This window comes from Tasmannia lanceolata, unplaced genomic scaffold, assembly GCF_043159265.1.
Source record: "Tasmannia lanceolata isolate RefF3 unplaced genomic scaffold, GAP_Taslan_0.1 ptg000015l, whole genome shotgun sequence".
Lineage (NCBI taxonomy): Eukaryota > Viridiplantae > Streptophyta > Magnoliopsida > Canellales > Winteraceae > Tasmannia > Tasmannia lanceolata.
The window spans coordinates 42,773,834-42,888,146 of NW_027518692.1; the positions used below are offsets into that span (position 1 = coordinate 42,773,834).

Here is a 114,313-nt window from a genome sequence, read left to right on the forward strand (position 1 = left end):
ATCTGAAATGAAGATTTCCAAAAATCATTTGTGGAATCTTCTACAGATGGGAGGGCTAGGATCATCCTATGCAAATGTTTTTTTGGGCACAACCTATTTAAGTTGTGCCCAAACAGATGAACGGTTTGGATCATCAAAAAAAGTGGGTCGTACCTACTTTTTTAGACTTCACGTGTTTTCACGGCCACCCATCATATAAATTCTCCCTTATTAATAATCTCTTCTTCTTTTGGAATAAAAACTCTAGAATCTCCTAACCGCTCAAAACTCCCCTCAAACCTCTGCATTATTTCCCTCTATAGATTGATCCTAACCCTCCGAGCTATCTCTATTTACAATCAACCCTCTAATATTCAGTCCCTCTATAGATCGGAGGGTTAGGATCAACCGATGGAAAAGATTTTTGGGGCACATGCCTATCTAATGGACGGTTTGGATCATCCTAAGGTGTGGGCCATACCGTACTTTTTAATAGAGTGAGGAGTGCGGTAATCAAAATAGGGTAGTGGTGATATCATTTCCCAAAAGATAATGGATATGCGAGAGAAGGGTTGAGAGTACGGGTGAAGAGAGCATGTGATGTAATGTGGTTGGTAAACAAAGAAAAAATATTTCTCTAGTTAAAATACGATTTTTTATTTCCATATTTTCCTACGATTTTATCATCTCCTAACTCACCATCCCCTCAAATCTCTCTTCAGCCTATGCCCTCACTCACACTAGCTAAACAAATATTCCATAAAACCTTCTTTCTTTTTTTTCATGGCAGCCAAACCAGTTCTTTTTACATTTTTCAGTGGTATTATCAATGCACTTTGGTGACATGGATCCAACATGGGTGGGGGTGTCCTTGTGTCTGTTTAATCAATGGCGCCCTTAAGTTTAGCATTCCTCTAATTCCATGGCCTATTTAATTGGAGGTAAATGTAATACAACTGCCGTTGGGCTTTAGTGTTGCTCTAATTTTGGATTTTAACAGGAGAAATTATATGGTGCCTCTAAGGTCCCAAAAGCAGGAGATTTTTTATGCTGTTTTTTTGGTTGGTTAGTTGGGATCGAACCTGTGACCTCAAGGTGGAGAAACAAAGCATCAGCCATTGAGCTACAGGCCCAACCCCAGATTTTTATTTTTTTTAAAGTTGTGTGCATGTAAAGTTCAGTATTTTTCAAAAAGTCATGTGAGCCCAATTCATAGGATGATCCAAACCCTTCATTTGTTGGGCAATAATGTGAATAGGTTGTACCCGTTGATCATCTCTATAGGATGATCCTAACCCTCCAATCTATAGAGGTTTCGATGATTCACCGGGTACATACCCCATTTATGTTGTGGCCCAACAAATGAACAGTTTGGATCGGGTCGCCCTCTCATGCTATAATTCGCTCATAAAAATACTGAGCAGTCTCATTAAGACCATCCATGGAGTCTCTTTTTCTTCTTTTGTCATTCAACAAATAAACTTGTATGGCCTCTTTTTCCCTTCAAAACCTGTCATCTCAAGTTCTTAATTGGTCTGAACTTTTAAAATTTGCATTATAATTTTTTTAAAATTGCAAAATAAATCAGCTGATAAGTATGCCTGATATTTTAAACAGTAAAATCGAGTGGATTAAAGATCATGAACTTCAAAAGAACTCAAGCCAACTGGGTTCGAATAAGATGACCGGCAGACATTCTATCAGTCTTTTCTATACAGAGTAAGTAAAGATTTGAAACACACAAAGTTCAAACAAATCACTGATTGTATTCATTCACTTAAAAGTTATTTATGGAGAAGTTTAGCAATACCGGACGAATGGCCACTTCCTCCGGCTACAAGCTTATTTCACCCAGAGGCTTGTTGACTCTTAATTACAGGGTTGCGCTCCCATGCTTGTATATTTTTGCATTAACACTTTAATGTCAAGCAGTGAGACGGCCTCTATTACGGGCTTTCACAGAATTCCATCTCCTGATACTCAGCAACGACAAGAGATTAGAGTGAAATAAGTAGAAGAACCTAGGGGAATCTCAATGAGTTAGAGAAGGCAACTTCATTTATCTTTACAAATACTAGTCATTCAGTGACAATCACAGAGATGCAGGTTTACAAAGGAGGTGGTGCTGCAGCAAGTAGCCACAATGTCCAAAAGAAAGCCTCCTTTATATATCACTGTGATAGTTTTAACATTGCTATTTATCTAGATATAATTTTTCTCTATTATTTAACCAGCTGTCAAAAGTTATTACAGTTCCTAAAAAGCTCTCAGAAGGCAATTAAATAAGAAAAGACTGTGAGTTTGTGCAATTATCAAAACATTATAGTGCAAATATCAGTAGCCTACATTTAATATATATAATATACTAATATCATCACATAAATTGCTATGAATAATACAATGTACGCGGTAGGTATGCCCATTTCCTTTGAGGGCAATCGAAGGTTTGAACTTAAAAGTCTCAAATGAAAATAAAATAAAAAATAAATTCCCATGGATAATACCAAGAATATGGTAGGTACCTTGCCACAAAGTGGACAATTTTCACTTCTTTCCATCCATTCATATATACAGCTGAGGTGAAAATGATGAGAGCATCGTGCTATAATTTTTGGGTTCTCAGGAGTATATTCTGTGAAGAAAAAAGAATGACGAAGGATTATTGAAAATAACAAAAAAATCATAATACAAGGATTACCTCCAGATTATAAAATGAAATGACAGATACAACACATGATAGCAATGACGTGCTTCTCTATTTCAGCAATAACAAACATACATCGAAACCAAAAAAAATTGTTATTGAGCATCTAGCAGCAAGATAGAAGGGCAAATGATCACAGCACCATAAATATTTATAATACGCAGGAAGACAAATGAAATTACCATCAAGACATGTAGGGCAGACATCTTCATCTTCAGATGAGGGCATATAAGTCATTCCTTGGGATAATTTTGCATATAGAGCCTTATCTGAAGAATCTGGCCGGCCAGATTTACATCCCTCTTCAGAATCTAAACCAATCCGTTTCTTACCTGCACCCAAATGCTCTCCACCAGAGCTACTACTGCTCCTTCTAAGAGGCTGTGACTCTTCTTGGAAATGGGTCAGAGATTTCTCACGCCTTGACACCAATCCATCACGCTGTAAGCGAGAATACCGAGGATCAGCATCATAAGGCACAGGTCTGGGAACAGGGTGGTAGGTATCAGATAAGGAACTGTCAGGTGCAGTTGTTCCCAGCCCAGTTGACGCCAAAGGAGTATCCCCTTGAATGGGTGATGCAACTGCCAGCCCTTCAAGTCTTTGAAACATTGTAGTGTACTACATAGAAAATACGACATAAGAGAACGTTGAAAGAAAAAGTGGCTGGCAGTCATTCAACTTAACATTTGGTTTACATCCATAGAGACCAAACAATCCATTTCACATATAAATGTTAGTAAATTTATAACTTAAATTTCATATTATGCATGTTGATGGATTAAGTTTATTTATTGTCATAAAATAGTGACCGTTAATCTGGATAAATGAATAATGAATAGTTATAGCGAAGTGCATGACATAAATTTGGTTGGGAGAAATTTCATTTGCACTCCTGACCAGCTATATAAGTTTATGTTACCTTAGTCAAAAGAACTCATAAAAAAGGCTTGAATTTAAATATGTATTCAACATGGTGGCTTGTTGAGCTAAGCAGTTCCTGTGGAAGTTGGAGAGGGATTGGAATAATCATATTAAGATAACACACAACCCATATGCTAAAAAAGCATCGAGTCTTTGCCAATCATTTAAAAAGAATTTCTTTTGCTACCACCATTAACCTCTGTCCTTCCTGTAGGCTTTGATATGTACAGCTGTAACATGCTCTGAACTTTTTCAGGTGATACAGACATGAGTTCATTCAGGGAAAATAGGGAAATGATAAATCTGAGTCTTTATTCACCAGACCCACCCTCTTGTAGTGGTTTTCTAAGGAAAATAGTCATAAAAACATTGATGGAGGTAGCCATGGTTAAAACAAGGGGTGCATTTGTAATCGGCAAAAAAATAGACGTCGAACTGTGGTGCCGTGTGTGTGTGTGGAGGGGGGGGGGGGGCTTTTAATTAGCCAACAAATCAATAGCGTTAGCTTTCCTACAAGGCTGAACATTGGGTTTTGACAGTGAGATAATACAGATGCCATAGATTTCGCCTGCACTTCCAAGTGTAGCCTCCTAAAAATTACAATTGAGAAAACAAGGAAATACAAAACAGATGGAATCAATGCAATGGTTTGGAATTGTGTAATATACCATAAACATTAAGGGGCCGTTTGGATACGCGGATTTTAGAATCCAGGTTTTAGTTTGAAAACAGTGTAAAAGAGGGTCATGCTCAAGCTGCAGGTATGCTGTCCTGGCAGTGTTTCTTGGATTTTAAGTAAGAAAACCAGGTTTTAGAAATCTCTCCCGCATCCTGCGATTTCTAAAACCTGGAAACATGGGACGATCACCAGCTCTCTTGCTGTCAGAAAGAAGGGCTAGAAATCAGAAAACAATGGCTGTTATCTTTCTTCTCTTGTCTCCCAACCACAATTTTGAGGAAATCCAGGATTCTAAAATACGCGTATCCAAACGGCCCCTAAGGATTCGTTTGGATACCTCATATTTTGTATTTGGATTGAATACAAAATAAATAGATCTGCCAGCTCATGTTGAGAGAGAGAGAGAGAGAGAGAGAGAGAGAGTGGGATACTTCCTACAGTAGGGGAGAGGTTGAGGAGCAAAGAGGGTAAGGAACTGCCAGACCTGTGGATTTCCAATTACTTATTTACACAGCATATTTGGAAATCTGATTTTTTTCATTGTCAGTCGCTGATTTGGAAATCCAAGGATTTGAATATTTGATCCAGATCCAAATCACAACACAAAAGGGGTTGCAAATGTGAGAAATCCAAATCAAATCTTCTCGGCATCCAAACGGGCCCTAATTGAATATGATTTGATAAAAACATAAGCATGTGTTTTCTTGAGGATTCTACATGGAATTGTAAATTTAATTTAAGCATGATAGGCCATACCCCACTGAATAGCTGCTGGACGAAGTGTCTTACGCATGCGCAGTTTCGACATACGGAAGTACTTGGATGGGCGTATTCTTCAAACTCTTCACTGCATGGGCAGCAACAAAAAGCACCCATGCTTGTGCTTCACCAAAACAAAGGAGGATGGAGAAATGTCTGAAGAAATCCAACAGATCAAACAAATTTTAATTTCAGTACTGCAGAAATCCGGAATGCTGATAGAGCCTCAACGTGACAGTGCAATTAGGGTGAAATTAGGTCTCTTCCCACTGAAGGCTGAAAATTAGGGTAAACAACTCAATGCATTATGCCACATTCATAAACAGGAAGACCCTCTGAATACCGCCCAACTAAATGATGGATGGACAGATCCTATCGTTCCCACCATCATACAGACAGCAAATTGCAGTCAAATTTCCAAAGAACCCCGAGAATCTGACATTTTCACTGCCAACAAAACAAATAACAGCAGATAAAAAGGAGGGGGGATGTACTCAGGTAATTGAAATAACAGAAGAACCGGTGTACAAGAAAATAACCATAAGAGACATGGCAAAAAAATATCCTTGACTTTTAAAAATGGGAAATGATATTTCATCCCCTTTGCGAAATATCATTTGCTTTTAGAAATAGCCAAAGCATAAATATGTTATGTTTTCTAGATCAGCTTGGACTCAGATGAATACACTTCTATAAGCAAAAACAGCCATATAACTACGATTCTTGCCGTAAGTAACCCAGCATTAAATGTACCTGTGCTTTATTTAAAAGAAAAAAACAAGTGGTTTATTTAAAAACACAATGAATTTAAGGAAAATGAGGCTATAATTTACATTATTATAAATAATGGTTTTTCCCTTCTAGCATAGAGTCAAATAACATAAGCAAACTTGGATCTCTTTCCAGTTTCTACATCGACTAGAGATGTGTGTGTGTGTGTGTGTGTGTGTGTGTGTGTGTGTGTTTGTGTGTGTGTTGGGGGAGGGGGTTTGGATTTGGTAGGGACCAACGCAGAAGGCAGTTCGCGTAACGGCTGTTGCATGAGAGAGCAGCCACATAGGCTCACTTTTCAACAGATTTTGACTATTCCTTTAATTCATCAGAGGTGGCTGCTCTCTCATGCAATATCCATTCCACGAAATGCCTTCAGCGATGGTCCCTAGCGCGTGTGCGCGCGCACACAGAGAGAAAGAGAGTGGATATTTGTTACAACTCACTAGTACACAAGCACACATCTTACATGAGAGAAGTCTTGAACATGTGATAGTAAGGATCTTTTGAGCTTGAAACCTGAAATAGCAGGTCAACCATTTCAGGTTCGACTGACATCATTAAAAATGTGAAATACTACCACCAAAACCATAGGAGAAAACTGGTTAGATTTAAACAACAAAGCAGGCATGGATGCTTGAGCATCAATTAGGGCAGACAAAATTCCTAGAGTAGCATATGTGATCAACCTCCCTGGGGATGGGACCCAATGTGATAACTTGGGCACCTAGGTGTGATGCAGATATTATGATTTATTTCCGCATTATTTAGTTTCTAGTATTTTATTTCCATGTTATTAGTTTCTAGGATTTTATTTTCCATGTTATTTTTAGGAATTCTTATTTTAGTAGGTTTCTATCTTTTAGGTTGTTTATTTGCCTATATATAGGCCTCTTTACAATTTATTTTGTAACTTCGATTGATATTGAATAAAGATTCTTCTCCCTCTAATTCTAGTTTTCTTCTTCTCTCTTCTGATTTCTTCTCTTCTCTCTTCTGATTTCTTCTCTTCTCTCTCTAAATTCGTCTATTCTGCTCTTCTTCTTCTACTTCTCCCTAAATTCATCTCTTCTTCAGGTTATTTTCGTCTCTTCTTCCCCTATTCTTCTAATTCTATCCCCTTTCGTCTATTTCTCTCCACTTTCATCAAATTTCCCTTCACGGTCCAACATCAATTTGGTATCAAAGCGAAAGATCCAAGAATTTCAGCGAAATCAGAGCTAAATATCCAAGCGTTCTTCGCGGTTGAAGACGATTTCAACAATCTCTGGTTTTCAACTCCGAAAGATCAAGCCGCTAATCGTTGGAAATTTCGCGCTAGAAATCAGTGAACCAAACCTGAAAATAAAAAATAAAAAAATTAAATTCCGTGACCCTTCTCTTGTAACCGATCCTATACGTTACAGATCTGGCCAGAAACTTTGAAATTTTCAGCCACCCAAGTACCCATCTTGCTGCCCTTTTAATCAACTGATTATCAACCCAAAACCAGTCCCTGTTTTAAGCCCAAACCCACCATTCACAACCCATCAACACCCCAAAACCCAAATCCAATTTCCAACTTCCCTTTGATTTTACCCCATCAACCGATCCTAATATATCATCAAAACCCCTTGTAAGCAACAACACCCAAAACAGCCTCTATTCCCATATCTCCCTGCACCCAAAACAGTTCCCTTACCAACGATTAACAGCCATCTTTCTCACATACAAGCTTCTGTCCTCTGCCCTAAAATCAGTAACTTGCATCCATCTTTCATCCAAAACCAGCCACCTTGCTTAGTCCACTAACCCGCTTTTATATTCCAACAGCAAAGAGTCCCTTGGCCCTTTATTTCACCTAGTTTCATCCTCTAAACCCCAAGAAAATTCAGCCGAAATCCGTCCTCTCAAATCAGATTTTTCCATTATTCCCGTGTTAACTCGGTTGTTAGAAACCCGGTTGACTCCATCTTCAACCTCAAACCAATTCAATGCATGCATTATCTTCACACGGGAGTTGCAGCCGCTAGAAGTGCCGAGCGTCCTGAAGTAACCGGCCACATATTCTTTTATTCCGGCCAGTGTTCGTGAGGAAGAAGGCAACCTTCAACCTTCCTGGAGTTTTATGCGGTTAGGCAACTGAGAGAGGCAAGTTGGGTTACTTGCACTTCACGTTTACCATAGTTACTAGTGATTTGGTAACTAGGAAAGTTACCTGCTAAGCTGTATGGTAAACCTACAGTTGTAGGTAACAAGAAAAAAAATACAAAAAAAGGCAACTGAGTAGTACGGCTGAGTTATGTCAAGTAAGTCATGTGACCCTCTTTCTTTCTATAAAGTTGTTAACAAAAAAAAAAGAGACAAAAAAAAAAACGACGCAAGTGACAGGTGGCACTCACACTTACTTTTGTTTGACACCTTGTTGCCCACAATGACTTGCCTTATCTGTAGCCCACAATAACTTGTCATATCAAAGTAGGTAACTTGCATAGTACGGTGTCATATCAAAGAGAGGAAGTCAATTCCTTCCTGTGGAAGCTAAGTGCATGTTGCCTATTTTCATGCCACCAAAGTGTTGTTCGTGTCATTGAGTGGAAAAAAAAAAAATACCACAAGTTCACTTACTTTATATCCACCCCTTTATTCCCTTGGACACCCTCCTGCCATTAGGAAAGACTAATTAACCCTAATCTTTACCCCTTAGGCGCCCCTTTTTTTACATTATTTAGGTTTAATTTATCCCCACTCTTTTTACCTTTCGGCACCCACCAAAAAAATAATAATAAGAAAAAAACTCTTTTTCTCTCCCCTCTTCCATACTTTCTCTTTCTACTTTTCTCTCTCTTCATTCGAGCCATTTCCGCTCGAAATTGGCCCTTGACTTCAACACAAAAGTTGTTCGCGACAACTTTTACAGCGTATCTCGCCTATTTTCAGCAGCGGACAGTAGTCTTCAGCATAGTTTCAGGAGCCATCTCAGCCGTTGATCACACCTCTTCTTCCGATCATCAGCTTTCACTCATCCGATTTCAGATCCGCGATAGACGTTGTGTTCCTTTCGACATGACACACAAATCAAACGGTTGATTTCAGTTTTTGACGCTGATCCCTATGGCTCCTCTAGCTGCTCCATATTTTGATAGATATGATCCTCGATATTCTTCTGCACCACAGGTTCCATATTTCTATGGTTATGATGACTGCACCTATCCCTATGGAGATGTTGAGAATGCGTGTCTAGATTGGATCCAGACACTTAATGCATACCATAGGTACTGTGGTTATGATCATCAAATCACAATTCGCAAAGTTACGGATACAGTTTGCCGCGAAGCCAAGTCGAGATGGAATTTCTTCGTTAACGAACGTCGTGAGTTTTGTAAGCCTCCATTTCATCGATGGGAGGATGTTCGTTATGAGTTTATATACCACTATCAAAATCAACAGAGATTGAAACATGAGCGAGCAGCGTATGACCAAAGAATGATGCGTGAAAAAGCCGCTCGACGAGAAGAAGCAGCTCGTTGTGAACGACAAGCCGCAGCATGTCGTGCACGAGACGTTGAAATTGCAGCTGAAAACCGATATTTCGAGCGTCGCATGCGCGAGTCATATTTGCAGAGCCGCTTCACTACTTCATCCATCCCACCTAATGTTGCTGCTATTCTTACGGAGCATGATGCTAATATTGATGAGATCATCGACGTTGAGCCTTTGATTCCATCAGATTCAATTTTAGGCTCTGAGATGGACGATCCAGAGTTAGGGACTCAGTTGATTGCTGATATCGACATCGTTGGACATGATGCTTCTGAGATTTCTGCCGCACCGATTGCCGAGCATCTTGAGAGAGATTTTGCCACTTCTACAGTCGAGACAGATATTTTGGCAGAGCCGGATGAGGTTGATCCATTGACAAAGTCGACCGAGCACCACCATGAGTCAGAGGCGAGTACCTTGCTTGACGAGTCACTACTTGGGACAGATGATCGAGAATATATTACGGAAGATTGCACTATCTTTGAGCCAGTTGAGCAGATTGTCGAGATTTGTGCTGACACAGAGGTACTTGTTATGCAGATTGATCAGGAAGATTGCCCGTCTGATATCACTATATCGGATACGATTCTAGCAAATGATTTTGTTGTTGATTCCATTGCGCCCGATGTGATACCCGTAGATGATGACCTTGTTGAGGCTAGTTATGGATTGGTACTGCCGATCCCACCGATCCAGGAGGAGTACGCTGCGATCTTCCCAGCTAGTTTACTTCTCCAGCGCAGATTCTGTTCGCATTAGTCTACATGGGCCCTTTCTTTCCTCTTCTTCCGCCGACCTTGCAGATGCTTCTCTCGATTGTCTCGAGCGTTAGACATGATGATTGCTTCCATCGGATTACATGTTCTATTACTTCAGCGGATTGTTTACATCTTTGACCCAGGTGGACTAGAACTCGAGGGCGAGTTCTTTTTCAACCGGGGGAGAATGATGCAGATATTATGATTTATTTCCGCATTATTTAGTTTCTAGTATTTTTATTTCCATGTTATTAGTTTCTAGGATTTTATTTGCCATGTTATTTTTAGGAATTCTTATTTCAGTAGGTTTCTATCTTTTAGGTTGTTTATTTGCCGATATATAGGCCTCTTTACAATTTATTTTGTAACTTGGATTGATATTGAATAAAGATTCTTCTCCTTCTAATTCTGATTTTCTTCTTCCCTCTTCTGATTTCTTCTCTTCTCTCTCTAAATTCGTCTATTCTGCTCTTCTTCTTCTACTTCTCCCTAAATTCGTCTCTTCTTCCCCTATTCTTCTAATTCTATCATCTTTCGTCTATTTCTCTCTCCTTTCATCAAATTTCCCTTCACGGTCCTACATCAAGATGGTTGCTCCAATATTAATGTCATACTCTCTCTTTTATAATGGCACTTCTTATTTTATTTAACACTTTACACTTACAGATTGGATGATGATAGCTTGGTCGGAATTATAACAGCCCTTAATAACTCATTGGAAAAGACATAAGGAAAGAGTGTCATTATTGAAAACAGGGAATGAGGATATCAATCCCATTGCAGAAATAATATTTCCACCCCTTTTAAATATAAGGAAATGATTGTCCACCCCCTTTTGCTTGTATTTTCCTAAAAATAACTGCATTTCCATTCATTTCTGTTTGACTTTTCAGGAAAACACAAACAAAACGGGCTGAAAAATCATTCCCCATATACATACATACAAACATATATATATACATATATATATATAAGGGAAAAGGCTTCTGACGATCGCGCAGCCTGCGCAGCCCTCTAAATACACCATCTCCCATAGTTGGTTGACTCATCCAACCCATTCATTTTGTAGGTTATAGGTAGGATTATGGTTAGGGTTAGGGTTAGAGTTATGGGTTGTGGTTGTGGTTATGATTTGTGGAGGTTTTGAAATGGATGGTTAGAAATTAGGCACCTATAGATAGAATGGTTAGGATTATGGTATGGAGATGGATTCTTAGGAACACCCTATCTATGTGAGGTGCTATAGAATGATTGCGTAGGATTAGTCAAACAACATGTAGATGGTGTATTTATAGAGGGCTGCTCAGGCTGCGCAATACCTCAGAAACCTCGCCCCCATATATATATATATATATATATATATATATATATAGTAGAAGAGAAAATAAGAGAATTTTTTGTAGAATTACACATCACTCTTTTTGACTTTTTTTTTAACAAAGGCACCCATTCAACACACATATTTTCAATCCTACCCCCTCCTTTATGCTTTTTAAGAAAGGCACCCATTAAAGCCAAATAATTTCAATCCTACCCCCTTCCTTTATGCTTTTTTAATAAAAAATCTATAGGGTGATCTTAACCATCCGATTTAAGAGGAACAACATATTATGGAAACCTCTAGATTGGAGGGCTAGGATCAGCCTATGGAAATGATTTTTGGGGCACAACCTATTTATGTTGTGTTCCATCACATGGACAGTTTGGATCAACTCGTGATGTGGTCCGTACAGTTCTTTGTCGGCCCGTGCATCGCACGGGGTTTTTTACTAGTATATATATATAAGGAAATGGTTTGTGTGCAGTTGCACAGATAAGCTATATGTTCATGGCTGCAGAAACCATAGTGGGGGCCACATTTTAAGGGGGATCCAAAGCATTCATTTGGAAGGCCCTTCCATGGATAGAGTAAGTACCAAAATTCAATATATATATATATATATATATATATATATATATATATATATATAAGGAAATGGTTTGTGTGCAGTTGCACAGATAAGCTATATGTGCATAGCTGCACAAACCATAGTGGGGGCCACATTTTAAGGGGGATCCAAAGCATTCATTTGGAAGGCCCTTCCATGGATAGGGTGTGTATCAAAAATCAACCCTATAGGATCATCTTAACCAATCAAAGTTGGAGGGGAAAATGGACAAACACTGTTTCTGCCCATTTTTTCCCTCCACAAATGGCAGGGTTAGGATGATCCTAGAGGGCTGATTTTTGGTACAAACCCTATCCATGGAAGGGCCTTCCAAATGAATGCTTTGGATCCCCCAAAAAAATGTGGCCCCCCCATGGTTTGTGCAACCATGCACAAATAGCTTATCTGTGCAGCTGCACACAAACCATCTCCTCTCTCTCTCTCTCTCTCTCTCTCTCTCTCTCTCTCTCTATATATATATATATATATATATATATATATATAGAGAGAGAGAGAGAGAGAGAGGAATGCTAGCATCACGCGGTTCGAGAGCCACTTGAAGGTACTCGGGCACCTATTGGTGATAAAATAGCCATGCTGGCATTCTTTAATTAAGTAAAGACCTTCTCTTTAACTACAGTTAAATAAGAATCCCTAAATATCCGGTTTCCCACTTTAATGAGTTACGTTTAATGTGGGTAACTGAACTTTTTTCGTCTAAAACAATTTATGATACCAAAAACCAAAACTGAAAATAGAGAATCGACGAAGATGATCTCTCTCTCTCTCTCTCTCTCTCTGGCTTAACACTGTTTTCTCACTTTGAAGACCCAAAGGGGGTGGAAATCTGAGGAGAAAATTTTCAAACCGAACAGACATGAAGAAAAAATCCACAAACAAAAAACACAGTCCTTTTAGGACTCGTACTGTGTAGGAGCGAGGCTAAGTTTTAACAGGTTAAATAAACAAAAATTACAGTGTGTTGCACGTGAGGACGAGGAGAGAGAGAGAGAGAGAGAGAGAGAGAGAGAGAGAGAGAGAGAGAGAGTTACTTTTACTAATTGGGAAGTAAAATGGGGTGGATTTATCAATTTCAGGTATGACTTCCATTCCAGCAAGCCAAGAAGTCTTTGGGTTCATAGTGTGGAAACTTAGGAGGGTCGAGCACGTTCTCTTTCTGCATCATGTGACCATACACAAAGATATTAGAAGAGAGAGAGAGAGAGAGAGAGTTACTTTACTGATTGAGAAGTAAAATGGGGGCTCTGTTTGTGCCCTACACACACAAAAGAGCAGAGATTAGAGAGAGAGAGGAGGGGGGTATCAAAGAAAGCTTCTCTTAGGTTGTTGATGATGGACTCGTTAAGCAACTCTAACAATGTGAGAGGGGCTGAGAAGAACGGAGAGTGAGAGAAACCATTTTTTTTTCTTGTTTTCGTTGGAGGGAGATCTGGAAAGAGACATCGGTCTGGTTGCTAAATGGGCGGTGAGAAATCAAAGAAACAACGGTCTGGATTGACTGTAACAAATTCAGTTTATGAGGGTGTTTTTGGTAAATTGAGAGATGCTGATGGGCGTAATATTGACGGCAGTTTATAATGGTGTTTTTGGTAAATTAAGGAAAGAGCCACGAGATGCATTACAACAAAAAAAGTGCAGTTTCCCACGCCAACGGTATTCCATTAAATTGGGAAACCGAATATCAAGGGATTCTTATTTAACTATAGTTAAAGAGAAGGTCTTTACTTAATTAAAGAATGCCAGCATGGCAATTTTATCACCAATAGGTCCCCGAGTACCTTATGTGTGTGTGTGTGTGTGTGTGTGTAAAACTATTTCAAATAGAGGAAGCGTTTATTTGCGTAGAGAGTACATTTAAATATTTAATAGTCTAGTACATATAGACAATTGGGGCTCTAATAATTAAGAGATAGTTTCTTGCAAAAAGTTGTTCAAAGTGCAAACAGATGAACAATAATGTAGTTCAAGTACATAATGTACATAAATACATATTGTTTGTATGTACATAGGAAATGTTCTTCAATCCCTTTAGTGGAATTCATTGTGGCGGTCGCAGGTAGCAACCATGGAATTTGGCATAGCAGTAGCAGTGGCACCAATGACATAGAGGCAAGGCAAGGCAAGGCAACGGCACCAAATTCCCACTTGACAGCGGCAGTAGGAAGTGGTCGGGTTTTTCCCTTGCCGGACAGATAGGTAAAAAACATGGTGCACCAGAAACGTGTGCAAGACAAGGACAAAGAGTTGGACGAATGAAGTGTCACCCAAACAGCTAGGGGTGGGAGGAGGGTTGGACAACACCTATCTGGTAATTAATACTCTCTAATACCTTATACAATATGCAGCAACCAACAATATTAATTATTAGAGCCCCAACTATAAGTCATAATTCTATTGTATCTTAAGCAATTCATGTATAAACTTTTAGCATATCATTTGTGTGTAATGTATAACTTTATAAATATTGATTTATAAAAGAAGGATGTTCAATATGGTTTAGGGAGCGATAAACCCCCGTCTGCAGTCACCTTCCCTTAACTAAGACGAATGTGGCTTGTTATCCTTCTAAGGCACTTATCACCCTTAGTCCCAGACTCCCAGGTGGTCTCCTAGAGTTAACAAACTCTAGGGCACAAAGCAAAGGAAGCACCAAGCTCTCTGCGTGAAGCTATATTTCAAGTTGAACGAGACAAAAGTCATCTCCACTTCCTTCACATGCCCTTTTATATTAAAAAGGTAAAAGAAGCAAGATATCCTCCTCTGCAAAACTTTCAACAAGTAGCCATTTCAACTATCTAATAAAAGCAATATAAAACAATAAATCAATAGACCATTAGACTTCTTTCTAATCAATATCTTTTTAAATAGACGTCTTTCTAATCTAGGCAATGGCTAGGCATCTTGGAATCATGATTTGGAAGTACAAGTGCCTTTTTTGGATTTTATACCACTTTTGTGAATTGTTCCGCCAAGTGTGTGATATCAATATGTCCTCCGTCAGTATCGGCAGGTTGTAAAGACTCACCCTCAAGTTCTCAGAAGTGCCATCATCATGAACTCCATAACACGGTGAAAGGTGTTGCACATTGAAATCATTTGATATCTTGAGATGCTGAGAAAGCTTAACCTGTTATGCATTATTATTGGTTTTTCTCAGGCATTTTGCATGGACCAATCTTCTTAGGCCGGATTTTGCTGCTAGTACCACTTGGCAATGTGTCTTTTGCCACAAAAAAAAACCCACACACAATCTACAACATCAAAATTATGAGGCCTAAGATGAACATCAACTAGAGTTTTATACTTTGTATTCATAGTTTCAATTTTCTTTTGGGCCTGCTCAGAAATGTTTTGAAGTTTGTCAACATATTTGGTCCAATGCCTAACTGTATTTGGATTTGAAATAGAAAACATATTTAGAGAGAGTAGAACAACGACTTGAAAAGGAGAAAACCTGGTGGTCCAATTATGCATTTTGATGAACTCGAATTCAATGACTGATAGATAGAGATCCCAATTTCCTGAAACTTTGACATGAGACTGCAGCATGTTTCCCAAAGTTCTATTGGCAACCTCAGTTTGGCCATCACTTTGTGGATGATAAGGAGTACTAAAATTTAATATGTTTCCCAGCCTTTTCCAAATACGCCTCCAAAAGTGGCTCATGAATTTTATATCTCCGTCAAATGTGATACTTTTTGGCAACACATGATAGAGGGTAGTCATGATAGTGAGTAATCTCTTTGAAAAAAAAGTCGGCAATACGACTAGCACCCATAGTAGACTTACAAGCAACCAAATTAGTCATTTTAGAAAATCTATCGGGGTAAAACAAGTCGGCAATACGACTAGCACCCATAGTAGACTTACAAGCAACCAAATGAGTCATTTTAGAAAATCTATCGACAATTCAAAAAATACCATCCACGCCTCAAAAAGCTCACAACAATCCCAAAATAAAGTCTATGAAAATCTATTCTCATGGATACTCAGATACGGGCAAGGGCATGTGTAAAATGACATTAAATGTCCTTCCCTTTGCAGTCTGAAAAGTATAGCACCTTTAGACAAACTTCTAAACATCTCGGTCAATGTTAAGCCAAAAGAACTTTTTTCGAACAAGATTAATAGTTTTATCCCGTCCAAAATTCCTCGCATCATGAATCTCATGCAAAATTCCAGGAGTAAAGAGCAGTCATATACACATAGTTTACTAATTTAGAAACAAAATCCTCATGCAAAATATAATCAACTCTCTAGCATAATAGCACTCAAGGATGGAACCAACGTGAGGATCATTGGCGAGCATCTCTTTAAAATTTTCAAAGCCAAGAACTTCGATTCACATAGTGGAAAGTAAACTTACTCTTCTACTCAATGCATTGGCAACTTTATTTTGGCTTCCAGCTTCAAGATGAAAGTGAACTCCAGGAGATAAGAATTCCACTTGGAATGCCGAGAATTCAGGCTTTCTTGAGTGTTAAGCATTAAGATATTTTAACATTTCATCGTCCAAGTAAAGTTAAAACTCCCATTATACCAAGTAATGCCTCCAATATTGCAAAATATTCAGCATCATAGGTGGAACAGTAGAGCTTTAAATTTGTCAACTTCTCACTAAGATATGCCATGGGTTTATTAGCTTGACTAAGAACAGCTACCCAATGCCAATCTTCGAAGCATCACAATCCACTTCGAAGAGAATAAAAAACGGGCAATACAAAAAATAGGTAAAGTAGAGAGATAAGCCTTGATTTCTTCAAGGTTTCTTTGAGCTTCGGGGTTCCACTAAAAATATCTTAATTAATGTCGCAGATTGTTTATTTCTTCAAGGCTTCTCTGACACGAGCTGTTTTTCGGTGTTCTACCGCATTCATTACTGGTCGGGCGAGTGTGGTGTGCAATATCAATATGTCCTTCATCAGCATCACACACTGTCCCCACCCACGCTCCAATTAGCATGTCTGGATTGAAGAGTGAGCTAGATGAATGGCATTGACTACAGTGATTCCAAAACACAAAATCCATGGTTTATACATGGTACAAAGCAAAATTCTAAATGAAAACAATAGAAACCAACAATCTGCGACATCATCTGATATTAAACTAAAACACCTATGTTCATACTGCAGTTTCAATCTCATAACAAAACGAACACCAGCTCAAATATCTTAGACAGCATTAAAATCCTCAACCCCCTATAAAAGAGGCAATAAATCCAATAATTGAGATTTGAACTACAAAACCAGCTAGCCCAAATGCAAGTTAAAGTCTCAAAACAAGAAATATAATATTCTATGTGTAATTATCCAAAATAACAACGCGGAAACATCATAAACTAACCATTTCAGAACAACCCACATTCAAACCCAAACTCCAAAACTTATACATATACAACTAAAACCCAATAGAGAAACATGAATTCAGTTCAAGCTCGATCGATGACCAGAAAAAAAATAAAGATAGGGCATGGATTTTATGCTATAATTAGCCAAATAAGACACGGAAAAAATAGGAATTGAAAGCGATTAGAGGATGGGGATCTTATAGTATGCATACCTGCAAATGCAAAATCGTGGAAGGATTGAATGAGAGCGGGATCGTGTGGTTTTTGTGCAATTAGTACAGAGGTGAAGGAGAAATTCTGGACTGCAAAGAAAGAGGGTATATGGATTTGGTGGGGAGTCGCTGTGTCGGCCTTTTGTTTAAGAGTGTGAAATGATAATTTAAAGGGGCCTTGTTTGGTAGTTCTCGGGACCACCAGAAAAGAAGGTAGTCTGCCACAATCTAACACTTGGCAGATTGGGGCAGAATGAAAATTGGGGGTTGCTTTTAGAGGGGTGATCTTAGCCATCTTATAAATGGGATTTGTTTCACTAATTTGAGGCAAGAAAAATACATAAGATGTTGGGTTCTGTCACTGTAAGGAGTCTTGCAAGTGATCTGGTCCGTTGATCTCGTTTATTTTCATTTCCTTCTATCAAATCATGTGATCCGACGGTTTTAGGCCCTTGATCTGAAGAAGTTCTGTTATGTCCGCTAATAGAAATTAATTAATTCAATCATTAGGCTTTACATTTTTTTATTTTTTATTTTGGCTGTTTATTTCACATTGGTGCATATGGATGTAGGCAATAGATAAGTAAAAGGAAAGGAACTTCACTTTCCTTTTCTATTGATTTGGGTGGATTTGAAAATTTTACAACCAACGCAGATTGTCATGTGAGTAGTAAAGGGCAACCAATCAATCGTAGGAAAAATAAAATACATCCTTTTTGTTACAATCCCGAGTGGGAGCTTTGCCTAAGTAAGGATTGTTGACTTTTATGTGAAAAAGTCTTTTTGTAATTCAAACTTACAATGGGTGTTTTTTGTAATTCTACGTTTGGGAGTTGCTTTATGCTTTTAAGCTTCCCTCCAAAAAGGCTAAAGTCATGAAAAACTTTAGTCCTAGATGGGAAGTGTGAGAGTGGTCATATATATACTTTCACTCTCTTAGCCTTGTGAATAAGCAAGAGATCATGGGGATCCTACGCGCACGGATCGCCCACTTGGGTCCAGCGGGCTTTTGGTGTTACCACACATGCGCGCTCGGCCGGCCGCGCGTGGGGACTAGGGCTTTTTCAATTATTTATTTTTCCCTTTTTATTCTTTTAACGGTCAAGAGTTTATTTATTTTGTTTTAACTTTTTTTTACCGTTTGAGATTCCTTAATTGTGATTTAATGACCGTTTGGGAAACGTCTTTCACGCACTAAAAGAGTGCGACATTTCACTCCAACGTGTCGATTACTTTTCTATAAAATCGGTTTTAGATAAAACAAAAATAGATCGTTAACGGATTCTTCTTATGCTCTCTTTCTTTTCTAGTTTTCTCTTAGCCTTTTTCTGCTATTTCTCCTCAACTTTGATGATCAAGGCTTTTGGCAAATATAAGCGAGTTCTTAGGCATCCGGGCTGCGTCAGTGCACACCCCTTGAGCGGAAGTTGTTGTATCCTGGAGGCATACGCCGATACGCCCATCTGCACAGTTGATTCATCATAGTGGGGGAGAGATTTGCCTTAAAGACAGCGAATATTCTTCGTGCCTCAACTCGATAAATGGTCTAACAATTTCTCTTTTTGTTTACAGTTTATTCTTGCTACTACTGTTGATTTCTGATTTAAAGTTGTGAGGTTAATTACTTACAAGGTATTATCGGATCCTAAATTACAGATTTGCACATCATTATTATTTCAAACAAGGACTAGGTAGGACCCAATTTGGTATAAGACATGTTTAAAAGGCCTAGCTTAATGCGTTCTATCAGCTCTGAAGCTTTTGGCGTATTGGTTAGATACCTAATATTTAGTATTAGAGCAGCCATCACCTCCCGTATTCAAGTAATGGAGGGGTGGCTCATGAAAAGGACTATCTGGAAAGGATTACTTGATTAAAAGCCAGAGTGAGGGCGGTGGATGTGGAAGTGTGGTGGAAATGTTATGGTCCTGAGAGTGGGGCTTGCCTAGGTATGGGATTTTGTAGGACCCAACATTGTATGGGGCAGGTTTAAAAGGCCTAGCCTAACGCGTTGCATCAGCTCTGGAGCTTTTGGTATATTGATTAGGCACGTAACACTTTTACTTTGTTTTTCCCAATCTGGGTCAACCAGATGGACCGGAGAGATTATTTCTTCGTTAAAAGTCTAATTGCACTATTTTCCCTTTATTTTCTCCCTTTGACCGTGCAAATGGGTGCTTTTTACCCAGCCCAGTGACTCCACAAATAATTGGAAAAATACATTTGGCTACCCAAAAGAGGCAAACCTCTGCCGTTGGATCAAACCTACCTTAGATTGATTGGTCGGGCATTCCGCGGTTCACGATCATCAAATGGGAATCCTTGTTTTTCGTCATGTTGTTCTGTTTACTTTTCGTTTAAGCATTATTTCTCGAGTACTTCTTTCCACTATGCTTAGTTTTGCTTACTTCCAGATGCATTCATGTTCTTTGATTACTCGGAGAAGTTAGGGTAATTTGGAAAGGAAAATTTGGCAATGGGGACACCAAAATACAAGAATTGTGAGCGGGGGGACATACTTTTGAAAAATTACTAGAGAGGGACGAAATGGGGGTTATCAACTCTCTAAAAGGGGGTTATCAACCCTCTTCAGCAATTTTCCAAAATTATGTCCCCCGTGCACAATTCTTGTATTTTGGTGTCCCCCACTAGCAATTTTTCCATTTGGAAATAATTTTTATAGTATTAATGTGTTGCGAGATGGTCATAGGTACCAGCAGAGACCAATGACAATGCGATGCTTAAGGACCTCAATTTTCTAGAAATTTCATGTCAACCTGCAAATCTGCCCAAAGCATTCAAAATAATAAAATTTCGTAGGGTATCTTCGAATCAATTAATTTCTAATTCCCGCTGAATTGATCAATCGAAAAACTACCAACCGAGGTTGAATGAAAATTGAAGACTAAGAGACCAAATTCTCCTATATCATCAACAAGTTGGGTTGATCTAACGACTTTGATAGTCCCCTCTCCACGCTAACCACGGATTTATTTTTTTGTACATGTTTATCTTCTGAACTTTTCTTTTGTGTTACATGAAACCAAGGACCATGAGAGATTTTAGCTATAGAAATGAGACTGAACACTTAGTTTTATTCACTAACGACATTTGTCTCTTCATTTTACACTTGTTTATAAGTTGGTTGCAAGCATAAAAGAGTGATCAACAACAAATGGCAAAGTGTTTTATAGCACGAGGAATGTCATTATGAGAACAAGAGTGCTGGTATAATTTTCCTCTGAAGTATTGAAACCCATGCCTAAGAGATAGTAATCGAGTGGTAATCGAAATATGATGTTGATTCTGATTCTTGATCTTGGCAATCCAAACACAGCCTAAGAGATAGCCATATTGAAACCCATAATAATGTCATAAGGCACATAGTTTTTGAATGAATCATTTTCCCACACAGCGTATGCTATTTTCATGGTTTGATAGTGGAACTCCTCATTTTATTATACACTTTTTTTTGGAAGGAATGCCCATCGATATGGGCAATTGTAAATTAGTATTAGGGGTAGAAGTGTAAAGATAAAGCGAACAGTGCCATTCTCAGAATGAGGAACTGCGGTTATTATCTATGTATAATCTATCCATATGTCTATCAATCTATCTATCTATCTATCTATATGAGTTTTTATATGGTGCCCGACCATCAGGTCCCATGCGGGCGGTACCACGGTTGATGTTTGATCCCACATCAGATCACTTTTTAAGATGCTACTGTTGGATCAAACATCAAATGTGGTACTTTTATCATACCGGTATTAGGGACTTGAAGGTCGGGCACCATAAAATTTCTCCTATACATCTATAATATATACACAGGATTTGCTAGCATCCATCACAAAAAGGCATTTGGCAGATGGTCTTTCGCATGTCAGGCTAGCCACAGAGGCTCACTTTTCAACAACAGAGGCTTACTTTTCAACAGCTTTGTCATCTTTCAAGAGGTGGTTGGCTTGACATGCGACAAACCATTTGTGAAATGCCTTTTGGCATGGACGTTAGAAAATCCCTATACACATAGTATGTTTTCTTTACAATATGTTCTTGGCAATTTTTTTTTTGAATAAATTTATTTATTGGAAAATCTTTTCTTTATACATCGTATTTTGTTATGACAGGGTGGGGCACAATATTTTATACCCAAACATAGCATGAGTGGCAGCAACCCTCTTCATCTTGATATGGTGGGCTCACAATCTCCGTTTTACTTTACAACTCACGTTATTGATGGCATGGGGCTTACTATTTTACATCTCGACCTTTGATGTGGTGGGGCCCACCATAATCTATAGGTTGGGTGGGGCCTGCCATTTCATTCCATGAGGTGGGGTCCACCGTCTCTACGCCAACCTTATCGAATGTTCCAGCATTTTACACGAGGGTGTGGGACCCACAATTTTACACCCATGCAGCATGGGCCGGGAATGCTAGTAAAAATAAATTTAGTAAGTGGGAACGCAATCTCAGGTGGGGCCCACTAAGGGCGCACCCTAGCGCGGGACGACGAGGATTAGACGCAAAAGGGATTTAACGGTTGAGAGAATCAATGGCGAAGGGGGAGCGGATACCACGAACCCAGCTTTCCTTCTCAAAGTCCGGATTTCTTCCCTCAAAATCCCCTCTCGATCCTCTTTCCTCTTCCCCTCACAACACAAAATAAAATAAAAAAAATCCCCCTTTTTCTCTTCTTCTCACCCGTTCTCCTCTTCGATTCCTCTTCCTTTTCCAACAAGCATGTTGCTTCAGGTATTCGACTTTCTTTTTATTTCTTCCTTTCCTTCTTTCTAGGTTTTTTTTTTATCCTTTTCTCTAGGGCTTTATATTTCTCTAGGGTTTTTTTCTTCTTTCTATTGCCCCGATTCTGCTTAATATTGAGATGTTTTCTGGTGAGTTCTTGTTTTTTTTTTATATTGTTGCATGCTGCTGATTTGATTGTATTAGTCTGTATTGCGTATTAAAAGGCAATTATTATGGAATTTCATATCTGAATCTCTCTCTCTTTAATTGTTTTTTGGTGTGTCTATTATGTTGAATCGATAGGGAGTAGTTTGAGCAGGCTGAGATTGATTAGTATAGTAGTTTGAGTAGGCTAAACTTCAAATAGCATTCATCACTTTTCAATCTATTTTTCTTTTTATTGTTTTGGATTTTGGTGTGTCTATAATGTCGAATCAATAGGAGAGTAGTTTGATTAGGCTGAGATCGATGAATATAATAGTGTGGCGTTTGTAGCCGTGTCATGTTATTTTTTTCCCCTATTTTGTTGATGGAGTCAGTGGTTATCTTATTCTGTTTTGGTTTCGATAGTTATTCTGCTATTGATTTTGGTGTCTTCGATTGGAAGTTAGTCTAGTTGGCTTTATGGCATGAATCTAGCATTTATCAACTTCTAATCTGCTTTGAATTTTGTTTACTCTTTCTTAATTTGTATTATACAGATTTTTTTTTTCATGCTTTTGATTTGAATTAAGGCTCTGTTTGTTTCAGAATATGGCGACCAATTGTCAGCCCTAAACCTATTATTGAACTCAAAATTACATTGGCTGTCATAATCTGAAACGAACAGGGCCTAAATGTTATGGTTAACTTGGTGGCATATGTACTGATGATGCTTGTTTGTGTTGAGAAAACTGATTGAAGCACTGATAGAACGTTGTAATTATAAAAAATAACTTGTATCCACTGATGGAGCACTGGTTGACATTATTGAACAAATTTTTGTTCAGTCAGAGGACAGATCGTTAGAAGGTTTTTTTTTTTTTTTGTTTTCCTTTTTCCTTTTGAGGTGGAGAGAGGGGTGGGGGGTGGGGGAATGGTCAGGTTGTTGGAGGTTGTCTTTCGTCCTCTGTGAGGCTTTGATTTTGTAGAGGAACTGGTCTCCTTTTCCAGTAGTTTGAGACAGGCTAATGCTGTAGTTGACTCTCTTGGGGAGGGAGGTATTTTCTTAGAAGCACGAAGCGGGGGCGTGGGCAGGGAAGCGTGTGCTCTAGAAGAGTAAGTTTGGGAGCGCCATGGGAGCGTGTATGTAATATTTTCTTTATATATCTTTCAAAATTCAAGTACATAAAAAAATAATAGTTTCTAACCATTTTCATATGTATTTTTCAATTTTAAGTACATTTAAAAGCTAATTTCTAACCATCTTCATTTGTGTGCACTCGTTCCTCGTGCCTTCTTAAGATGCACAAGCCTTTGTGCTTGCTCCGTTGAAGTACTTTGAAGAGTTGGAGGAGTTTGATGTAAGGAAGTTGGTGATGGTGAGACTTATTAAGTAATAGAAGCAGGCTGGGGGCGTCATTAGAGCGGTTCCCGTCTCTCTGGGGTCGCACTCCCTGGAAGCTCCTTCCTAAGGAGGAGTCGCACTCCCTGGAAGCTCCTTCCTAAGGAGCGCCGAATCGAGGTTCCGATGTGGGAGCGGCACCACAAGAGAAGGTTCCTGCTTCTAAGGGTATTTTTAGGTAGTTGTTGTATATTGTCCCTCTCAGGGAGTTGTTACCTTAGTCACGAGTTTCTCTCTCTCTTTTGGTAACTTTCAAATTAAAAATTATTATTTAAAAAACAAAAAAAGCAAAAAGAAAAAAAAAACCAAACCATCTAGCTTGGCATGAATTTTAAGACAACGTAGATTTGCTCGATCTAAACACTCCAACACAATTATTTGCTTTGAATTTAATCAGCATTTTCTTACTCTACCAGTCTGTCAATTTTGACTTATTGAACTGAACCTCAGGAAGTGATGCAACACTTCTTTAGTTTCTGCATAGATAAAAGTCCTGAAGTCCAATTCTCAGCATATTTTTGTTTGTTTCCCATGGATTCATTGCTATAATAAATTGATTTTGGGATCTCTATATTTGAAATATGTGGATCTTCTGGTGCAGTTAGATATACTTTTACTTAGAGCTTAAAAGTATTTCACATGAAAATGGGCAACAATTGTCTTTATGCATAATGATTGAAGGGGATAATGTTATGCTTTGCTGATTAAAGGTCTCCTGTGCATTTGTTCCAGAGGACTTGTTTTCTTTCGTTGAGATCAGAAGGAAGCATTTAGAGTGAACTAAATTTCTGGTGGCATACTTCATATATAACCTGCAGAATGGCAGCTGGTCAGCAAAAAAAGCGGTTGATTACTCCCAGTTTTGTAAGTTGCAACTTGCAGGAACAATATAAAGCAAAAAAGAAAAAGAATCTTGAATCGTCTCAAAACGTGTTGAACATGAGATCTCATATTTCTCTGGAGTGGGATGACACTCAAAAGAGAGCTGTGGCCAAAAGGGAGCAGATAGGGATGACGGTGAGAGATATTGTTCCTTTTGTTGACTCTATTCCTTGGCCAAACACAGGGTTAGCAGATGTCATTCCTATTCCTCAAGAAATCTTAGGGTTGGAGAATCTGACTGGGGTGCTCTCATATGAGGTAATTGTAGTTATTAACTACACTTTTCCTTTAAAATCCTCTGTTATATTATGTTGATGTAGATTTCTTTCGAGGTTGAATCATCTAGCCCAATATTTCATGGAGTTTATGCATCTCCTTTTGGAACTTATTTCCAGATTTGGAAGACACATCTATCAGAATCAGAGAGAAAGCTTCTCACTCAATTTCTTCCAAGAGGGGCTGATGTGGACCATGTGGTGCAAGAATTGCTTACAGGGAATAACTTCCACTTTGGAAATCCTTTCCTCAAATGGTAAGTATCGTTACCTTCTTCATTTTGCCATTACTTGTCAAAAATTATGATGGTGCAATTTGCATATTTCGGGTCGTATGTCATAGTACGGCATTCCTGCAATTTTATTGATGACCCAAATCTAGGTTGTACTTTATCAGAACTTCAGAAGTTTTCTCTATTGACAACAGTTCGTCTTTATGTGCATTTGTTCCACATCTTTTCCAGTTTCTGTTTTAACATTACTCTTCGTAATATAAGGCTGCTTATGGCTGTTTGTCGTGCATTCTCTTGGTTGGGAGTGTGGTTTCAAGGTGGCATATGCACACTGGGTTTCTTATGTACTTGTGGACATAAGAAACATATTATTCTTGTAGCTTCTCAAGTCAGCCTATCTTGCTGAAGCATATTATTCTTGTAGCTTACAGTTTCATCATTTATTTGAAATCGAATGAAACATGATTGTGTCTTTTGATCAATTTATTGATATAATCAACATCTGCCTAAGTTATGCAGTCCTTTGTTCCTATTTTTCATTAATTTATTTCCATTTTTTTACCATTTTGTTGACGTCTGTTGATAATTTTTGATAATATCAAGTCAATTTACAAGCAGTTGACCATTTGCTTCTATCTCTTATAGTTATGCTTGACTGCCATCCATCAACGCTTGCTTCATTTATTAATATTCATACCATTTGGAATCCCATTTTCTTGAATGTGGGTTTTTTAGTCATCATTTCTATCTTGTTTTCTGGCCTGTTTTCTTTGACTCATTCATTTTTCTCCTACATCAGTAATATGTTTTTTCTTTTCTTTTTTTGTTTGCTTGATAGATTGGTATGACTTGTAAATGCAAAGAAAAGATTGGTATCACTTATACTCTTGTGGAAGCTTGTATATGTTGATAGCTTGTACCAGAGATGTGGATTTTCCTTGGCACGTGTGTTCCTGTGTCATGTTTTTACCAACTTTTCCTTGTCCAAATCTTCATCTTGCTCCTTCTCTTGGAGAAGTATCTTGTTTTCACCTACCCAAATCTCTTACCATTGATTACTTTGCTTTCTCGTCTTAGATGTAGAGATGCCTTTTATGTCAGCTCACTGAATTCGAAATACTAGTATTTCCATACTGAACCAAAATTCTTTTACCTTATGATATACCTCTACAAATGTTTTACAGTTTTACTTTGGTTGAATTGTATGTCTGTACATGTCGGGTTGATTTACTATCTCATTATATTTACAGGGGTGCTTTACTTTGTTCTGGAGATCTCCATCCCGACGCTGTTCTTCGCAGGGAGAAGAATTTCAAGGCTAATAAGAAAGCGTACTACTCAGAGTTACAGAAGTATCATAATGAGTATGCAGTATTTTATGCAGTTTTATTATTGTCTTTATGCTACTATTATCCTATGCAGTGATTTCTTTGCATTTATTATAGTGGTACATTGTTTGTTTCTTGTCTCAGTGTTGTGGAGAATCTGCAAAATTGGAAGAACATATGGATAAGCTGTAAGGATCCGGAAGAGGATATCATTGAGAAGATGTGGAGGTATTAGTCTTTTCTTTATGGGTTCTCTCTCTCTCTCTCTCTCTATGTATGTATATGTGTGTGTGCGCGCGCGCGCGTGCACACACACAAACGTCTAGACTGTTACTGGGATTGATGATTAGAAAGCTTAAATTTTGTTGAGTTACACTAGAACAGTTTTTATTTTTTTGAATGATACTTTAGAACAGATAATATTCTATGGAAAAATGTGGTTGAACAAATTCTCAAGTGCCCAAAACGATTGGTGGAAACATCCCCTACATCTACGACCATAAAAATGCAAGTAAAAACTATAATACAGTCCTAATAAAATATAAATAGTCCATCAATAAATTACTCCTAAACCTAAGACTAAATCACGTCATCTCCTCTTGTAAATTCTTACTTTCTTTAGCAAGAACTATTTTGTGGTTCGGGGTTTGGCCCCTTGGAAAGGCAAAGGGAGAATATTATGGCAAGTCTCATTCCTGGCTACTATTTGGGTTCTATGGAAAGAAAGAAATGCGAGGATTTTTAAGGGATATGCAAAGGGGGCACAATTTATTTACAATAAAGTTATTGCTTTGACTATATCTTGGGTGAAAACATTATTACGCTTCAGATTTGTTTCTGCTTATGATTTATGGTACGGATGGAGGGTGATTTGTGGGGAAGAGGCTAATGAACCTAAGGTGGTTGAATCTTGGGCACTGCCAGCTCATGGGATTCTTAAGTTGAACTTCGATGTATCAAGTATTGGAAATCCGGGTCCGTCGGGCATTGGAGGTTTATTGGCTTTCTTCCTCCCTAGTGTTTTCCTTTTGTATATTGTCTTCTATGTCTTAATTGCACTTTTGTAGCTCTCTTCCGGGACCTCCCCGGTCTTGGTTTTTATTTAATGAAATCTATCTCGCCATAAAAAAAAAGAACTATATTGTGGATAATATTTTTTCAGGCAGATTGTTTTCTGTAGATGGTTAGTTCTTCGGTTATTTGCAGTCAATATAATTTTAGCTTCCTATTTACATAGTTAACATTGTGTCCCGTCCCATTTCTGCTAGTGCAGGTTGCTTTCCTAGTTTCCTATAGCTAATTTTGTCTGTTTTGAAATTTTCTTTCAACTATGTTTTAGACAAAACGTTAGAGTCCTCATTTTGTAGGTAGTGTCTCAGGCCAAACTTATCTTCGAAACCAAAACCTGCAAGGAATTAGGCATGCTTATAACCCAGAGAAGAATGCAGTCGACCGTACTTCAAACACTGAGGCATAATTTTTCTACTTTTAAGCACTGGAAAGATGTTCCAATTGTGAAAATTTAAACATTCTATGTAATAAGAAGAACTTATTGCATATCCAGTTCTTAGAAATCTATTTTAGATGAATCTTTGTAGACGAATCTTCATGTGGTTTTTTATTTCGGAACACATTTGGATTTTGATTTTTCCCATTGTGATGCTTGTAAGTGTATGAGATATTCACGAGTTCTTTGATGAAAACATACATTTGTGCACAACTTTTTATAATTTTTTTTGAATGGCAGACAATTTTATTGCTAAAAAGACCGAGAAGGTCAGAACAACTTTTTATAATTAATCCAATTGTTAAATGGAGAAGGTAGATATTCTATGTTATTTTGATGGAAGATACCTTTGTTTATTATTTCTTATTGATACTTGCCTATTTCATGGTCCTATATAAGGTGTCCAAGAAAGCATGCACAAAATAGTCCTTTGTCACATGCAAATGACTCCAGACTGTATGATCTGGAAGAGAATCTGGCAGCCACTGCTGACTCCAGCTCTGGGGCTGCTGATGAGAAAGTTTGTTTTGCTAATAAAGAAATTGCTTTGGCCAAGAAGGGTGGAGATCCTCACCAAAGGTATTTGTCTTCTTAGTGGAGTTGGTTTTTATCTCTGATGTAATATATCCAGGTTTTGCTTCTCTGACCATGTGAAATTCTCTTTGACGGGAGATGTCAACTATTCTTTTCCACATCTGGTTGATTTGATCACTTAACATTGTGCTTATTGATAAAGTTTATCCTGTTTTGTAACTTATACTTATCTTCCCATTGAATGGTACCTTGTAGAATCAACTGGAACTGGTGGATTGCAGAGTGTTGTTTTACTTTTTTCTGTAATTATAATTGTTCCACTGCTGTTTTACTGCTCTTTAAGCTATTACAAAGTAAATAAAGATATTTACAACCCTTCGCTTGTATGTAAGATGGTTGCTATCATTCTCGGGGTATCGGGGAAACACTTGGAGATCCTAATGGTGAGGTTATCTTGTCATTCTCGGGGCTTATTGGAGGATTGACTCAAATGAGGCTCTGAGGTTTCTGCTCTTTCTCGCGGGGCTGTGAATATTTCAGGATACTAGCGATATCAAGCTCGAGATTGAAGAGTATTCGAATGTTACTGCATGGGGTAAGAGGGACAGCCAAGGTACTAGCGATATCAAGCTAGAGATTGAAGAGGACTATTTGAATGTTATTGCATGGGGTAAGAGGGACAGCCAAGATCCATGGAGATTGGCTACTTACATCGATGAAAATCTTGATAGATGCAGGGGAAACACCATTACCTTTTGTCACATTCCTGGAAGTGCAAACAACCTTGCAGATAGGCTACCAAAGAGTGTTGTAAATAGATTATAAATCTTTGTTGGGCAACCTCTGCACGATGATGTTCTCCTTCAACCTTTAATAATTTCTGTTACCTTCTTCAAAAAAGGAAAAAAAAATAAAAATATTTGACTGCATTTGTTAGAAGTAAGCACAAATGAATAGGCTTTTTCTAATGCTCAAAACACCGCTCCAGTTGTATGCATTTCGGATGGTCTGCTATATCCCCGAAATAGTGGGCAATGCATTGTTGAACTTAGTCTTTTTTTTTTTGAAATGGACTGTTGAACTTAGTCTAATGACTGGAAAGTCATAGAACAAGTTAACACAATGCCTATTAAGAGGTTCTACATCCTCCTTAGTCTATCTTTTCTGAACTTTATCTTTTTCCTTGATTCTTTCAATCCTTTGAGGTTGGTACCCATTTCAAACCCTAGTTTTCCAAGAATCCACATAAACCCTTCCTAGCACATCTGAAAGAACATGTTTCTAAGAAGAATGATTACCAAGAGAAATCTTGGAGAAGGTTTGTTACATTCCTTTCTCCACTAATGCTTAATGGACTTCTAGTGGCATTCCATTGCACTTTGACTCTCGTAACTGCAAACCGTGAAGGAGGACTAAATTTAAGCATGATTTGTAGCTCTGCAAAATTATATTTCCATTTGTATGGCTTGTAGCTCTGCAAAATTATATTTCCATTTGTCTACTGGTCTCAGCCGTGGGAAATTGGAGAATGGCTTTTGCATCTAACATAGTTGAGGTCTCCAAAACAAGGACAGAAATCCTCTCAGCTTTGGACAAAGTAGAGTGATAGAAAAACATCTAAAGAGAGTTTCCCCATAAAAAGTAACTAAGCATTTATTAACAGATTCTTTCTTAGCAAACTACTTCAGTTACATGGCATCTTACTGCCAAAACTCTTCTTCCTTGTGTGTGCCCTAACCAAATGTAAGACTTTGTAAGGGAACTCATCGTATTTCTTAGCTCACACCCAAATTAACTGTCGACATTCTAAAGTTGTTCACCATGTCCTATTTTAGACTTTCTCAAATTAAAGGACAAACTTCTAATTAAGCTTAGCTTTCTATTTCACCCATTCTCACAACCAAACTGCCTATCTATCTCCACATCCAATAATGTCTGAAATGTCCCGGAAGCATGTCTGCATAACAGTTATATGTGTTCACATATTCACTTGTGTTGGGTATTGACCATCCTTCATGGCTTTGACTTTCATAAATTTGTTTATGGTCCTTCATCACCATCCCGCTGCAAGGCCTGGATGTCATTTTGAACTGCTGTCAGTAAGATTTCAATGAATTTCATATATCAGCCATGATCCTTGTTTACATGTAAAGATTAAAGCCAGACCCAAAAGGAGTTACTTATTTATGTTATATTGTTTATATTTGATGGTCAAAGCAACTAACATAATGGTCTCGCGATGTGTAGGAAGGGACTTGGGAAGCTCAAGAATGGAAGTTTGTTGGTTCCTCCAGCAAGTGCCAAAGTGCTAACCAATTCCAGAAAAGAAGAAATACCATGCAAAATTCTCATCCGCTCTGGTGATGCTGCTAAATATATGTCTTATTTCAAGGTCAGAAATGTGTTTTTTAGTTCATAAATGGTACTGAATTATGATTGGAGCTATTTTTCCCTTAGGTTTGTTCCGTTGAAATGTTCTCTACCTCATCTTATGCTAATATTTTGGTTAATCATTTCAAAACCCTACCATTAAAACAAAATCATTTCAAACCCTATTATTGGTTGTCGAAAGTTGCCGTACAGTATCGGAGATGTTACCATTAAAAAAACAGTATCAGAAATGTTGTATGTGGGTGCACGTGCAGCCTTGCCTATGCAATTCATTTTGTGATAGAATTAATGATTTGTGATGCTTGCTTTAGTATCCCTAGGCAGTGGTCAGGTTTCAGAAACCTATATTCTCTTCTGATGCATCAGAATTTTACATTTCAATTTTTTTTTATCTCCTCAGAAGTTCTTTTCATATGATTGATGCTCGTAACATATGCACCACTGCTCCTTTTGAAACTGACAATGCCTTGAGAGGGAACTGATTTTTACAGATGAGAGGCTGTCTTGTTTTTACTTTATTTTTTTGAAAGTGTGTTTTTAGTGGTTATACTATTTAGATGGTGAACTACGGTTCAGTTATATCTTATATGCAATTATGCTTTAATGATTTTACTCCAGCAATTGGGCTTTATGTTTTCTGTGATACATTAAAAGCAGATTTGACACTATTCCAAATCATGAACTTTGCTCTCTAATTTCATCTATGCTTTATATTTGGATACTTAAATTTGGTTCAGAAAAATCCCATCTATTTGGACTGAGTTTCCTTAATCAATCAAAGTTTGAAAAGAATATAATGCTTCCATCTCTCTCTCTCTCTCTCTATATATATATATATATATATATATATATATATACATACAAACGGGCCCATAGCTTTTACAAACGAGAAATCATATTTTATAACAGACAGTCGAGCCCTCTGCTCCCTTCATATTAATTGAAAAATGACAGTCGAGTCCCACCTCAAAGAACAAAAACGATTCTCTAAAACATAGGGTTTTTTTCTTCTCTTCTCTGGTTCGAGCTCTCTCTCTGGTTCTCCCCCTCACAAAAAAAAATTGAAACCCTTAACAAAAATTCGAAACCCTAAAAGGGCTAGAAATCATCTCTCTGTGTGAGAGTGCATGGTAATATGTAAACAAAACCCTTACTTGAAGGAGAACGAGTGGAGGGAGAGATCGAATCGCGAGGAAGGAGAAGATCTGCAACTTCTAACCCAACTTCTCTTGAGCGAGGGTTACTCTTTTTGAGCGAGGGTTCCTCCTTTGAGCGAAGTTGTAGATCGGCGAGCGGAAGATAGAAACAGAGAAGGAGAACAATCGAAAATCGCGAGGGAGAGAGAGAACCAGAGAGGTAGAACAATTGAACCCTAGCTTTTTTTAACAGTTGTAAAATGGAAGAGATAAAAGGGCTCGTATAACTAGGGACTCGACAATCATTTCCTATTTAATACAAAAGGATCTGAGGGTTCAACTGTCATTTCCAAATTGTGTGTTCTCTTTTGTAATATTGAGGGGACCCACGTTGTGGACGAATGAAATCTGTTTTCTCGCTCGAGCGCAGAAATCCTTCTCTCTCTCTCTCTCTCTATATATATATATATATATGTGTGTGTGTGTGTGGGGGGGGGGGGGGGGGACTGTTCGTGAGCTTGAGCTCTTATATGAGCTAGAGTGCCCAAACACATGGGTCCCACAATTTTTGTGGTGATCTGAACCATTCATTTGCAAGGCCCCATCATAGATAGAGTGTGTACCAAAAATCAGGTCCATTGGATCATCCTAACCCCTCCAAAAGTGGAGGGCAAAAATGGGCAGATTTGTCGACAAACAGTGTCTGTCCATTTTCCCCTCCACTTTTGGATGGGTTAGGATGATCCTTTGGACCTGATTTCTGGTCCACACCCTATCTATGTAAAGGCCTTCCAAATGAATGCTTTGGATCACCCAAAAAAATGTGGGACCCATGTGAGTGTGGCACTCTAGCTCATATGAGCTCAAGCTCACACACACACACACACACACACACACACACACAAGGCATTTCGCGGCTGGTCTGCATATCAGACCAGCCACCTTGTGAGTGGAGACAAAAGCTGTTGTCTTCATTCACGAGGTGGCTGGTTTGACATGCGACAGACCAGCTGCGGAATGCCTTTTGCGATGGACCCTAGCAATATCCCCCCTCCATACATATATATATATATATATATATATATATATATATATATATATATATATATATGGTTTGTGAGCTAGAGCTCAGCCTGTATGAGAAAAGAGTTCCTACTCCCTAGAGTAGATAACTTACCTAGGCTTAAAATACAGTGGGGGCACATTGTTTGGGTGATCCAAAGCATTCATTTGATGGGCCCTCACATAGATAGGGTGTGCCCAAAAATTCAGCTCCATAGGATCATCTTAAACCCTTCGAACTGTGGAGGCAAAAAATGGACAGATTTTTGAAGTTTTATACCTGTCCATTTTTACCTCCACAAATCGAAGGGTTGGGATGATCATATGGAGCTGATTTTTTGGGCACTCGCCCTATCTATGTGAGGGCCCATCAAATGAATGGTTTGCGTCACCCAAACAATGTGGCCCCTACTATATTTACCTAGGGAGTAGAGAAGTTATCTACTCTAGGGAGTAGGAACTCTTCTCTCTCTCTCTCTCTCTCTCTCTCTCCATATATATATATATATATATATATATAATATTATTATACTAAAAGTCTCTTAAATCTGTAAGAGAGCCATACTTTGCATCCTTGTCATATCTAAGAGTTTGACGGGGAATCAAAATGATGCTCTTATTTCATTTCTAAGAGACCATGAATACCTATGATACTTTGTGGGTCATTGTCTGTATATATGACGTCTTCTGCACTTTGGATTTCGTATGGCTTCTGAGGTCCTATAACTGATCTTCCCCTTCTAAACATTTCAGATAAGCAGGAAGCAGCATGAGCTTGTTAAGAGGATAAAGCAATGTAGCGACGGCATTCAGTCCAAATCTCTTAACCGTGTGTTGGGTGATATGAAAAGCTTTCATGTAAGACCATATGAAACTTTCGAGGAGGAAGAAATGAAGAAATTGCATGACCATTGGTTAGTATTCCATGAACGATCAATTAATTTACGACTGTTAACGAGCTTGGATTTCTGAAAGAAAAGTGCTATACTGTGTAACCAGGTTGCAATTGGCTAGCAGAGATCTCCCAGCAGCTTTTGCACATCGCAAGGATATACAGTTGCGGAGACAGCAATGGAGGAAGTCTTTAGATAAAGAAATTGCAGAAACAAAGAAGCCCCTAATGGATGAGGTTTGGTATTTCCCTTTTTAAATGTAAATTTCTTTGCATCAAAGCCAACTCAGCAGAGATATCTAGATCCATGTAGATCACTTTCTATTGCTCAGTATCACCCGTTATTGTTTATATTGCAAGATCATGTGCTGCTATGCTGGAATCTTGGATAGTTGTTTCCTCATGTACTGTGTTGCATGTATTCGGATTCCCGTGTCGAAATCCGACACGGATTCGAGAAGTCAGATTCGGCAAACCCCCAAAAAATAGGATTTGCGGATTCAATAATTTTTTTTTAATATATATATATATATATGTGTGCGTGCGTGTGTGTGTGTGTGGGGGGGGGGATTGGGTTTATGTTCGAGGGTCGAGGGTTGAGCCATTAGGGTTTTTTTATTAAAAAAAGACACGGTATATTTTTATTAAAAAAAAAAAATTTAAGAAGAAAAGACGTTTAAAGGAAAAATATACAGGATTCACATTTTAAAAGAGACAATGATGTGTCAGATTCATCCCAAAAATAGGATTCGTGTGGGATACGATTACGACAAGAATTCGGATGTGTCCCACTAGAATCCGTGTCCGATTCGCATGTCGATACGGCATAGGGGGGCAAAGAATCCATGCAACGTAACTGATGTATGATTTTGCGCTTCTTATTGAAAAAGAAGAGATGATAATCTTATGGCATTGTGGGATTCACATATGAATTTTTGATGTGTCATACAGCGGTGTGAGGTTGTCGTGTGGTGGGTTTGAGAGAGCCCTCAATAGGATTGGATTCTAGCTGCTGTGTACATTTTTTGGGGAGATATTGTCCCCGATGCTCTAGTACAGTTGTTAGCTATTAATAAAATTTGCAATTCTCAAGAAAAAAAAATATTGATCAGTCAGTTCCTATGGCATTACGTGCAACTGTGAGGTTGCCAGTTTCCAAACATTTCTAATCCATATGATTTTGTCGGAAAATAGGGTTTGAAAGCTTGTGCATTATTCCAAAATAATATTGCTTGGTTTGTATTGAACCTAGTTAGCAAAAAAAAAAAACACATTTTATTGGCTTGCTGTTTAAGACTTTTACACTGAAAAAAACTGCGCTTTTTTTAGGAAAACGTTTTAAACACGTTTTTTTTGGCCAACTTTCTAACTTTATCCTCACTATATTTTGTAAATGACAAATTTTTAAATGCGTTTTTTGGTGTTTCCGTTTTTTGACAACGTTTTATTGAACCAATACCGTATTAAACTCGAATTTTTCCCATCCTGTTTTTTTTTTTGGCTTGTCACGTTTTGCAAACTACGGTATTGAAGTCTCACTATAATATCGTATCAATGACATTAGATAGTTACACAATTTCTGTGATATCCTTCTGTGCAAGGTGCTAACATGTAAGTTGATTGCATGGTCAGGATGAGGAAAAGCGGAATCCAGAACCCTCACTTCAAGAACAATTTGATAGTGTTGAAACAGAACATGATGCCACCATTGATGTAAAGAATCAAGATGATGGCGACTCCGCTTCTAATTGTGCCCATATTCAGTCTCTTCAGCGGATTCCTTCACTCAACAGTCATCATGAGGTGGAGCCCATGAGAAATGAGGTGGAGCCCATGATTCTCGATTCGGATGAGGGCAACAAAGAGATGTTAAAGCAAGATGGAATTGCTCCAGTTATTTCCCAATTCTTAGAAAATATGAATCCTACAGATGATGTTGTCGAACGGAAACCTTCCATTGCTTCTGCTAAACATGTCTGGTCATCAGTAGGCATGCCAGATCCTTACTACCACCCAACTTTAGTGAGCCATGGTTACACCTCTGCTGGTGATTTGTCACTCAGGAAACTAAAATCTATGGAAGAAAGGTCTTCTCACTTAATTGACTTGGAAACTGACATATTCAAACAAGAAACAGGAGAATCTTTTTTGCAAGGATCACCCGAAAAGGTTGGGTCTGCTTTGCATATTAACAACGAGGCTTCTTTGTTACGTTATACAAATCAAAACCACAATGAACAACTACTTCCGCCCTTTCTTAAGGGGCAGGGAATGTTGCCATCTTATCCACAAGAACATATGAATGGCCCGAAACAACCGGGATTGCAGCTCCTCAAACCAGCCGATGGCTCACGTGAAAATTGCCACTTTACATGGGAGAAAGAAGTATACATGCCTCAAATTATGCAGCAGAACATGTACTCTAATGGCCGATACCCTATCCAACAACTCATCTCGCCAGTTAACTCGCACGACTGGCCTACTGATTCTCTCCCCCTACCTCCTCCTTTCCAATCTCCCACTAATGGAACATTGTTGGGTCAGAACTGGTTCTGCGGTGAGCCCCGGATTCATAATGGTTGCTCTGGTGTTGAGGTTTCGAGCACTGCAAGTCAGTGTTTGGGAGATGTGAACAATACAGATGAAAGCCTCTTCAGTGTTTTATCTCAATGTAACAAGTTACAGTTCGGCTCACCTTACGGTACCATGAACTCCAATCAGTATGTTCCGGTGAGAACCATTACCGGCGGGAACATTTCTGGCAATGGTGATGCTTTAATGTACTCTCCTCATCAACTAAACTATCTGAATGGGCGTGAAACCGCCTCTGGTGGGCCCACCATGAAAGTGAACAGTACATCGTGGATGAACATCCCGCATCCTAATTCGAATCTACATAATCCAATGGGGAGACCATTTTTGAGGCCTTGGAACCAATAGCTTGATCTCTTCACCCAGGCAAGCGGGTCATTGTTTTCCGTGCTTGATTTGTTGTTCCAGGCTCCTAATTTGCTCCGTAAGTTATCTAATTTGCCATGTTTGAAGGGGGAGCTGCAGGGGAGGGTGATATACAAGCATGAAAGCATTGAGTTTGTACATAGACTTCAAGTATATATGAAGACAAAGAAAGGTTTTGGCATGCATTGGAAGGGAAGTAGGCAACCTTCTTTGCAGGTAAACTAGGTTCATTTTTTAGTCTCTTTTGTTGAGGGGGTCTTTTTCATAAAATTTTGGGGCGCTACACACCAACAGTAGCAGCTGCCTTCAAACAATAAAGCTTACATTCTAAACTTTTAATATAAATTTTGTTCTCTCTTTTCGGCATGTTCCAACCTATCATCGTGTTATTTTGGGAGTTTATTTATTTTATACAGGTTAGGGAGGACAGGTTCAGTGAGGGATATATTGGGCTTCGTTCTTTGTTACTGCTCAATTTCTGTTCTCCAGCGTACAGAACGGAGTCATGTGGAGCGACTCCCTTCATTTCGAAAAAAAAAAGAAAAAAAAAGACTGTTCTTTAGGCAGTCCTTTTTCTTGCTGGGACATTGAAATCTTAGCTGTGAGCTGATATTTTGAAAATTCTTCTTACCTTCACTGTACACCCATTCTCTTCTCTGCTTACTTTTTTGCCCTTCTCCCTCCCATTTGTTTCCTTTTCGACCGAGGTGCCGGAAAACAGGGGGTGTCTACGGGCTGCTAAGTCCCCCAATCCTCCAACTATTGTAGGACCTAGATGATGATTGATTTGTTTTAGGGAAATGTTAGTCTCTGATTCTATGGAAGGAGAGAAATGCGAGGCCTTTTATGTACTGTTTCAAAAGGCCTCCTTTTATTTTCACCAAGATCATCTCAATGGTTACATCTTGGGTGAGGGTTTTTACCTTCGTCAAATTCTACTCTTCTGTTGATCTCTCCTGATGTTTGAAAGAGATCAGCCTTGTTTTTAGAGAGGGGGGAGTTGGTTACTGCTAATTGGGTGCTGGCTGACACTAGATGGCTCAAGCTAAATTTTGATGGGTTAAATATGGGAAACCCTGGTCCGGGTGGGGTCGGAGGTTTGCTTCGTGATGAAGGGATCAGGCCAAATGGGCTTTTTCAGGACCCATTGGGGTTAAGGACTCCAACGAGATTGAGGTTAGAGGGGCGCTTCAAGGCATCAGTATGAAACGACCAGTTACTCCTAAAGCTTAAGCTGATGGAGAAGGCGTTATTTATTATTTTATACTTAACACTCCCCAGACCCTACAATGGCGGGAGCCTTGTGCACCGGGCCGCCACAAACCTCTACAAAGCAGGGGTAAGATTGCGTACATCTAGCCCTCCCCAAACCCTGCAATGGCGGGAGCCTCGTGCATTGGGCCGCCCTTTATATTTAAACACTCCCCCTCATGTGTAGCCCATCTTTCTTTCGGTTGGCCTACATGCGGCACATGTGACCCCACTTTTTTTTGGATTGGCCATTGCATAAGGAGGTTTGAACTCACAACCTTTTGCTCTGCTACTATATGAAACAACCAGTTACTCCAAAAGCTTAAGCTGTTGGAGAAGGTGTTATTTATTATTTTATACTTTCAACCAGTTGCTCTAGCTAAATGACCACTGAAGAGAGTATGTTGGATAGATTAATAGTTGAGGGTGATTCTCTCAATACGATTAGATGGGTAGATGTGAGCAGGTCGTCTTTATGAAGATTCGTGGATTGGGTAGAGGAGATTGGAGATCGTGTGGTAGGTTAATCAGGCGTCGCGTCTCAGGAGATATTTGATTTTATTCCCCCCGTGATATGTTGTTTCTTATCTTTCTTTGACTCTATATCTTATTTGCTTGTTTTTATGTGCCCCCGATCATATTCATGATTTTATGCCCGACCATATTCATGGCCTTTCTATGTTTTTGTCTTCTATGGCATTGATTAGATGAAATTAAAAAATGATTAGTGGATAAGCTCTTTGTTTTGTCACTTACTTTATAAATTTCAGTAATAAAGAAAAACTCTAAAAAAAAGATGTGGTTGTTAGGATCTTTCCTAATGGCCACTTTTTGGGCCCACTTGTTTGCACGTGGGCATGATCAGGTCCGTTGATCCAACTAGTGGTCAGATGTCCAGTCCATTTCTGTTGAGACCACCTTGATTAGATGATCTGCCCATTTCTATTGAGACCACCTTGATTAGAAGACCATAAAAAAAACTCTAACCCAATGATTTTTTTTAGTCTTAAATCATACGGGTGGGACATCCGTTCTGTCTGGAACCAGGACCATGTCGGCCGCCTCATGATGATCTACAAGATCGACGGTCTTGATTACACATGCATGTCTCCATGTGGGACCCAAAAGCCGATGGTTGTTAGGTTTGATTCGGAGTGTGGGTCTAGCCGGACTCCATTAAATTAATGAAATGACATGGTTTTTAGGAAATGTTACAATGGCTTGTGGGAGCCATAAAATGAACCGTGGATTGCTGTCCCCACCACCAATCTCCACCATAGATCTCTTTTGCAAGCTGCTGATCGGGACGCTCCGATTTGATGGGTCATCATATGGTTGTGCCACAACCTGAGAATTGTGACGATCAGATGGCTTTGGATTATTGCTTCATGATTTGTTTTTGATGATACATTTGGAAGTGATTAAGATTTCTTATTGCCATAATTTTACGGCTATGGTTGGTTCATGTGGGGCCCCAGTAGATCAAAAGTTAGTATTAAGCGGAGGACCTTGTGCTAAGTTGATCAAGATTGTTCATCCAATGGGCTCCACCATCGCCTATCATATCACAAAATGACACATGGAACGGACGATCTTAACCATCCAAGGCAAGGGAAGGGCTTCGAGGATATTTAAATATTTTCCCCTCAGATATGAAATTACACTGATTGAACGATCCTTACCGTTGATCAACATCCTGTTTAGAAATAACTTTTATCCACTTTTTAGACATGGGAAGTGATATATTTGCCCCCTTTTCTTCCCGGTGCCACCCCTTTACGTTTATTGTGAATTTATGACTGTTCTTTCTACAATAGAAGGGGGTGGCCCAGGGAAGAAAACAGGATGAATATAACATTTCTTTTGTTTGATGGGGCCCACCTATTTGGATGATCTAAACCATTCATTTCTCTTCAATCATTTTTCAACTTTCTGAACTATCCATTTTACAGTAGATCATAAGATTTTTAGGGCACGACCTATCTAGCCGGAGACCAAAATACACACGGTTTAGATCATCGAAATATGTGGGTCCCCATCTGAAATATGGCCCATTTATGGTTGTGAACGTTGGGGCGAACCAGAATTTGAAAAGTCCCGCGAGCTAAAAAAGGCCACTGTTTTTGTGTGAAAAGTTGTAGAAGGGACTTGGGTTAGATATTAGATATTTACTCTCATTGAATTAATAAAATTAAGAGATAATGATTGTTCTTTTCTGGGTTAGATATTAGATATTTACTCTCATTGAATTAATAAATTTAAGAGATAATAATTGTTCTTTTCTTCTCAAATTTGGCGTTACAAACAGGAAAAGAATAAGGAATTTTGCTCTTATCATGACTTGTTTCCTAAGCATGAAATCAATGCATTCCAAAGAAATACCTTCATTTCATACCTGCAATTTGAACTTTTGAAACCCCTATTTATATCTTACTCTTCTTTCATTTGTATGCTGTGCATCAAAATGGATAATAAGAGGATGAATAAGAAGAGCAAAGAAGTTATTTGCTTAGAGCGGGAGTCTGTGGTTTCTGTTTTGAAACCTAGACTTATCATGCAGCTAACTAATCTCATTGGTATACAGCTTTTATTAGTATTCTTTTTTTTTTTTCCTTTTCTTCTATTTGGGTCGGGTGCTTCTTTTCATGCGGGTGTTCTTGATTTTGTTGAAATGGTAATGGGTCATTTCAGTTTCCCTTTACTGATTCTTTGTTTTCCATCTTATTGATGTTTTGATTCTCTTCTTGAGTTTGAACAGGGTTGTTGCATTTTAAGGCTTTTCAGTTGATTTTTGGTTATGGGTTATGTTTGGTATTATGCCATGTGAGTTTTTGGATCCATTCTCCCTAAATTTCTGTTAATATTCATGATTTTCTTGAATTCGAAATGTTTCTTATCCGGTTGCAATTTTATGGTACATGGGTTTGCTATTCATGATTTTCTTGAATTCGAAATTTCTGAATAGCCTTGTTAGAAGGTGTATTGCATAGCCTATGGGCAGAGTGGTCTTTGTATGTTCTCTTTATATATAAATACTTAAGTAAGGGGGAGAAAACGTGACTTCTTCCTTTTCTCTCTAATCTCTTCTCCTCTCAACATGGTATCAGAGCCCTAAGGGTTTTTGTGCCCTAGGGACCATTGGAGAAGCTCCCCTTCTCCTTCTTCTCTCCTCCCCCCCTCCATCACGCTCCTACCTATCAGCCCAATTTTTTTTTCTTTTTCCGCCTTACTTTCACGCTCCAGGCTTTGAGTTTTTAGTTTTTAGGGTTTTCTTCTCAGCAAACGCTGCAAGTTACTTGCAGACGATTTGATCGACGTCGACTCTTTCTCAGTCTCTCACACAAAGTCTCTTCTTCTTCTCCCTCAGTCTCTCACGCTGCAACTTGCAGACGATTCGATCGATTCTTAAGTTGCTGACGCGACAGCCTCTTCTTCTTCTCTCTCACATACGCAGCCTCTGGCTCCTCCTCCCTCGCTCTCTCTCTCTCTTCCACCCCAATCTCTCTCTCTTTCTTCCCATTTTCACCCTTCCCTTTCTTTCCCTCATTAAAACCTTAATTTTTCCCTACTAATCCCATTTCCTATCCCTCGTGAAACCTTAAATCTCTAACCCTCTTTCTCTCTACGGTCTAAATTTCTTTCGCCCCTCTTTTTCTTCTTCGCTCCGCGACTCCGACCTTTCATCTTCTCCATTTCTGCCTAGATGCCCTATTATGTCTTTTTTTTCTCCTCTCATCCGTCGGAGTCGCGCCACATTCTCTCACCACACATAGTGGTATCTTTATGCCCTAGAGGCCTTCTTATTTCTCTTGTCCCTTACTTTGACGTCGTGTGTTGTCTAGTTCGCCTTCGTTCCTTCTATGGATCCTCCTATTGTAGACAATCCCTCTCTCGGGCAAACATCTTCTTATTCCACCCCTATTTCCACTTCATCGGGTGATGCCTCCTTCCTCCCGATGACCACGGTCAAGCTTGATGGTTCCAATTATATGAATTGGAAAGTGGAGGTGGAAGTTTATCTCAAGGAAGCAGGATTCGTACCCAGAGTTGGGGATTCGCGAATCCCCGAATCGCGAATCCAAATTGTGATTCGATTCGAATCCCCGATTCTTGGGAACCCCGATTCCCACTTTATAGGAACCCCGATTCCCAGGCGATTCCCTGCGAATCCCCAGCGAATCCCAACTCCCCCACGACTCTTAGCGATTCCCCGGCGAATCCCCGACGATTCCCCGGCGAATCCCCGACGATTCCCGGCGAATCCCCGTCGACTCTCTGGCAAACCCACGATTCCAGCTTCCCACCATCCCAGGAGCCTTCGATTCCCGCTTTCGAATCCCGAATCGAATCCCGCTTTCGATTCCCGCCTTGGCAACCTTGGTTTATCTCATTGCCAAAAGGAAGGTCTACACCATACGTTGTGACCCTCCTGCGGTTTTGGATCCCACTTATGAGTAGTGGGAAACGGATGATGCACATATCCGTAGTTTACTCTGGCAGAGTATGATCCCACAGATTTCAGGGACTATGATGCAGCTTCCGACTGCAAAGAGGATTTGGGATCATACTGCGGTTATGTTTTCAGGCGTCGGTAACCTCTCCCGTATTAGTGCCACATATTCTGAGTGGATGCATCTTCAGCGTGGTGACACCCCTCTTTCTACATACTATGGTCAGTTCGTCTCTCACTGTTAGCAGCTCGATATTTTTATACCCTTGACGACAGACTTAGCCGTCGCCACTCGGCAGCGGGATCAGCTTCGAGTTGTTCAGTTTCTCGAGACCTTGGGCCCCGAGTTTATGTTTTTTCGCCAGCAGATTTATGGTTCTGGCACTATGCCTTCCCTCGAGGAGGTCTATCAGCGGGCACAACAGTGTCTAGGTGGAGCCTCTCTTACTCCTGCTGTTTTTGATGGTCATGCTACCACGGCATATGCAGTAGGAGATCGTCCTGCCCGTGGTGGTGGGATGTTTGGCCGAGGCCGTGGCCGTGACTCTAGCCGTGGCGGACGTACCTTGGGTACGGATTTCTCTAGTGGCAGGGGATATGGTGGCCGACATCGTCCATATTGTACACATTGCCGGCGCGAGGGCCACCGTGATGAGACCTGTTATGTGCTACATCCTGAGCGTCGTCCCCCGCCGCCATCTCTATTCGGGCGATCAGCGCACCTTTCTACTCTGGAAGACTCTGATCCTCGAGCATCTTCCTTCGGCTCCAGCCCAGCTGTACCGTCTTTCACTCAGGCCGACTATGATGAGCTCCAGCGCCTACGCTTGGCCGCCCATCCTCCCAGTGCTGGCTTTGCACAGCCAGGTAGCACTCCTGCCTCTCTTCTCAGTAGCTCGAGCTCTTGGATCATTGATTTGGGAGCCTCGAACCATGTGACAGGTACTCTATCATTACTCAGGTCTTTTCACGCTCTTTCCTCTCAGTCTATGACCCTCACTGATGGCCATACTACTCCCATTTCTGGTACAGGGAGTACCTCTCCCTACCCTGGTCTTACCCTCTCCTCTGTGCTTTGTGTTCCCAACTCTCCCTTTAACGTACTTTCAGTCAGTCAGCTCACTAAATATCTTAACTGCTATGTCTCATTTTATCCATCTTATTGCTTATTACAGGATCTTGCGACTGGGAGGACGATTGGTAAAGGACATGAGGTAGATGGGTTGTATCGTCTGGATGGAGGTCCCCCCCGTACCATTTTACACAGTTCTGTCGACGCCTACCAGTGGCACTGCCGCCTTGGTCATCCATGCATTGAGCGCTTACGGCGCACCTCTATAGTTTCTGTTCCTATTCAGTCTTTTCAGTGCGAGGCCTGTGAACTTGGAAAACACCACCATGTGTCTTTTCCCTCTAGGCTTGTTAGTCGGGCATCGCACCCTTTTGCTTTAGTGCACTCTGATGTATGGGGTCCCCTGAGAACTTCTATTTTTAGATATAGATCTTTTGTTGTTTTCATTGATGTCTATTCTCGCATGACTTGGCTGTATTTGCTTCATGATCGTTCTGAGGTTTTCTCTGCTTTTCGTATTTTTCATTATGAGGTTACAAATCAGTTTGATTGTACCCTCAAATGCTTGCGCACAGATAATGCTAGAGAATATTTCTCTACTACCCATGGGTTCCAGGATTTTCTTTCCAGTCGGGGTATTCACCAGTCTTCCTGTGCTCACACCTCTCAGTAGAATGGTGTGGCTGAAAGGAAGATGCGCTCTTTACTTGATGGGGCTCGCTCTCTTCTTATTCAGATGCGAGTTCCCAAGAGCTATTGGGGTGATGCTGTTCTTACTGCATGCCACCTTGCCAACCGGCTTCCATCCTCGGTTCTTGGTGGCTCTTCCCCCTTTGATGTGTTATACCCTGGTCATGACCCCTTTCCTATCACCCCTAGGGTCTTTGGGTGTGTGTGTTTTGTTCACCACCTTGGTCCTGGCTTTGATAAGCTGGACCCTCGGGCTGAACGATGCCTCTTTCTTGGGTACTCCCGTACCCAGAAAGGTTATCACTGTTACAGTCCTCGCCTGTGTCGGTCTTTTGTGTCTGCCGATGTCACATTCTTCGAGTCTGAGTCTTACTTTGTATCTTCTCATGAGACTCCTTCCACAGTTCCTGACTCGGACCTTCCTCTTCCCCTCCCCACCCTTCCGGCTCCTCTCCTATCCCCTCCTGTATTAGTTCATGAGACTATTCCTGTTGGTGATCCCTCCTCTTCACTACAGGCTCCTGAGGCTACTGAGGCTCCTCCTCCCGCTCCTCCGCAGATATATCCTCGTCGGCCGAGATCTACAGCTCATCCTCCTCTGCCTGCGCCATCGTCCTTGCAGCCTGAGATCACACCCCCACTTCTCAGGTACCTCTCTCTCCTACTCTTTCTTCAGATTCTCCCATTGCTTCTCGTACTCGTTCTCACAGTACTGCTCACCCTATTTCCTTTGTTATTTCATATGATTCTCTCACCCCGATGTTTCGGAGTTTTGTTTCCTCTTTGTCCTCTGTTTCTTTGCCACAGTCTTTACCAGCTGCACTTGATCATTCGGGATGACGTGCGGCCATGGATCTTGAGATGGAGGCCCTCCAGGCCAATAAGACATGGGAGTTAGTTCCTCTTCCTCCTGGGGCTCGACCAGTTGGTTGTCGCTGGGTTTATGCCGTCAAACACTTACCTGACGGTACTATTGAGCGCCTTAAGGCGCGGTTGGTGGCAAAAGGCTATACTCAGACCTTTGGTGTTGATTATTTAGAGACTTTTTCGCCGGTCGCTAAGATTCCGTCTGTTCGTGTTCTTCTATCTCTTGCAGTTACACATGACTGGCCTCAGCATCAGTTAAATGTCAAGAATGCCTTTTTACATGGTGAGCTTACTGAGGAGGTGTATATGGAGCAACCTCCTGGGTATGTTGCTCAGGGGGCGATGTCCTCCTCAGTATGTCGGTTGCGGAAGTCTATATACGGTCTCAAGCAGTCTCCTAGAGCCTGGTTTGGACGATTCAGTGATGCTATCATGCACTATGGCATGAAGCAATGTGCAGTTGATCACTCCGTCTTCAGTTCTCATTCCACTACTGGTTGTGTGCTATGATAGTATATGTCGATGACATCATCATTACAGGCAGTGATTCAGAGGGGATACGCAGGTTGAAAACCTTCTTGCAGAACGAGTTTTCAACCAAAGATTTGGGTCGTCTCAGATACTTTCTTGGCATTGAGGTTGCATATTCTACTAGAGGTCTCTCCCTCTCACAGAGGAAATATGTACTAGATCTTCTTGAGGAGACAGGTCACCTTGGAGTGAAACCTGCGTCTGCTCCCATGGACCCAAATGGGAAACTTCTTCCAGAAGAAGGAGATTTATTAGATGACCCTGGCAGATATAGGAGGCTGGTGGGTAAGCTCATATATCTTACAGTCACTCGTCCAGATATATCATTTGCTGTTGGCTCAGTCAGCCAACATATGAGCTCACCCCGTACTTCTCACTGGGCAGCAGTGATTCAGATTCTTCGCTACTTGAAAGAAGCACCAGGGAAAAGACTCGTATTCAAGAAGCATGGTCATACCCGGGTAGAAGGCTTCTGTGATGCAGACTGGGCAGGATCTCCAGCAGATAGGAGATCTACCACTGGATATTGCACCTTTGTTGGTGGCAATCTAGTGTCGTGGAAAAGTAAGAAGCAGGACATAGTCTTCAAGTTGAGTGCCGAATCAGAGTACCGTGCTATGTCTCATACCAGCGGGGAGCTTATTTGGTTACGTTTTCTCCTTTCAGAGATTGGTTTCTCTTCATCTGCTCCAGCTCAGCTGTATTGTGACAATCAAGCTGCAATTCATATAGCTACCAATCCGGTCTTTCATGAGAGAACCAAGCATATAGAGGTTGATTGCCACTTCATTCGCCAAAGGATACAAAGAGGCGAGATTCATGTTTCTTTCACGAGATCTGCTGATCAGTTAGCAGATGTGTTCACAAAGCCCTTAAGCTATACAAAATTGAGTGACATATGTAACAAGCTTGGAATGTACAATATATACATTCCAGCTTGAGGGGGAGTGTTAGAAGGTGTATTGCATAGCCTAAGGGCATAGTGGTCTTTGTATGTTCTCTTTATATATAAATACTAAAGTAAGGGGGAGAAAACGTGACTTCTTCCTTTTCTCTCTAATCTCTTCTCCTCTCAACAAGCCTATTCATGGCTTTCTTGAATTCGAAATGTTTCTTACCAGGTTGCAATTTTGAATTGGTCAATTCTCTAGAATTTGAATTTGATAGTGTAAGGGCATCTTTCACTGTTATATGGATTCTTCCAAATGGGCGAAGAATCCGTGTCGGACACGTCTCGGATTCCAATAGTTCAAGATTCTCTGAGTTATCTGTTGTTTCTGAACACTACTACTACAACTTTACAATTACCATATTTTTTGAGTTTTGCCCATCATAATAATAAGTTTCTTAAATGGAAATAAAATATCATATCTACTTAACCTATTAAAATATTCGATATATTACTTTTTTTTTTTTAACTGTTAAGAATTCATTGAAAGAGAAAGAGCGAGATGGTCAATTACAATGAAAGCAAAGATGAAAAAAAAGAAGGAAAAGTAAAGGATAATAGCATAATCACAAGCAAGGCAAGGACAAATAAAGAGTTCAAGGCGTGAGTAATCCATATAGTACTTGTTATAACCATATTATTATGTAAAAATAAATAAAATTTGAGAATTGATTAAAATATTTTGGCAAATCCATGAATCGTTCCTTTTGAGGTTTGCCGAATCCGACACTCGATACCCGTGTCGGGTTCTGACACTCGTATCCGTTCTAATGCAACATAGGCCTCTTTGGATACCTCAAAAAGTTATTTGCATATAATCTTATATGCAAATGGTTTTGAAGTTAATTATGACTATTTACAAATAAGTGTTAGAATAGTTTTAAAAATGAAATAGTTAATGGCTTCCAAAGAGACCTTAAAGTCCCATTTACAAAAAGTATAAAAATAAAATAATCTTGTTTCCGAATAAGGACGTATTTTAGTGGCGTCCAAATCTTAATTTTATTCTCCATGATCATGTTTGGGTTTACTCACTTCCATGGGGTTATTTGATTTTTGCAGTTTTGCATTTTCCTTTTCAAACACTTTGGTCTTAGAGCGTGACTTTGTCGAAATCAAAATGGTTTCCTACTCTTCTGCATTCTTATATTGATATGGGTTTCGACCACATTTTTTTTTCATTTTTCTTGTTGAATGAGCAAGATTTCTAGCGTTGGAATCTAATGTTTTGAGTTCTTTTTGTTGGAGAAAAAGTAATGGTGGATGTAGTATAGTGAAAAGCATGCAAATGCTTTCCTTAAGACGATATTTGCCCCCACCAGTAGTGTGTGAAGGGAACCTTGAACTCGCCTCCAAGATACAACGAAGCCTGGTTCTCAACCAAGTGCTTGGTGATGTTCTGCACAAAACGGTACCAAACCCGGATCACCTTCGAGTTTGTCTAGTATGTGAGACCCAAGTGTATGTTTTTGCAAAATAACAGTACACTTGACGAAGTTTCAAAAAAGACAGTAGAAAATAATGTTGTAGGGGATTCAAGAGAGTGAGAAATGCTTCTGGAATCTGAAGATTTGGGTTTGACAAAGCAATTTTCGAATTCTGTGTTGAATGGGTGCTTTCTGCTGTTTTTAGTCTCTGGTGTCTATTCTGTTTGTATTATACCTTTACAACATATCTATTCAGAGTGAGTGAGTTTGATTCTGGCCGTTAGAACGCGCCCATCCGCTATTCTACGATCAAGATCGATCCTGGAGTGACTGTTAGCTTGAGTAAAACCTCTCTCCAACCCCGTAACCGCTAGATCAACCATCCACGGTGCGGATTGAACCCTTTGGGCTATTGACTGTTGGGACAGTGGGACACAACCCAACAGTCCTCATCCACTAGCTGTTGGAGAACTAGCTGTTACCCCTGGATCCGACGGTTCGGATCGCACTCGCTCGAGAACTAGTTGTTGGAGCACTCTGGACCGAACCCATGGCCCAACCCGACTGAACCATTCGGTCAGCCAGCCCGACCGACCACCCACGACCAAACCCGATTGAACCATTCGGTCAGTCAGCTCGACCGACCACACCAACTCTGATTGGATGGTCGAGATCGAATCTGAAAAAATTATAGTGCTGCAATTGCTCCTTGCGAAGTGCAAAGCGCACCTAAAAAAGCGCCACTAGCACCCTAACACCCATTGCCTACGCCGCGCGCGTGAGCGGACGGTGCTTTGCACTGTCCCGTGGTTCCACCCTTGGCTAAGACCCAATGTGCAATGAAACAAAGAAGAGATGTGTGTAAGGCTATATAAGCTCATCTCTTTCTTTCTCCACTTCCCATGTGGGACTATTTTTCTCACCACTTCTGTACTCTCGTGTAAAAAAGTAAGTTTTTCCGAAAAGAAGTTTTTCTTTTCAAAAACACGCTTTGAAATTATTTTCCAAATAATATTTTTTTACCAAAAACACAAGATTTTGAAAATCAAAATCTAACACCTGTTCTCCATGAACAGGTTTATATTGGCTTATATTTATTTTCTTTTGCAATTTTGCCGATTCTAATTGATTACAGTGGTCCTCAGCTTGATTTTCTGAAACTGAGATGATTTCTTACATGTTCGTTTTGAATGTAGTATTTTGAATTTCTCTCCTGGTTTGAGCATGACTCTAGCATTTGAATTTGGTATCATGCATTTCTCTTCTCTCTGAAGATGTTATAGACTTTTAGACCGACTTAGGCACAATGTTCTTTTTTTTATTTGATTAGTATTATTATTGTTATTATTTTATTTGCGTATTCTGCATATTTCCTTTCAATCATGTTGGCATTGAGCATGCTTCTCTTGAATTTGAAATGATTTCATAGACGTTCATTCATTTTTTTAATTGACTAGTGTTATAGGCTCTGTTTGGAGATATTGCTTCATATTCTTCATTTTGAATTGACACAGAACTAGAAACATGTCCTTACATTTTTAAGTTGTCATGTAGAACTAGGTTCTGACCGGGCTGAGTTCTTGAAGCTCTGCAAGAGAGTCGAGTATACAATTCGTGCCTGGTATCTTCTGCAGTTCGAGGATCTGATGGTAGGTGATGTCCAAAGTCATCTTTATGGGAAATTTTTATTTTGAGTTCTTACGTGATGATAGTATAAGTTTTTTCTTGCTCAGTGATTAATTTGAATTTGAATATAATCTTGTATTTGTAGCAATTGTACTCTCTCTTCGATCCTGTTCATGGAGGTCAGAAATTGAAGCAGCAAAATATATCTCCAGAAGAGGTTGATGTTCTAGAACAGAATTTCTTGATGTACTTATTTCAGGTCAGTTGGACATTGCATTCTTTTCAACCTCTTTGTAGTAGTATCCGTTGTATTTCTAAGAATTCTTATCCTCGAAGGATGGAACAGATCTGAAGTTGCAATCCATAACTGTATAAATGAACACGAACTTCCAACCAATTGCATTAAAGCACCTGGTTATATTTCCTTTTTCTGTTTCAGAAATAAAACAGTTATAGGTCTCCTGTGTATATTTATCTTGAACCATACTATTTCAAAGCAAATAGGGGTATTGCAAAAGTGAGAAGTTATCCTTGTTAGCGACGCTAGTTGGCTAACTGATCGCATGCTTTCTTTATCTAATTGGAAAATAGGCCAGATATCCTCATAGTTGTGGATTGTATGTAGAAAAAAACTGGAAATGGAAAACCAAGAAAAAGAGCCCTCATCATGCTGTGATCCTGGACTTGACATGCAACGTTTAGATCTTCAATTGATCTTTATTAATCTATCATAGGAAATAACGTCTTTATCTTTTGATCAGCATTCTATTTACTTGGAAAAAATCCATTTTTGATCTTTTATTTTCTTTCTCTTACTCTTTGCAGATGATGGAGAAGAGCAATTTCAAAATAGTGACTGATGATGAAATTGAAGTTGCACGCGCTGGGCAGTATCTCCTAAATCTTCCTATCACAGTAGATGAAAAGAAGGTTTAAATTGGATTTGATACATTTATACGACCTTATGCTTATAATCAGTTTTAGAACTTTTGTGATTAACATTAGTTTTTTTCATGATAATCTTGCATTTACTAAACCTCATCTTTTTTATGGATGGCTGTAGCTTGACAATAAGCTTTTGGCAAGGTATTTTGCAGAGCATCCTCATGAAAACCTCCCAGAATTTTTTGATAAGGTATTGCTTTTCACAATTTTTTTCATGATTATGCAATTGTTTATTTTTTATAGAAAAATTGGATATGATTGATTATCATTTTTATTTTATTTTTTGAAACCTTAGACTAATCTGGGTTCATGGTGTGCATGAGTAGTACATAATTTTTCGTCGGGGCATTGGAATTGATAAAACGGAAGACTACTTTTTCATGGAGAAGTTGGATAGGATCATTGGAAGTATCTGGCAATGGCTCCTCAAAGTCACTAGGTAACATCCTTGGTTGATGGTGTATTGTGAGAGAATTATTAATCCATGTTTTGACAATATGAGACTGTTTCTAAAGTTAAAAGTTAATGGCTTTTGCGGTATGATGCATTCAGACTGCAAAGGATGCTGTCCAAAAAGCCAAGCACACGACATGAAAAAGATCCAAAGAAAACTGATGATATAGTTGTTCAGCCAGAGGAAGAAGACGTATTTGTTGAACGGATTCGACTTGAAAACATGGAATTAAGGTTCTGATTGATGACTGCAATTTGATTATTAATGGCTAATGATATGTTAATATGCATTCAAGATGTCAAATTGGTCATTTTATAATTGGATGCTAGATGACTTGCATATTCTTTGTCCCTGCAGCATGAAAAATCTAATTAACAAGATTAAGATACAAGAGCCAACTTTTAACAGGATGATTGTCGTCTACAGGTACTCTTTTATTTAATTAGTGTTCTTGACAAGCCTGGGGATGCAGAACTAAAATAGGGGCATCCATTGGTATCCGTGTTCAATAATTCAGAGTAAACCAAACTTTTGATTTCCAACTTCAAAGTGAGGTGTTACAAAATAAAATTTGTCTTCTTTTAAAATGGGCTTAGTTGATTTGACTAGAAGTTTGACAGGCATGGGGTTGCAGAATTGAAATAGGGGCATTCATTGCTCAGAAATCAAACTTTTGATTTCCAATTTCAAAGCAACATATTACAAAAGAAAATTTGTCATCTTTAAAAATGGGCCTGGTTTATTCTTGAATCAACATAGTTTTGTTTCGGTACTCCAAGCTTGTCAAAACTGAGTTGATTTGGCCATGTTCCAAGTCAGTCAGTGAGGTTTTGAATATTCCTTGAGGCCATTTTGATATGTCATCTATTATGGAGGATAAAATCATGTGATGTTGATTGGCAAAGAATGGCTTTGGAAGGATGTTCCATTCTTATCCTTGATGGCTGATTACTTTCAGGAAGGCAAGTCCTAGGACCAATACCAATACAGAACGGGGAATTTATGTAAAACATTTCAGAAACATCCCTATGGCTGACATGGAATTAGTTCTGGTGAGTTGTTCAGCAGCACTTTCAGTTGAAGGAATAATTTTCTTTAAGTAGTTTCTATTTTATTTAATAACTGACTTCAGATTGGTTACTTTTATAGCCAGAAAAGAAAAATCCCAGTTTGACACCGATGGACTGGGTTCAATTTCTTGTTTCTGCTGTCGTTGGGCTGGTCAGTCTTTGATATCCTTAAGTTTTATAAATGTGATATTTTTTCTATTTTCATTTAAATTAAGTTTACTCTGTCACTTTCTCTTCAGGCCGCCCTTATTAGTTCGCTTGAAAGGCCTAAAGCTGATTTTTGGGTAGTTATAGCTATCCTTTCTGGATTGGTTGGTTACTGTGCTAAAATCTATTTCACGTAAGTCTTGTTCCGAATGGAACTTTGAATTTGCCTTTAATTTGCTAGTTTTTCTGCATTAGTTTTTGTGCAATAACTTTGTAGCACGCAGACTTCCCTTTTGCAAAATATATCTATAATTTAGAGATTATTTGTCAAGGTGGTGGGATTTCATACCATTCATTTAACCCTACTATGTGCATGGAATCATATTCTGATTGCCAAGTCCTTGTATGCTGATCCAGAAAGCCCAGGGTCCGGGTTATGTCCCCTGTGGTTTTGGAGGTCCATATTGGTTGTATTATTTTGTATCACCATGGTTCTTCTCAAGTTTGGTCCTCTTATTGAAAGTGTGTAGGCTCAATGTAGCTGAGCTGGTAATGGTGCTCTTCCTTTCCCCTGATCTCACACATTTGTTCCTTCACAGCCAAGCGAATTGACTTGTCTGGGCCTTGATATGATTTCTTCTTTTTCGTTTTGGTGACTTCTTTCTCTGTGGAGGATCAAATTTCATTTAACACAAGGATGTGATGGCTTTTTTCCGTCTATTCTATAGTCTTTAATTTTCAACCCTTGTTGCTAACATGTTTAAGTTCTTTTCAATTTCTATGTAGGTTTCAGCAAAACATGACAGGGTACCAGAACCTAATCATGCAGTCAATGTATGACAAACAACTGGATAGTGGGATGGGCACACTTCTTCACCTGTGCAATGATGTGATTCAACAGGAAGTAGGTCCCAAGCTAGGAAGTTTTGTTGCTATATGGTACTGTTTATAGCAGTTACAAGATTTAAACAACTCAAAAAATCGACTGGGATTCAGTGAGAGGTTGAATCGATGTTGACTTCATACGCGGTTGACTACTCAATTAATTTTTTCTGGTTTCAAATCTTATGATATGATTTCTTAGCTTTTGATGCTTGATTGCAATTTTTGGGTGCTTCATCCAATTTTTAGAATTTTGAGAAAGAAGTCAACCATCTTAACTTGATCGCAGTCTTGATCAAGTTGACTCAATTTGATGAGTTTCTTGACTGTTTGCAACTTTTTAAACACTCTTCATGTATGGCAATTGTGCTGATTACTTACGATTCAATTGTGCAGGTCAAGGAGGTGATCATCTCATTCTTTATTTTGATGAAGAAGGGAAAAGCTACTAGACAGGTATGAATTTTAAAGAAATAACATATAATCTTTAATTGTTTCATCATATCCGTTACTGAAGTTGAAATTTGATTTGGATGGAAGTTTGAAGAATGTTAGCTTCTATATTTATAGGATCTTGATCATCGATGTGAAGAACTCATTAAAGAGGAATTTAACGAGACATGCAATTTTGATGTGGATGATGCCGTCCAAAAGTTAGAGAAGCTAGGCATAGTTCAGAGGGTGAGTTTCTACCTTGATATATCTTATTCACTTTGTTCTAGGTATCCTACCAATGTTTGATATCTGCAGGTATCCATTTCTTATATAAATCACATAAAGTAATTTTCATTAATTTGATTCGTGATTTCACAATGTGACGGAAGCATCAAATTATATATATATATATATATATATATATATATATATATACATACATGTATATGAGAAAAGGGTTGCTGCGCTCGAGCACAGAAACAGGGGGGTGGGGCCATTGGGGGGGGTGATTCTAAGCATTCATTTGGAAGGCCCCATCATGGATGGGGGGCCTACCAAAAATCAGCTCCATTGGATCACCAATGGGTGTCCATTGGTGGGGCCAAAAATTGACAGATACTGTTTGTCCACAAATCTGCCCATTTTTGGCCCCACAAATGGACACCCTAAGGTGATCCAATGGAGCTGATTTTTGGTGGACACCCTACCCATGAAAGGGCCCATCAAATGAATGCTTTGGATCCCACCCAAATTGTGGCCCCACCCTGTTTCTGTGCTCGAGCGCAGCAAATGCATGCTCAATATATAACATGCATGCTCAATATATATATATATATATATATATATATATATATATATATATATATATATATATATATATATATATATATATATATATTGAGCATGCATTTCTTGCGTTCGAGCACAGAAATAGGGTGGGGCGACATTTTGGGTGGGATCCAAAGCATTCATTTGATGGGCCCTGTCATGGGCAAAAATCAGCTCCATTGGATCACCTTAGGGTGTCAAAAAATGGACAGATTTGTGGACAAACAGTATCTGTCAAGCTGATTTTTGGTAGGCCCCCCATCCATGATGGGGCCTTCCAAATGAATGCTTAGAATCACCCCCCCAATGGCCCCACCCCCCTGTTTCTGTGCTCGAGCACAGCAACCCTTTTCTCTTATATATTATCCATGTATGTCCTAGAAACTATAAATTGGAGGGATTGACCCTTATGAACTAGATCCTCCTAGTTGCAGGGACTCCCACTTTGAACCATTGATAACTAACCTGTATTCATCTCTGTTTCTGCTCCTACCCTGCTCATGCCTATGCTTTTGGCTTATAAGCATTGCAAATTGTATAATCTTTGGAGGAATAAAATTTATTTGAAAAATAGGATAGTGGGAAAATGAACAACCCAATCAGCCCATTGAAAAGATTTCACTATTTTTTCTTCTTTTCTTTCCCCCATTATTTTTCTTCCTCGAACTACATTTCCTCCCACCTTGTCATATGTGTACATGAATCAGGCTTTTAGTTTCCTGACTTACGCTCCCACTCTAGCTGCATGCCTAGGAACTTTCATGTGTGCCTTACCAAGTGTTTTGGTCTCCACACACACACAACAACTATCGAATGGTTATGGCATAAAAGGGTCTTGCATAAAGCAAAGCCGTCAAGAATTGTGAGTAGAAACTTCTGGGCCTGTCAAAATGGTTTTGAAATCCTGGATGTTTGGAATCTTAGTCTTTCAATAATGTCTCACTTAGGGCCCGTTTGGATACCCCTTGGATTTGGATTTGGAGGTGATTTCCAAAATCCATGGATTTGAAATCAAGAATTTTAAAATTCACAAATTTAAATAATACCATTTGGATGACCACGTATAGATGTGGATTTCAAATCTAAATTATTATTTTTTTGTTTGGATGCTCTTTGGATTTGAATTTGAAATCTAGCAAAACCAAAAAGCCCTAAAATACTTGATATAGGGGCATTTCAGCCATTTTCCATGATCCAGAGGTATTCTAGTCATTTTACCTTATATGAGGGTATTTTGATCATTTTTTGTCATAAGGGTGGTTTAGTCATTTTCCATGACTCAGGGTATTTGGTAATTTTCACCCGGTATAGGTGTATTCCGGTCATTTTGCATGATCCGGGGGTATTCTAGTCATTTTACCTAATATGGCGTATTTTTATCATTTTTAACTCATGAGGGTGTTTTTAGTCATTTTAGTCATTTTTCATGAGCCATAGGTCATTTTTACTTGATATAGGGGTATTTTGATAATTTTCGATAATCTTGTTGTATTTTAGTCATTTTACCCTATATGAGGTCATTTTGATCATTTTTATGTCATAAGGGTATTTTAGTCATTTTGCACGACTCGGGGTTATTTTGTCATTTTTACCAGTATAGGGGTATTTCTAGTCATTTTACCTAATATGGCGTATTTTTATCTCATGATGGTATTTTTAGTCATTTTAGTCATTTTTATGAGCCATGGGTCATTTTTACTTGATCTAGGGGCATTTTAGTAATTTTTCATGATATTGGGGTATTCTAGTCATTTTACCCTGTATGAGGTTATTTTGATCATTTTTATGTCATAAGGGTATTTTAGTCATTTTGCACGACTCGGGGTATTTCGGTCATTTTGCCTGACTCAGGGATTTTCTAGTCATTTTACCTAATACGATGTACTTTGATCAGTTTTTAATGTCATGTGGGTACTTAAGTCATTTAACACTTTTTTGGTCATTTTAGCCCCTTACGGGTTAGATTTAGATTTATAAATAACCTCTGGCAGAAAGGATTTATAAATCCAAAAAATTACACTAACATGAGGAATTTGTAAATCTTGTGGATTTCATTGAAATCCAAATCCAGATGTCATAAAGGCTTGCCAAACGCCGAATTTGGATTTAAAAATCCAAATTCACTTTCAAATCCAAATCCAAGGGGTATCCAAACGGGCCCTTCGGGAAATGAAAAGAATTGTGTGCCGGTGGTAATTCCGTGCTATGTGAATCTTGAATTGCCGTAGTCGATAAACTTGTATCCCTAAATTCATATCCGTTGGAAATATCTTGCAATTTTCAAAAACTTTTCTTTCCAGATCTAGGATTAGCTAGCCTTTGGAATGAGAACTTCTTTGAAGTATTTACCAATTATTTACCATGGGCTTGTGAACTCATGACACTGGATATCGATGAAGTGGTTACCAATTATTTACCACGGGCTTGTGAACTCATGACACTGGATATCGATTCCTTATTATCTTCACTTGCATAAATCTATGGATTCAGGATTCTCTTGGAAGAATTTCTTGTGTGGGGTTGAAGCGTGCCAATGAGATCATAGGTACCACTACAGAAGAACTGGTGTTGATAGCAAAACAAACACCAAAACAAGGTGCTGCTGGTTGATACTAGTTTTCAGAAAAGGGTAAGCTTTTTTGTCTCAGCTATTGTCTAGGTTATTTAAACCTCACATACATTAGAAGATATTCGCTTAGTGATATATAATGCGGGTACTATCATTCACGTCTAATGATGGTTTTCTTTGGACTATTTCTCCATTAGAAGATGATCAGTTAGCGATTTTTTTGCAGGCACTATCTTTCACGAGTAAGCATGGTTTTCTTTGGATTATTTTCTGTTTGCAGCTCATACAATGTAATTCCAGTCATCGACTCCCGTAACATTCTTTTGTTTCTATATTTGTAATTGTGAGATTCTCAGCATGTACATAAGATGTTTTAGTTACTGGATAAATCTGAATAAATGCATGTATTGTTGATATTGACATTTTGCCTCGTACATTTTTTTTCTAATGAGAAAATGTGGTCTACAGGAGTTTTATTAAGGAGTATGCTGATTCCTGCATTTGACCACTTCCTTCTTTTCCGTAGATAAAATTTAGTATGGAATTGTTAGACGAGAGAGACAAACAACATAAGTTTCTATTCATTTTGTTTTGATTATGTAATGAGAATAAACAAAGCAATAACTTGTGATTTAATGGGAACCATCATCCATGAACAATCTTAGTTAAGATGGTGACTCTTAAGCTTTCCCAACCATTCATTTATCTTTCTTCAAAAACAAACTTGACCCATTGTAAATGATATGGTTGTTAATAGCTCCAGAAAAGAAACAGAACCACCTGAAGGATTATACCATAGATTTAGCTTAACAAGAACCAAGTATGTTTGGTAGAGTCACTTGGGAGAAAAGAAACACCGAGGCATACAAAATGGGTAGAATATATCATAACAGCATTACAGTGAAAAACCCATCAACCTTCTCATAGCTCTCTCCAGCACCAAAGTTTCCTGTGTACTTTCAGAAATTACATACTTAGGTTGGGAGAGTTCTTTTCCTCCTCTTCAAAACAGTACTCAGAGGCTTGAAATCAGATATATATCTACACGACTTTGGAGAAAAATGATAGGACATCTAAAATGAATTCATGGTAGAACAAGGAACAGAGAATTAAATTGAAATCTGATGTAATTAGAGAAAAAAAAAATTAAATCAAGAACACAATATAAACCTATACTGTACCCAATATAATTTTACTTAAGAAAGAGAAATTTGAAAAAAAAAAAAAACCCATGATATAACAAAAAGAGGAAAAGAAAGAAGAGGAGAAGTGAGCAAAGAGTTCCGAAAACTTGGGCTCAGGATCCATGTTGCTAGATGCTCAAGCTCAATCTGCCCCAAGATCTGAGTCAACCATCTTCCCTTCTGTTTTAAGTACTGTTCTTTGGCAACAGATGCACCCTGTCAACTCTGGACATGACAGGTGAGTCTCAACTGGACTCACTGGTTACGAAAAACCCAGTTGAATCATCTGAGTAGAAGACCCAATGCACGGGCCTCACGGTCCTCTTGGTGACAACGTACTAATACCATATGAAAGAGACCATCTCCCATGCATTGCAGAGGAACCCATGATCATACTCCTTTGTGGAGTCTAATGTGTATAAGAAAGAAGTGTCACTGTTCCATGCGAGATCGTAGAGCTTCTTTCGGAGCTGGTTTGTACGATGTTGAAGGTCCTGACATTGGGCCAGTTATACAAGAGACACAATTATCTGAATGGGAGAAATTCTATGGTTCCTGCCCGTGAAGGCCCTATTGGCTTCACAAATTCTAGGGAAGCCGAGGCCCGCACACTCTATCGGGGGAGTTGACCATGTTCATGAACCCGATGGAGGGCAGTTTGGAAGTGGAAATCAACTCTTCTAACATTGTGAAGTGGGCTAAAGGAATCAATGATGGTCCATTCAGAAGCACCCAATTTTGGGGATCGGGTGCTTCTCCTGATTCTTTTTTGAGGGGCACTCACTCCTCTCCGAAGTGCACTTGTAATCCACGTTTTCATTAATGAAACTTAATAGTGATACCTATTTCGGAAAAAAAGAATCTCCTTGTTTTAAGCAGATTTGACAAAGTTCTCTAGTGTGCATTTTTTCTGTTCTAGTCTAGTTTTTATATGGTGTATGCCCAAGTGATCAGGTTGCGAACATTAAATTCAAGGAGGTTGTGCACTACTGAAGCATCTTCTTTTGTTTTGACCTATTTGTCCCAATTGATGATAATGGCCTTATTACTTCTCCAAATGTACTGGCCTTCTGCCTTTCGCCTTCCTGCAAACACCACCATCAACATATTGAGCAGCTGCTTCGGAACTTCTTATGGGTTGAGTCTTATCTCCATATGAAGATCCATTCCATCGGTTGGGTTTCTATTTGCAGGCCTAAAGACGGTGGCCTCTCTCAGAGGACAGTTGTAGTTTCTCATTTAAAATAAACTCTGAGGTGGTAGAACATCGAAAGGTCATATAATACATCTTGTGATGCCATTCCAAAAAACAAAAGAAGAAAAAACTTAGGGCAAGAGATGCATCATGAAGGCAAGAAGGCCTGCTCGTACTTGGATTACTTTATCTCTATGAAGAAACTGCTTCCTCGAACAGGTAGATTTTCATCCAATCTTTTTGTTAGATATTATCCAGTGTTGGGACTTCTTCCCCAAAAGAATGGAAAGACATGTGCCTCCACCCGTGTATCAGCTTTCGTTTGGACTGATTTCTCCGAGAGTTAACACTCTTGATGACCTCAAGTAATTCAGGTGAGCTATGTCTAAAAGCAAGAATCATCCAACCATCTATTCATTTATTGCAATATTGCCTAAGCCATATGGACAGCCATTCTCAGGTGCATTGGGGTGGAATGGGTCCTCTGAAAAGGCATGGGTAGCCCGTTTAGTGACTGGAAGAAAAAAAAGGAGGAAAAGAAGCAAGCTCATGTGGATCATTGCCCCCATTCACAATCATTGGGGGAATCTGGAACGAATGCAATGTATTACCATAAGATAAACCATACTCTATCTTGCATTTACTCAATAAAATTTTCTTCAAATATAAATGAAGTTGAACAGTGCACAATTTTCCATGGGATTCAGATTGTAAATTGCAAGATTTTAAGAACACTGTTAAAGTCCAATAAACATGTATTTATTTATAATTTTATATCATAATCTATAATAATTACACACCATTTTGCTGAGGACCAACAAATCCAGAAACACTGTTTTGTTATGAGCCCAAGTTCAAACTGGCCGTCAGATATGACCCTCAGTTGAATCATGCATAGTCGATATTTATGAAGAAGAATATCCTTTTATTCATAACAGATACAGAATAAAACTTCCATTAAACATTATCTTTAGAAGTGCTTCTAAGGCTACTGGTTCCCGAATCGAGGGCCATCCAACCCCCTTCTATCGTCCCATCCTCTTACCCATGGCTGCCCGGGCATAGCTCGTGTCTCTGGGGCAGCATGGCTGTTAAGGTTGTGCATAACCTTGGCTTGGACAGCTGAGAAGACCTACACGAACGAATAGTGTATAACAAACAAAGCCTGAGCAAGAAAAGAGAAGATAAAAATATATGATTAAATTTGATCTTTGAATATTTTTACCGGATTACTGCCAACAGCTTCCGGCGGTTGCTCCTGGCCGGTGAGCCACTTCCACAAGTCAGGGTTTTCCTGCCGCAACAAGGAGAAGCAAATTATGAAGTAAGAACAGAGAAAATGAATTATATAGATAAATCGGCATGGTAACACAAAACAACCACTGGATTTTTATCAGGTTATACAAGTAACACTCCAAATATTCATAACTCTTCTATGCGGCAAACATTAAGAAGAAGAAACCAATATCGAATCTGAACCTACCTAATGGTAACAAACAATGCAAAACCTAATTTTATATTGCAATCTGTAAAGAGAAACCCTGACTCATGAATGGGTGCTTCGTGTTCAGAAAAGAAGGAAATGTCTAAGAAATAAGGCAAGATGCAAACACCCTGTAAATATTCATGTCCATTCATGTTTCTGAGAAATACAACAAAAACTTGAACCCCGCCATAGAAACTCCAGCTAATCTTTAAAAGATGAAGATATATCCAAACTGAGGAGGAGCAACCAGAATATGAAGTCATATGTTCTAGATTCTAAAATGATTTTAAGTTCTTACAAAAGGCATAATTTCAAAACTCCCCTGTGTCATCGTGGACTCCCCCAATCCGACTCCCTTTTGCCTTGGCCGCGTTCTACATTTTGCCTTACAAAGTCAATAAAAAATTAAAAACTCCTTTTGACTCTCTCGAGTCATGACCGCGTCAACCGAGTAGACTACCTTTTGCCTTGGCCACATTCCGCATTTTGCTTACAAAGTCATTAAAAACTTTTTGACTCTCCCCAGTTATGACTGCGTCAATCGAGTACTCAGCCATTTCAATTGAGTACTCGACCGCGTAATTGCTAAGTTGATTAGGATTTTCTTTGGCCGCGTTTGCCCAGCACCTGTGTCTTGAAACACTGGTTTTAAAACTCCCCCGAGTTATCGTGGACCTCCCTCCCCCCTGAGCTGACTCCCTTAACGTTAGCCACATTCCGCATTTTGCTGTCATGACCCATGTCGTGCTGAGTCGACGAGGATTTTCTTCAGCCGCGTTCCACGCCGTATCCGCATTTTGAAACACTAACAAAATGTCCAAACTATTTGTAGTTTGATTGTTCCAAACCACGAGTCCAAACTTCATCCAAAATCCCAAACTGTCTCAACTCAACTAAGCCTTTGTCCCAAAACTAGTTGGGGTCGGCAAAATCCCAGACTGTCTAATTAACTAAAAAGCGTTGAAAACTGAAGCAAGTTTCTTGTGGATGAATTTCGGAAAAAATCTAATAAAGCTACTTAGAACAATAAGTCAAATCTCTTGAAATCCAACACGTGAAGCAAAAAAGTTCAACAAATGAGAGAATTTCTAAGGCCATGCACTGTTTTTTTTTTTTTTTTGAAATGGAGGCCATGAACTGTTATATCCCCATCTTTCCCAGAATTGTCTCCAGTACACATAATTCACGAGTCACAAATCATAACTGATTAAAACCATCAAATCAAACCCATTCTTTTACTGATTAAAAATTTGATGTTCACATACGGTATTACCAGGCAAAATTGGAATACATTGAAACATCGGAAAAGCTTTATCAATCCCAAAGGGACAAATAGTAAGCAAGCCATAATCACACACATGATTATCCTCTAACCATAATCATATAATTATATAAATAAGTATCCACTATCCAGACCAGTGTTTAAAAAGGCGGATGTGGGTCAAAATGCGGCCAAGAAAAATCCTGGTCGACTCAGCGCGGACGTGGCCAAGAACGCAGTTGACGCGGCTGAGTACTCAGTTGACGTAGTCATAACTCGGGAGAGTCAAAGGAGTTTTCATTGACTCAGTAAGGCAAAATGTGGAATGCGGTGGCAAAATGTGGAATGCGACCAAGGGAAAAGGGAGTCGACTCATGGGAGTCCATGATGAAGCAGGGGAGTTTTAAAACTATGATCCAGACATAGCAAGACCGGTCCAACTTTTATACAATATGCTTCCCCATGGATGTGAGAAGCCTACAGAAGGGTCTGGTGTGAGAATAATAAAAAAGCACAATGAGGTTCGATCCCAGCTTACCTAGCAAAAAAATAATTAAAAAACACAATAAACGAGACCATCCTCTAAAGAAGAAAACACTGCACCAAACTCCATGACATATGAAACAAATCATCTCTCAATCACAATGAACCAGAGGGAAGCCAGAGCACCAAAAAAAAAAGCACAATAAAAGAGACCATCCTCTTGAACCCCCCCTTTCTGCTGGCAGAATTGAGCAGCCTCAAATTCCTGGATATTGTCTGATTTTTTTTTAAAAGCTATAGCTACAAAAGTGAATATCCAAAACCAGCGCATAACCACAAAGGTTCTTCTAAAAATCCATCACATATCATATCAAATCAAGCCAATGCTCAAAGAGGAAACATGTAAGAATCACAAACACTTTTGAATAACAATGCTTGACTACAAACAGAATCCTAGACAAAATAGATTACAGAGACTGAGAACATCAAAGACTACTAATTAAAGCCATTATAAGTCTGTTAATCTAAACAATTAAAAATCTAAAGGCTTATCATTTACCAGATCTAAAACATCCACAAGAGCTTTAATTCCCGTCTCGTCCATAGTCCGAATATGCTCCTCCACCCAATTACCCAAAACCAAATCCAATTCTAGAAATCCTCGCTGTTTGCTCCGATACAGCAATCTATAGGAAAGAAATTTAGGGTTTCAATGAAGAAATTCCTCTAAGGCCCTGTTTGGATTCCAGGAATTTTCTGGAAAAAGGTTGAAAAAGAAAAACTTTTTCAAATTTTCATGATTTTCCATTGCTTGATTACATATGCAACAAAAAAGTAACTTTATATACAGGGACCTTTAATTTAGAATGATAACCCTAAAATTTATCATTTGTCTCTAAATTGTGGCAACAAAAAAATTCCTGGGAAAAACTTTTCCTCAGGAAACATTTTTCTTGCAATCCAAACAGAGCCTAAACAAAAAGTCCCAAATCAGAAATCGATTTAAGAGAGAGAGAGAGAGAGAGAGAGAGAGAGAGAGAGAGAGAGAGAGAGAGAGAGAGAGACCTGTTACAAAGACGCCTTTTGCTTTCTTCGTTTGAAAGATCAAAGTTCATCGATCCTCGATCAGAAGAAAAACGAGAAATTGAACCAAGAATCTGTCTGAAAATCAAAGAAATGTTGAAAACAAAAAATAAGAATCAAGGTTTCAAAGAAATCTATCCAAAAATGAAAAAAAAAACAGATTTAAAAAAAATCTTGAAATGCTAAGGAGAAAAGGAGACAAAAACCGGAATTGTGTTTTTGGTAGGTGTTTAGAGACGGTGACGGAGGTCTGATTCGCCATGATCGGAGAAATTAGGGTTAGGGTTTGTTGGAGTCGGAGCAGAGCCCTCCTTAGGTTCGCCATTGGAGCAAAAAACCGAGACAAAATCTGTTTTGTTTCCTACTTTCCTTTTCACCTGTGTATTTATAGATTTGGAAAACACTTTCAAAACGGAATTCCGTCTTCAATATAAAGACAATGGTGGAAATGACCGTGGATTTTGGTCATTTTGACTGTATTTATTATGTCTCATGCGAATTCGAGCTCCTTTCTTATCTTTTGTAAACGTGGCACGAATGATCGATCCCCTTCTTTTTGAACAAAACGGATTCCCGTTTTGCTAGAGGATTTTTTAACAAAACGGATCCCCTTCTTAAAATATTGTTACTGATATTTGCACTACCTTGTTTTGATAATGACACATACTCACTTTGTCTTTTTTTTTTTCCGAGTAAGCTTGCCTGCCACGTAGCCTACACCATTGAGCTACAACCCCTTGCATTTTAGTATTTAACCAGCTATCGAAAGCTATTACAATTCTCAAAAAGCTCTCACCAGCTGATTAGAAAAGGAAAAGACAAGGCAAGTTTGTGCCATTATTAAAACTCGGTAGTGCAGATATCAGTGCCTAAATAAAATAAATATATTTATATAAGCACCAATCATTGTATTCAAGTACAAAACCCACTAGCTCAACAGCTCCTAAAATGATTAAAAAAAATTGGACTTTTAACTTAAATTATGAAAAAGGGTTGTATTGGCTAAATTCTGAGAAAGGGTGAAACGCATCACAAGACATGTTTTAAGACAAGAATGCCCTTTACTTGCTTTTCCCTCCGCCTTTTTGAAAAATGGATCCCAATGGATTTCAAAAACCCTATTCACATTTTTTAGCTTCTTCTTCCTCACGTCAAGTGTTGAAAGTCCATTGCCTTTGGCAAAACTCCATTGTACAGCCCCCTTTTAGGATGAATTCAGCCCATATTTTTCAGATGGACTATACAACCCAACCGTGGGATGATCCAAACCGCCTAATTGATGGGCCACAACGTAAATAGGTTGTGCCCAAAAAATCATTTCCATAGGATGATTCTAACCATCCGATCTAAAGAGGGACTCAGATTATGGAAACTTCTATAGATTGGACGGTTGGGATCATCTATGGAAGTAATTTTTGGGGCACAACCTATTTACGTTGTGGCCCATCAATTGTGCGGTTCGGATCATCCTATGGTGTGGGATGTACATTCCATTTTAAAAAATCCGAGGTGAAATTAGCACTGCCCTTCTAGAAATTGTGTTCAATTACAAAAATATGCTTGGCTTTTGACTTGGTGGTAGGGAAGGCCTATTGTTTCTCCATGAGAAAGAATTTTTATATGGTGTAAACTTGTATACTCCATAATTTTTCAAAAAGTAATGTGCTGGTCACACCATAGGATGATCCAAACCGTCCAATAGATGGGCCATAGTGCAAATAGGTTGTGCCCAAAAAATTCCTTTCCATAGGGTGATCCTAGCCCTCCAATCCATAGAGGAAATTCGGATTATGGAAACCTCTGTAGATTGAAAGGCGAGGATCAGTATATGAAAAATATACTAAAAACTTTAAACAACATTTCATGTTATGTACTTTTGTTTGGATAAAAATTGTCCATCATCTCGAGTTTATTTCCATTTTCTCTTGATCCCTAACATTAAGTGCTAACTATGTACAATATAATTATATAAGTCGGACTTAGGACACTTTGATGGATGGTCCCACTCGATTCAGAATAGATTGTGACCCGGACTCAGAAACTAAGATCTGAAAAGCACTCCAAAAATGATAATGGATCTAATGAAATACTATTAGAATGTATGAACCACTATTTATACCTTAGAACCACTATTTATACCTCAAAATTATTACACAGTGATAAATAGTGGTTCCGAGGTATAAATAGTGGTTCTCGCTGTATAATTAGTGGTTCTGAATGTTTAAACCACTATGTATACACTCATTCTCACTTTTTATAGTGATTTTGACTGTAATTGTGGTTCCTAAGAATCTTGAAACCACAATTAGTGCTTGGAAGGATTTAATTATTGTTCCTTTCATCTAAATGTTGTTCTAAGTGTTTAAACCACTGTTTATAAATTAATGACAACTTTGAGACCCAATGAAATACTATTAGAATGTATGAACCAATATTTATACCTCGGAACCACTACATAGTGGTAAATAGTGGTTCCTAGTTATATTAAATGGTTCTGAGTGTTTAAACTCCTATTTAGATACCCATTCTCACTTTTTATAGTGGTTTTGACTGCATAACTTTTTATTATCACTATTTATACTCTCGGAATCACTATATAGTGGTTCAAAGGTTTACATAGTGGTTAGGACGATATAAATAGATTATATAAGTGTTTAAATAGTGCTTCTGATCTTCTACATAGGGACATCAATGTATTTCCACATTCAGGACCGCTATTCATACCATTGGAACCACTACTTAATGGTTGCGAGGACTAAATACTTATTCCCACATATGAACGGTGGTTCCGAGAACTAAATATTCGTTCTACACATTTAAATAGTGGTTCTGATTGTATATAGACAGGAGTTTCAACCAGGTTTTACTCTAAACAGAAACATAGAGGGCGAGAGAGAGAGAGAGAGAGAGAGAGAGAGAGAGAGAGAGAGAGAGAGATGATGATGATGATGATGATGACGACAATACACCATAGCATTGTAAAGAGAATGATTACAGTAACAAATCCTTAAGAAAACCATAACAAATCCCTAACAAATAAAGATGATGATGACAATGCATCATATCATTGTAAAGAACATGTTAAACCTAAGCAAATGTATGACAATGGACCTACTAGAGAACCTTAGGTTTCATAGCCAAAGAAAATAAAGAGAGCAAATAAAATCTACATGTTCTCAAGGGGAGTTTCACCGATCTTCAATGGAGTTTTACAAAAGGCAATAGAGTTTCAGCACTTGGCATGGGGAAGAAGTAGGTAAAAAAAGGTGAATAGGATTGGTGAAATGTCTTGGGATCCGTTTCTTATCTTGGTGGAGGGAAAAAAGCAAGTAAAGGGCATTCTTGTCTTAAAACATGCCTTGAAATCTGTTTCACCCCTTTCTCATAATTTAGCAACACAACTCTTTTTTCATAATTTCAGTTAAAAGTCCCATTTTTTTTATCATTTTCCCAAAAAAAAAAATGATGAACCAACCCTATTCAATTATTTAGTTGGGGACCTTCAGCCTCTATAGTTTATGATGCTATCCCCCTAATTAGTCAGTCAAATCAATTCCCTCTTAAATCATCGATTGAAATTTTTTTTACAATAAATAATTGAGAAAACGGTTCCTACACATATGCGTAGAGAGTTCTCTACACACTAGCTTAAAATACAGTGTGGGCCGACATTGTTTGGGTGATCCAAGCCATCCATTTTAAAGGCCCTCACATAGATAGGGTGTCTACAAAAAATAAGATCCATAGGATCATCCCAACCCTACGATTTGTGGAGGTAAAATGGATGTCTTTAAACCTTCACAAATTAGTCCATTTTTTGCCTCCACAGTTTGAATGGTTAGGATGATCCTATGGATCTGATTTTTTGTGCACACCCTATCTATGTGAGGGCTTTAAAAATGAATGGTTTGGATCACCCAAATAATGTGGCCCCCACTGTATTTTAAGCTAGTGTGTAGATAACTTATCTACACATATGTGTAGGAACCGTTTTCTCTAAATAATTTTCCATAAGAAATATTTTTGTTGTAATCCGAACAGTCCCTGTGGGAATTTTTTGGAAAAGTTTGCAAACGAAAAATATTGCTAAAATTTCTACTTTACATAGACATGAAGAAAAGATAATTCCAACCGACACTAATCAATTTTTACTGAGAGTGGTTTTCAATTTGTTATGAAATCCATCTAAATTAACTTTATTATCATTTAATTTGCACGAAAATAATGAGAGGATCGTTTGGATAATATGCTATTTTTAGGGACTAATAAGCATCTATTTTGCCAAGTAAGGACTAATCGGCAAAAATCCCAAAAAAAGAAAAGAAAGAAAAGGGATTTGCCATTCAAGTTAAGAATTTTAAGACACAAGGGATTATAGAGAAGACTTCAAACTCTTTTTAATTTTTTCTCTGCATTTTGTACATTGGCTTCATGTTTATTTATGCACAATTGAAGGATTACACAGTACAATAGCTGCTGACAAATCTTTGCACATCTCCAAATATAGCAAGTCAGAAGAGTGGATTTCCTGAAATCTCTGTATAATTTTATGGTAAAATAAGTATGTCTCCAAATGTGGCAAGAGAGGATAGCAACTGTCCTGAAATCTCCACATGATTCTTTGTTGTAATGAGCATGCCTCCAGATAAAAGGCTGGAAAACATTGCAGGATTTTATGATAAGGTGACGCATATCTTTTGGCTTATATGTGAAACGAATGTTGAACTTGGTGCTGCCATGTGGCAAATGGAGGTTCCTCCTTTCTTGTCATGTAGTGGGCCTTCTATAAAAGGTTCTATAAACATTGACATTGTAATCGAATTTAGATGGCAGTTTAAATCAAGAATAAAAATTTTAGGGGTTGCTTGGGGAGTGAATGGCCTTATTATCTTCATCTTTTCTGGAGTTTAGTCTCTAACAATGTTTGCTGGCGAGTAGGGAATGGAGATTGGCTTTTGGTTTAGTCGGATAGATTAATTTTTCCTATACTCTAATCGGTTAGATTAGTTTCCTATTTTGTTTTGGATTTTCTAACGAGAGAATTAAGGATGCAACTCGGGCCTGTTGGGTCGGGTTGAGGCCAACCCTTTCCCAACCCAAGATAGCATTCCCTCAGCCCTAACCTGACATGACCCGACCCGAGCCTTTGGTCAATGATATTCAACCCTAATTCAACCCACCTCTAAATCTCTCAACCCTAACCTGACCTGTCTAAACACCCCCGCCCCCTCCCCGCCTTTTTTTGTTTTCCAAATTGAGTCCGGTTAGCCTAGGGTAATACCAAAAAAACAAACAAACATAACCCTAACAAACATAGCCTTAAAAGATTTTTAAAACCACAGTAAAATTAAAGGACATATTCGGGTTCAAGTAGTGTCGGGATGTCCACAGCCCCAACCGTAACCCAACTTGAAATTAAATCGGGTTGGGAAAAGCCAACCCAATTTAATTAAGTCGGGATGTCCACGGCCCCAACTGTAACCCAACCCGAAATTAAAAGCGGGTTGGGAAAAGCCAACCCCAACACGAGGAAACACCAACCCAAGCCAAGCCAAAATCTAGTTGAACCCGTCTGGTTTGGGTTGAGCCCGATCCAAGTTGCACCCCTAAATGAGAATGACTCAAGTTGGACGTGTAAATTTCCTTCCTAGTTTTTCATTTTGGGCTGCTTATTTTGGTGTAGTTAAATATGAACTTTTGAATATCTTTTACTTTTAGAAGTATGCAGAGGAGGGATTTCCCTAGAATCGGTTTTGTGCACGATGGGCCATGAGCCTAAAATGTAGGAGATTTGTTTCCCTTTTTAAAACGGAATTTCTCTCCTTCCATATCTACTACATGAAAAGAAAGAGATGGGATTTCTAGGAACATAATTAGAAGTAAATTTAGTTATCGGTTTAAATTTTGACTTTTCCGCTTTGTTTAATTGGGAATTCTTGCCGAAATTGGTCTTTGAATTTTGAAATGAAACGGTTCCTCCAAATCCCTACAAATTTGCAAAAACCACAACAAACAAGATATGTTCTCTCCCTTCTAAGAAACCCCTTCTTTATAATAATCCCCCAACTTTTCTTCTCCTTCACATCCTCACATCCCCTTTTATTCTTCTCTCTCTCTCATCTTGCAACCATGGTGTGGTTCTACAAAGTAGCAAAGGCAAGTGAGTACCTAGTGATCACTGGTTACAATATTAAGGAAATAAAGCTAGCCAAGAAAGCATGGATCCTCCCTGGGCAATCCTACACCATCATTGACATCTCCCCCGTAAATTACACATTCGAGGTCCAAGCGATGAGCGCCGAGAAGCTCCCTTTCCTTCTCCCCGCTGTCTTCACCATCGGCCCGCGAGCTGAGGACCCTGAAAGCCTCCTCAAATACGCCAAGCTCATGTCCTCCCATGACAAGCTCTCCAACCACGTAAACGAGCTCGTTCAAGGTGTAATTGAAGGCGAGACCCGTGTCCTCGCTGCATCCATGACCATGGAAGAAAATTTCAAAGGTACGTACTAGGAGATCTCATGTATTCTAACATGCCCCCCTTAAATGTACGTGGATTGGGAAATCGACATACGCTTGATTACAATAAAATTTCCCAAAACAAATTAAATTAAACATTTGATGCACACCGTCGAATCTTCGGATGTAACACGCTGATGAAGATTTCACATATCCTAACAGGTACCAAAGAATTTAAACAAGAAGTTTTTGGGAAAGTTCAGCTCGAATTGAACCAATTCGGCTTGTTGATTTATAACGCAAATGTTAAGCAACTTGTGGACGTTAGAGGCCATGAATACTTTTCGTATTTGGGGCAGAAGACCCAGATGGAGGCTGCGAACCAAGCCAGGGTGGATGTGGCCGAGGCCAAGATGAAAGGGGAGATTGGGTCTAAGCTTAGGGAGGGGCAGACGGCACAGAATGCTTCGAAGATTGATGCGGAGACGAAGATTTTCTCGACAAAAAGGCAAGGGGAGGGGACGAAGGAGGAGATTAAGGTGAAATCTGAAGTGAAGATTTTTGAGAACCAGAGGGAGGCTGATGTGGCAGAGGCAAATGCTGAGTTGGCGACGAAGAAGGCTTCGTGGGCCCAACATGCACAGATGGCGGAGGTTGAGGCGGCAAAGGCGGTGGCGATTAGAGAGGCTGAGTTGCAAAGGGAGGTGGAGAGGAGGAATGCTTTAACTCAAACTGAGAAGCTCAAGGCTGAGTTCCTTAGTAAGGCTAGCGTTGAGTATGAGACCAGGGTATGTATGATTTTGCTATTTTATCATTTGATATTGTTATTTCCACCCCTTTTTGCTTGTTTCTTATTAAAGAAGATAGCATTGCCACCATTTTTGTTTTTCCTACTTCATGCCAAAGGCCCTTAGTTTTAGAACAAAGTGGTCTCTAGACCACATTCAAAACGGAAATTGAAATTTACATTCTTAGAATATAATCTAACATATATAGAAATGGTTTTGAGATTAAATATGATTATTTGTAAATAAGGTACCCTGAGAGAGATGGATCCCGCTGCCAAAAATCACTTTTGTCGGCATTCATCCAAATAATCCCCTAATCTTTGAAATTCTTTTGAAACAAAAAAACAGATGCAAGAGGCAAATTGGGTCTGTCTACCTATAAAACATAAAACTTAGGAATTTTTTTATTTGCTATCTAACAAGCAGGAGAACATTTCTTTATGCATATAGTATAGAAGGATACATAGATGATATGGATAATAGCCTCCAAAGAGGCCTTAATCTTCAATTTGTAAATGTCATTAGCTTAAAATAACTTTATTTGTAAATAAGACCCTTTTTTGTTTGTATCCAAATATTCCCTTAATATTTAAAAATTATTTTAAAAAACAGGTGCAAGAGGCAAATTGGGAGCTCTATAAGAAGCAAAAGGTGGCTGAGGCGGAGCTCTATCAGAAGGAGAAGGAGGCGGAAGCCCGCCCAGTGGCCGCAGAGGCAGCCCTTTTCACTCGTCAACAAGCGGCATTAGGGGAGCTTTACGCGAAGCAAAAGGAGGCGGAGGGACTAGTGGCCCTCGCTCAGGCACAAGGCGTCTATGTTAGCACATTGCTCAAGGCCTTAGATGGAAATTATGCAAACTTGAGGGATTACTTAATGATCAATGGGGGATTGTTTCAAGAGATGGCTAAGATAAATGCTAGGGCCATACAAGGATTACAACCAAAGATTAGTGTTTGGACTAATGGCAATGGCGGCGAGGTTGCGGGTGGTGGTATGAATGAGGTAGCGGGTGTGTATAAGATGTTACCACCATTACTTAAGACCGTGCACGAGCAGACAGGGATGTTGCCTCCGGCGTGGATGGGCAAGCTAGAGGATTCATCAGAAGTTTTATGATTCATCAGCTAATTTTTTTGATTCAGTAGGAGTTAATTAGATGTTTAGTAGGATAGTTACTTTCTTTCTATATTTTAGTTTGTCTCTTGATTTAGAAGACCTAAAGGCTAAAGGGTAGAAATTTTATCTGTATCTTTTCTATATTTGTTGTTGCATAAGAATATTTTCCTTAGTTGCTATTTTAGTTGGTTTTTATTTAGAGTTTCTGTTTTCAGTGGGTTGGACCTATGAGGACACCATTTTTCTAATCTAAAACCATTACTTGAAATTTGTATTGGAAAAGAAATTTTTCTTTCACTAGATCCAAACACACTAAAACACCCAATACCTTGGATCTAGGGAAAAGAAATTTATGTAACATCTCTTGAAAAAATATTCCATGAAAAATAAAACTTCAGGGTCTCGTAGATTTGTAGCCTTCCGCGGAAAGACCAAGAAAAAAAGAATTTTTTGATTTCGGAAAACAATTCAACGGAAAACAATGAAAATTTTATTTTCCTTGGAAAAAATTTTAATTTTTTTTTCCTGTAATCCAAACATCCTAAACTAATAGCACCAAGTGTGACCAATTTGGACCAAAGTACCGAGATAGAGTAGTGGCTGTTTGGGATGGTTTGTATCACGTTTTGATATAGACTATTCATCCGTGAGTCTTAGGTCCTATTTACACAGGTTGAATTTTGGGAAAAAGTTGTCCACTAATAGTGTCTGCCTAGGAAATTTATGGGTCAAATCAGTCACTTGTATATGCCTAATCTAATCACAAATAAATAACTAATGCTTATAAATTAAAAGTTAATCTTGAATGCATACAAGAATCTAGCCTAATTGGTTAGATTAGTGCCTAATTGTTAATGAACTATTCTAAATAAAGAAATTTTTTATTATTTAAAATCCCTAATCAACACCCCTCTCTCTCTCTCTCAAGTTCCTTTCTTCCAGATCAGCTGCCTCTTCTCTATTGCCAATCCAGCAGCATCTAAGGCTTTAGGAATTAGGATATGGATCTAAATCATATCCAACGGATTCAGTATTTGTGCCTAATTACTGTACAATTAAATTCAGACCTTTTAGATCCTGTCATTGATTAGGGATGAGATAGTTCCGCGAAGCTTGTGTTATGTTAATGAAATGACGCACGGATGGCTTTCGTTTCGATCTCACGTCTGCCCTCGATGAAAAAGACCAAAATGCCCTCAATTTGGACTTCCATAATTTTTTGGGAAAATGAGAAAAATAATGGGACTTTCAATTGAAATTATGAAAAAGGGTAGTGTTGGCTAAATTCTGTAAAAGGGGTGAAACGGATCCCAAGACAAGTTTTAAGACAAGAATGCCCTTTACTTGCTTTTCCCTCCACCAAGGTAAGAAACGGATCCCATGACATTTCACAAACCTTATTCACCTTTTTAACCTTCTTCTTTCCCTTGCCAAGTGCTGAAACTCCATTGCCTTTTGTAAAACTCCATTGAAACTCCATTGCCTTTTGTAAAACTCCATTAAAACTCCATTGAAGACCGGTGAAACTCCCCTTGAGAACATGTAGATTTTATTGGGTCTCTTTATTTTCTTTGGCTATGAAACCTAGGGTTCTTTGGTAGATCCATTGTCATACATTTGCTTAGGTTTAACATGTTCTTTACAATGCTATGGTGTATTGTCATCATCTCTCTATCTCTCTCTCGCCCTCTATGTTTCTGTTTAGAGTAAAACCCGGTTGAAACTCATGTCTATATACAATCAGAACCATTATTTAAATTTGTAGAACGAATATTTAGTTCTCGGAACCACTGTTGATATGTGAGAATCAGTATTTAGTCCTCGCAACAACTAAGTAGTGGTTCTGAATGTGGAAATACACTGACGTCCCTATGTAGAAGATCAAAACCACTATTTAAACACTTAGATAATCTATTTATACTGTCCTAACCACTATGTAGACCTCTGAACTGCTATATAGTGGTTCCGAGAGTATAAATAGTGAGAATAAAAAGTTATGCAGTCAAAACCACTATAAAAATTGAGAATGAGTGTATAAATAGGGGTTTAAACACTCAGAACCACTAATTATACCTATGAACCACTATTTACTACTATGTAATAGTTTCGAGGTATTAATAATGGTTCCAAGGTATAAATAGTAGTTCACACATTATAAGAGTATTTCATTGGGTGTCAAAGTTGTCATGAATTTATGAACAATGGTTTAAATAGTTGTCTAAACACTCAGATCTTATGGTGGTTCATAGTTTAGAAGGCCTAATACTTGTTTCGAGAGTATATATTGTGAGAATAAAAAAGTTATACAATCAAAATCACTATAAAAAAGTGATAGGAGTTTAAACACTCAGAACTCCTAATTATACCTAGGAACCACTATTTACCACTATGTAGTGGTTCCGAGGTATAAATATTGGTTCATACGTTCTAACAGTATTTCATTAGGTCTCAAAGTTGTCATGAATTTATAAACAGTGGTTTACACTCAGAACCACATTTAGATGAAATGAACAACAATTAAATCCTTCCAAGCACTAATTGTGATTTCAAGATTCCTGGGAACCACAATTATAATTAAAACCACTATAAAAAGTGAGAATGAGTCTATACATAGTGGTTTAAACACTCAGAACCACTAATTAGACAGTGAGAACAACTATTTATACCTCGAAACCACTATTTAACACTATGTAGTAGTTTCGAGGTATAAATAGTGGTTCCAAGGTATAAATAGTGGTTCATACATTCTAATAGTATTTCATTAGATCCATTATCCTTTTCGGAGTGCCTTTTTGGATCTTAGTTTATGAGTTCGGGTCACAATCTATTTTGAATTGAATGGGACCATCCATCAAAGTGTCCTAAGTCCGACTTATATTGTATATAGTTAGCGCTTAGAATTAGGGATCAAGAGAAAGTCGAAAGAAACTCGAGAGGATGGACAATTTTTATCCAAACAAAAATACAGAACATGAAATGTTGTTTGAAGTTTTGAGTATGTTTTCCATAGGCTGATCCTCGCCCTTCAATCTACAAAGGTTTCCATAATCCGAATTTCATCTATGGATTGGAGGGCTAGGATCACCTTATGGAAATGATTTTTTGGGCACAACCTATTTGCATTGTGGCCCATCTAATGGACGGTTTGGATCATCCTATGGTGTGACCCGTACTGTACTTTTTGAAAAATGCTAGAGTATTTGGGTTTACACCATATAAAAACTCTTTCTCATGAATAAACAAGAGGGCTTCCCTACCACCAAGTCAAAAGCCAAGCATATTTATGTAATTGAACATAATTTCTAGAAGGACACTGATAAATTCACCCTGTATTTTTTAAAATGGAATGTACAACCCATACCATAGGATGATCCAAACCGCCCAATTGATGGGCCACAACATAAATATGTTGAGCCCCAAAAATTATTTCCATAGATGATCCCAACCGTCCGATCTATAGAAGTTTCCATAATCTGAGTCCCTTTTTAGATTGGATGGTTAGAATCATCCTATGGAAATGATTTTTGGGGCACAACCTATGTACATTGTGGCACATCAATTGGGCGGTTTGGATCATCCTATGGTATGGGCTGTATAGTCAATTTTGAAAAATATGGGCTGAATTCATCCTAGAAGGGGGCTGTACAATGGAGTTTTACCAAAGGCAATGAACTTTCAACACTTGGCGTGGGGAAGAAGGTAAAAATGGTGAATAGGGTTTGTGAAATGCATTGGGATCCATTTCTCAAAAAGGTGGAGGGAAAAGCAAGTAAAGGGCATTCTTGTCTTAAAACATGCCTTGGGATGTGTTTCATCCCTTTCTCAGAATCTAGCCAACGCAACCATTTTTTCATAATTTCAGTTAAAAGTCCCATATTTTTAATCATTTTCCCTTAAATTTTTGTGGGCATTATTGCTTTGGAAGAAAACCCAAAAGACAATGCACTTGTGCTGTTAACAGGTAAAAACCTTCAATCTTATTTTAGTTTAATTTTTGAAAAATCTATGAAGATATCTGAGCTGATCTTAGGGTTGATATTAGAAATAAATAAATTTACCAAAAAATTTAAAACTTTCCAAATACTCATCACGAAAGGATTATATTTCAATTTTCATAGTTAGGTATTATTTTCTTTATTTCAAAGTAATCTTCCATGCTTAGAGAAGTATTTATGGCTTGACTAATTATATACGTAGAGATTGATGTCCGTTTGAGTTGGTTTGGTGCCTAACACCTCCAAATCTTGTATGAGCACGAATCATTCTAAGAACATATGCCACACATTCTATAGGGCCAAACATAGGTTTTATTTAGGTCTAAGGACCTTACGTAATTCACATTTTTTCCAGCTGCGATAATTTACAAGTAAAAACTTTAATTAAAAAACCTTGTAAAATTAAGGTTAAGCCTGTTCTTATTTTTCTCTCTCTCTCTCTCTCTCTCTCTCTCTCTCTCTCTCTCTCTCTCTCTCTCTCACACACACACACACACAGGTGAGGGCCTGTTGAGGCTTCCACGCAAAAGCAAAGATCCCACATAGGAAAAGTGGAAGGATGTGGATGTGCTTATAACGGCTTGGGCACCCTCGCCTTAGTGGCTAGCTTTTAAGAGTGAGTTCTACCCGGGTCCCGAAAACAGGGCCCGCCTAGGTATGGGACTGGGTGAGACCCAGCCCGGTATGTGAAAGGTTTAAATGGCGTTGCCTAACGTGTTCTAATCAGCTTTGGGGCTTTTGATGTATTGGTTAAGTACCTAACTCTCTCTCTCTCTCTCTCTCTCTCATCATCTCTCTCTTCCTCTCTCTCCCCCCTCTTTTCTTCACCACTAGCTTTTAAGGGTGAGTTCTACCTGGGTCCCAGCAGCTGCAGCTTTGATTTTGTTCTCTGCAGTCCCAATCCTATCCTGACCATTTTAAAGTGGCTATATCATGTGGTACACGAGTGTCCATGTATTTTACATGAAAGGCTGGAGCTGCACTTTTGATTTTGTTCCCTGCAGTCCCAAGCCTATCCTGACTTTACTGATCATGAATTAAAGGTGGTTTGTTTTCTCATGTTACGAAAAGTGGCTGATCATCCACTCTGTAAGCTGGGGTTGAGGAGATTTCTTGCCTATCTTAAAAACACTCGTACGGGGAAAATTTCAGGATGATGCTCAAAAAACCAGATTACACGCTAGGTTTTTATAACTCAAAAAACTTAATCAAGGGCTTGACTATGTTTAGAACTTTTAATTCTTGGATCTAATGCTTATGGATTGAATGAAATATGCATGTATGTATTTCAAACAAACACCACCACCAATCTTTCAATGATATATGCCCAAAAATAATGCTATACAACATGGTTTTTCAATTTTCATACAGTATGGGAAAAAATGAAAAAATACACCAGCTGATCTTTTATACACTTAAAAAGCAGCTGAATCTCTACTCCACAGTACAAAAAAATTCATGCACAAAGAACATATTCTCACTCATCTTAATGCAGTAAATAGATGGCTTCCAAGAGTCACAATTGGGGTGCCTTCGCCCATGACCGTTGTCAAGCTCATTTCTTTCTCAAGTATCCGGTCAAGCTCTGCGACCACGTAATTCATGAATGGGCGTCTTTCACTAGATGGGTTCACACACCGGACTGCCAGCTGTATGAACTCTTTCATTCCTTCGATTGTGAAACCGGTGCTTAATCTACGATCGATAATCACCGCAATGTCACTTGTGTCCCGATAGTTTTGTACCTTTACAAGAACAGCCAGTAAAAATGGTTTTCATTCAGCTAATAGCACTTCGAGAATCTAAAACTCTTCCACGGTAATTATCTTGAAAAGAAACTAAAGTTCTAAACAGTACTGGTATAAATGAATTCATATAAATGTCTATTATATCATGATACATTGATATATTGCCCATGAGATCCTTCCCAGTCATCCAAACAGCGGTGTCAAGTTAGTAGAATGTCTGAGCCAATATAAATAGTGCTCACTCTCTTTGACACTTGGGTGGTAGAGAGCTCAGTTTCAAAAACTCCGCCGTGTCATCATCAACTTACCCGAATCAACTCCTTTTTACCTTGGCCGCGTTCCTGTTGGAGTCCTCATTTTGTCCTTCAAAGTCGTCAATCAAAACTCCGTTAACTCTCCTTAGTTATGACCGCGCTGACCGAGTACTCGGCCGCATCAACCGAGTACTCGGCCACGTCGGGTTGACTAAGATTTGCTTTGGCCACGTTTTGAAATGCTGGTAGAGAGTGTAATGCATATTTAAACGGATAGTATAATTTCAGTTGGTAACCAAGACCTTACCAAATTCGATCATTGCATGTTAGACTCATCATTTACTTGACCAAATGTATATTATTCAATTGATAACATCTAAGTTATCAATATCACACATCCATCATTTGACTCTCCACCAACTTCCCATACGAAGATGACATTATTTTTATAAGAAATGAGAAATAGCGGTAATAACTCGAGCTCATGAAGCTGATGTTAGCTGATTTTGAAGAAAGAAACAACATGGAAAGTGAGAGTCAGGTCAGGTGATTAATGAGAGAACAAATTTCTGCTTGTTTGTATGAGAATTGCCTTAGATGGTCACTTTCAGATGAATCTGCTCGATAGGCATGTCAGTGCCAGACACAGAAAAAAAATGTAACTTAAACAATGACACATGGTGGTGTGGAAAGTAGAAAGAAATGTCAGATGCAGTAATCCATGGAAAGTCAGCACACAAACGTGTCATTCTCGTTATAAGATAACACATAAACTTATTGTGTAAATAATAGTTCATAGTTTCATAAAATCATAAAAAAGAAGTTATTTCAATTCACAACTATTAAATAGCATAAAAATGTAAGATAAAATGGGGTTTCTTATAATGTGAGTTGATGTGTCTCCAACACACCTGCTGCTCAAGGGTATATGACAAGTAGAATTTTATAAAATGGATACCTTAGTTACAGTTCTGGCTCCTACGAAGTGAACCCTAGAACATATCATATCTGACTAGGTAACCACTTCTATTCAAAACAGCCACAATTAGACAGGACACGATGCCATTGGATAAAAGGGAAAAAATTAATGTTTTGGCTTGTGACTTCAATTGCACAAAGAATATATATATATATATATATATATATATATATATATATATATAGAGAGAGAGAGAGAGAGAGAGAGAGAGAGAGAGAGATAGAGAGAGATAGAGAGAGAGAGAGAGAGAGAGAGAGAGAGAGAGAGAGAGAGAGAGAGAGAGAGAGATTATATGATGGGTGGGCGTGAAAACACGTGAAGTCATTTTTTTTTATGATCCAAACCGTTCATCTATTTGGGCACAACATAAATAGGGTGTGTCCCAAAAATAATTTCCATAGGATGATCCTAACCTTCCGATCTGAACCGATCTGAAAATGGAGATTTCCAAAAATCATTTATGGAATCTTCTACAGATCGGAGGGTTAGGATCATCCAAAGAACGGTTGTGCCCAAACAGATGAACGGTTTGGATCATCGAAAAAAGTGGGCCGTACCTACTTTTTTCAGACTTCACGTGTTTTCACGGCCACCCATCATATAAATTCTCTCTCTCTCTCTCTCTCTCTCTATATATATATATATATATATATATATATATATATTAATTATGCAGAAAACATCCTAATTGCATTTGTCAGCATAGTATAAAAGAATTCAATACCCAGTCGACCACGCGTTGATCAGATTCTGAAAATTGTGATCCTGCAGCTTCTCGTCCACTTACTAGCTCCAAAAGGAACACCCCAAAGCTATATACATCACTCTTCTCTGAGAATCTTCCAAAGCCTCTTACCCTACAGCAGTTAAGATGATATGTAAACAGAACATCAGAAAATTGGAGTGATGGTAAAAGAGTTTGTTGGAAGAGATCCCACTCGAGTAGTACATTATAATGGTAATATAGGTGGTAACAGTCTATTTTCTTCATAAAAGAACTTCGGATTGTTATTCTGAATTTGACTTGTCAAATTGATGAGCTTTTGTTTAGTATTTTGACTATAATGAAATGCTTAAAATATCAAAATTTTAATAAATTTTTTATATAATTTTTGCCAATGAACCTATAAATTTCTAAATTAACATTCCATAACCATGGTTTTAAATTTCGGTTTCTGACTCAGCTGAAACCGGAATTTTGGCCGAAATTTTGTACAAATATTCAAAATTTTAGTATTTTGGGCCACAATTTGGTAAAAAAAAAAAAAAGCATTTTATGGAAATTTCGGCCGAAAATTCTGAAATTGTTAAATTTCGGGAATTTCAATTTCGGTCTTGACCGAAATCCGAAATTTCAGACCGAAATTTCAGACTTTGGTCGAAATTTAAAACCATGTCCATAACTACAAAAAAAATGATTACTAGATGTCTTATATGAGAAATCCTATCATAGCATTATAGTATGCAAGCATAATTACAAAAGATAATTTGATAATATGCTCTATAGCATATAATATCATCTGATACTTAACAAGTTAACAATCTATACTTTGGTAATTTGTATTTTTATAATGCTCTTAGTTAGTCCGAGTTAGCATGTGTGAGACAGGTCGAAGTCATGACCAAGTAACTCACAAGTCAAACTTAACAAGTTCCAAACAAGTCTCTAACCTAGTCATCTAGAGAACTAATGTTGTCATTTCTTGAGAAGGTGAACATTACTCCGTTGTAGAGTGGCAAGGGAGGTGTGGGGTATGCTTCTTAACAAGTTTGGAATCAATTGGGTTTACGCTGAAACAATCATGGAGCACTTGCAGTGTTGGTCACTGGTCTCTTGGAAGAAGAAAGGGAAAATCTTGTGGAATGTCTCCTTATTAGCTACTTTCTGGGTCTTATGGAAGGAGAGAAATGCAAGGATATTTAAGGGTTATGCTAGAGGGGCTAACTTCCTCTTCATCAAGGTGTTAGCTCTGACTATTTCATGGGTGAAATCACTTACAAATTTTGCATTTGTCTCGGTGCATGATTTGTTGGAAGGTAGGCGTGAGATTTGCATGAGCATGGAAAGCAAATCAAAGACGGTACAAAAATAGAAATCCCCGCCTACAGGATTCTTAAAGCTCAACTTTGATGGTTCTAGCTTTGGAAAACCGAGGCAGGCCGGTATAAGAGGGCTACTTAGAAATGATCAAGGAGAGGTTGTTTGGACCTTTTTGGGCCCTATCGGGGTTGCGGATGCCTCGGAAACAGAGGTAAGAGCTGTGCATCAAGGAATTAAATTCTTGGCTTCAAAAGGAATCAATAAAGTCGTGGTTGAGGGTGACGCCTTGAACGTCAATAGATGGTTTAGAGGCCCTCAAAAGAATCCCTGGAGGTTCGATAGATACTTTGATGAAATATTTGACTGTTCCAAAAGATTGACTTTATCTTTTAAGCATATCCGGAGATTGGCCAATGAGGTGGCGAATAACTTGGCAAGGTTGGGGGTATCGAAAGAAGCATTGACCCTCTTTGATTCTCTACCGGCATGAAGTTATCTTCTTGTATAGTACTCTTTGTAATGCTTTTCTTCTCTTTTGTAATCTGACCATCTCGGTCTTTTCAATAAAATTGGCGATCATTCAAAAAACAAAGGTGAACATTACTCCGGGTCAAGGAAGATATCATGAGCCACCATTTGAGAAGAAGGACCTGCAGTATCAATTCTAGAAAGTAAATTTCTGAGTCCTGCATCTGCAACTTTAGCTATGAAGTTTTCATCTACAAGGACATTTTCTGTTGTGAATTCCTTATGTACCAGAGGAGGGTTCAGTACATGAAGGTGAGCCAAACCTGCATAAGAAAAAAGGGAACAAAAAACCTGTGTCAGGAAAGGCAGAGAGCATTGCTTTGAGCCCTTTTACATCCAGGAAGAAGAGACTAGAGAGCTTAAAGTCTTATGAAAATTGAAAGACAGTAGCACCATATATATTTTAACACATTTTGTCTAAGGAAATATCAATACCAGGAAACCACAAATGATGATTTTCCATATGATCACCTTTAGCTGCTCCTAGAGCTATTGAAAGCCTATGCTTGAATTCGAGCTTTTCACCAGAGAGTTGACTTGCACCTAGAAAAGAAAAAACAAAATTCTCGATAACTAATGTGCTCAGAACTTGAGATTCAGAGTGGTAAAATGATTATAAATGGATGTGCAATTACCATATATGTGACTGGAAACACTTCCATTGGGTATATACTCATAAACAAGCATTTGTTGGCCATTTTCTTGGCAGTATCCCAGAAGGCTCACCACATGCCGATGCCGAATAGATGAGAGATAGCATACCTGATGGGAAATATTGACTTATTCAGTGTATACAAAAGATGTAATTAAGAAAAGGAATGCACTAAAATGACTATGTTTACCCCAAAATTTTCAAATAGATTCTTAGCTACAGTTATACTTTCTTTTAGGCTCGGTTTCTTTTGTTTTACACCCAATTTCCACTAAACAAATGGGTGTAAAATTTGTTTTACGTCCAATTTACTTTGAAAGAAACGGAGCTTTAGGAATTACTTGTGCACACGTGTGTGAGCATCATTTATACTGTCTCATTAGGTTTAGCTCTAGAGCCATTTAATCGGCACACTATCCAAGCCGTGTGTATCTAAGAATAAATCCAGAACAATAAAATTCATTAAGCTTCATAGAAAATTGGAAAGATAAGAAAAAACAATTAAGTATCTCAAAAGGAGAACAAAGATTATAGAGAAACATTTTAACAACTTTTTCATAGGATCTGTCACCCACTAGAAGGCCTTACAAAGAAGTCAGGACACCTATTCTTTCAACCATGTTGGGGTCAAAGCTGTAAGCATGCACATGCCCATTGCTTCCATAACCGATTTGTTGAACCCAAAGAAAGTAATTTGACTCATTTTATATGATAATTTGCAGCGTAAAGGCGTCATTACCTCTTTGATAAATTCTTGACTAGGTGCCGCAGGGCGTTTTTTAATAGCCACAATCATTCCATCATGAAGCAGACCCTTGTACACTTCTCCAAATTTTCCTACTCCAATCAGATTAACATCACTGAAATTCTTTGTAGCCACGCTTAGTTCTTCCAGTACAAAATGTCTGGCTTCACGTTGATTGGGTGAAAGAGGGGCACCTCCCCTTCGAGATAATTCAGTGCCAACATTTAGTCCTGCTCCAAATTGTAAGGAAAACCACAACCATTAGTTTCTTTATACACGCAGTCCTTGAATTTCATAAGGGAAAGAATCCCTACCTCGAAGAGATGGATCAGAAGAACTAGTCTCAGAATTTCTTGTAATGCTTCTATTATAAAATAGACAGAACCATACAAATAGAACTATTATGCCCACCAATGTGATAGCTCCCGCAACACCTCCAATTAATGCCGCGAGAGATTTTGACATTTGGTACAAGCTTAACTTCAGTGATGCAGAATGGGAGTCCAAGAGTGCATGTTCCTAAACATTGAACCTGAAGTATAAAAGGACATAATTCAATGTAACCAGAATCACCAACTAAAAACTAGGAAAAGAAGATATATCATATATGTCACATATGTATCACAGGCAAGAACAGGTGAGAAGAAACAACCAGCATCATATTTTAAGATTTTAAGGTCCTGTTCATTTGAGATTATGCCAACCGATTGTCAGTCTAAATTTGAGTCCAATAATTGGTTTAGGACTCGCAATCGGTTGGCATAATCTCAAATGAACAGGACCTAAACTGAGGATGAAATAGTATAACTGGACATAACAATTTGGGGAGGGAGGAATGGGGCTCATAGTTTCTTTGAAGTTAACACTTACTATAACCAGCTTATATTCAAAGGTTTTATAACATAACTGAAAAAAGCACTGTTTGTTGGATGAGATTCAGGCTTGACCCGAACTTTTTGGAAAGAATGGTAAATTTATATCCTGATTTCCAGACCTAATTCCGCCTGCAACTAAAACTAAGCATTCCTTTCCGATTAAACAAATCAATAATGGGTAGAATAGAACTGGTCAGTGGTTCGTGCCTCAGCTGTGCATATGCTAAAATATTGCAACTGTATCCATATCTCTGCAGTCCACAAGGTAGGGGTGCAACTCGGGTTGATTTCCGGGAAAGCGGGCTGAGCTTTTACCATAAAATTGGGTCTGATTTGGACTGACTCCAAATCAATTTTTAGCAAAAGCTTGACCCGTTGCTCCCCTACCGCAAGGTATTACACTTAACTAACAGGCTTCGGAAGCAAAGCAAACATTAGAAGATCAGTGCCAATGCCATCTAGTTCAACATCCATGGAAGTACGTAACAGGACAATGAAAATTGTACAATCATGGGAGCTCAATAAAGCAGAAACGTATTGTACAGTTACGTACGGTGCCAAATGGGAACTCTAAAGTAGATCTTGAAATGAGCAGTAGATGTTCGATGCTGCCAAGTTCATGAATACCTGGTTTTGAGTCTGTAAATGGTTCTTTTAATGAATTCTAATTGCATCCATGTATTGATACTCCAAAAAGGGGATTGATTGATAGTACATTTTTAGTTTATCTGATTGACATTGAGTTCCAAAATAAATATATCTACCAAGAAATTCAGTCTTTGCTTATCTAAATCTGAGATCCTGCTATACACTCACTAACTAACATCTACAAAGAATCGTTCAATTAAACATATTCATGTTTCGTTCTCTGTTGTCATAATATTTTCACGTTAGAGGAGTATAAATTCCATACCTGCAATCTTTTCCGGCATAAAGATTGCAGCACAATCTTAAGAAAGCTTTGCTTCATTCGAAAATCAACAACTGACTTGATCTCGTTTTATTCATGCCCACATCTAAAAATTGTCTTTGGCGGAACCAAAAAGATCTCCACCCAATAAAAAAACAATGAATGCCCATATGAAGACATGAGTTCATGGAACTGATAAGCAAAAAATATTACCAAAAACAAACAATTTCAAATCGCCAGCACAGAACCGATCTTCCTGACTGCTCAAAGGTTGCAGCTTGATCATAAGAAAGCTTAAGTTCATTGGCCGATCAACTGATTGATTCAATCAAAATTTTCCACTGATTTGCATTGCAAAAATCAAAATTCACCCATCTTCTCATTCCACATCCCTCTTGGTGGATCCAAACAAATCTCCCACCAATCAGAAAACTGAAAATTACCCACAATCTAAATCGCTTGGCAAACTTCAAGTTGAAGACAATCCCAATTGGATTAGATCAAACGACCTTCCAACTGCTTCACTGTAATTTCAAATAATCTAATCCAAATCCCTTCTATGTAACATCATCCAAATACTGACAATGCCAACAGATAGCGACCTCATGCCAACACAATCAGGGTACAAACACCAAACCACATATTCAAACCTCCAATAGCAAAACAAAAAAGAAAAAAAGAAAAAAAGAAAAACCCTTTTCTTCTTTTGATGTTTCAAAGAAAACCCATATAATTGAAAATGATGAGGAAGATGGAGAAGGGCAAAAAACACTAGGGTTTTGAAGGGAACAGAGAGAGGAAAATGAATGAAATGGGTTTTTGTTATTTTGTTTTTGTGGGTCTGTAAAGCAGTTTCAAGCGGTTGTCTGATACTGCAACTTGGAGGGTTTTGGGGGGTTTTCCTTCCTCCCTGTCCTGTCTTGGGCATCTTGGACAATAGCAGTAGAAAAATAAAGGGTTATGATAGGATTATCAGAGAACACCCCAAAAATAAAAGGAAAATTAAAAAGTAAAAGGAAAGACTATTTACTATTCAAAGCTGTGGGGTTGTTAATGGTATCATCCAGCTGTATTGACGTTGCTCCAACCGAAAATGAAAATTAAAAAAAAAAAACGGCTATTTTTCTACTCCTCCCAGTTCACTTATATCTGTAGTGGGATTTCTCATTTTTAAATTGAAAGATTCTTTTTTCTTCACTATTAAAAAACAAGAAAAAAAAAGAGTTCCAGAACCAGATGATATATAGACAACTTTCACCCAAAGTTGTGGACATTTATACCTCTTAACTTTTGTGGGAATAATTTGATGTGAAACACCATAGTATAGGGTGATTCTACTTGGCTGTTTGGATATAGGGAATTTTTTATTTATGATAAAAATAATTTTTCTTGTGTTTGGTAAACTGTTTTCTATGGATTTTTTTTCCAATAAGGATTTTTGGGTTATCAAAACTAAGGAAACCTAAGAGAGAACAGAACCCTTAAACGTCTTAGCAAAATTCAAGGCAAAACTTAACAAGCAGCCCTACTTCACCTTATTTTAGGAAACTAGGAATGCCCAAAGCAGTGTTTCAAAATACAAATGCGGGTCAAAATGCAGCCATAGACACACCTAGTCAACTCAGCATGACTCGGTTACATACTCGATTGATGCAGTTGAGTACTCAGCTGACGCGGTCATAACTTGAGAGAGTCAAAGAAGTTTTGATTGACTTTGTAGAGCAAAATAGGGACTCGGACAAGGACGCGACCAAGATAAAAGGAAGTCGACTTGGGGGAGTGCAGGACGACGTGGGAGAGTTTTAAACTATTGTTCATAGAGTCACATCTTAAGTTTCCCAAGCCCTTAATGTTTTAGCTTCAAGCACTTACTACAATTCACTACGATTTCACCTTTTTTGTTTTCAGTAACATATACAGCATTACTGAGAGAGATAAGCACAGTTTTTTTTCCCCTTACGATTTTACAGTCCCTTGAGATTTTACAGCCCTTTTTCTTTGTCCTCCCTTTGCCTGTTCCTTTTTATTCATTGTTGTCAGAGTTAGACTGTATGGCCCCAACTTGTTCACGAAAATCTCATACATTTAAAACAAAAGGGAAAGCAATTAGGTGCTTTTGATAGCTACGTCTGATTTCTCTTTCAGTCAATGTTCAGTTGGTTGTTTGGAGATCTTGAGTGTTACTGGAATGCTCTTTAGCATCTCCATATGATGTAAATGCGTTTTCTCTTTCTTGTCTATAAGTGAATCACAAAATGGGCTAGTTTTCCATGGCTGCATGAGTTAATTTGCCTAATCTTCTGCCTAATCTTCCTATTTATTAAAAAAAAATTGGAAATTCATTACTCCCTAACACCCTCCTATATTGTGTATGGTTCCCATCACCCTTCACAATGGAGATGGACAGAGAAATCCAATGGCTGTGGGTAATTAAGCTTTGGCTAAGTGCAATTAAACCCATATTTCATCTTGAAACATTCCCTTCTCTGCAACACAATTTTAAAAACTGCCCCCTATGCAACCAACAATTTGGGATGTTAGCACTGATGATTCCAGGTAGCACAAAGTTGGGCATCGGAATATCACAGCTGGGTCTCGTTAGAAACCAAACCCCAATAGCTCTACCATTAGAATATTAGAATCTCTGTATCTTTTAGACAGATTAATTGGGCCCAACTCTGTTAACCATGTGTTGCTAATAATTTAACTATTGGTGCTATTGTTTAATAAAAACTTGACCCAACTTCTTTAATTGACTTCTTTCTCTATTCAGACTTCACTTATTCTATTTTGGTGGAAACAAGGCCTGGGATTCATAAAGGAGAGAAGGCAATGCCTCCAATTCATAGTGGACACAAGGAACAAGATGGTACTTACTGGGAATGCATTTATGTTGGCTTTGGGATGTTTAGGCATCAGGATTTTATTTGCATGGTTGATTGTGGCTTCAATTGTCACGTTAGGATGTTTCGCAAAATGAGTAAAGCATGGGAGGAATGATAGAATGAAGGGCGCCCTTGCAAAAATCAGCTCCAAGGGCGCCTCCGTTGGTGGATTTTTGCATAATGAAGTGCTGAAAAAAGTGGAATGCACAAAAAAGTGAAAATGCGCCTAAAAAAGTGGAAAACGTGTTGACTTTGCAAAAATCAACCAATAGGAGTGCCCTTGGAGCTTATCTTTGCAAGTGCGCCCTTCATTCTATCATTCATCAAAGCATGGTAAATAAACAATGTGTGTTAATAAACAGGTGAAGGCTAAATTGAGAATAGAATGAGTGGATGAATGTAGAGGTGGGTTTTTTCTATTCTTTTGTCATTACTTCTCTTCGGTTCTTTTGGTTATGGATTTCATGTTAGAAATGAATTGCTTATATCTATAGATGAGAATGATGTAAGAAATTTTACTAGTAGAAGTTAGTTTTGGGTTTCATGTGATAAATGAATTGCTGTGCATATGAGAATGAGGAAAAGGAGTTTTTCTATTGGGGGTTGGCTCTGTCTTGATTTGAATGTGTTCTAAAGTTATGTTTTGGATTGCATGATAATTATGGTATATGATGGGGTTCCACGCAAAAGCATATTATCCCGCATGGGATAAAACGGGTGGATGTGGATGGGTTATAAGGGAATGAGGACCCTCCATCTAACGGCTAGCTTTTAGGGGTGAGTTATACCTGGTTAAATTCCCTACAAATGGTATCCGAGCAAAGTTGGATCAATCTTGCTGGGCAAGAACCATGGAGCGTTAAGCGTTTGCGGTGGATTCTCGTTGAGGTGGAGTTTTCCTGACGTATTTGTGGGTTTGATCCAAGCTGGCTACGAAAGGCTCAAAGACGAAGTTTGAGGTGGAGCGATTTGATGGCATGGGCAATTATGAAAGGCTCAAAGACGAAGTTTGAGGTGGAGTGATTTGATGGCATGAACAATTTTAGCCTACGGCAACAAAGAGTACAAGACTTGTTGGTTTAACAAGGGTTATACGGGGCATTGCTAGAGGTTTCACTCTAAAGCAAAATCCCATACGGGAAGTGTGAATGGATGTGGATGCCTTGAGGGCTTGGGAACCCTCATCTTAATGGCTAGGTTTTAGGGGTGAGTTCTACCCGGTTAAATTCCTTACAAATGGTATCAGAGCTGAGGGTGTGATAACCCCGGTTTGCCTCTAAGGGTGGAAAATGTCTCTCAGGGAAGATCTCAGAAACCCCAATGTAGGATCTCGTGGTTCCCACGTAGCCACCGTGTGGAGGAACGAGATTTTCAACATTGCTTCCGCGTTGAGGAGGAGATTGTTGGGGTTTCACCCTCACTCAACTCAACTCAACAAAGCCTTTGTCCCAAACTAGTTGGGGTCCCATATCGGATAAAACGGGTGGATGTGGATTGGGTTATAAGGGAATTTAAAATTCTGGATTAAACGTCCATTATCCTAGATTTCAAGTAAGAAATCCTTGTTTTAGAAATCTCTCCCCCATCCTGAGATTTCTAAAACCGAGAAACACGGGACGATCTTCTACCCTCTCGCTAGAGGTAAAGAAGGGCGAGTAATAAGAAAACGACGGACGGTCTCCTTCATCTCTCGTCTCCCATCCATGATTCTGAAGAAGTCCAAGATTCTTAGACTACGGGAAATCAGACCAACTTGGTCAGGGTGAGAGAGAATATGGTCACAAACAAGACTCAACAGCTTAAAGTACCGGTGATATATACATTAATACAGATCTAGTGGTGGAAGAAGTGAAAACAGGGTAGATACAAGTAATACTATGCGGGTCATACCAAAAGGAATGTACTACAAATACGATCGAGAATCACCGATCTCTTTGATTTCTACGGTTCGAGTTCCTTTTGAAATCCTCCTAAAATTTCTAGACGGTCAATTCTTTGTATCTGCCCCTATTTCTTCTGGAGATGAGTATTAATAGAATATTTTTTACAGAGGGGTTTGCACCCTATCCACAAGATGAAGTTTGACCATTGGACTCTCCTATCCGGTGATGTGACACCCGACAATAGGTTGTGTTCTTTGTTCGTGTGTTCGTTTTAAGTTGCTTTCCAATTCAATAATCTTTGCTTGATGGTATTTGGACCCAATGCGTCCAGGCCCATACTGGGTTGGCCTTATATTGGTTCAATTAGGCCCAAATTACAAACCTACGCTCACACCCATACTTCAAACTTTTCAATAAGGGAAGGGATACACATGCCCCCTCTAGTGTACTTGTGAATACTCTATTATACTAGAGGGGGCTGTCCCAAGTAAAAAGAAGGGGCGAATATATACACATAACCAAGTTTGGCTTGGATGTCAGACTAATGTAGACCCATAATTGGTTGGGCTTGATTGAAGAGGTTGTGGCTGCAGCTAACAACTTAGGCCTAGGCCCAATCTCTTCAATTAAAGTTCCTGACAATCAAGCATAGCCAAGTATGGGGTACAAGTTGGGCCCATCCAACGCTATCCATAGGTCCATAAATAAGCCCACAGTGAAGGTAGTTTAAGGATGGTATACAAATCTTTGCAAGAATGCAATCTAAGCAAGCAGAACAATTTCCACCAGATTTATTGTAGTGCAGTGATATCGATCCCCGTCTTCTAGTCTACAACCTGTCCAACAATACTAAACCGGTCTCTCTCTCTTCAACATGGACCGTTGGATGGCTCAACAATTAATTTGTTGAAATCTTTGAACAAGGTAGGCCCTACCCATTTTTTTTCAAAATGATATGTATGGCCCACACCATAGGATGATCCAAACCGTCCATTTGATGGGCCACAACATAAATAGGCTGTGATATTATGTAAATTTCCATAGGATGATCCCATCCCTCCGATCTAAAGAGAAACTGCATATTATGTAAACCTCTAGGGTCTGTTCAGAAAAGAAAAGGAAATGACATGGCAGAGAGAAATGAAAAGGAAAAGAAACTGCTACGAAAACAGTTGGAGTGCGCATTCAGTTGCCACAAGCCTTGGACTTATCTACTCACAGAAACTATTTGGAGATGAGGGATCGGATCAGAAAAGACAAAAATAGACGGCAACATTCATTTAATGGCCATGAAAGCTACGCACTTTGGACTTACCTATACTCACAGCTTTGAACTTATCTAAGCTAAGCTAAGCTAAGCAGTTACACTTGCACAAGCCTTGGACTTATCTACTCACAGCTTCGTTAGATTTGGGCACAATTTCGACAGAAGTCTCGGAAAGGAAAATGAAAGCCGACTATATTTCACGGATTTGAAACGGCGGAAATGGCCTTGGCACGCGAGATAAGTGGGATTCCACCTGGGACGTGCAAAATCCTAGTGCTTTCCATCTCTCGCCAACAAAATGACCATTTAAGCTCGTTTCCACGGAAAAGGCCTCCCTTTTTCCATTTCTTTTATGCTTCAAGGGCGCAACTGAACAGACCCCTATAGATTGGAGGGTTGCGATCATGCTATGGAAATGATTTTTGGGGCACAACCTATTACAATGTGGCCCATCAAATGGATGGTTTAGATCACCCTATGGTGTGGACTGTACACTTCATCTTGAAAAATATGGGTGGGCGTTGATCCCCACAAATTATCATTCCTTGACTCGCTAGATACAATGGAGTTTTGTATGGTGCCCGACTGTCAGGTCCCTTGTGGGCGGTAGCACCCTTGTTGTTTGATCCAACAGCATACCAATATTTAAGAGGTTGCTGTTGGATCAAACATGAAGGGTGGTGCTTTTGATGTACCACCAAGGGACTAGAAGGTCGGGCACCTATGCATATCAGGAAAACAAAGTATGATGTTATCGAAGAGACGATAACATAACCATGATTTACTGGTGATACCTATGCATATCAGGAAAACAAATTATTATTTAAAAACATGATTTACAAGTTTATTTTTCATTTTTTTAAAGTTAATTTTTCCAATTGATTTACTTGAGATGGCAATTAATTATTTAATGTCGTACGATCGAGTAATATTGTTATGAAGCCATTATAGACAATAATAGAGAATTGAACCTTATTTTCCTGTAGCAAATAATTCAGAAAACTCTTGCTGTTATAAGTGTTACTAAGCAAACATTATTTAAATCTATCAGATGAAAAAGCGCCCATTGGGCCTGGGCTTGCATGTTGTGGACTTACAAATTCAAGCCCAAGTCACTCAAGATATGCTGGGGCTTAAGAAGCCCATTGGGCCATAAATATATTATCTTGTTTGCTCAATGACACTTCGTATTTTGAACACCTTAACCAGTTCGTGATATGGTTCATGATAGTAAGCTAAAATCGGTGAATCATTAACATGCATGAAAGATGCAGAGTCACCTTTCAACTTCTATATTTCTAGCTCTTGTATATAATTTGTAGCTTCGACTTTTGAGAATCTACTTCTCACACCTTCTCTTTATTTAGAGATTTATATCAGGGTCTAAATGATTTTCTAAGCGCCATCAAAGTCGGTGAAAGAGTGTAAACTAGGTAGCTAATAGACCCATATTACAAATTGGGTTTGTGTAGAAGTTGTGAACCCCAAACCCAAACTTAAACAAGGGAAGAGATGAATAAGGTAACATAGGTCCATACCATGATGTATCTTGACGCTTGGCACACTAGCGTCAAGAAAATGGTCCTAGCTAGATTTATGTTATCTGGTTTGCTCAACGTCATGTCATATATGTTGCGAAAAAATATCATAAAAATATCTTGCAATATTTTCTAGGGTAAGTGTTAAAAATGAAAACATCACTATACTTTTTAAAATCTCAGGATCATTTTGAGATTTTATCGTTTTATCAAAATATCTGGATAAAAATTGTGATATATTGAAAATGTCGGAGATATTTGTGACATACGTTCATAATAGGGTTCACAATCATATGCGAGAACTGTTGAATTATGAAGCGAAATGAAAGAAAAGAATGTACCAAACATAGGTTCATAATAGGTTTCACCGTTTTGGCGTCCTACTTCCATATTTCTAGCTTTGCATAAATTTATATCATCCAATTTTGAGTAGCTACTTCTCTCCTCCCATGTATTTATAGTTTTGAGAAGGATATAAGTAAAAATTTTCAAAGATAACCAAAGATAGGGTAGGACTGTACCGAACTAGTTAAAAGTGAACCAAAGTAGCTAATAGTAGTGAACCAATTGCGGGCATCCATTACAAATTGGGTTCGTGTAGAAGTTGTGAACCATGAACCCAAAATTGAACCAAGCGAACTGATGAACCGGATATAACATTGGTCCATTCCAGCCCATGTCTTGACTGTTGGCAGGCCAGCTAGTTCAAGCCTAACTAGAAACCACTTGGCTTAATCTTGAGATACTGATGGGGCTCCGATACCACTTGTTGAGTTCTCTGAAACAAAAGAATAGATTGAGCAACCACACAGACGTACATACACACATGGGTACAGATGAACATAGACAAAGATAAGCAATGTGGACCAAAAGCCCAATTCAAAGACTTCTATAGGTATAAACAGTAAACCTAAGGGGGATAATATTTTCACTCCCCCTGCATTACTCGCACGCTCCCCTTATAACGTGATTTGACGTGAAAAGTGAGCAACTTTACGCTTTTTGACGTCAAATCATGTTATAAGGGGGGCGCATGCGTAATGCAGGGGTGAAAATAGATTAATTAAGAAACCATGAAAGAGTATGTACACATTTAACAAGTATATATGAATATATGATAGGAGAAATTATATGATGCCCGACCGTCAAAATGTCAAGGGCGGAAGGAGACAAAACCTGCTGCCTTGGTTTTTGAACCAATGAAAAGTAGAAAAACGGTGCTTTCCCTTGGATTAAAAATCAAGGGAGAGAGGGTTTGTCTCTCTCCGCTCTTTATTTTGATCATATAATTTCTCATATGATAGAGACTGCTTCTTTGTAGACATTTACACTAAACCCTAAACATAGGTTGTTTTAGAGAGAAGAATAGATGAAGAAACACTTGAAGAGTATATACACAATTGAAATGTATATGTAGTGATAAGAGAATAGACTATTTTTTGACAAAGAAGGAATCAATAAACAAATACTAATGTACCCTTCATGACATGATATAAGTAATAGATACATGTACATATGTTGGAGGAGGAGACACTTTCTAAAGCTAACATTTCAGCAATGATCTCTTATCTTATTTGGGTTTTAGCTGTCAGATCAGGTACCCACCATACAATTCTGTATATAATATTTCACAAAAAACTGTTTTGGAAATTGGTAGTTTCACCCTCCCCATCAATGGTCAGGCTGTACTAAAACATCATGGGCCCTCCATGCTCTAGGACAAGTCATTTCCCCATTGCTTTTGGCTTTAGCTTGTCATTATCTCTTTCTATTTTTCTTGATGGGTCCTTGCAGCTGGTAAAGAAGCTACACAAGACAAGGATGTCTTTCTAAAATAAATCCATTACACGTGTGGATGGAATTTATTGACCCTAACTATTGGCCAATGCTGCCAACCACACTTTAGAAATCTGGAGACACATCACCATTTTCTCAAGACACAGAGAAAGCCCTAAATCTCCCCTCCACTTTAGAGGGGTTGCGGATTTGATATTTAGATTTTTATTTGTCCATAATTAACACAAAAAATAAATTAAAAAGGAATCTTTTTTTCATTGATTGTCGGATTATATATATATATAGAGGAAAGTGAAGCTACACCGCCGGCTTAAAATACAATGCGCCCACATTGTTTTGGTGATCCAAACCATTCATTTGATTGGCCCTCACATAGATAGGGTGTCCACCAAAAATCAGCTCCATAGGATCATCCAACCATTCAAACTGTGGAGGCAAAAATGGATAAATTTGTGAAGGTTTTTACACGTTCATTTTTGCCTCCACAAATCGTAAGGTTGGGATGATCCTATGGAGCTGATTTTTGGTGGACACCCTATCTATGTGAGGGCCTATCAAATGAATTCTTTGGATCACCAAAACAATATGAGGCCATTGTATTTTAAGCCGGCGGTGTAGCTTCACTTTCCTCATATATATATATATATATATATATATGAGGAAAATGATTGTGAGCTTGCAGCTCATATAGCTTATATGAGCTTGAGGGCTCAAACACATGTGGGCCCACATTGTTAGGAGGATCCAAAGCATTCATTTAAAGGCCCTTACATAGATAGGGTGTGTAAAAAAAATCAGCTCCATAGGATCATCCTAACCCATCCAAAAGTGGAGGGCAAAATGGACAGACACCTTTTGCCACAAATATGCCCATTTTTGCCCTCCGCTTTTGGAGGGGTTAGGATGTTCCAATGGAGCTGATTTTTGGTACACACCCTATCTATGATGGGGCCTTGTCATTTAAAGGCCCTTACATAGATATGGTGTGTACAAAAAATCAGCTCCATAGGATCATCCTAACCTATCCAAAAGTAGAGGGCAAAATGGACAGACACCTTTTGCCACAAATATGCTCATTTTTGCCCTCCGCTTTTGGAGGGGTTAGGATGATCTAATGGAACTGATTTTTGGTACACACCCTATCTATGATGGGGCCTTACAAATGAATGGTTTGGATCACCACAAAAAATGTGGGACCCATGTGTTTTAGCCCTAAGCTCATATAAGCTATATATATGAGCTTCAAGCTCACAATCATTTTCCTTATATATATATATATATATATATATATGAGAAAACGGTTCCTACACATATGTGTAGATAAGTTATCTACACACTAACTTAAAATACAGTGGGGGCCACATTATTTGGGTGATCCAAACCATTCATTATTAAGGCCCTCACATAGATAGAGTGTCCACAAAAAATCAGATCCATAGGATCATCCTAACCATTCGATCTGTGGAGGCAAAAAATTGACTAATTTGTGAAGGTTTAAAGACATCCATTTTACCTCCACAAATCGTAGGGTTGGGATGATCCTATAGATCTGATTTTTTGTAGACACCCTATCTATGCGAGGTCCTTTAAAATGGATGGCTTGGATCACCCAAACAATGTGGGCCCCCACTGTATTTTAAACTAGTGTGTAGAGAATTCTCTACACATATGTGTAGGAACCGTTTTCTCTCTCTCTCTCTCTCTCTCTCTCTATATATATATATATATATATATATATATATATATATATGGTGTTCCTCCGTATTTTTAATGGATCAAAACCTAGATGAAGAGAAAATCTCTCAAGCTGTGGGGAGCCTCGAGACCAGGTCGTGATGATACCTTTCTTAGAGGAAGATAAAATAAAACTTCTCTTCACCGCGTAATAATAACATTAATTTCTTCCAATAAGCAGATTAATTAGAACAAGGAATGATGTGCATACAAGAAGTTGAAGTGTGAAACGAGGTTCTAATTAAAAGGGGGTTTACTTTCTGTCCTCTCAGTTGACAAGACCTAGGTTCTTAATCAGCGAAGCCTCACAAACAAAACAAGTGATTTCTAAGGATCCAAGTCATTCATTTTTTGGTTCCTACCATACATATCCCGTGCCCCAAAAATCCTCTCATCAAAGGATCCTAGCCATTACTTTTGTAGGGTGAAACGAATGGTTAAAAAAATAGATTCCCAATAATAGGGTTAGGTTTGCCGTATGGTCTACGATTCATTCAGAGTAGGGCCCGACAAATAAAATATGGGCGTGCGGACACCATATAACTCCTCCTCTAAATCACTAGTTTCCTAATGCACCAAGGAAAGTACCATACTAATGAAGAATGCTTCACAATTAGGGTGCACCCTCATTGAGAGGCCTTGCTTTGGATCTCCGATGATCAAATTATCACACCAATCATGCAATTGTAACGTCAACTTTTTGTTGTTGGAGGTAAACAGTGCCTAGACGCATACTGTTAGATTTTATAATTGAGTGATTTGCCTAATTTTTTGGAGGTATAGAAAATCCGAGCAAGGCCAATCAAGAACACTGCTCGGATTGATGATGGGTTCGACCCGTTATATCATATCGAGTTGTCACATTGTATAGTGATGAGTTTGTGTCCTACTCAAGCATTCATGCATCCCGTACTGATAATTGATATCATGATATTAACTAAGGGCAGTGATATCCCCCCCGCCCCCTCTGATGGATATTTCCCCCCTTTAACAGATATCGTTAGGATATACAGAGGGGTGGAGGAGCCACCGTTAACTCCAAAAGGCTTAAAAGTCCACGATTTCTGTTAAAGCGGGGGAAATATCCATTAGAGGGGGGGGAATTATCACTGCCCTTAACTAATTATTGAAAAAATGATTGACATCGACAAACAACACAAAAATAACGTAAACCACTTAAACATACTGAGGCCGTGTTTGTTTTGGACTTTTTCCAAATTGATTTGAATCAAAAACTTATTATTGGACTCAAAATTGAGTTTTAAGTTCAATAAACAGTTTTGGACTCGAAATCAATTCTCAAAATCCAAAACAAACAGGACTGTAATTTTGAGTTTAATAATTAGTTTTGGACTCAAAATCATTTCTCAAAATTCGAAACTAATAGGGCCTTAATTTGAGTTTAATAATCAGTTCTAAACTAAAAATGGACTGAGCCATAGAAAAATATTGAATTTGTATTTATCACATCGACAGATCGACTATACCCTACGGAACGAAAAATCAGGTGACAGGATGAGAGAAATGCCCATGTTGAATGTGTAAACTCATTAAAAGACATTAAAATAGCTTACACCCCTTAAAAGTGCTTAGGGAAATGTTAGCATGTACATATGTTATTGATGGAATCTGAGGGACGGAACAAAAAAGCAGGAGACGACATGAGTGACATGGAAATGATGAGTATGTAAACCCTGGCCCTTAAAAGACATTGACCCCCTTAAGACATTAAAATAGCGTAAATCCCTTAAAATGCTTAAGAAAATGTTAGTATTTACTTATATTATGGACGGAATCCGACAGACGGAACGGAAAAAAAAAAACCGGTGATGAGATGAGCGAAATGACAATGTTGAATATGTAATTGGTCCCCTTAAAAGACCAACTATGTATTACTTATTATATATATATATATATATATATATATATATATATATATATATATATATATATATATATAGAGAGAGAGAGAGAGAGAGAGAGAGAGAGAGAGATAGCGGTTCCTACACATATGTGTAGAGAGTTCTCTACACACTAGCTTAAAATACAGTGGTGGCCCACATTGTTTGGGTGATCCAAGCCATCCATTTTAAAGGACCTCACATAGATATGGTGTCTACAAAAAATCAGATCCATAGGATCATCCCAACCCTACGATTTGTGAAGGTAAAATGGATGTCTTTAAACCTTCACAAATTAGTCCATTTTTTGCCTCCACAGTTCGAATGGTTAGGATGATCCTATGGATCTGATTTTTTGTGGACACCCTATCTATGTGAGGACCTTAAAAATGAATGGTTTGGATCACCCAAATAATGTGGCCCCCACTGTATTTTAAGCTAGTGTGTAGATAACTTCTCTACACATATGTGTAAGAACCGTTTTCTCATATATATATATATATATATATATATATATATATATGAGGAAAGTGTTGGTGAGCTTAAGCTCCCCAATCACATGGGTCCCACATTTTCTGTGGTGATCCAAACCATTCATAGATAGGGTGTGTACCAAAAATCAGCTCCATAGGATCATCCTAACCCCTCCATTTGTGGAGGACAAAAATGGGCAGATTTGTGGACAAATAATGTCTGTCCATTTTGACCTCCACAAATGGATGGGTTAAGATGATCCTATGGAGCTGATTTTTGGTACACACCCCATCTATATAAGGGCCTTTCAAATGAATGCTTTGGATCATCCTAACAAAGCAGGCCCCAATGTGATTGGGAGCCTATATATATATATATATATATATATATATATATATATATATAGGGTGATGATAACTTCACACCCCCTGTAGGATAATTCGTACCCCTTTAAAGGAGGCACTTTAACGCTTTTTGACGTTGAATCATGTTAAGGGAGAACGAATTATCCTACAAGGGTGTGAATTTATCATCGCCCTTTATATATTCTTATGAATAAAATCGGTGTTCCTAGATAAATTGTGGGTTAAAAAAATCCTTAATTAAAAAAGACATTGAAATAATGTACATTAACCCCTGCTTAGGAAAACGTTAGTATGTACTTATGTTATTGAGGAGATGAGAGAAGTGGCAATAGTGAGGACCGGAAGCTGATAAGTGACATCATAGTAAGATTTATGAGCGTACGTGTAAATGTTGCGAAGTTTGTTGTAGGGCGTGATGTGATATGGAGGTGGTGGTTAAGGCCACATGTGGTCCATAAATGCTCGAGACAAGGCCAAGGGCTCGTGCGCAATGCATGGAATAAGTGACCAGACAAGCCCTAATAAACAGTCCTCATTGTCTCTGCATGCGTTGCTCTCACTGTCTCTTCCCCTTTGTCTCATGCTTGGACTCACGTCCATAGTCGTGTCTCTATGCTAGCCTTTGCTTTCCTATCAACACTCTCACTTATATACACCCCCTTTTCTTTTTTAAAATCTTTTCCACAAGATAACACTTCTACCTCCTCTTGGTTATATTCTCATATTTACATAGGAAAATGATATATTCTCCCCTTTTTCTTCATTGGGCCACCCGCTTGTAAAAGGGTAGTCACAAATACACTAGAGGAGGCTGGCCCAGGGAAGAAAAGGGGGCAAATATATCACTCCCTGTAATTTCATAACAATAAAGTCATTTTTAGGAAAAAGACAAACAAATGAACTAATGAGATTATCCCCATAAAATATTTAATTAAACCGATGGACACGACAAATTTTATTCAATTTTTTAAATTTAAAAGAAAAAATGATGTAATTTTTAATTTTGTGTGGATTTTTGGATTATTCATTTGGTGAATCATGGTTCTATTTTTGTGACGGTAATGTGTTATTACTCAAGTAAAAGAACTGAGGTCTCATCAGAAGACCAAGCATATTGAAGATTTTTTGGATATTGCCTTAATTAACTAAAGTTGCATCTGATATTGAGATAACCCTCTGACCAAAGCATTGACCTAGAAGGTGTATGAGAAATGTCCAAACAAGATACGGATCGGATCGAATTGGCTTTGAGCGCAAGTGAAAGATTGTTAGTATTGTAAGCCCTCGAAAGGAAATTTTATTTTGGATGTTTATTTAAATTAATAATATTTTTTTATGAATTTCATTATATAATTGTTGACGGGTATGTTATTATAATGCCATATAGGATATTGACATAAGGTTAGGTAACATTTTAAAGACACGTTAATTACCTGTGATTGGAAAATGAGTAACGGGAGTATGTCTCGATTTTCTTTTGGCTAGGCATGAAATAGTTCTCAGCCTAGGATGATGACCAGCTTAGGATGATGATTGGACATCTCAGTAGCCATTCCAAGAGAGAAAAAAAGATTAGACATCTCATCTAATTTGCATTGTCCGACTTAAGATTAGACAACTGTATTCTTATGTGCCTCAAACAAACAATGCTATATAGCATATTTCTATGATATTATATGCTGACACCGATGAAAATTAGTAGGTTTGCAACTCGGGTCGGGTTTTTCATAACCCTACCCCACCCGAGAAATTATCTCAGGCCGGTTCAAGTATTTATGGGACCCGAGTTTCATAAACCCGACCCTACCGTAGATTGTTTCTCGGGTCGGGTTGTTAATGTCTAGCTCAAGTAATTTTAAGAATGAAACTACTTTTTCACCTCACAAACTTGAAAATAATTTAAGAATTGAAGGAAATTATTTTCAATATGCTTGAAAATAATTTGGCATTTTATTTAAGAGATATTTATGAAAATCATAGCACACCTACCGGAGTCGGGTTTTAGGTTTTTATTTTTGGATAAGGTTTTTCAACCTGAAACCCTACCCAACCCAAGACCTATGATTTCTAGATCCGACCCATGTTATTTTCGGGTAGGGTCTATGTGGGTCGAGTTTTACACTACGCAAGTTGCAACCTTATAATGTGAGACCACATATGGACCTGACTTGTACTTTTATGTGACCCTATATGTGCAACTAATGCTTTCATGTGGACCCTTTCAAGTTGCCCCACCGGTACATTTGTGAGGGCACGCATGAGAGGCCCACTTATACTATCATTTGGTCCCATAAGTAGGCCATACTTCTACTTTCATGTTGCCCCACATGTGTATCCTATGTGTACTTACAAGTGTGCCTGCCAGGTATTTTATTCTATTAATGTGTGCCACATTCAGGGTAGACACACCAGGAACAAACTTTGTTCCTATGATGATAATTTATATTATTTTCTATTACTCAATACAAAAATCCAATGTTGTAAGATATAAGAGAACCTTTGCAGGAAATGTTAATCCAAGTACATACATATAAACATTAATATTGTTCAAAATATATATTGTAGGTAAGTATATATTACACGGGAAACATTCTTACGTCTCTTCAGTGGAACCCGTTGTGGTAGTCGTACCAACCATGGACTCTGGAGTGGAACCACCACCAATGGCTGATGTAGGCAGGGAGACTCCTGCCTCATGTTGGAGAATTATAGTCCTTTGTCGCGGAAAGATAGAATAAGAATAAGATGCTTCAAGGCGCCACTTTGCATTTTGAAAATCTCTAACACCTCATACTCAGAGGTCACCAGGTTTTCTTCTTGAAAGATGGTCAAGTGTGAAATTTGGTACGCTATAAACATAGGGAAGCCAAATTCACAGGTTTTCTTCTTGAAAGATGGTCAAGTGTAAAATTTGGTACACCACAAGCATAGGGAAGCCAAGTTCACAGAGCGGAATGACAGAAGTGCCACGCTGCTAGGGGTAAAGCCCTAAGGATGATGGACAACACCTATGATAAAATGTGCCCACCGGCAATATTAATTATTAGATCGAGCTTGAACAGCATATACAAATTTTCACATTTGCTGGTGGCCCATCATGTACTTTTTACAATTATTTTATGTGTCCACATTTATTCTTAAATTTATTATTTCGTCGAAATTTTCTATAAATATATATTAATAATACGGTATTTGCTAGGCAATTTCGCAGAAAGCCATTTCACGTCTCAACGTTTGCAAGAAAGAACAGCCACCTCAAGATGAATTAAATAAATAAGACAAAATTGGCTAAAAAGTGAGTCACACGGCTGTTCTTTCCTGCAAAAGTTAGCTGCAAAATTCCAAGCAAATCCCTAATAATTATAACATATGTTAATAAGTTAATTTATTATTTATTTTTAAGGAATTTTCAACTATTTTTTTATGGATATTCCAAATATCGGCAACATTCCAATATTTAGGAATCAGATAACTACATCAGCCATTTGCATCTCCAAATTTTAAAAATTACACAAAAAAATTGGCTGAAAGCATTCGAGAATTTTTTTGAAGAATTTCGCAATTATTGGTAGAATTTTGTAAGTACCATTTAAATCTTAACCATGAGGGGCGTCAGGCCATTTCAATAGATTCCGAATTTTACAAAAGAGACCGACATATTTTATATCATTCGAATCCAACGTACAAAAAGTGCAAGAAAAAAAAAATACAAAGAGAAAGATGAGTCTTATGCAAAATACCCAGGTCTCAGAAATCAGTCAAAAATCATGCCATGACTACATCTAACAACCTTCCAATTTGTATGGTTGCCACAAAGGAAGTTTCCTGCTGAAAAAACTCCCTACCACTCTGGAATTCAAAATCTCTAGAGCTTCTTTTGATTTGATACACCTTGGTGTCTTGTACTGATTTACAGAAGAACCATTACAAACACAGAAATCCATGAGAGCATCAAATGTCCCTTGCTTCACCACCCTTATCTCCAAAGGCCCAATTGATTTATCTTTACTTCTACACCTTCTATAAACAGAATCCAAAGCTTCTTCAACTGTAGAACAGCAATCCTCCATTACACCTGAATCGAGCTCCGATAATTTACTGTTTCCTCTCATTTTCAGCTCCCAAAACAGCACGTAATGGCCGGGGATAGATGAAGTGTCGGCATAACTAGTGTATTCTGTTAGTAGGCAGTTGAGAGGCTCGATGACGAGTTTCGCTTGTGTTACTGCTTTTAGGAGGTCTTCTTCATTGGTTTTGTCAGTATCTATGCTTAGAACTACGTTAAGGCGGTGGATGAATCGGAATTGTGGAGCATTGTTGTGGAATCCAGTTACCATGAGGATGTCGCCGACTCGGTATCTGTAAAGGCCTGAAACAGAGGAAAACAGAAAGAATTACATATCATTTTAGGTACAGATCCTCTTGTAAAACAACCAATTGCTCCAAAATCTTCAACTATTAGAGACGGTGTTATTTAATCAATTATACTTCAAGTTTTCTGACAAGTGATAGGGCAATGTAGTATAGCTTTTCAATGAAAAATTGGATGAATTTGTAGGCCAGATTTCGATAACAATCTGGTGAAATAATTTCAGTGAATTGGATCTTAAAGTAATTGAAGGCAATGCAAGAAATATTCTAGTTCACCACAAAAGTAGATAGTTTTATGAGATGTAATCATCCAATGACAAAATAATGGTTCCCATATTCTATCTCGAGAGAAGATTCAGTGAGTCGGGTCGAAATATCTAAGCTGATGAGAATAATTTCATTTCTGCCCGCAGGAAAAATTGATGATTAAGTCCTATTCCAAAGATTGATCTGATGGTGTAATTTCAGGGAATTTGTTCTAAATTTCTAAGCTGACGAAAAATAGTTTTGTGGATATCTCCAAAGATATTTTGTTTGAGAGATCCTATGATCTAATTTCATCTAATCCCGTTTAAATGTTTAATGTGATGATAAAAGTATGTGGTCCAAAAGTTTCAGCTTAGTTTGTTAGTCATTTTCAGGGGAGTGATCTGTTACTGCACATTAAGTGAACGGGTCTAAAATTCCAAATATGTTAATGGATGAGAATAGTTCTGTGGGTGAGACAAATATAGGTAGATAAACTTTTGGTTCATATTGCTGTGATCTGACATGAACATAAAATAGGCGGGTCTATGGAAAAAAGTTAGCAAAATTAATTAAAGTGTGGTGAGGAGTGGGATCTGATGGCCACACTATAAAAGGTGCTGCTTAATTTGCACATGGTGAGCAATAGAAGGATCAGTGTGTGAGTGGTCCTATACTCTAATTTCAACTAATCGCATTTAAATGAATAATCTGATGGTAAAAAGTATGTGGGTGCCTGCCAAAATTTTAGCTTAGTTTGTTTGTCATTTTCAGGGAGTGATCTGTTATTGTACATTCAGTGAGTGAATGGATCTAAAATCCAAATATATTAATGGATGGGAATAATTCTGTGGGTGCCACAAAAAAAAGTAGAAAAACTTTTGGTTCATATTGCTGTGATCTGGCATGAACATAAAATAGGAGGGCCTATGGAAAAAAGTTAGTAAAATTAATTAAAGTATGGTGAGGAGTGGGATTCTGATGGCCACACTATAAAAAGGCGCTGCTTAGTTTGCATATTCTCTACAAGAAGGGAAACGAAAATAAATGGGGCATGTGGTTCTGATCTAAATTGACACTTCACATGTAAATTGTCCAGTTTGTCTTATGGTGGGTGATAGAGGATTATTCCTTTCTACAAAAAGTTAAAAAGAATTAAATGGGGGCATGTGGGTTAGAATTCACCTGTAAAAAACGTTCAGATTCTGCTGAGTGCACTGTAAATGTAAATGATTAGCTAGCATAGAATAAGTGATTACTACAATAAGTAAAATGAAATAAATGGAGCATGTGGATCAGAAGTAAAAGTTCAGATTCTGATGACCACACTGTAAATAGCAATGCTTAGATTGTCAATGGTGGGTTGTAAAATGATGGGTGTATAATACAAAATCAAAGATAATATAATAAAATTATAAGGAATGTGGGTCAGATCTGAATTGAAAAATTCACCTGTAAAAGTAGTGACAAGGAGTTCGTAATAGCGACCAAGCTTCACATTGACTAGATCGACCGCCTCCTCTTGTATTCGTTGCTGCTCAGAAACACCATTGCATAAGAGATTATGGGCTGATTTTTCGTTGTTCCGCTCCACGGGGAGGAACTCAAAGTAGGCCATGTTTGGGAGAAGAGTGTAAGAAACATCGGACGGTTTGCTCAGCGGCTTTAGATTGATACCAAAATAGCATTCCGACGAAGCATACATGGTTGAAACAAGAGGCAACCCTCCACTGTAAAAATCGAGTGTTGGGATGTATTGGGCCATTGATCCAGTCACTATAACATCAACATATTTTGTCCTAGGCCACAGCCTTTTAATTATCCCTTCCCATGATCTTTGGCTACATTCAGACTCGATCGATTCGGCCAACTTGGAATTGGGTTGGTCGAGGATTTTCATAAGAGCAATTCGGCAACCTGGGTCTGTGATCCAGTCACTGACATGGCCTGTTTTTATGTTAGAACATAGCTCTTGCCAATTATCCTCCAAGAACTTGATTGCACGTAAGAAAGCGGATGCGAAAACCGCACCTACACGAAGAACTTCATGCCTTTGGATCAAACCACAGAGTAATTGGCAATACATGCTTTGTTTGCTATCTGGACATAAGATAGTCTCATCTGGGCTTGTATAGACAGTGAACTTGTTAAAAGGCCTATTTCTGAAGTTACTACTCTTATAGTAGCTTGTTAGGACTGGCCTTGCCATCAACCCAGAGGGAGTGCTTATCTCTGGCTTAACAAACAGGAGGTACATGCCTTTTCCTTGGCCCAAACCATCAACATATCTGAAAGAAAAACGATAAAAAAAATCTCAAAAAAGATCTTTTTTGTTACATTCATGGAAAATAAGGATTTAAAAGTCAAAAGCTAGGCTTCTCACTGGTTCACCACAGGCACCAACAGATTATATAAGAAGGTCTTCCTATCCAAGTCTTCGACAGTTGATGGCATCAGCTTTGGCTGCCCTCCTGATGTTCCGGAGCTGCGAAGAACAGACATAATCATATGCAAAATAAGTAAAAATAGAATATAAAAAATTATTCTTTTTGGTTTACCTTGTGAGGAGCTCTGAGATGGGTTCAGCTGAAATAATCTGAGATGACTCGCCGTTTGCAATTCGCTCAATATAAGGCTTGATCTCTTCATAATTCACGATGGGCACTTTCTTTTTAAAGAGCTCCTTCTCACTGCTGCCCTCGAGAAATCCGCGTAGATACTCAGTGTCTGCATTTCTTCTTAGGATCTCCTTTAGAATCTGCTGTTGAACTTGGTTCGCATTCTTAGTTAAGTCCTCAATAAGCATCTTAGTACCTTCGTCGTCATTAGGATCACAACTTAGCAACATTATAGACCGAGTACAAAGAACAACGCAGCCCCAATTCAAAAGAAAATCTTAATATCTGCAGAAATTTCATGAACTGCCCATTACACAGAAATCTGCAAACGAGCAGCCGGGCACGATGAAATTCTACGACTGCCTGTACTACTTGTAAAGAAAAACAAGAAGGATTCTCAGAGGACAGATGAAGCTTAAGAAGAAACACCACCAACTAACTGCCTGTACTAATTGTTGGGGTTTCTGTCATATTTGAAAACACTGGCTCTCTTTGAATTGGGTTTCTACTTCTTGGTAGCAGAGGTGGAGAATGATTAAATAACTGGTTTTTGAAGGGGATTTTGGGAATTGACGAATGTGCAATAAAATTATCTATAAGGGGAGGAAATGTGGGGGAAGGAGAGGCTGTGGAGGGCCTACACATGTGGCCATGTCTGGTAGGCTGTGATTAGATGCAGCTATTATGGGTCAAACTACATGGAAGTTATATTTCAAAAAAAAAAAATAAAAAATCAACCAACAACTTTTGCCATTTCTCATGTTTATATCAATACTGTAGAGCAAAGAGAATATAAAAACCTAGTAGAAACCCAGACCCAGTCAGTAGCTTAGTATTAAAACTACTAAAGCACTCTTGTAAGATAAGTTTGTGATGCATATTATATTTCCACATTGAATTCTAATGTCGTGCAGATTAGGCAACTGTCCTGATCGTATGAGTTTGGCATATCTAACAGCAGGGAAAATGAAATAAGAAAGAAAGAAAGAAAAAAGTAGAATGGAACAAGAAATCCAAGTGCCCATGAGAGAATATGATAATTCAATCAAATGGCAATCATAGAGAAGCTCCCTTTACAGCTCAAATGGTATGTAGGAAGATCATAACAGGAACATCACCCTAGGGAGGGCCTTGATAGTTATGATTTGTTAGACTTAGTTGTGGTTTGCTAGTTTTAGCAGAGGCTTTAGGTGGCACAACACATGCAGAGGTGAATGAGAACACTGTAGATTACACCTCCATGACCTCACTAGTTCAAGTTGTCCTACTTTTAGCTAAAAATGAGCTCCAAAACAAAGTGGGTTCGGCTGTTAGTCGTTTGCATTCCAAGGTGATTACAGGCTGGCTGTAAAGGGCTTTGGATGTTTCAATCTCAAAGTATCTATTGACCATTCCATCTCAAACTAACAACTGTTTTCTCATTTAATTCGACTCTCAAATCAAGAACCCTTATTCATACGCAAGAGATTTTCAAAACTTAACTGCTTTATTATAAATAATACCTCTACGCAAAGACCTTTGGTCAATACTACAACCAAAAATGTAAAATCCATGCATACATGATGAGACAACTTCAAACACTAATACGGTTTCAACGTTGATTAAAACTCTATAACCAAGACTTTGAACATGTGATCTTCAAATTGTAGTATGATTGTATAATGACCCAGAGTGTTGGGATCCGGGTAGAACTCACCCTTAAAGCTAGCCGTTAAGGGGAGGGTGCCTATGAAAAAACCAGTCACTCCAAAAGCTTAAGCTGATGGAGATGGGGTTATTTAATTTTTTATACTTTAACAGTGCCCAAGTCCTTATAAGCCGATCCACATCCACTAACTTTTCCAATGTGGGATCTTTTGCTTTTGCGTGGAACCCCCAACAATCTTCCGCTCCACGTGGAAGCAACGTGGATAATCTTGCCCCCATGCAGGAGCAACGTGGGAACTACGAGATCTTCCCTGAGGGGCTTTCTCCGTCCTTGAGGATACACCGGTGTTACCAAGATCTTCCCCGATGGATTTTCTCCATCCTCGAGGGGGCACCGGAGTTACCACATCCCGGCTTACCACTTGTTGGGACCCGGGTAGAATTCTCCCTTAAAAGCTATCCATTCACTTTTCCGATGTGGGATTTTTGCTTTTGCGTAGAAACCCCAACACAGACAAAGGTGGAGCCGATCCGAATTGGATTGGTTAATACTCATAATAAAGCAGTTGTAGGGTTGAAGGTCGTTAGTAGTAGATTCCATTGTCGTTTAATTAGTTATGGACAGAGCATCCTAAATCTAAAATGCACTGATCATGAGGATAAGTGTGATTACCCATAGAGACTATGAGAATCTCTCCAACGATTTCGATATGCACATCAGTTACCACTACTACTGTATTTTCTAGACTATCCAACTAATCAGCTTGCTTTGGACAATTCTCTCTGATGTGACTGTAACCATTGCAACGATAACACTATGCACTTTTTACCACCAAACCTGAATCCCGACCTTCCTTTTTGGTTCCCTTGTCAGATTACATTCCTCTTTAATTTTCCCTGAGAACAATCAATTTATGTTCTTTATCATCATCTTGATTGGGCCTCCTTCAAATTTCATGTGACAAAGGCACTCTTACGATTTCTTCCAAATTCATTGTATCCTTACCGAATAGTTGTGTAGTCACCAAGTTGTTGTACGAATTAGGAAGCGAGGTAATAAGCAATAAAGTTTTGTCTTGTTCCTTCAACGTTTTCCCAAGCTTGTGGATATGATCTATAAACTCGTTTAACAGATTCATCAATTTCCAGAAGATTTTCTCTTTTTCTACTTCTTCAACCCAAGCAACAGTTGCTTCAAATACAACCGATTGTCCACCTTCTCCAACTTCATTAAGGTGATGATTCTTCCTCCATAACAACAAACATATCATTGTCCACCAGATATAGTCGAATTGTGCTAACCCCTGTTGTTCCATAAGGTATTGTATGCCTTATGTAGACTATGCCTCCCAATCTAAGTCTATCTCTCTTCCTAGACCAACTAGGATACAAAAGACACTTAATCTAATCCCCTTTGTCTCCTATTACCATAGGGGAATTACAAGGAAGAGTTAGCACTTGCATAGGGAACAAGAGACCTTTCCCAACATATTGAAAAACTAGAATCAGACCTTTTGTTCAAATTTCTAAGACAAAATAACACTTGGCTAGTCCTTGATCACATATGCTTTCAAGGACCCAACTGTAGAATTATTAAAATCACGGGTATAAGGACCAAAATCCAATAGTTGGAAACCTGAATTATCATCTTAATTCTCCCATGGAAAAGACTTCAAAGGCATCCTGGTCACTAAATTCAGGCCAAAAAAGTCAAAGAAATTGTATGGTCAGCTAACCCAGAAGGGCCCTAAAGAAGCATCTTCTAATTAAGGAACTGAAGACAAAGTGTAGCTATTTTTAGTAAGTTATTATGCAATCCACATAACTTCATACCCCACAACACACATCGCTTAACCTGCCATTAAAGCCTCACCATCGTCAAAACCTATCCTTTTAGGCTGTACTATAGTCACTCTACATATTTCCCAAGACAGCCAAAACTTTCTTGAAATCATCATGAAAGATTCAAAAGAGTAGTACATCACATGGGTTATGCTCTACAATTCAGGAAAAAAAAAACTTGATAAACTTATATTTCACGGCTGCCAAACATGGCCTAAAAGTATAAAACTGACGATAGGTTATTCCAATATGTATTTCATTTTAGAACTCATATCCATAAATCAGTGCAATAACTAGTGAAAAAAGGGTTCTAGTCATTCTTCTTCATTTTGGTGTAAGTTATCGTAAACCCTTGTGAGCATGCAACAACATAAGCCAGACAAATGTGTGCATGAAAAGAGTAAGGGTATTATAGTCAAAGGTTGGGCTATGAAATAATTTAAATTAATTAAGAGGGGTAGGGAGAAAAAAATAAGGAAATAATAAAAAGAAATACGTTGTTAGTTGTCACAGCAAGGAAAGCGGGATTTGCTGGATTTGGTTTTACAACTTTTCGGAATAAAAAACAAAGGAGGTTAGTGTCTTGTGGGGGACCCACTGCCCTTCAACAGTTCAACAGGGCAGAAGAGGAGGAGGAAAAACAAGTAACACTCTTATTTGGGGACTCTAACACTCGTAAACAAACTGATATGCGTGGGAACTGCGAAGCGACTGAGGCCCAGTTCGTTTTGGAGTTTGAGAACCGATTGTGTCCAAAACTGATTATTGGACTAAAGTTATTTGAGTCCAATAATCAGTTAATCGGTTCTAAAAATCCAAAATAAATATACACGGATAGTTGAAAAAAAAATGAGAAACTACGGTTATGGACTCACGGTAGTTTCAAACTAATATTACATGGGTTATGCTCTCCGACATTTTCAAACTACCGTGATTTTATCGCATTTTGATAAAATGACAAAATCCAGAAATAATCCCGAGGTTTAAATATATATATATATATATATATATATATATATATATATATATATATATATATATATAGTGATATTTTTATTTTAATCATTATCGTGGGAAACTATCGCCATACTTTCGTGATAAAATCGCAATATTTTTAATTTATCTTTTATTTTATATTTTTAAAATATATAAATTTAGCTATTTTTAAATAATTTTATTTTTATCATTTATTTCTTGATATAAAGCCGAAAAAATTAGAAAATATATCTCAAGATTTTCACTTGTAGAGAAATTCCCGAGAATGATATTTGTGACTTAGGTTCCAATATCAGCAACCTCTTTTCCCTATTTGTGTCTGACTCAGTGGACATTTGGTGTCCAGGGCAATGCTAAGGATCAATTTTCTAGGGTCCCACAAGTGAAAATGTGTCATAAAGTAGGTTGACCTTGTAGACCATCATAAGGCCCATATGAAAGATTGGTACAACCCAGAAACAAGGTTCGATTATAGGTGCAACATGGGTCGGGCTCAACCCTAACATGACGGGTTCAACCCGATTTTGGCTCGGTTTGGGTTGGGAAATGTCAACCCAATTTAATTTCAGGTTGGGTTAGGGTTGAGGCCTTGGAAACCCGACCTCCGTCCTCTACTTTGATCTTCATTTTCTTTGAGTTATTGTATTTTTTCTGTTTGGCCCAAAGTGAAACCGCCTCAACCTGAAAACCTAATCCAATTTCGGGTTAGATGGGTTGGGTTAGGGTTGAGAGATTTAGAGGCGGGTTAGGGTTGAGCATCTAAACCCGAAGCTCGGGTTGGGTTAAGGTTGAGGGAATGCTATCTCGGGTTGGGTTAGGGTTGGCCTCAACCCGACCGACCGGAGGTGCACCCCTAAGCTCGATGGATCGAGGGACTGATCAGATCAGACCAAGGTAGGGTCAATAGAAATGGATTGAAATTGTGTCAATGATTGGATCAACGGATCACGTCGCACCAACAAGGCCTAAATTTTCTCATTGTGCACCTATGGCTGCATTTGGATTACTGTAATTAGAAATTGGAATCTGAATCTTATTCCAATTCTTATTGTGATCCCTATAAACAGAATGAAAAATTATTAAAATAAAAAAAATAATTCAAAATAATCATTTGCGATTTCATTCCGACCAGAGTGGAATCCCACCCCCCAAAACACACACACAGGAAAAAAAAATCCTCCCTGTTGTCATTTCGCCCCCTTGATTCCATTCAATTTTTGAACCAAACGTCGGAATCAGGCGGGATCAGAACAGGATGCTGATTCCAGCAATCCAAAACGAACTCTCATTCAATCCACTAAGTATTCATTCAATAGTAAAAACATATTGCTTAGAAAGTGTTTGTAATACACCCATGGAGATGTGTACTCTACAAAGGAAAATATAACAACAATTGATAGGAGGGTTTTATTCAGATTTAGTTCCACTTTTGAATGTTTAATTTGATAAATATGAGTTGAAAGGGGCTACTTTACATACCAAAGAAAAGTCGTTTGAGAAACTGAACGGCTTGGGTGCAAGAAAAAATTTCCTGTATCTTCACACTATCCTTCAAAAAAAAAAAAAAGAGAGCGTGAACAAGGTGACATAGAGCAAGATTAGGGGTGCCAGTTTGAGTTTGGGTTCGGAAGCTCTCGCTAGCGCTCCGCTCGAATCCTTAACTAGCCGAGCCCGAGCTAGGCCGGCTCGTTAAGGCTCGTTAAGGATTTATATGAGGTGACACCTTAGGAACTCTATTCTCATATATATATATATATATATATATATATATATATATATATATATATATGAGAAAAGCGTTCTTGCGCTGCAGTGCAGTGCAGGGAGCTTTTCTGCTCTTTAGTAGTTTATAAAGCCTCCCATTGGTTCCTTTCTTGTGGACTCGTTATATGTTTCAAAGGGGGACCCGCTATACGAAAAAAGGGAATTACTAGCGTCTATCGCAAAAGGCATTTCACAGCTGGTATGTCGCATGTCAGACCAGCCACCTTGTTAATGGAGACAAAACCTGACCAGCCACGAAATACCTTTTGCGATGGACGCTAGCAAATCCCATATATATATATATATATATATATATATAACTCTAAATCCCTTACAGGTTATGTAATTGTTTAATTTGAATTATTTGATTGTACAGGATATGTCCAAAAAAGCCCAATATATGGAAGATTTTAGGGCCCAATTGGCCCATTAATGAGCTCAGTAAGGCTAGCGAGCCTGAGCTCAGGTATTGAGCTTAACGAGCCGAGGTCTCGTTGACACCCCTAAGCAAGATGCATGGGTGTCAATATCAACTCTCGATAGATAGTATTACTTAATGCAATGGAGAAGTGTCTATACAACAACTATATATAAATAGTTGAGAGCTGTCTTTGCTACCTCCAGCAGCAGCAAAGGCCGGAAGATTTGTTCAATATAGAGGTGGAGACTGGAGACTGCCCTTGTAAACGGCTACACATCCCTCACCCAAAACACTATTTATGTCTCTAATAAAGTTCACAACCCCTAAAACCCTAAAAAAGCCTACGGAAAGTGACACCCAACAGCCTACAATTATAAAATGCTGGATAATCCACATGCCCTAGACTGAGACACCCTCATTAGGCTATAGACACCATATCAATGGAAAGTGATATGTACATCCTTGTTTTATTAATTGCACATCTCTCTTTATTTTACACATGAGAAAAGTACAGAATGTGGGCTGATGTTTAGTGAAAATACGGATTACGGGCACCTTTTAAAACAAGAACCAAAAAAGGGCTTAACTACAAAATCGGGTGGTCAAAAGACCCTGATACCCTTCTAACATTGACAGAGTCCTCCTTTTTCATTACTGCCTATTAAATTGGCACTCTTCACGAGGAATCTTTTGGTTTGTTTGAATGGGTATTTGAACCGAAAGAACCTTGGGTTCGTTTTATCTTGGCCGTCGGAAATAACTAGAGACGGATCGATGTTTGACACGTTTTGGAAAACTTTTTGGAACGCTGGTGTTATTGAATATTTTTTGGAACGCTGTCGTTATCTTTTCTCACTTTCTTGGTAACGTTATTTAATACATCTCTTTTGGCTTAGAATCTTTTCCCTTGTCTTTTACTCCTCATTATTTACGTCGCCGGCGTACCCATTATTTCCGCCGGAGTACCCACCTTTGGCTTATAATCTTTTCCCTTCTCTTTTGGTCCTCATTATTTACGCCGGCGTACCCATTATTTCGGCCGGAATATCAAGGGGTACGCCGGCGGAAATAATGGGTACACTGATGGAAATAATGGTTACATAGAGGGGAATAATGGGTACGCCGGCGGAAATAATGAGTTCGCTGATAGAAATAATGGTTACAGAGAGGGAAATAGGAATAATGGTACGCCGATGAAAATAATAGTTACAGATAGGGGATGGGTACGCCGGCGGAAATAATGGGTTCGCCAATGGAAATAATGGTTATAGAAAGGGGATGAGTACGCCGGCGGAAATAATGGTATGCCGACGGAACTAATGGGTTCGCCGATGGAAATAATGGTTACAGAGAGGGGAATAGGAATAATGGTACGCCGATGTAAATAATGGTTACAGATAGGGGACGGGTATGCCAGCGGAAATAATGGGTTCGCCGATCGAAATATTTCCGCCGATGGAAATAATGGTTACAGACAAGGGAATAGAAATAATGGTAC

At 38.5% G+C, this 114,313-nt stretch overlaps 7 protein-coding genes across 19 annotated transcripts; 3 read left to right on the forward strand and 4 right to left on the reverse strand.

The window, feature by feature from the left end:
• Positions 1 to 1,586: 1,586 nt before the first annotated feature.
• Positions 1,587 to 17,760, reverse strand: LOC143847389 (E3 ubiquitin-protein ligase At3g02290-like). Of its 6 annotated transcripts, none has more exons than XM_077356199.1 (6): positions 17,605 to 17,748; positions 16,412 to 17,009; positions 5,043 to 5,492; positions 2,866 to 3,304; positions 2,502 to 2,611; positions 1,587 to 1,952 (listed from the first exon to the last, which is right to left on the reverse strand). In XM_077356199.1, the coding sequence occupies exons 3-6, from the start codon at positions 5,160 to 5,162 to the stop codon at positions 1,926 to 1,928; spliced, it is 696 nt and encodes a 231-aa protein (XP_077212314.1). In that variant the 5' UTR covers positions 5,163 to 5,492; positions 16,412 to 17,009; positions 17,605 to 17,748; the 3' UTR covers positions 1,587 to 1,925. The 6 variants fall into 6 exon arrangements, with proteins under 6 accessions (XP_077212314.1, XP_077212315.1, XP_077212313.1 ...); XM_077356200.1 differs by lacking the exon at positions 16,412 to 17,009 and adding an exon at positions 6,286 to 6,335 and having other exon boundaries at positions 5,043 to 5,201; positions 17,605 to 17,747; XM_077356198.1 differs by lacking the exon at positions 16,412 to 17,009 and adding an exon at positions 6,286 to 6,335 and having other exon boundaries at positions 17,605 to 17,747.
• Positions 17,761 to 22,142: 4,382 nt separating this feature from the next.
• Positions 22,143 to 37,775, forward strand: LOC143847391 (nuclear factor kappa-B-binding protein). Of its 6 annotated transcripts, none has more exons than XR_013235034.1 (12): positions 22,143 to 22,362; positions 24,629 to 25,036; positions 25,174 to 25,310; positions 26,537 to 26,650; positions 26,759 to 26,842; positions 28,521 to 28,700; positions 30,903 to 31,047; positions 33,998 to 34,158; positions 34,244 to 34,373; positions 35,769 to 37,094; positions 37,194 to 37,310; positions 37,511 to 37,775. XR_013235034.1 is itself a non-coding variant. In XM_077356204.1 (11 exons), the coding sequence occupies exons 2-10, from the start codon at positions 24,716 to 24,718 to the stop codon at positions 37,074 to 37,076; spliced, it is 2,580 nt and encodes an 859-aa protein (XP_077212319.1). In that variant the 5' UTR covers positions 22,143 to 22,362; positions 24,629 to 24,715; the 3' UTR covers positions 37,077 to 37,094; positions 37,194 to 37,451. The 6 variants fall into 6 exon arrangements, 2 of the variants coding, with proteins under 2 accessions (XP_077212319.1, XP_077212318.1); XR_013235035.1 differs by having other exon boundaries at positions 37,516 to 37,775; XR_013235032.1 differs by having other exon boundaries at positions 35,769 to 37,310.
• A 2,789-nt stretch (positions 37,776 to 40,564) lies between these two features.
• LOC143847393 (uncharacterized) lies at positions 40,565 to 57,709 on the forward strand. Its single transcript, XM_077356206.1, has 16 exons — positions 40,565 to 40,921; positions 49,886 to 49,980; positions 50,103 to 50,216; positions 50,783 to 50,887; positions 51,021 to 51,092; positions 51,229 to 51,341; positions 51,455 to 51,589; positions 51,714 to 51,782; positions 52,315 to 52,408; positions 52,506 to 52,577; positions 52,666 to 52,766; positions 53,360 to 53,477; positions 53,852 to 53,911; positions 54,026 to 54,136; positions 57,209 to 57,347; positions 57,514 to 57,709. Exons 1-15 carry the CDS (start codon positions 40,795 to 40,797, stop codon positions 57,326 to 57,328), a joined length of 1,506 nt encoding a protein of 501 aa, XP_077212321.1. The 5' UTR covers positions 40,565 to 40,794; the 3' UTR covers positions 57,329 to 57,347; positions 57,514 to 57,709.
• A 2,694-nt stretch (positions 57,710 to 60,403) lies between these two features.
• On the reverse strand, positions 60,404 to 64,350 carry SDHAF2 (succinate dehydrogenase assembly factor). Its single transcript, XM_077356207.1, has 5 exons — positions 64,186 to 64,350; positions 63,962 to 64,057; positions 63,456 to 63,582; positions 60,892 to 60,960; positions 60,404 to 60,798 (listed from the first exon to the last, which is right to left on the reverse strand). The coding sequence occupies exons 1-5, from the start codon at positions 64,302 to 64,304 to the stop codon at positions 60,655 to 60,657; spliced, it is 555 nt and encodes a 184-aa protein (XP_077212322.1). The 5' UTR covers positions 64,305 to 64,350; the 3' UTR covers positions 60,404 to 60,654.
• A 5,588-nt stretch (positions 64,351 to 69,938) lies between these two features.
• On the forward strand, positions 69,939 to 72,386 carry LOC143846664 (flotillin-like protein 4). The gene is made up of 3 exons (XM_077355156.1): positions 69,939 to 70,478; positions 70,658 to 71,223; positions 71,836 to 72,386. Exons 1-3 carry the CDS (start codon positions 69,944 to 69,946, stop codon positions 72,337 to 72,339), a joined length of 1,605 nt encoding a protein of 534 aa, XP_077211271.1. The 5' UTR covers positions 69,939 to 69,943; the 3' UTR covers positions 72,340 to 72,386.
• A 5,234-nt stretch (positions 72,387 to 77,620) lies between these two features.
• Positions 77,621 to 86,244, reverse strand: LOC143847395 (putative leucine-rich repeat receptor-like protein kinase At5g49770). Of its 3 annotated transcripts, none has more exons than XM_077356208.1 (8): positions 85,070 to 86,244; positions 83,693 to 83,813; positions 83,276 to 83,511; positions 82,520 to 82,646; positions 82,356 to 82,427; positions 81,961 to 82,147; positions 80,040 to 80,172; positions 77,621 to 78,079 (listed from the first exon to the last, which is right to left on the reverse strand). In XM_077356208.1, exons 1-8 carry the CDS (start codon positions 85,124 to 85,126, stop codon positions 77,816 to 77,818), a joined length of 1,197 nt encoding a protein of 398 aa, XP_077212323.1. In that variant the 5' UTR covers positions 85,127 to 86,244; the 3' UTR covers positions 77,621 to 77,815. The 3 variants fall into 3 exon arrangements, with proteins under 3 accessions (XP_077212323.1, XP_077212324.1, XP_077212325.1); XM_077356209.1 differs by having other exon boundaries at positions 83,596 to 83,813; positions 85,070 to 86,237; XM_077356210.1 differs by having other exon boundaries at positions 83,596 to 83,813; positions 85,280 to 86,236.
• A 16,303-nt stretch (positions 86,245 to 102,547) lies between these two features.
• GH3.17 (Auxin-responsive GH3 family protein) lies at positions 102,548 to 106,795 on the reverse strand. Its single transcript, XM_077356211.1, has 4 exons — positions 106,086 to 106,795; positions 105,911 to 106,012; positions 104,980 to 105,815; positions 102,548 to 103,279 (listed from the first exon to the last, which is right to left on the reverse strand). The coding sequence occupies exons 1-4, from the start codon at positions 106,373 to 106,375 to the stop codon at positions 102,693 to 102,695; spliced, it is 1,815 nt and encodes a 604-aa protein (XP_077212326.1). The 5' UTR covers positions 106,376 to 106,795; the 3' UTR covers positions 102,548 to 102,692.
• Positions 106,796 to 114,313: the final 7,518 nt, after the last annotated feature.

What these genes read in the sequence shown, in the direction of transcription:
- LOC143846664 (XM_077355156.1), top strand. Translation starts at nt 69,944, where the DNA reads ATGAAACGGTTCCTCCAAATCCCTACAAATTTGCAAAAACCACAACAA. An exon ending in CATGGAAGAAAATTTCAAAG is followed by an intron (nt 70,479 to 70,657) that starts GTACGTACTAGG and finishes ATATCCTAACAG; the next exon opens with GTACCAAAGAATTTAAACAA. An exon ending in GCGTTGAGTATGAGACCAGG is followed by an intron (nt 71,224 to 71,835) that starts GTATGTATGATT and finishes TTTAAAAAACAG; the next exon opens with GTGCAAGAGGCAAATTGGGA.
- LOC143847395 (XM_077356208.1), bottom strand. Translation starts at nt 85,126, where the DNA reads ATGAAGCAAAGCTTTCTTAAGATTGTGCTGCAATCTTTATGCCGGAAA. An exon ending in AGCTCTAGGAGCAGCTAAAG is followed by an intron (nt 82,148 to 82,355) that starts GTGATCATATGG and finishes TTTCTTATGCAG; the next exon opens with GTTTGGCTCACCTTCATGTA. An exon ending in ATCAACGCGTGGTCGACTGG is followed by an intron (nt 78,080 to 80,039) that starts GTATTGAATTCT and finishes GTTCTTGTAAAG; the next exon opens with GTACAAAACTATCGGGACAC.
- LOC143847391 (XM_077356203.1), top strand. Translation starts at nt 24,716, where the DNA reads ATGGCAGCTGGTCAGCAAAAAAAGCGGTTGATTACTCCCAGTTTTGTA. An exon ending in ATCATTGAGAAGATGTGGAG is followed by an intron (nt 26,843 to 28,520) that starts GTATTAGTCTTT and finishes GTCCTATATAAG; the next exon opens with GTGTCCAAGAAAGCATGCAC. An exon ending in AATATATGTCTTATTTCAAG is followed by an intron (nt 31,048 to 33,997) that starts GTCAGAAATGTG and finishes TAAACATTTCAG; the next exon opens with ATAAGCAGGAAGCAGCATGA.
- GH3.17 (XM_077356211.1), bottom strand. Translation starts at nt 106,375, where the DNA reads ATGTTGCTAAGTTGTGATCCTAATGACGACGAAGGTACTAAGATGCTT. An exon ending in TTGGTGCCTGTGGTGAACCA is followed by an intron (nt 105,816 to 105,910) that starts GTGAGAAGCCTA and finishes TTTTTCTTTCAG; the next exon opens with ATATGTTGATGGTTTGGGCC. An exon ending in CCTTGTCACTACTTTTACAG is followed by an intron (nt 103,280 to 104,979) that starts GTGAATTTTTCA and finishes CCTCTGTTTCAG; the next exon opens with GCCTTTACAGATACCGAGTC.
- LOC143847393 (XM_077356206.1), top strand. Translation starts at nt 40,795, where the DNA reads ATGCTGTGCATCAAAATGGATAATAAGAGGATGAATAAGAAGAGCAAA. An exon ending in TGGCTCCTCAAAGTCACTAG is followed by an intron (nt 51,342 to 51,454) that starts GTAACATCCTTG and finishes TGATGCATTCAG; the next exon opens with ACTGCAAAGGATGCTGTCCA. An exon ending in TGTGCTAAAATCTATTTCAC is followed by an intron (nt 52,767 to 53,359) that starts GTAAGTCTTGTT and finishes ATTTCTATGTAG; the next exon opens with GTTTCAGCAAAACATGACAG.
- SDHAF2 (XM_077356207.1), bottom strand. Translation starts at nt 64,304, where the DNA reads ATGGCGAACCTAAGGAGGGCTCTGCTCCGACTCCAACAAACCCTAACC. An exon ending in CTACCAAAAACACAATTCCG is followed by an intron (nt 64,058 to 64,185) that starts GTTTTTGTCTCC and finishes TTTGATTTTCAG; the next exon opens with ACAGATTCTTGGTTCAATTT. An exon ending in AAGCTGTTGGCAGTAATCCG is followed by an intron (nt 60,799 to 60,891) that starts GTAAAAATATTC and finishes TCGTTCGTGTAG; the next exon opens with GTCTTCTCAGCTGTCCAAGC.
- LOC143847389 (XM_077356197.1), bottom strand. Translation starts at nt 5,162, where the DNA reads ATGGGTGCTTTTTGTTGCTGCCCATGCAGTGAAGAGTTTGAAGAATAC. An exon ending in CTGCCCTACATGTCTTGATG is followed by an intron (nt 2,612 to 2,865) that starts GTAATTTCATTT and finishes TTTTCTTCACAG; the next exon opens with AATATACTCCTGAGAACCCA. An exon ending in ATTGTCCACTTTGTGGCAAG is followed by an intron (nt 1,953 to 2,501) that starts GTACCTACCATA and finishes GCTGAGTATCAG; the next exon opens with GAGATGGAATTCTGTGAAAG.